The 139,733-nt window shown below is 34.3% G+C and overlaps 6 protein-coding genes across 6 annotated transcripts; 2 read left to right on the forward strand and 4 right to left on the reverse strand.

The window, feature by feature from the left end:
* Window positions 1-11,586: 11,586 nt before the first annotated feature.
* Window positions 11,587-17,875, reverse strand: LOC126922421 (endocuticle structural glycoprotein SgAbd-1-like). Its single transcript, XM_050734999.1, has 3 exons — window positions 17,688-17,875; window positions 15,478-15,611; window positions 11,587-12,643 (listed from the first exon to the last, which is right to left on the reverse strand). The coding sequence occupies exons 1-3, from the start codon at window positions 17,697-17,699 to the stop codon at window positions 12,376-12,378; spliced, it is 414 nt and encodes a 137-aa protein (XP_050590956.1). The 5' UTR covers window positions 17,700-17,875; the 3' UTR covers window positions 11,587-12,375.
* A 15,170-nt stretch (window positions 17,876-33,045) lies between these two features.
* On the reverse strand, window positions 33,046-34,513 carry LOC126922422 (larval cuticle protein LCP-17-like). Its single transcript, XM_050735000.1, has 2 exons — window positions 34,399-34,513; window positions 33,046-33,519 (listed from the first exon to the last, which is right to left on the reverse strand). Exons 1-2 carry the CDS (start codon window positions 34,408-34,410, stop codon window positions 33,145-33,147), a joined length of 387 nt encoding a protein of 128 aa, XP_050590957.1. The 5' UTR covers window positions 34,411-34,513; the 3' UTR covers window positions 33,046-33,144.
* Window positions 34,514-48,596: 14,083 nt separating this feature from the next.
* Window positions 48,597-78,008, forward strand: LOC126922761 (uncharacterized). The gene is made up of 7 exons (XM_050735626.1): window positions 48,597-48,668; window positions 48,795-48,860; window positions 64,231-64,324; window positions 64,952-65,068; window positions 70,285-70,481; window positions 71,667-71,717; window positions 73,056-78,008. Exons 1-7 carry the CDS (start codon window positions 48,597-48,599, stop codon window positions 73,938-73,940), a joined length of 1,482 nt encoding a protein of 493 aa, XP_050591583.1. The 3' UTR covers window positions 73,941-78,008.
* Window positions 78,009-78,863: 855 nt separating this feature from the next.
* On the forward strand, window positions 78,864-80,268 carry LOC126922420 (protein BUD31 homolog). The gene is made up of 3 exons (XM_050734998.1): window positions 78,864-79,069; window positions 79,709-79,831; window positions 79,929-80,268. Exons 1-3 carry the CDS (start codon window positions 78,976-78,978, stop codon window positions 80,144-80,146), a joined length of 435 nt encoding a protein of 144 aa, XP_050590955.1. The 5' UTR covers window positions 78,864-78,975; the 3' UTR covers window positions 80,147-80,268.
* Window positions 80,269-81,018: 750 nt separating this feature from the next.
* LOC126922424 (uncharacterized) lies at window positions 81,019-83,393 on the reverse strand. The gene is made up of 2 exons (XM_050735004.1): window positions 82,733-83,393; window positions 81,019-82,305 (listed from the first exon to the last, which is right to left on the reverse strand). The coding sequence occupies exons 1-2, from the start codon at window positions 82,979-82,981 to the stop codon at window positions 81,019-81,021; spliced, it is 1,536 nt and encodes a 511-aa protein (XP_050590961.1). The 5' UTR covers window positions 82,982-83,393.
* Window positions 83,394-87,487: 4,094 nt separating this feature from the next.
* Window positions 87,488-107,073, reverse strand: LOC126922410 (putative fatty acyl-CoA reductase CG5065). The gene is made up of 8 exons (XM_050734980.1): window positions 106,767-107,073; window positions 104,644-104,907; window positions 96,481-96,797; window positions 94,183-94,430; window positions 92,272-92,455; window positions 88,399-88,584; window positions 88,070-88,330; window positions 87,488-87,980 (listed from the first exon to the last, which is right to left on the reverse strand). Exons 2-8 carry the CDS (start codon window positions 104,863-104,865, stop codon window positions 87,902-87,904), a joined length of 1,497 nt encoding a protein of 498 aa, XP_050590937.1. The 5' UTR covers window positions 104,866-104,907; window positions 106,767-107,073; the 3' UTR covers window positions 87,488-87,901.
* Between the last annotated feature and the right edge of the window lie 32,660 nt (window positions 107,074-139,733).

Consider the following 139,733-nt stretch of genomic DNA (forward strand, 5'->3'; position numbering starts at 1 on the left):
AAACAATCAATTAGTTGAAACCTGGAAGATGCGATGTAAAGTAAGTAAAAGCTTCAACGACATCATAGTAATTACAGTTTCGTATATATATATTATAATGTTAATTATATTAATAAATTATGTAATATTTAACATATTTGAATACGAAATTTCAATCCGAAATTCGCGTTATACGAAACACAGTACTGGTGCAAGAAAGGAAGGGTTAGGTTCCAACAATTAATAAAAATAAATAAATTATTGATTTTCATAACTAAGAGATATATTTTTATTAAAAAGATCGATAACTAATCGAAAGTACTACATTCCACACGGTATTATTTATGTCAGTTATAAAAGATGTGGTCGACTTTTTATCCGTAAAGCTTCGAGTTGCTACTTCTCTATAGCGAAACAGTTTTCAAATGCACAGGATTAATATTCCACAAATTAATACCGAATTAAAAAATTCAATATTCCATAATTTTGTATGCAGATCCGAGACAATGCGCACCTTTGCTCGAATGAAATATACCGAATGACGCAATCTAAGTGCCTGCATTAAAGAATTCTCATTGCCTTTTTGTACGGGGATTTCCCCAATTCTCAGAACGTGTTAGAGCAAATTCGTGTTGTATGTAAGAGTACCGTGTTATACGACGGATATCTATAATAAAGTATACGTTATATTTAGAAGAAACACGATAAAAAGTTAGAAAAAGTAAAAGGTTAATTGTTACTTTTAATTAATGTATTACGTTTCGTATATATTCATTCGTATTGTCGTTCGTATGTACAGTTTTGTTCTTACATTGGGAAATTCAATAGAATTCGATGTGTTTCTTTTTTTACGGCATTAGCCTTCTAACAGAATAGAATTGCCAAGGTGTGATCAGGAAGATCTTTAGTGAGAGATTCTCAGGAGCGATGAATCGAACCTCGAACTCAAGCTGGTGGGTTATGAACAATGCGCGTACCAATGATGTAACAATAAATATGAAGGTGCTTTAGTTTCTGCGATTGCCTCCTGTATACAAATTATGAAATCTAACTGGCATTCAGACAACTCCTTCGTTGATGCTCTACCCTTCTTTTCTTTTTTGTTACAGGTGACGAAAGACGAAAGGAATCCATCCTGTCATATTCACGCCTAGTCAACTATCAACTTATATCATCATTCTTGCTTATATTACTAGCTAAGCATTTGCGTTTCACATTTAATTTATCTCTAAATATTCTACTTTTCGTATCGATTAAAATCAAGAACATGGTTATTTTACGTGTTTCGTGTATTCATATCGACCTATTTGTAGGTGTATAAAATAAATTTACAGTTCGCGAAATTTTACGGGACTTACGATCAATTTTAGAGGATCGCCAGTACTAATTTCAAGCAGTATTTGTGACTACAACATTTTTTAAAGATCAACTGTAATGTAACGATACTGAATAGAAAATGCACTCGAATAACGCGCAAAATATACTTAAATGCAATAAAAGCGCATCGCTTAAATGATATCGCTTAACTGTCGCTTATAGAATAATCATTTATTTATGCGAAAGATAGACAACACACATTAGAATAGGACGCGATTTACATTATGTAGATTCGTAGAGTATATTCGTAGAGTATATATTTTAGTAGTTTAGACCATACATTATATACATTATATACATTATATAGTTGTATATATAAATAACCATGCATACTCTAGAAAACGGGCATTTTACTATTACATAAACATACATGTACGTTGTATATATTATGCATGTACATGTATAATGTGTACATACACATAAAATAACGATGTCTTTTTTTCAAAGCATATACGGTTATCAATTTGAAAAATGTTATTTTGTTGTAAAAGATGTGTGTTCAGTTTTGTTCCTTACCGTATACTATAGTTTTATATTGCAGCAATATACGTAGGGTGAACTCAGAGTGGTACAACTGGTAGGAGATCGGGTTGATTGTATCTGAAAAAATAAGTTGAAAATATAAAATACCAGTTTTTCATTACCGTTTTCTTGGAAACGGAGCCTGATGAAATACATTTTATTATATATACTCGACTTACTTTTTCACATACAGTCCATACCCGGTTGTACCAGACATTTAGTCCTGCCCCGTATATATAACTATTATTAGTAACAATATGACTATGCAATTTTTCTGAAAGTAGCCTATCTATTAATTTGATACAATTGGCATATGATATAACGACATTTTTATTCGTTAATCCCTTTAAGAATGAAAATTGATATCAAATATCCATATTGATTTAACAAGCATATAAATAATTGTTTGTCACTACTTGCAACTAGTTTCATGCATATGGTACGGTCTCTTATTAAATGGATTTTTTAGAAGGACTTTGCCCTAGTATCCGTGTACTGGGAAATACGCATTTTATAGTTTTAGATTAGTAAAACGATACGAAAAGCGGAAACCTAAATATATGAAAAATATATTATTGGAATCGAGATAGTAATATTTTTAAATCTTTGTAAAATTTTACCAAGTGAATCGGTATGTATTTTAAATTAAAATATTTAATATGTTCACGTTACAGTATACCTATATGAAATAAAATATTCTTGTATACAACAAACATATTGAAAGGTTCAAAGGACAGAATAATGGTTGTGCATTTCTAATATATAACTATATATCTGTTACGTTTAAATGATTAAGAATCTTCTAGATTTTGGTTATTTAGGTTTACAGTTCAGATTTTGAAGTTAGATGCAACAGGTTCTCAGTCTCTTTTAACTCAAATTCTGTCTAATTGTTTTATAATTAATATCATTAACTTTGCTTATACTACTACCAACTTTCATTTAAATAATGGTATCGGTAATCGACATAATCGAGTGGCTGAGTCTATATATAAAAATAAACTGGGAATACGAAACAAAATTTTCTTTAGCTTATTTGTTGAAAAAAAATTGAATTGAAATAGTTATTGGATATGCGCACAGACGAATATCTCTATGTTTGAATTATTATTGTGCTTTTCTGATAATTGAAACAATTTATAGAATTTAAGATATATTTTATTCGAGGTTATATATTATATAGATATTATACATATACATACACACACACACACACACACACACACACACACACATATATATATATAAGATTAATATAAAGTAATATGAGGTTTAATATAAAAATTATGCGATTTGATCGGCAAGATGGTACGGAAGATGCACCGAATCCTTTTACCAACATCTATGCGATCGTTCGGTCGGTCGGTCAATCGTTGTGCAATGGACAAGAGACCGATGATTTGCTTTCACTGACTCACCTTTACCGTGGTATTACGATTACTATTAACATTAATTCAACTGGCATTTCGGTTATTCTCCCTAAAATCTCGCACCTACTAAACCTATATAATTTGTCACTGACTAATGATTCCTTTTAGCATTCTCACGTAAAATAGTAGTTTCGGCACAGAATGCAAATGATGGTGTAATTTTCTTTAAAATTATGCCTATACTATTCTTAAATTACTAATTATATAAATTACGGATTGTTTTGTCAGACGCACGGTTTGAAGAACTGGAATCGCTGCGGACATGTCATTAACTTTTTAATTTTTCTATTTAACTTTCAATATCTATCGTAGAAAAGGATAAGAAGAATTTGCCATATATATATATAAGGTTGCAAAGTAAATATCGGTATTTACTTTGTATATGAGTATCTAATCAATATTTACGGTTTATCGATTGACAATTAGTAAGCGCCCTTCTTATTTTCAATAATTGGATATTGGAAAAATTAAATGTCAAATACAAACTACAGATATTAAATATATATCGCAATAAATATACATAAATATGTGGAAAAGTATGTTACATATCGTCCACTCAAACTTTTTGTGTCAAAGTTCTCCACTTTTCGTATTTCATCGCTATTAGTAGGAAAATGGTTGAAATTAGTAGGAAATATTTGATAACTTCTTCCTACAAAGTTAACGTAGACTTTAGTTATAGCTCGTATTAATATTCCGAAACAGCATACTCTTTCTGTATTTGTTGCTTTGTATAAGCGGGGATGATACACAGTGGCCACAGTAAAAAGGAAGATTGTCGAGTTTTAGCATTTCTCAGAAAATCAAAATTTATTTTTCAATATACCATTCAATATACCAAAGTTATATATATATATATAAGTTGTGTGATTCGACAAATTCGCAAATTTATTTCGCCTGGAATTTTTGAAAGATTGCGAAATTCTTTCATGCGATGACCGGAAGCTTTATAATACATACTGAACACCTTTCGAGCACCTTTTACGCATCATGTTGCATCAGGCCCTCTAAGAGCTTTTTCGGACCGCACTTTATAAAACGAAGGGAACCACTTCTCCGTCCTAATCTTACATTGTCAGGCCAACGACGTGCTTCCGCAAAAAAATTATTTTACACATTTATTTTTTCCAGCATCGTTTCCTCTTTATAATTAAAAGAAAGAGATGTGGTTTGCCCGCTACAGTTCTGCATTAATTAATATAAAGCAAAACCTCTAATTTTAAGAAAAATTTGAATTAGGGCGTGGTTAAATACACCAACATTCAAAGATATTGAAAAATGTACGATTTACTGTTATGTAAGCAAACTCGTGTGTTACCGGTACAACGTTTTTCTTTTTCTAACTAATACACTGATATGAAAAAAACTAGAGTCCCTTAATGTACAAAATATATCATAAATATAAATATAAATTTTATTAAATCAAGTAGGAGCAACTTGGTTCAATTTAATATTTGAAAAGTGTTCTTCTATTTATAGCACTAGAATAGCACTATAATTCTAGCACTAAAAATCTATAATTTTTATGCAAAATTGGATTAAATAAAATTAAAATTTAAATAAATTTGAAGAATAAAAGCGAGCTGAACAGTATTGTTCTGAATTTGAATCTAAAATTCGTAAACATTTATGCAACCAACTCCCTATAAGTTATATAACTATAAAATTAGATTATTACCTCCTAGATCAAATTTCAAGTTAATGGTAACATTTTGAAAAATATTGTTCGCAATGTCTTTTTAACCATGCAAAATGTGAAAAATCTTTTGAACAAAAACAACACTATTCTAGTTCGCAATAATCGTTTTATTTAAAAAAACTAAAATTGACCACATTCTTAGCAGGGCAGAAATTATTTATGTATTCCATCAAGAACTCTACAAAATCCATAAATTTAAAAAGTATAATTGTTGCTGTCCGTACGAGATTGTCGTAAAACGACTTGTAACACATCTAGGTAAATTTATCGGCATATTTATGTCTAGCAAAGATGATAGACGATATAGTGATATTTTATTTATGCAACTTGTTCGTGTGTAACGCTCGCGTTACAATGATCTTTATTAAAATTTGTTTCAAGTAATATGTTTCGTATTTGTTGTTTAATAACATCACGAGCAATTCGATATTACGCTTTAATACTTTAGGTGTTTTTGTTCGATATTTTATTTAATTTTTGATTTTATTTATTTTCTTCTTTTTCTTATTTTTGTTATTATTAATAATACACGTTATACTTTCAAATATTATCTTTCTGTAAAACTTTAGCTAGAAGTTAACGTCGTGAAAAGTACGTGACGAATCTATCCCTTAGAACTGCTAAAATTGTTGAACACGAAGATGAACTGGGTAACTGAAGTAGGTAACTTTTGTTGGAATAATGTTCTAACGAAATTCGTATAAAATTAGGAAGATTTTATAAACGAATTCGATGCGAAATTTGGAAATCATTCGGTAAAAATAAGTTTTCGTTGATGTGTGAATTATACAAACTAATTTACATAATGCGGAATCAGAGTGTCGTATAAAGAGTTAACTAGCTAAATATTACGTTAAATGTCGATAAAACTCGCGAGGCACGATTTCATAGCGTGAGAACATTCAATTATGATTATAGGATTGGTGAATTAAATGATGATTTCAGAAGTGACAGACTACAATAAATCAGTCCTAGTATAGACATATATGTCAAGTAAATAAGTATAGGTTTGGATTACATAATTGGCAATCAGATTCGATGTACTAGTAGTGCGAGAACTAACAAGGAACGTCGCTTAAATATGATACTTGGATTTTTATAAAACTTTGCAAATTCATAGTCAAGCAATATATTCGACACGTACCTTGTTATGGATAATCGTCCGCAATCGGAGAGTGAAAGCAGTTCGTAATACGGGCATCTTAGATGCCTTTAATACAAATTAAAAGGTCCCTGTTGTTATCGATTATGGAAATAAAAAGGATGAAAAGATTTTTCGACCAGTAATTAACGTAGCTACTAAAAAATTGATTATGGGATGCTAAGGACAATGGTATAAATTTAAAAAATTATATCATATTTTATTTCCGTTTATTAAAAGAAATATCGCCGAAACAAAAGTAGTGATAAATTCGTATGACGAGGAATTGAGGCCATGTATTTGCCGTTTTGTTGAAAAATAATTTATAAAAACCTGAATAACCATGTATTTATGGTTTTAGTCTCATCAAACGTAGTAAAATTATGATTCAGCTACAGAACGCCAATTAAGTGTATACGTTGTTCTTTAAACCTTAAAACGCAATTAATATGAATATCTTTGTTAATTTAAAAAACATAAAAGTTGTGTGGCTGTAGAGAAATCGTTTATTTCAGTATATGAAACAGTTTTCCAATCGTGTTCTTTGTAACACAATACAAAAATAAAGTGACAATAGGTATGTCAGTTTAAATTTAGATTTCCAATGGTTAATTAAGATTGATATTTTCTCACTACAAAAGAGTAATATCACAATACTTAATGTAAATCGTTACGTTAAGATAGACAGCTCGTGCCTCGTTTTACTATTATTTAACTTATCACGTAGTATTTTTATATCACGTATACAAAACACGACTATAAAGATATTTAATGTATATCAAGCAATTGTTTGTCTAATTTGTACAGCGTATTGTATGTAAATAATGCGATAATGTCCTTCCAGCTTGGGTCAAAATACATTTGCGCTACTATACTATGTATATATTATAGTATATTTTATGGACCTTATACAGGGTATTGCCTTTTGACGTTAGTATCGTATAATGACAACGGGGATACTATACGTATACTAATATACAAATATAAAGTCAGTATTTTTTATTTAAGTGTAAAATTTGTAGTATAAAATTCTTAAAGAAGCACGTATGTTTTGAAAAATCACCTGATTTTCTTTAATTCAAATAGCTTTCCAGATAAATAAAGAGCACAGCTGTAAATAATTTACTATACGAGCGAAACCAAGCTTAAATTCCATTTTGTCGGAGATATACCGTGACAAATCCAGATCCGTGAAATATTTATGACTCCCGAGCTTATCGATCTGATCGTCGATCAGCGGTAGCGGGTACCTGTCCTTCATCGTGATGGCATTTCGACGATCGACGCACATCCGGTAATTGCCCGTCTTCTTTTTCAGTTCCTTGGTCATCTCACCGGCTCCACGAGGCGATAAGCCCGTCGCGCATTTAATTTCGAGCGCCGTTGCGTCTGTTTTTCCTAAGTCGCGCGTTGACAACGAGGTGTAACAACGAAATTCGTCGATCAACGCAACGCACTTCAGACGCGCTCTTTCCTCGATTTCACCAAATCGTAATTTGATTTTCGCGACCACGTCGCAGACTCCGACATCCCATGTCGTCGCGATTTGCTTGCGCCCGAGCGTAGGAATTTCGTTAAATATCAAGCGATTTCCATGCTTGATCGTGATTACATGATCTTGTAATATGAAGTTCCGTCCGACGATGAGGGGTTGCCGCGTGTATTCGTCGGGAACTACGAATGAGTCCACGTCGGCCTTCGCGTTTTGGATCGCGATCGTCACGCGAGCCACCATGTTCGCCACCACCGTCGCAATACCAAGCTCTCTGGCTACCCACGAGTGCATCACGGTGCACGCATTATCCGGTGTCAACGAGACTATCCATTCGTTTCCCGTTGACACACGCGCTAATCTCGCATAAATTGCCCGCTGGTTTTACGCGGTCGAGAATATTTATCCGTTTACTAGTATCACCCTCCTTTCCGGATTTGTTGCACCGCAATCTACCACTCAGCATCGGTAGCCTTTAATAAACGCGTATAACGTGTTCGGGTCAACATCATGCTGAGGCGAGTGTACGGTGTGGGCAACGGAGTTGTCCGGAATGCCACCGATCGCTACATCCACCTGATACTTATCGGTGGGTATGTCGATGTCCAACTTCCACAATTCGCATAGCTTCTGGAAACAATAGTCTTCTAAGTTCTGGCCAGGCCGTGCTTCATACGACGCTACCTCCTTGAATAGACGGCTAAATGGCACCGTCTTCCGCAACTGGGCCACAGTTTCTGCGGCCCTGCAGTCGCGTGGCGGCCAACCGCATCACCGACAAGTCGTCCCGACCATACCGCTTGGCAAGTTCATTGCTCGATCACGACATCGTCCTTCAGGGGGCCGAATAGAGGGATTAACGTTTTGCCGCCGGGTCCACAAACATTCGCTCCAGGCGGTCTAATCGGCCGTCGTTGGCCGGGGTTCTACGACACCCATGCGGTGAGCGCGAACGCGGGCGCGGATCCTTTTCTATCTTATCTGTAGCTTGAAAACCTTACGAGCCGAATATAAGTAATATTATATATATGAATTCTTCAAATGAAAAACTGCACCGATATCTTTATAGCGTCTTAACTTTTGAAAATAAAAATTAATCGCAGGAATCGTCCGTTTTTAATGCCACTACTTCTGAGCAGAATTTTGTGCCAAATGATACCTCATAACGAAACATCAATCACAACAAAATTCCAAGTTACACCGATAATTAATTTTTGAGATAGGAGAGATCAGAGAAGTCAAAATTCATTAATGTGGTAGCCTTTATCAGCTTCGATATACGGACTTTGTGTCAATTGGACGGAGTTTTGCCAACTGCCAACAACGAATTTAAACTTAGATTTCCAAAATTCACAATGACCGATTCAATATGGTGCACGATATATTAAAAATAATATCGGGTAAAGTATAATATTTGAACTACGAAATTTGTTATCTGAATGTGTCTTTTCGCGGATATTTTGGGTCGTTAAAATCGAAAATGACGGTCATTTTCTATGGAAATGAATGATTTTGAAAATTCGGTCTTACAAACATTTCTCACGACATATCGAACGGTGAGCGGTGAAACGGTAAAATAAGAGCCAATTTTGAGGTGAGCTCATCGCTTACCCTTCTTTGACCCTATAACACGGATTCAAATAATATTACATTTATAAATGGTTCACTCTTGCACTTTTGTTTATTTATGTGCAATAAATATAATGAATGTTATGAATGCAATAAACAAAATAGTCGTTTTATTAACAATTCTATAAGTAATTTTGTTTCTTCCATTTATAAAGTATGAAAGAAAAACTGATCGGTATTATCCCATAGGTAGAGTAATTCCGGTCAAAGCTTACTTTTCGTTCTTTTCGATATTTCTTTTGAATGATTAAATTTATGCATTCCATATTTCATCGTGATACAAAGAATATACTAATTTATCTATTTCGAACAGTATTTTTAGCGAATTTGACAATTCAAGTTTGTTTTCACCTAAGTTTTCTTAAGCGATCGATATTTCCCCATTCTTCTCAACATTAAAACCAAGATCATCTACTGCACTGACATTAATCTTTCTTGATTTTGATTTTTTGAAATGTTGATGCATACATTAGATACATTAGCATGCAACCGTTATAATGTGGCTGCAACAGTCAGCAGTTTCGAGCACCATTTTCGCACGCGCAGTAACATTATGAGATTGATTCTCCTCCGGCTTTAATTTTATCGATAAATATGAAATGTGCGTTGCTTCCCACTAACAGAGAATTTTCAAATGAAATCCCATATCTTACATAGTATGATGCTGCTGTTCTAAGTTTGACGTAAGTTTTTCGCGACAATCAATGTATTGGGAATGCTGTTGATGGAATAAAGTTTATATAGCAGGTATTCTTTTTAATATTGGAGAATGAACAAAAGGTTCGTGCAATTTTTGTGTCTTTTAGGATCATAAATACGTATTTATTCCTCGATATTTATATTGGCCCCTTCAAAGTAGTCCCCATTAACGATACATTTTTGTCAACGATTTTACCAGTCCATGAAACATTTTTGCAATTCACTTCGTCTTATGCTTCTTTGTTCGCACAATGTTTTTCGTTTTATGTCTTTGATGCTTTGAGATCGTTCTCCTTTCACAGATCTTCTTCAGTTTTGTAAAAATAGAAAGAAGTCGTAGAGAGCCATATCTTGCGAATAATAGCTCTATCATATCCATTTATATTGATCTGGCGGTAGTTGAGAGATCATAACCGAGCTTTATCGAAAAGTTTCGAACGAGTAATGACGCGTGAGCAGATTTCGTTTCAAGCATTCACAAAATCGACGACATCACAAGGCTACAACTTGCTTAATAGAAAACAAAATCTGAGATATCTAATCGATCAATCTGAATAGGCAAACCGAAGTAGGTGACAAACACCTGATTGATCTTGGTATCCTAGAAGCGAATTATCGGCTCAAGTTGAAATTTTATTGTAATTGATGCCTCGTCATAAGGTATCATTTGGCACAAAATTCCGTCCCAAAATCGTGACACCAATATAATTCCAAATAATCCCTTTTTTTTGGATTATTCGTTTATTCTGCCGTGATACTCAATGGTAGCTGTGATAAAGGGATCTCGAGTCACCCTATTTCTAACTTTGAAACTAATTTATACTCTGTCAAAAATACTATTATTTTTGGGTGTCCGTACATTTTTGTAAGATAGTGTGTCACATGTAAGATAGATGTAGGTCATCCCATAAGTTCGTACCGTTTTTCGAGCGATTATATATGTTAAGATTGTTTACATACCTTTCAGTTTCATGAAAAAATGTAATCCCCCTCTCGTTGTACAACTTCTTCCCATTTTTCAAGCGCATTGGTCCCTTATCGTCGTATGTTTATAAATCGACACATGAAATGTATACACAAAAGTCGGCACGAACTTATGGGATGACCTAATACATAGTCGCATCAACTACGAGATCATTAGCGACTATTTTATGTTATACACTCAAATGCATCATCGTGGTACTCGCGTACACTAAATACTCTAGAGGCTCTAGAACTCTAAGCTACGTAGATATCTCTTTGGTCGCTCCAAGATACTAGTAGCCTAGCGCCTTAAGTGCGTATTCGTAGCGTGGATAACGATGATTTTTGGCATACGGAGGATGCTTACGAGTTAGTGTAGCTAATAATATGTTTGTATAACTTATTTCGATATAGCTTAAATTATGAAAAGTATGTAGTAAAACACTTGCGAGATAATCAGAGCTACCGAAAGAATACTGTCATTTTTCCAAAATTACTTTTAAATCATATAACTAGTAGTTAACTAGTAGTATGCGTTAACTTGTTTTCATTCTTGTTATAAATAATCATGAGTGCACATTTATATATTTTTCCTTTTAAGCATCTCGTTGTTTTTTTAGTAAAATCAAACAGTAAAAAGTATACAACACACGAATGATCGCAATATCAATGTTTATTTATACATACATAATATACATTATAATAAAGTGTAAAATAAAACGTATTCCTCCCCCTATTCCTTTTTCATAATTCTTTTATTTCATCCATTTTCTTTGCACCTTTGTCGGTATACATAAAAATAGTACACTTATAAAAGTTACTTGTATTACGTGCAAAGAAATAACGTATAATAAACGAGATTGAAGGACATAGAAAATACAAGTCTACTAAAATTAGCAGTAGTCTTTTCATATTAAGATTTATAAAGCGACATTCTAGTACATGATGTTCGTGGCAGGCATTTAGAACAAGGTCAATATGATCAGTAGATTAGATAACGATATTAGACAACACAACATAGAAAGTATATTTGATACTTTGATGCACAACTGGAAATGTCGTTTATGACACGAGATCTTACGAAATTGCATAAATTCAGTAAACAACCTCCTAATAATGTTTTCACAAGAATCTTATTTTAACTTTATCGATATTTTGAAATGCGCAATTTTAATTATAAGTATCTTAAGATCATTGTATCGAAACTTAATCACTTGTTATGAGTTTGAAATTATAACGACAAATCTCAATCAGTTTTCTTACATTTAAAACACAAAGATTGAATAAACTGAATTTACGGGAATGCACGCGCATTCAGATATCGCATGTTAGAAATTTATCAAGGATTATCGCTTACGGTTGTAAAAGTCTTCTTTCGTCTATGTTGTATTGTTCCAATTTATTACACATGAGCTTCCGATAGCTAGTACGTGTCTCATCTTGATCAGTATCTTCTGTAGGGTTCTTCTTCTTCAGGGTGAGCCGCGTTATGAGCCAGAGCACGTTGTATCGCTACTGGAATCGGTGGTGGTGTTGGCAAATGTGCACCGTTAGGTTGAAAACCATTCTCGTCAGCAGTGTAAGTAACCAAAATCGGCGTACCATCTGGCGCGGTATAACTAAATTGTCCTCGTACAGATTCAATTTGATTTGGTCCAATAAACTTTGGAACGCCTTGTTCTGCTACGGATATACCATTTTCTGTATCGTAACTATAACAATGTACATAGATAATTTAGAAACTTTTCCATACCGTGCTTTTTCGAGCTAAAGAAAAAAAAAAAAAAAAAAAAATGCTAGAAAAAAATAATGCAATTTTTTTCGTATAACATTATAATATTATTATAATACTCATTTTCAAATATTCATTCTCTAGTTTTGTGAATTAATTTATCGTGTATATTATAAATAAAATTTTATGTTGGTTTATAATCTTATTTCGGTGCAACAAATGTATTTCGTTATAACTATATTGTAGTTTATATTAGTATACTTCCATAAGAAAAAAAAAGGAAAAGATCGATTGTTATAAATATAAATTGATATTAAAGATAAGTAGAAAGTAAAAGACAAAATTTTTTCATACGACGCTTCGTTCCTTAGAAAATCGAGTTTGAAGATTTGCGAAGTATACTTTAACTTGACCAAATGCCGATTAGGTATGAGTTGATAATTAATAGGAAGTTACTATACATGTGAAAATAAGTGAAAAATGTAAACTGTGAAACCGATTCGTTATAAAGAGATCAATACTGGTTATTTTTTGAAGGGTTGTCGTTTTGTAAAAGTACCACCTCTAAAATGCAAGACAAAGTTGGTAGTTGACCCGATTCGGTAAACATTATATGACATAGGAGAGGCCAAGTTCTAGGCGCGATCTTCGGATTGTACATTGTACGTACAGCAAGTAGACAGCGGCTACCAAGTAGGTAGGTAGGTAGGTAAGTAGGTAGGTCGATCGTAATTATTCTATTGTGTAATGTATTATTGCTAACTGCGCAGCCGACTAACACGAATGATTAACATCAAAGCTAATTATATATCTTTTCACAGCTGAATATCCTGTAAGTCCTTCCTTTCCTTCTTTTTCACTTCTCTGTTTACGCTTCCGTACTCTTCATTTTAAATTTGTATTTGTTCGTGCGTTGCATTTAACAGAACAAGCTATGGAAAATTGGAAAATCTAATTGATATTGGAAAATTATATTATATATATTTTTCAGAATTCATGTATTATCTTTGTGTGTTACATTTATCAATTGAAATAATTATTTTCTTTAAATTACTAGCACAACAAAGATAAATAACGTATTAATAAGACAAAATATCGATAAACATCTACTTCCAAATATTTGCAGTTAACTAATATTTTTAAGTAAAAATATATGAATTAATACATGCAATATATAAGGTTTCTATAAGTGAAGAGAGAACACATAGAATTTGATAGGATTTAGATTACAAATTGATATTTTTAAATATTATGATAATCAAAAGAACTAATTTAGTATTTTAATAAATAATTAGTAGAATTTAATAGTATATTATTTAATAGTATATGGAATAGAATTTAATAGTAAATAAGAATATTTTAAAAGTGAGAATATAATAGAATATACAACTTGTATATATAAGTATGTATATATGTATAATATTAGAAATAATATTGAAACAATTAAATACAAAGATCGATATTTTTATATTCAAAAGTTTTATATTCAAGGAACAAAGAAGATAATATTTCAACGTTAATTCCAATAATTTTAAACAGCTACGTTAAGGTTATCTAAAGTCACGAACATTTTATCACAAGATAAGTTAGACTAATTATAATAATTATTAACACTTAAGGAATCAAAATTATTCGAGTATTTGACAAGAATAGATGTTAACTTGACCTTAGATTTGTTCATGACCTTAACGTATTTAATTATGGTTGGGAAAATCCAAGTGCAATAGAAAGTTAAGTTACTACACAAACCGCCAAATACCGGTTAACTGTGTAAAATTTGTTGTAGTCTTTCGAATCAAAGTTATCGTTTATGCTATATTTTGCATCAACGGATGGACATATTTGCAATGAAAAAGCGACAAGACTAAATCATTAACAACATGTTCTATTCCTGAATTGGTTAGAAAATACATTTGAAATTTGTGAAATTTGTTGCTATCTGTCTCACCTGAACATAATGTTGTAATGCAGAATGTAACAAAAACTGTTAGGGACATACCCGAGATGCGCAAATTTACATAATTACTTCGTGAAAATCAAACTCCAGCGTGGGAGATAGAACGAATATAATAGATAGGATACGTAGGCAGACGTTTCTACAATATCTTCAAACGTACAAGTTTTATAACTTCATAATAGTAGTTACCGATTTTTATATGTCTAGCAAGATATTACTGTAATGTTATCATAGAATCAAAGGAATATGAATATCGCGCATGTTTAATTAATCATAAGAAGAAAGATGCTTGCAAGGGGTAAAAATTCAGTAAGTATAAAATTATACTTTTTGCCTCTCTCTCTCTCTCTCTCTCTCTCTCTATTCTTCTTAATGATATGTACGTAATTTTGCACATTTTCGATACGTTTTTCATATATACAGAATTACGTATACATTTTATGACATATCATTAAAATCCACTAAGACACGCGTTAACGCAATATTTCATTTGCTAATTTTTTCAATCAACTTACATTATCGAATTCTATTTTCGAACGGTGTACGTACTGTTTCTTCCACATAGACTTTACGTTTCTAGTAAAAGTTATGAAATATAAAGTAGTTGATATATTTATAATATTATGATAAATCATTTGGTCATTGGTTTGGTCCTGGTAATAAAATAAGGTAAGAGGAATCCAGAACCTATAATAGACTTGAAACAAAGAATGACGTGAACAGATGACAAAATGTTTTTAGGATTGAGATTATAAGCGAGCCTCTTCGAGCGTGTCGAGATTGCTTTTGAGGAAACGTACCTCGACGACGCTTATCGCTCTGTCGACGTTCAGGACGATGTGGAAGGACGATCTCACCTGTAGGAATACGATCCATCGGGAGAAGAATCTTGTGACTGTCGTAATATAGCGAAACGTCGACCGTAGTAGTCAGGGTTGTACGGGTATCTGTTGAATTGTGCACAGACCATCGTTGTGAATCCCAAAAAAACCTAAGAGAGAACGTAAATGAACTTAAGTGCCTTTTAAAGCTGTCTGTTTTAAATTCGACTACTGGTTTCCATATTATTTACACTATGTATTGGATATGTTAGTCTTTATGAAATAAACAATTTATTATACCTAAAGGTTATATTTTTCCTTAAGGAGAATGAAACGGTTGATCACGCGCACAAAAATGTCTATAGAAATGAGATTCGGAGGAGACAATTATAATTTAAGAAAAGGTTACGTTTTAAATGTTTCAGAAGAGAAGAAAATAAATGTCAATTTTATTTGCCTTATTATACTTCGATTAACAAACTTTAGCGAGGCATAGGACGATTCGTGCGTCCTTGAAAGTACACGAAAAAAATAGATAATCTATTATGTACATACATATGTGTATGTTTAAAAAGTATCGCCTGTCATATTAGCTCGACGTAGAAATGATATTTAATGACAAAAGAGAAATATTCTTGATACGAAGGGAATCTCGTAAGTGTTTTAATAAAAAGTTGTGACAAAGATATAAACTGTTAAGAAAACGATGATGAACTTCGCTTCGATTTCTCAACGCAGCGTGGAATTGATTATTTTTTATTGACAGGTTTATAAATTAATATTTCATTCAGTTGTATATATATTTTTGGGATAAGTGGCAAACTAATTACAGTTTTTCTAGATATAAATAGTAATAATATTTTTCAGAGCCGTGTGAAATGTTAATATGAAAATATCTTTGGAAAAGGTGGGAAGAGTATTTCTCATTTTGCAATAACATAATAATTAATTTGTAGATATATCTACGTTTTTAATTGACTTTGCTTTTCACACAGAATAGCGTACTTGCCCAACTGCATAGATCGTATATTAATAACAAAGAAGAACTAATAGAATGAATCGCACGTGGGCAGACAGCTATGTAAGTTATGAATAATTATATGCATCTGATGCGCTGCGTATTTTATCTTCTTTATCGATCTGTTCGTCTAACACTAATTATATTACATTATTAAGGAAATCTTATTATTTAATAGAAATCGAATTCAATAAATGCGATGTATGCGATATGCATAAATGTCTGTCTCTCATATACATCTACACAATTTTAACGTACTTACGAAATTAAGTCAGTGACGCGATTAAATTTAATTGTATAATCAAAATTCCAAGTTTGTAAAATAATGTTGTGTCCTTGAGCTTGTGCAATGTACGTGAAGTTAAATAGTTAATTTTATATTTGAACGTATGTATGTTACATTAAATATAATTATTGTTGTATAGATCGATCTCTGATTAAACGTAAGTTATCTTTGGTAGTGCAACGTTTTATTCATCATGTATTGCTTTGAAATTATTATTGAGATCGCCGAAACAAAACTACGAGACATTTGAAAGAAAGGCGTCTCAAATAAGTCAAGATATACTAAAACATACTTTATAATTTTATAATTGTATAATATTAAAACAATATTTTACAATATGTAACATACATTACACATAATTTATAGTATATTTAGAAAATGATGCGTATAGCATTTGGGATCCTTAACGATTCTAACAATTTTTCATAACTTGATCGATGCTGTCGATATGTTTGTAATTGCTAGGGAATATGAATTGCTAGATGAATTTTAAGAAAAAGCAAACAACATTACTCGTTTACGTTTATGTTTGACCGATAAACATATCACTAGATTATTTGTTTTTTAGTGGACGTTAATAATGGGAATGACAGTGTTTGTTAATCGATAGGTTCAGAATCGTTAAATGTTTGTAATTGTCGTTTGTTTAGAAAATGTTAAGACAGAACATGTATTAAAGACGTTGGTTTCATTGTAAAAGTTATTCAGTAAGAACAAGTTCTTTAAGAACCGTACCTCGTCACAGGAATCGCATTAATGCGTATTTAAAATATGATATAATATATTTAATAACTTTAATAACGAACAAAATTTGCGTAACATTTTCCAAATTTCCCCTTGTTACAGTTATAGAGATATTTTTGAAGTATCTTAAGGATTACGTATTTTAGTATTGACTAACAAATCGAAGATAATGGGATTAGAGTAATACATTGCACTCACAAAAATCTTCATGATGACTACGCAATAGCTAAGGTTGAAAATCCTTGATTAGTCACGAAGCCACCTGGCACGACACGATTTTTTAAAGGTAATATTCAATCACGGTCCACTTTGATCTTCGAAAAGACACGTGATAAGAGTTCGTCCTATCCTGTAGTGCTTAGAAGTACGACATCAGACGGATTACGATGAGGTTTTATAGTCGCCACAGTCCTATGCTTCTACTTCCTTCCCGCCCCGCCACTGATTCAAACAAGTTGAAGGGGAAAGAATATGTTTCATCTATTCGTATAATCTATAAGTAGGGTAGCGATTGCGTTCCTAACGAATATTGCCGATTGGCAAGGTATTTACGCATTTACATATATTTATATACTTTAATTTTGCTAATTTATAACAAAAGAAGGTTTCTAAACAAAGTATAACAGATAATAGATAATAACACGGGGTTACATTTTTGGGAATATGCAATGGAGTTTCGAAACATCAAAAATGACAAATATCCTATGTTTCGTAAAAACATTTATGACTGCATACATCCACAAAATGTTGAAGAAATACAAGAAACTGTATTTCTTGTCGATTGTACAATTTATTGTGGTTACAAATATAAAATCTTGTTAGATGAGTAAAGAAATGTTTCGTCTGCTATATTTATTCATTTAACACATACTCATTAAGTTGTCCATCATTCGATTGGAGTTAGGTTAGGCTTAGGTTGGGATTAGGACTAACCTTTTAATAAATATTAAAACTTTTTAAAAATAAACATCATTTTGTGCATATATGAACGTATATTCGTACTTGACGATCAGTTATCGTGCAATTCGATACAAAGTACTATTTGGATACTGAATACCTTTTTCTTAATCTTAACTGTGGAATTGCTTCAATATAGAATACTTGGTTAGAATGTAACAGTATAAATATGTAATGCGTAATGTATAAGTCTATTCATTAAAAAGGAATAAGTTCGGAGTTACCATGATTGTGGTGAAAAGATAAAAATGATTAGGTCTATATTAGGACACATATATTACAACGAAATACGGTATAAGAGAACCTTGTTATAACATCAATTGAAAATATAAATAGATATTGTTTTTAATATAGTTTTTAATCAAAGTTTCAATCAAATAATTGCTACTCTACTCTCCTGTTCCAATAATATTTACCAAGCATTTAAATTCTGAAAGAGAATTCTAAAAGGAATTGGAGTTTTCAAAAAAAAAAAAGAAAGAAAGAAAAGGAGAAAAGGTGTAAAGAACATACACACACATACACACGTGTGTAACAACGATATATTAAAGATGACTCTGTTAAACATTAAAGAATAGATCAATCATTGGCTTTAAAACTTGACATCTTATCTTATAGTATCGGTGTCGATGCACGAATCTGTTATATTATGCATGTATAATTACAAACAATGCAATATAAGGAAATGCACGAACGAATGTATACGCATCTCGTATGCATATGTATGTAAGAGATATAATTCCTTCAGTTTAATAGCATTCTTTTCTACTTGGCATTCGACAATTGTTCCCTTATTAACATTTAAAAAGCTTTTTGCTTGTAAGACCGTCAATTACAGCGGTATGCAAACTGTCTAACTCTTGTAATCTTAATTCTCGCGTGTTCATCTAATAACGATTATTCATGATGCATAGCATAAGAGTTGGAGTAGAGGTTCTAACAGGATGGTAGACGGCCGTCAAATAGGCGTTATTAAATCGGCCAGTTTGCAATGTCTCGTAAGACACGGACCGAGGCGACCTCGGTACAGGATTCAGATCGCCGGATTTGCCACGGATCATCACAGGGCGTATTCCTTTCACTGGTTGCCTGTTACGAGCAGGATGCACGATGCAACGATTCGCTGCACAGCATCGGCGATCCTTGCGACACTCCCTAGGTGGAACACCAACGCATTCTCGTTTATCGTTCCTCGCATCTCGATAGATCGAGATTTCCAGAATTGATCCAACTTACGATTTTCCTTCCCCGTCCCGTCTGCCACAGTGACACTTGTTTATTTCCACATTTATTTCGTCCATCTATATACATACATAGCGAAGAAGCGCAGTAACTGCCATGTTAATTCATTGGAAGCTAATAGATAGCTTTGCACATAGCATTTACAAAGGATTCTAAAGATCAAATTGTTCTCATTGTAAAGCGATGCTCTCGTCCTAGTTTCGTTCTATCGAAAACTTCTCAACTATTATATTTTCGGCTATTCGTACATTTTTAAATACTTTTGTCATTTTTACAATGTTATCTATTAGTTTGATTAGCTTGATTAGTGGCGTATAGAATCAGTTGAGCGAAGAAAATAGTTTTGATATTATTTTTAACGAAATTTAAACGTAAACAAGTCAAATATAATACAATATATAGATTAATTATGCTACTTTATGCTGAGAGATGAAATATAATATATACGTAAATATATGTAGATACAGTATTAACAGGGATTAAATGTGAAAAATATTAGATATTAATATATATAGATATTAATAAAATGTAAATATTCAATGTAAAGATTAAATATGAAATTGTGTTCAATTAAATCGTTACATATGATTGTTTATTATTACGTATACTGTATAATTTATAAATATACTTCTTTTGTCAATAAAGGGTTGGATATATAAAAATTAACGATAATATTGGTATATCAAATTTTCAGAACTTTACGTAAATATATGCAGATAACAAAAAACATCAAATCTAAAACCAAATCTTTCAAGTCACGTGTTTTACACTTTCATATTTATAAGAATGTTACGACTCGTCTTGAACGTTATACGAGTACAAAAAAACGCAATTGTTAAACAACGAAGGAGTGTACAAGTAAGAAAGATTTGACACATATTTTAAATCACAGATCTCTGAAATCTTAGCGGTTGCTTAACAGTTAATCCGCTTTCAAGATGTATCGAATTCTATGGTGAACAGACACTTTGTCACTGACTTATAAGCAATGAGATGCAATAGCTGCAATTATACGTTTTATCGTGACTTTATTACACAAACATTTATATTTCAATAGATCTAACAGTAAGTTTCTACGTAATCCTTCAAGTGGGTTGTACGCAATTTACGGTTCTTCATTCAAGAAGATAATCTTATTGGGCTCCAAAGTATCTGTTCATAGAACACGAATATTTCTAAATCATACTACCTAATATACAATGTGTTACTGAAAGTGAAATTCATTTTACGTAAGTTACATTTTACGTCGATTAAATTAAATTAAGTTTTAAACGAAACTTTTTCCTTTGAATACTTTTGTCGGAAACTTTACAATTTCTGACGTTAATTTTGTTAAAATTGGAAAACAAATTTTTCTTAAGAAGCTACATAAAACATGCTTAATAAAATTCTTCCGTTATAGAATTAATTTCTAAAAAGTTAATATGGAAAATAATTAGAAAAGATAAAATATTAATCACTCTATTACTAATTATTTCTATTTGGTTCAGTGTTTACTCGTGCACATTCATAAAACGTGCTCGATAAAGTCAGATAGCTTTATTTTCTCACTTTTCGACTTTGGAAAGGTGACTATGCTTACGTGGCTATGCCTATGAAATCAATGTACATGTACATCCATACGATAGTTTAAAGACAATTACGATATTTAAGAGATTTAAAAGTCTTATTCAGCCAGTTCCCTTCTCCTTTCTACCATTTTCCTCTATTCCTTATTATTCCCGTTTTGATGCTCTTGCCAGCGCATGATCGTCCTTCTGGTTAATTGTTTTTCTCTTTCAACTTCTCTGTGTTCTTCTTTCGTTTTTTCCTCTTGTCCATACCATCTACCGATTTCTCCTCTGCTTTTATACAAAATCTGTTAACTCCGTCCTCATTACGTTACCGTATCGGATTCTCGTTATCGTATCATATATTCCTTCTTCAGGTACTCTGCTCTACTTTCCTCCCTTAATTCCACGGGTCCAATGAAATTGTTAATTTCTATAAATTAAAATTATTTACCAAACTTTTTCGAACAACTTCTTTTCTGTTTTAAACTATCTGTGTACATTGAAACTTGAACTCTCTTGTAAGAATCCCATTTTGACAGTTATTTTACCCCCGATTAACAAATGTTTCGGAGGATCGGGTACCTTCGAACAGATATTTAAGGGTAAGATATAAAAGTTGGGATATTCTTTTAATTAGTACTACTTAATTAGTATAATTTAATTGAAAGCAGAATAAACGTAGAAGAGAAAGTCACGTTGTGATTTTTGTGTAGTCATTTTGTTTCATTAACGATAAAAGGAAAATCAACGAGGACAAGAACTTATGTATACACTCAGAGTTTAATTTTGAGAGTAATATGTTTTTCATATTATCTTCATGAATTTCATTTTTGTCAAATTTGGAAGAATCATTATTTCTTAAACATTCCGGTCTCCTTTAAAAATAGAACTTCACCGAACGGTTCAAGGTTTCAACTTTCGATCAATCTGCCGCACGACATTTCCATCAAGTTCGTCCGTGCTATTTTCCAACCTCCTAGTAGCTCTTCAATTTCACCGCCGTCTTTCTCTACTTAGCGATGAACCTAGTGACTCCCGCATTGGTTTCGTTCATACAGTTTTAACCTCTCGCGGCCCCTTGACTCGGCGCCAGGTTTATCCGCGAGAGACTCCATCCCAAAGGCTGCCCGATTTGCATCAAATTCTTCCTGGCAAACAATAATCTTAGCACTGCCTGATTTCCTAACCGTATTCCCTAAAATACTCTCGTCAGCTTCTCGCGCTACTCAAAGTCCTGGTAACATTAACGTTACTTCTTTCCAAGCATCTGTTTCGGTTGTGCAGATAAATTGGGAAATGTACTACATAAATTTGATTTATGATTATATTCGGTTCATGATGTCGTTATATAATATTTAATATTCACATTCGCATATTAAGGCCGAGAAAATGCTTTTCATTTAAAGGAGCGTAGAAGCAGTTATCAATAATTTTACTTATAACGAAGATCAACGATCTTGCAATTAAAGCTCTTTACCTGTCGAATTGCTTTCATCGTTTGTCATTCGACCAACATTTGCGCAATTAAGACAAAGACGGTAGCTTCTCGATATATATTATTCCAAATATCGTTAGGATTAGGATCTTTGAAGTATACATTGTATTTCATTAAAATGTATTGTAGTAGGATATTAAAAAATATTTTCATGCATAAAATTTATATTGCTCGAGCTTTTAGTAAAAAAAAATGTGATAAAATGTATGTAGTGGAACTTGGAGTTGGAGTTAAAATTAGAGAATAATTTCACATTGGAATATGCGAATAGCAATAATGTTTGCAAACCGTATTTACGTTTTACATGTATTCTCATGTAATTCTCGGAGTTAATATTCACTCCTTTATTCAGTATATTTAGTCTGCCTTGTTTATTAAAACGATCTAAAAATTCAGATACATCTTGATGTATTACAGACATTATTAATAACAAAAATTAATAACTACAAAGTTTTTTACCTACAAGTTCTTTATATTCATTTAATCAATATTATGCCTGAATGTTATGTACAAATATCCAATACATATGTCAATATATCGGCAGAAAATTTTTTTTTAACTTTGCTTCGTATCCAATATCATTTGAACGTTGTTTAGCGCGTAATAACGCTGTTAATGATAATTAAAATAAAATTATTTGTCATAAATAAATAAAGTAGCGAGATTCGAGTTTGAGCTTCCGTAACGATAACACGTGTTGATCTCAAGGCCACGGTGGATATCTGGCTTAAGTGTCCTTTCTCCACTTACAAAAAAGGTTCCAACATGGATATTTCCGGTAGCAGGAGCATTCATCCATAATGTCTGAAAAAGCAGCAAACCTAATAAACAAACAACAAGTTTCATACTGAAGAATCGCACAACAGGACGTGTGCCCGAAAAAAGGTCAAGCTGTCGTTATCGCGATGAAACAGAAGGTCTTGAGAATATGTTATCCATTTAAAGAATATGTAATATAGTAACCTCGAAAAAACGCATAGATTTCTAAGCGTAAATTAGAATACTCTGGAAGTAGAGCCTTTAGTAACGAAAATTAAATGTATTATTATCGAAGAGTGAAAACAGGTGGCGTAATCTAAAGAAAATTAGCGGAATTTGATATAAATATATAATGTAAAATCTTTACTATAAGAACTGGATAGGATGATGTAAGTTTTTGTTACATTCACAGCTTTAGAAGGCAAGTTTACATCGAGAAGGTAATGTCGGTAAGTTAGCGGAATCAACATTAGTTGTATGTGTAAACGTAAAATACTGCATATAATATAATGTTTATGATGGAAAAAGCTGACTTGTTTTTTATACAAAGAAGAAGGCCACCTGAGCAAATACTAAAAATATGGAACCCAACGCTCATTCGAATGCATCTGTTAACATCTACAGTCATTTGAAAATGAAAATAGTTCATCGTTATTGCAACATCGTACTAATATACAAGAGAGGTATTTTCCTGCATTTCTTTTGCCACTTCTACGTTTCTTTATTTATGTAATACCTGACTGGCAACTAACGCTAAACATTCAACTACAGCCAGTTAAATGCCATTTTGAAGAATAAATTTATTTAATAACAAGCTTTGAAAATGTCATACAATCTCTCGCTGAAACTAATGGTAATTCGAGCATAATTAACGTTGCTTTAAAGTTTTCTATAGATATGTATATCCACAGTTATCGAAGCACTCAGATTAGTCCATGTCCATGCAGAAATAAAGTCACGGTACAAGCGAAGATTTCTCGTCTTTTGAAGAATGATTTCTAGCATCGTAAGCATACTCGCTCGAATACAACAAGTGTCAATGAACATAAAGAAGAATTAGATAAAATCCTTATAAAAAAGAAGTCGATATATTTGTTTGCGTAGAATTCTGACTTGAACCAGAGCAAATAATGAACTTTACAGGATAGGAAGAGGTATTTGAATCTTAATTAAAAAAAATTATGCGTCTAAATAAATGCAAAGTATTAGCAATATTTTCTTTCTTAAGATATCAACGAAACGATACTCATCGATTTAAATTGAGTAAGCTAATGTAATATAAAATATAAAAATGGATTTTTCATTATCAATTAAATTTATTTTCGTAATGAAAATGGCAGATAATATCGAAACGAATTCGGTAATATGTATTAAAATATGCATTATACGAACTTTAAAGAAAGTCGTTTAATTAACGCATTGAAACCAGAGATTGAAAATGACAGTTGTTTCAAACATTTTTTGGAAAAGAGACTTAATGCACATTTTAATACTATTTTAATACTAATAAGTACTATATTTGTATCGGTATTATCCAAAATTTTCTTTATGAAAAAAGTTTCTCGGTTTAAAAATTTAAACGTAGCCTTGATATTTCGAAAAATACTAACGACAGAAAGAAATCTATTTCGTACTGCCCTTCAAAGCGCAACATTCATCTCGAATAATTTTCACTATAATTTGGTTATTTTGACGAGATGTCTGGTATGTATGGAACAAAATGATAGGTCGCTTAATATTTTGCTGTATTTCTGAATATATACGTATGAAAATATATATTACGTGTATATCCGATTATATGTAAAGATACCGAAAATAGCTTTCCTAGAACGTGTTTCACAAAAGTTATGGGAACAAATGTAAACGGAAATTACAATCGGTAGGACAAAATGATGACTGATTATTAGCTGCTATCGAGACGACTACGAAAGCAGTAGTATGCAGTAGATACTCAAGCAGCGTCGTAACGTATTGTTCGCCAATTTATTCCAAAAATAGGTCGGAAAATAGTTTTAAATAAAAGCGTACTTCTCTGTCGATTTTAAAAGTACGAAAGACACAAGTTTGTAGTTTTTTGAAAACGTCTCAGCCGTAGGAATATGTAATAAGATATACAGATTCTTCTTTGAAAATTTTAATATGACCTTTGTAAGACGTTTCGTCGTAAGATCGAATGGAAAAAAGTATATGTTATATATCACACGCGATATCGTACTATTTTTTGCGTGTTCGTATTTTTCGAGACATTTGAATGTTTTCATATAAACTGGACACGTTAGATTCAGAAGCAAAGAAAAATATTGAGTAGGTTATTATTGCATGTATTACCGTATTATTGCATATATGTACATTATGTGATTTAAATATTGTATAATTTTTCTGCCTCCTAAACTCTTTCGTTCCGAGAAATATTATACATGCAAGAAACATAGCAGAGGAATGTAAAGCCGTTACCAACCTCAGACTTATCGATTATCTGTATTGTTCATCGGATGAAGATGGGTGGGTCGAGAAACCACAAATCTCATGCTGAGGCGTGATATGACCTCTCAGTTATGCTATGCATTAGCTAAGAAGAGCACACCGCCGTACATAATTCGCCGTTGGATCAACGCTCACCATCCTTTAGCGCATTAACGTCTTAGAACATCCATTATTATTATAAAACGTCGCTTCTCCAGTTATTCGTACGGCAAACACACGTCTTTTTCATATAAATGTTTCAGTATACGGTAGTTTCTTCTAATCTCACCCAAGAACTATTAACGTTATTTGAAACAACGACATTTAAACACTTGGTGGGAACACTGAATATGGTTGTAAAATGAAAAATATATGTACATATGTACTGTACATGTAGGTATACAGGGTGTCACGCGTAACGCGACTCAGTATTCTTCTGCCACTTACGGCCATGTAACGAAACATGTTTTGAATCGTACTTTAATAATTCTGAGTGTATTATGAATGACGGCGAAACAAATTCCGAAAGTACATTGTTCTCATAGCGAAACCAAGGTCACTTTGGGTAAATAGGACTATACTTGTCCACTTTCATGAGACTAGGGGACTTTCTAGGGGACTTTGCAACAAATTCAAAAAGCATATTACGTAGTACTTTTATTAATTCTATACCAGGTTTACGGTACGCTTCGTTCTAATGCCTGTTCAAATTGCATATCGCCTCCCGCGAAACAATATTCCGTTCTTTTGCATTAGCTTGAATGAATTTTTGTTATTAGAGTGACTGAAAGTAAACGCTATACTCGACACGTTGTAGTAATTCTCTCTTTCTGAAATGTAAGTAATTCTGAAACGAATCAACGAGTGAAACGTTATTTCAAAAACTGTAAACCTAGTATTCGATTAACAAAGATATTACGCAATATGCTGCTTGAATTTGTCGTAAAGTCCTCTACAATATCAGGAGTAAAAAGCGTATATAAAACAAAGTATTTTCGGAATCTTTTTATCGTTATTCGTGGTAAACTCGACGCCATTGAAGTACCGTTCAAAACATTTTTTGTTGCAAGGCCACAAATGCTAGAAAAATTACACAACACCTGTTTTAATTGCCCAAAGTAATGTGTTATTATTTATGAATTTGAAACGTGAACTTTTGGGAAACGCTTGTCCGTTCTGTGTACGATAGGAAATAGTATAAACTGACAATTTCCCAAATTTAGTATTCTATGCGCATTTAAACAGTGAAAATAAAAATTTAATATTATCTTGATACATTCAAAAATGTTTTACGGATTTTAAAGTAAAATAAAGCATAAAAAATAATGGTAAAGAGCAGTAAAAGAGTAGAATGTTTATTTTAACTGAATTGTATGAATTTAACAAAGGAACCGATTCTTTGGTTCGAATAGGGAATTTATTCCTCTACTTTTTTACCACTCATTCTTCATCGCATCATGCACGTTATATACTTTCTCCGTACTTTATATGTATACTGACTAACGTCAATTAGTGGCCAATCATCTTATCACAGAGATTACTTGGAACGCTAACGAAAATATGAATCTTTTCAATGTGTTATCTAACTTAGCCTGGCTAATCATCATATAAAGTACTAACATAGTACATTTAGGAGCTTGAAGCGGTACATAAAAATTGATATCTCAGGTGTTCCTTTTAAAAGCATTGTTGGCCATACCTGTTGAGAAAACGATCAGGCTGCTCACCAGATGTGTGTAAGAATGGTTAGGACCATTCATACGGATAGCGTCATTTCGGCAACGAAATCGAAAACTTGAAAGAGCTATTCAACGCGACGAAATATAATTTTTCATTTGGTTGTACGTTAATTTGTATTATTACACTTTACTCTATAAAAGAATACCTTAATTAATCCTTCGAATATAAGTATAAACAATTTTTTTGTAATTTCTTTTGGTTTCTTCGTTTTTTATTTTCATGTGTATGTATGTGAACATTGTAATATGCAGTGATCAATAATTTGCGTGGAAAATGTGTGCGGTTCGTGCAAGACAGCGTTCGACCACATTTATTAGCATCTCAAGAATACTTAACGCGTATGTGATTTTTCAGTGGACTGCCGCGTATAGGACGATCGCGGTGTGTGTGTATGTGTGTGCGTGTGCGTGTGTGAAAATTATATAAATATTATTTATATGTGTTATTATTTATTAATTATTTATAAAGGCAAGGGATCAGAGGAAACATTAATTAATCTTCTCTACTCGAAAATTCCATTAGGCGGTTTTCAGTAAGTATAATGTTTAATCTACGATTTTTCTTACAAAACGTCGCGCACGATGGGGTACGTTTTACGGCATAATAATCATAATCTTCTCTGCGATCTGTACGAGATAAGCTGCTGCCTACGTATCGTTCGATATGAGGATCGATGTGCACCGCGCTGTTCGGGTTGACGTACTTTCGATCGCGTAAAGAGGTTTGTTTGCGCACAGGCGTATCTCGGCTAATCTTTAATTGCCAGTAACTGAGGCACAAAGTCGAAAACACAATTTTTTAATTCTTGATTTTCATCTCATTCTGGCTTCAAAAACCACCCCTTAAATGTTTTTACACCTATAGCTAAACACTCAGTATAATTATGTATTTAAAGTTTAAGCAGGTTGTCTGTATTCTAAAAGTCTAAGGAATATATCTTTCGACTCTTATTTTTATTTTATTTTATTTTCATTTCTACTTTTTATATTTCATTTTTTTAATTCTTTATTTTATTTTTTATTTCCGTAAGTTTACAGTAGTACATAACACATAATCTGTATTAAAGCGGTATACAAGCAAGTAACGATAGGAGCAATGCATTATAACAAAACATGGATGGTACAATGAGAGAAAAAAATAACGTGTAACAAGAAAGAAGTGCAATTCCAAAAGCAAGTTGCGTATATGAGCTAATGTGAATAACGCTTGTAATAGAAAGTATAATTTCTACTTAGCAGAATGGGCTAAAGAGCTACTTCGTGAATAATATAAAAGCAGAAGATTTTTGAAAACGTCATCTTTTGGTGCAACTAATATGTATTACACTCAAAGAAAAATTAACAAAGAAAAAGAATTATTCGCTTAACTAGGAACCGACGCGCGCGAGATCTTTGGAATACGTGAATTTGGCCACATGTACAAGGCCAAGGTACAGGAAAGATATAAAAGAATCACGAGAAAAATCTTCCTCTTTTCTGGTTCTCGCTATGTTAATGTAAAGAAGAGTCTGCGATAAAGGAAATAAAAACGATTGAATTTGCAATCCCGTGCATTTGCAATTGTTGCATATGATATACAGTATACCGTTAGAGAGGAAATGACTAGTGCTGCACAATACGGAAAATACTGGAAGGTAATCCACGTTAGCATATACAAGAACCTATCGAGTTAGGGATCTGCCCTGTTTGGTTGTACGCTGATATAGACAAGAACTTTTAGTTCCACGCTACAAGAATCTATTTAATTATATGGATATACGGAAAAGTTGCTATCTACTTGTGTTCAAGATAGGCACTTATGAGAATAATAAAATCGCGCAATAATTAAGCTAATCGCAAGTTGCCTAAGAAAGAAAAATTGATTGTACACTATATTTTTAAAGAAGGAAAGCGAATATTGCTTTTCAAACGATAACGGATCAGTGAAATGATGCAATAATTTTAATATATTTTCTGTACAACATTTAGGTATAACATTAATCCTTGGCACTCGACAGTTTTATAATATACAGTTAGCGGATTCTTTGGTTTGCGGGAGTAGGCTAAAATTGTCACGCCGTTGAAAAAGCGATCTTCGCAAGGCGCACGGCTCTCTCCAGTCATCAGATCTGTCGCACATGATTCATTCCACTAGAAACAATAAATAGATCTGGTGCTTTTTAACAAGCCAGTGGTAATTATCTAAAGTATTTACCATTTACGATTAAAATTTACTATCTGTTATTTATTGTTCCTTTATTAAATTTGTTTTTTTTTTTTTTTTGTAAATTAGAATGTTTTGAAAGTGTCAAAAATTACAAATGAGAAAATCATTAAATCGTTAGATTTTAGGTTTCGTCAAATATTAACAAGCAAATACGTGTACTTTTTCATCATTATCATACAAAGTGTTTAACGTTAATTGTATATTTATTGTTTATTCTTTCTTTATTATTCGTCATTCGAATAAATTTTGGTTGCTAATCGTAACAAGATTATAAACTGGTAAGCAGAAACAATAGCGATCAGTCGATTAGGGCATGAAGAGAGGAACAGTGTACTTTGTACTAATACGTTACTACCGACTGAGCTCTTGATGACGTTGATCGAGGCTCCGGTGTCAGTGAGGAACCGTTTTCGTTCTTCTGTCTCCATTCTGCGGCGTATTTCATCTTCTCCGATTGTTGTATCGGCTGTCCGGGCCTTTGTTCGTTCGAGGAATTTTAAATAATTTCGCGGCGATCTTGACGAAACTCACCTCCCTTACAGCATTTGAAGTATTTTGCTGTGAACATTGGCTTCGATAGACGAGATGGCAATGTTTTCTCAAAGTTTGATGGTACCGAACACCTGTAGCTCCGAACGATTAATACGTTTCCGAAAAGTAACACGCTTTGCTTTTGGCTGTAAAAATATTACATTCTACTGGAGGAATAAGAAGCTAAAAGTTTCTTTTAATTAAAGTACGTAAATCTTTAGCGAAATTTATTTAACTAACTAATTTATTTAATTAACAATATTACTATAAAATTGAATAAATACTTTCGAGATAAGATCTTTAAATGCCAGTGCTGCTAAATCTCCTATTTTATTTTTAATAATAGTTGAATTTCATGTTGAAATTTTTAAAAATTTTCGTCTCCATGCTGTTCTCGTTCGAATCTTCGTAAGATGGATAAAGCGCGCAACTTTTCGCAATATCCGAAATATACCGCTGTTTGTAGTGAACATGCTCGGTATCGTGGTTAATCTCGAATGCTGGTTATCGGCGGAAACGATGAAATGGGCTTCAATTTTGTGATAAATTGAAATGTGCTCGTATTCGCAAAACAAAAAAAACTTAAATTTAGAAAATTTAGAAAATTATGAAATCTTGGAGACGTGTAAAACATATATAAATACGAATATATAACGCGATTTCGTTTGTTGCTCAAATTCCCTCTAAGAGAGTAAAATTGGTCTCTGAAACTTTAGCTATTTTTCGATTTTGTTATAAAGCGCAAAATATGAGAGAGAGAGAGAGAGAGAGAGAGAGAGAGAGAGAGAGAGAGAGAGAGAAGGTTTTGAGGCAAAAGTTACATCTCTTAATTAGGACTGTAATTTGATAAAAGATTTATGAATTCGTTACATAATTAGAAAAAGTTATAAAAAGAAATATTTATATAATACACAAGATTCAAAAGTTTTTCGATTTCCGAGGAACATAATTCATCGATACGACAAAGCCTGTATTTGTGTTAAAAAGAAGTATGTCGTTTCATAATTATTTAAACCATCGGTTAAGGTTTCACGTGAAAGAATGAATTAAAAAAGATTATTTATATTTTAGTTCATAAATTTTTGTTCTAATTATATAAACGTTTAATAAATCCTTTGCCAATCAACAGTCCTCGTTAAAAGGAAATAACTTTTGCTTTGAAACTCTTTTTCTATCTACTACTAGTTAGTTCTATTTCCTACTAAATAGTTGAATTTGCAGCTGTCAATTTTACTCCCTTGGAAAGGATTTGGGTGGCAAACGAAATCGCGTTATACATATCTCTGAAGTTTCATAATTTTCTGAATTATCGGGTTGAGGACGTTCCCTTGCTAGTTGTAGAGCGGTCTCGAAGAGGGAACTCTACGATGCGACCAGGATGGCCTCCTCTAACGTGGCCCTGGGTCTGGACTGAGTGGAGGCGATGAACAACAATCGATGAACGTTCGCGCCGCGTTTTGAGCTTGGAACGGGAGTGTCGTCCGGTCCCGTCGTACGATGACCCCGTGTGAACTGGTGATCTGGTGGCGAGCCGTCGCAGTTTCCTTTTGCTGAGAAGCGTGCACAATACGGGGATACGAGGGGATACCGGACGGTGTCCTATGCAGCGGCAACTGACCTGGCGGCGTTGCTCCCGTTCGAGCTTCAGACTCTGGTACTCGGGTCTACGAGCGCCTGAGGGGTCCAGGATCGGGAGTTGATCCTGCCAGGCGGGCGGTCCAGGACGTCCGGCAGGCCTGGGAGCAGTGGACCACCGAGTGGTGGAGACGATACTTCTGAGCTGGGAGAACTGATGGAGGTCCGCTCACCTTTCGGATGACGCAGGTGACGGGACTCTGCCATCACTGCGGCGAGGGCAAGGACACCGCGCAGCAGAAGTGCTACGTTACCTCTTGCGCGTCGTCATTGGCGAGAGTTTTCCAACAATTTTGAACTAAACTAAAGAAATATGTAATATGTAATTACGCATTACAGTATCTTATTACACTCTACCTATTCTGTTTCATTGGGATTGTCTACTTGTCGCTTTTACTTTTGATACATGCACGGCACAGTGAACAGTAGCCAGACAATAGTAGTGAGGCAATTGTCGGAATTTTAAGCTTTAAAATATAGCAAGCGTTTGACGTTATGCAACTACAGTAATATCTACTTTATAATGAAACGATTAAGAGTGATATAGAAAAAGAAGGAAGTTATACTGGATCTGTTGAGTTTTCTAAAATCTATTTTTCGTTTTATAACGATGACGTATGAATAGATAAAAATGAACTTTTATAAATATAGAATACATAGGTAACGCATGAACGTGAAACGTAATTGTTGGAAAAGTATTTTATCTACAGGAATTTCAAATTCAAGATACTTTTTTTATTATTCATTCTACATTAGCAAGTTGTTCTAGCACAATGACGGTTAATTTCATTTGGAGCCTAATTATGCAGAGGTATGTTACGTGTAACAATCTCATACTCGTGTTATCGAGTGTTTCTCCACTTTAATTTAAAATTGTATACGTGTTCTAGTTATATGTACGTTATACACGTAATTCTTGTTACATGTATGTATATTTAAAGCAAAGAACGATAAGGAGTAATGTGTTTATCATAAGAATTTTTAATAAATGTTTATTATCGTGCACTTGTTATGTACAAAATGTAATCTCATTTGGCGACGTGGAGGAAATTGTTAAAGGAAGCGAAACGTGAATTTATAGATTAGGCTGGTCGGATTGTGGTGGATGCGATCTGATGTATTCAAGAGCCCTTTGAATCAACGGAGAAATAGCTGGAATATGTTCGCCCTGTGGTTGGAATCCGTTATGATCGGCAACGTATGTCACCTTAATTGGTGTACCATCAGGGGATGTATATTGATACTGTCCTTGGGTAACAACAACGGGTGCGCTCCTTACATCTGTCACCACTGGATTTCCACTTTCAGAGTGAGAAATTCCATTATCTGTTTCGTAGGAATAAGAGTAAGATCCGTCAGGCGAAATATCTTGAGATTGTTTGACGATAACTGGTTGATGCTCAGACACATCAGCCGAAGCCATAGCCAACATAGCAACAGAGATCACTACCTAAAACAAAAGTTTCATACCTTTTATTAATATGCCAATTATAAACATAATATTATTCTCATGAATTTGTAGATACAATATTATATTATGTACTTAGATATTAATACATATTTAGATGGATATTTACATCAGATTTAATAGAAAAAATCATCTATACATTTACGTTAACTATTTACTGTATTTTTAAATTAAATTATGCATAAATTATTTAATATTTAAAATGGGGCAAAGAAAAGTTAACAATGTTTATAGCGAATCGTTCTGTGATAATAAACATTGTAAAACGATTTTAATAAGATGAATAACTCTGGATGATGATAGGGCTAAACAACAAGAACACCGTAAAGGCTTGAACAAAGACGCTTGACATTTGCTAAAAGCCAGAAATTGAGGAAGTAAAATATAAATATTTCATATAAAGAGCAGGTAATGTATAAAGTATAGTTATATATATAAGATTTATGTATTGTAAAGCTTGAGTTAATAGTATAGTTTTTTACAAAATGTGTTGAATATTTCATTATTATATTGGAATCGTTAACTTCGATGTTTAATATCGTAAATTTTTTAATTCCCAAAATATGTGTAGAGAGAAAATATCAATTTCGCAAAACTTACTATCATATATACTTTTGTATTTTTCGATAGTGTTTAATATAAATTTATTTATATAAAATATACATCCTATTGCATATATACATATTACATATTCTATAATATATATTATTTTGTTTGTGAAATCATTTTCATAGAAAATGCAACGAAGAATATAGCGTGTTTCTAAAGTTATACAAATGTAAGAAGTTTTAATAATTGATAGAATAAAAATAAAGGCAATAAAGTTAATACAGTCAGAAAAATGTGAAAAAGAAGACTCACGAGAAATTTCATTTTGAAAGATAGCTGGTTGTTACCAGATGCGAATCCAATGGAAGAGATTGAGATTTCGAATGTGGTTTCTGTGTAACACGAATGCCCTTTTATACGAAACTTTGGACATCGCTTTCGCCGAATATTATATTATTCGAAAAAGAAGAAGCTACAGTTGATGAGGATGAACGAAAGGGGGAGAGAAAGAAAGAGAGAGAGGAGAGAGAGAGAGAGAGAGACAGGAATATAAGAAGATGACCCCATCAGACAAGCAGAGAACTCTGCAAAATTTATTCGTTGGTTTGACATTTCCATGTTGCCTAAATCGATTGCTTCTATAACCATATACATACATATATTAATGTAACTTTTGACTATTATTAGCTCTGCCGTATATATAGCATAGTACGTTTTAAAATCGTATGGGTTTGCATCGTTATGTTATTTTAGAGCAATGTAGACATACATTCTTCATAATTATTGATATAAGACAAAATGATTGATCAGAGAAGTAGAATAGGATATAATTTAAGCATTTCATAATTATGTAATTTGAAACTATATTTACTTTCCAAATGCATATATCATGTCTTTTTGAACCTTGTCGTTTTGTTCACTGACTCGCGCACACAAATTTATATTTATATATTCATATCTCGTTTTAATCAAATACATATTTCGAAAAATGCAATAGATACGGATAAATATTTTCATATAATAACAACAAAAGTGTTAAGTAAAGCATATTCTCCATAATTTAAATTTCTAATTTAATTATTTTTATTAATATTATACAATAATGTACATGTACATGTATATAATGTACATGTACATTATTGTATAATAATGTACATGTATATATATATAATATGTATATATATAAATTATATATATATATAATAAAATGTACATGTATATATATATATATATATATATATATATATATATATATTTGTGTGTGTGAGTGAGTGAACAAGATGAAAAGAATACAATTATAATATGATATGATTATAAAACATGTACATATTGGAATGCTATTAGATTTTTATTGCTATGTATATACCGAAAACATTGCTACATACATATACACGTTTAATTTTGATTGGTGATCGTAAAAATATCAGACGTCATGCTTGGAAATGTTACGTAACAGCCTTCTCATTCTTGAATACCTCTTTCATCTCTAATAGAGATGATCGTATAGCTTTTTTTAGTTTGAGTAAAAATAACCTCGTGGCTTAAAAAAGTGTAAAAAATTCAAGCAGTTTTCACGCAACAAGCCATTATTATCTTGCTTTAATTTTGTTGTAAAATTTATAATAGGACCATTTACCCTGCGTTTTGCGTGTGTACTCGTCATCGCGTGTTTTCATTTATTCACCCCACGAGAGATTTCTAACGCTAAATTCGACAGTTAACTTAATTCGGTTAATAGTAGTTATTAATTTATTACACGTTATCTAAAGTGTTCAATGCAATCGAAGAATTCAGTTTAGTAAATAATTTCTGATAATATGTCAATAAAACTAATCTGCACTAATCGTTGGGCAACGTAAGGCAACGTAAATCAAGGTTTTCGTAAAAAGGAAAAGAAATCTATCGAGTTTTCTAAATGAGATCATGCGCTGTTTTCCATATTATTATACGAGAACTATAGTAAAATCAAGTAATGCACACTAGAACACTTATTTACTTATATGCTCTCCAAATATTTCCTTATTTTAAGTTTCGTATCTTTTACAACGATTGAACGATTAAACTGTGTCAATTATCGAAACTTTATGCCACGATGAGTTTAAGATTTCTTAATACGTGCAAATAGACGAGAAAAATAGACATAATAACTGCAACTTCGGAACAATGTAGTATGTATTGACGGACCAATATCCCTATTTATATGTTCGCCATTGTGCACCGTGAACATAACAACTCAACGAGCATAGTTTACTACGAGGATGTTTACTTTCGCGTATTGAAACTAAGAAGTTTCTTCTACCAAAGTTAATATTTTTAACTGTAATTATTATAATTCGGTTGCGTGTACATACAGAGTGTGTGTCAATAAGAATTACTGTCTAAAGTAACTCGTTATCTATTGTTCTTATCGTTTTAAATGACTTTAATGAATTTTACGAATTAAAATGAATTATGCTGATTGCAAGGGACTCGTCGGATGGATGCTATTTTACTTTCTGTGATATCAAGGTGCCCTGGAGTTTCCTGAATGGCACTGTATATATTTTGTAACACCAATCGGTCCAGTTGGTCCATTCGTCTCTAGAAAAAGGCGTTAACATATTTATGCCGAATAATTATTACTTTGACAGATATTTTAACCTTAATTTATTAAATTTAAAATATGTAAGATAAAGTCGAAGAATAGCGCTTTGCGTCTTTTTCTGTCATTCGTACATTAAATTTGACAGATTATAGTTAAGACATATGTCAAACTAATAGTTTTTCGGTATAAATAGGTTAATACCTTTTCGCAGAGAATGTCCAGTTTCATGGACTAATGTAATAAAAAAATATACCATACCATTCAAGAAACCAAATATCACCTTGATACGGCAGAAAATATAAGATGTAAAAAAATAAAATAACATCTACCCGATGAGTTCCTTGAAACGCAACATATGGTAATCAGTTGTTTTAGATTGGCTCTCATTGTATATACTATTACCTTATTTCTAAAAGTTACTTTGTTGTTGTATTTATTTCATTAGCTTTTATATAAATAAACATTTACAAAACTATTTATCGGATTATATGAGTTAGCCGCAGAAGAATAGTTGAATCGGAATAATTGCGTTACAAATTTCAGTGTTGAATAAAAAATTCGAACGATATGCACGCATTACATCAATGTTCTTGGAAATAATAAAATAAACTAATAAAATAAATTAAAACAAATAAAATATTTCCCAGTAAATTAGAACCCTACTGTATTTAGTATTGGTCAAATAAAATGTCATCTTTAAATACTATTTTAGAAATGTTTTCCAATAAATAAAACATTTCACTTGCAAAATTACACGTATGATCTAAAATAAAATTGAAATAACGTTTTACTCAGCATTGTGTCAAATAAGCTTTCATTGAATAACAAATTGATTGGATATTGCTTTGTATATTTACATTCGGATGTATCCAATCGCACATCTGAAACGATACTGGAAAGTTTCTTTCAAGGCTAGACATGTGACGCTTTGATACGGCACTAGACATTCTCCGCCGACCATTAGTTGACCGATTAGCTTCTATCACGATGTACATACATACATCGTGACTAGAAACAATCGATGAATTGTCAAGCGATTTTCCTATAAAAATTGTCATGTAAAAAATTTGTGGAATAAGTCTTCACACACTTTGCCCAGAAAAGTGATCGGTTCCTTGAATTGGATTTTTTCCTGTTTGGTTTACATTCAAAAGTTTACCATTTTCTACGGTAAGATACCGTAAATGTGTACAATATATTTGATGCGTCTGTTCAGATGGTTGGTTCGGGTAGAGTATTTCGAATAGGTGTTCCTGCTTTGTTTGGTACTAACTAGCGCAGACAACTTAGTGAAACAGAGGGTTTGTTTCAGCCTAATTGATTAACTTTTATACAGTGTTAGCCGGGATCCGTGAGAGTAATTCTGTAATGCGAAAGAATGAGTGGTATATACTATGCAAAAGGGATGGGATTCTTTCGGTCGATCGGATAGGCCATGTACGTATTAACAGCAAACCTAAGATCAAGAGACTGTGTTTTCGGTGTCAAAGTTGATAGAACTGATGATTAATCAGAATTTGTCCTGCTCGCCACTCTCTGGTAGTTGTGAACTGAAGGAAAATTACTGGTTAGAGGTATATGCATAAGAGAAAATTTTGGAACTCTACGAGTTCCATCTCTAGCATACACTATCTTCCTGAAGATGTAAGTTTTATAGGTATTTGAGGCGTTTATAGCATCTGCTACAATTTGTAGAAACGTGTTGGTGCGATTAGCTAAATTCGCACGAAAGATTTACGACAAACACATTTCTTTCGATCGTTCTACCATTCGTTCATTCTGTCTACCAGAACACCTTGTTATTGACACTCTGTCTGATTTTCTTGATTTGCAAGACCTGGTTTCTTTTATATTAAGATTCTTGTGTGTAATAGGCGTTCCATGTAATTAATTAATTCACGATCCGCTTTTTTTATTGTTTTCTTTTTTATTTCCTCTTGTTGGTACACTTCCATACTTGGTTACTGCGGCTAATCTCTCTCACATGTAATACTCTACTTCTTTTCCTTAGTAATCCGGTGTTTGAAAGTTAATCTTGGATTTGTTATTGCAATTTTTGCACAGAATATATTGTTATTGGTTTCTTTGTGCATCTATGATTAATATCCTATTTTTATCTCAAAATACACATAAGCGATCGTCTACAATTAATATATGGATTTATACTAATTTGCTTAATGCAACGTAATCTAGAAATCCAATACTGCCCAGTAACATTTTTTAAACTAGATACGTTGGATATATTTCATGTTTGAGACAAGTAAAAACATATGAGGGAGTAAATTATTAGGTTGTGGTACAATTATTCCTATTTTGTCATATTTTAAGATTCGATATTAATTTAAGGTCATTTCGATTATTTGTAAACTAGTGATTTCATTGTGAAACGAGCTTTTTTCTAATGACTAGCATAGATTCGAAACTAAATTACTTGTAGTCCCGTACTTAAATCAAAACTCTTTGTATCTAACTGTATCCTAACGTTTACTTTACTATAAAACACGGTGAGTATCGTTTCACGCTTTCCGAAGATAAGCAATCCTTATACAACGCTGCTAATCTTCGCTGTTATGTGCTATGTTGCTAATTACGTTGACGTTACACTATTTTCGATTGGCCGTGATCTATCAAACCGAAACCAATACCGATACTTTTCTTTAAAAGAAGCTGGTTGTCTTTTTCGCGCATATATTTTCTTATTATATAAACTATCGTCGAACGTCTAACAATAAGTTGTAAACAATAGGAGCACGCGTTACGTACACATTCTCCTGATTCACATTTCATATAGCTTTGCAATATCATTATGTATTTAAAAGTAAATATTTCGTGGACTCCTTTTATACGAACGTGATCCTATTGTGTAAACGAGCGATCATAGATGGTGAGGAGAAATAGCTGACTCCTATAAATAGCTATATAAAGAGCTGGACTCCGGCTACACGAACGATTTCGTTATATGAACCAGCTTGTCCCCCGACAGGTTCATATAAACGGAGTTCTATTGTACGTACATATATTTATCCCTCAGCCATATACATACATCGTGCATACTCATATTATTATATTAATTGGCGAACATTGCACGCAGATGTACCATTGTATACAGAGATCTGTGTGATGATTTCTCGAAGCTAAAATTTTATATTTCAATTTTATTATCTCATCCTATGACATCCACCAAATTTTGTCTCGTTCAGCCACCGATGGCAATCGGAACTAGATATTAGCTCAAAATATTGCTGATCTTGTTTCTTTTTCATTGCATATAATATTTATATACAGTACATAAGTTATTAAATTATCCAAATTTTTCTTGGGGTAAAAGAGAGGATAGAAGAGAGAAAATACCCTAAAGCTCTGAGTTATAATTTTTTCGTTCATATATTTAATCTTAAATAATTATGAATCAATTCCTCCTGATGCAGAGTTTCTCGAAGGATGCAATTATGTAAATTCACAAATACAAATTCAACTTTGGTGACTCTGTTTACGACTATATGTTTAAAAGTAAAAGTGAAACATTTTCTACAAGAATCGATGTGATAAATGAAAGGATGACGTTTCGTACGCTGTAATTAACAATTTCAGTCAAAAGTAGAAACCGATATATGTGGACATGTCGATGTGTATTCTTAGTAAAGATATTGCTCTATCGCTCATCTCCCATTATATTTACATATTTATTGCTACTAGCTGTACACTTTCTTAAATAAATGTATTTTTTAACATTTTTATTAGTCGCATTATATAGTACTATTTAGTACTTTTGTATAATAAATTATTTCAATATAAATAATAAACGTTCTTCTTTAAAAAGCAGATTTTTTCAGTGTAAGATCTAAAGACTCGATACTGATTAAATGAGAAATTCAAAACGTTTTTGATATAAAATATTTTATAATGCATTTGTTATATAAAATATATTGATTTCACGATCTACACACTACTATGCTTGTGGATATGTTTCTTCGCCTACGATCTCGTCACGTCTTGACGGATAAATAAAGCTTATCAGAATCGACTATATTTATCGTTCATAATCTTTCTCTATTCTTCATTATTCTTGTCGATTTATGTAATAAATTATACGAAATATTAATAATTATAGATAAACTAGCCTCTATTTTAATATAGTAGCCATTAATAATTATTTCATCTAAATCGATATTACGTAAATATCTTTAAAGCTACTAAAAATACCAAAAAATTTTGTACGTGAATACGTAAAGAAAATAGAAACGCCAAATCTTATCTCTTTAATTAACATCATAAGTTTTTAATAATGTTTATGCATTTGTTGAGACTTCTTTTCTTTTATGTGTCGTCGCTGTAAGACGGAGAGCGTTTGGAAAAAAACAAAACAGACCCGCATATGTAAATAATAGTGAGAATTCTCTCTCATTCTCTTTCCTTCTGAAACAGGACAAGAAAGGATATGATAATAAGGCTCGGATAGGAGAGTTTTGACGTATTAAAGTATATGTATGGAGTCAAATGTATTGCCGGTCAAGGCCGTTTACTTTTTCCTCTGGCGCCACATTTTAGTTTTATACACTATTGCTATAGAATGAAAGAGGCTTACGAATTAGGTAGAAAGAACGAAAAAGGTCTGCTACCGTACCAACAAGAACAAATTTGTCTTATTTGACGTTTGGTAAATCCTTTTTTATCGGTTGAAAATTTGGTACCACGCTGATTCAGCTAATCCCAATAGGGTGACATTCAAAGATTGTTGCTTCACTATGCTTATCTTCGCTATACCGATACAATTAAATTCATGGAATGCTTCTTGCTTAGTCGTCTTCTATTAATTTTATTATAACCTTCGGCTGTTAGCTGATTGTTGTCCCTTTCTATCTTTTCTTTGTATCTTTTAGTACTATTTTCTCATTTTGGAAATACCATGGTACATCCATCACCGTTCTTAGGACATCTGGAGTATTTGCAACTTTGCTGTATGGCTTGTTAAGAATAAATATTACCGAAAAAGATAGACGAAGAAGGAAATCTTTGTAAGATACGAAATAATGGCAAAAGAAAAAGAGAACTCATTTTCGTAGAACAAAACACACACATTATCGTGTCTTTAACGTTCATTTTTCAAACTATATACGCAAATCTGATTGTGTAAATATAGAATTTGTTCATTTAATAGAAATGTAAAGAAGAAATAAGCTTAACGAACTAGGGAATTTTTATATTCGGTAAACCTTCATTCGGTATAAAAAGGTAGTTAATTTGTTCATTACTTCATAAATTGTTTTAATTGGAATTGATATATGACGCTTAAAAATGATATTAATTGTTTATAACGAATATAATGATATTTGTAGTTAGAGTTATAGTTTCAAAGTTCTATAATCTAAGCAAAATTGTATTTTTTTAAAATACAATTCTTCTAACATCAAGATTAATATCCTGCGTGCGTGTAAAAACTTATTCGTATGTAAGTACATGTATACGTATGTATCTATTCAATGGACAGAAATATCTAAAAACGTTTGTTATTAAATTTACATAGCAAACTGTTACTATGTGTGAACATTTTTCTTCTATTTCCCTACATTAATTACAATCTGTTTATTGCGACAATAAAAAACCAATTAAGTATCCAACCATCGTAAAAAGAAAAGACAATGGCTACCCAAGTCTTAAAAACCTACTCATATTAAATGTACTAAAATATTATATAACTAGAATTAAACAAATTTAACGGCGTACAATTACGCTTGTTACGTAGAAACCAATTATATCTTTCCTAAAGGATATTTCAATATTGTCACTAATTTTTGACAAGAATCGATCGTAGAGAAAGTTGCACGTTTATTTTAGAAATTCAGATTCCTATTAAATCAATATAATTGTATTATATATAAATTGTATTTCGATACTCCGTTGATGACATTTAGAAATATTTGAAGGTTAAAGGAATTGGAATAATGTAAGGCCGCATCAGTATTTGCCGTACGTTTGCATAACTTCTGCTCTCTTACGAAATAACTTGTAATATATTCAATGACCTTGTATTGAACAGTTTTTGAAAGGTGTTGCAATACATAATTACATTTGCTTAAAAATATATACAATCCTTGAGGACAATTTACACTAAAGATATGAGATATGTATTATTCAGTCAGTTTAATTACCAATGAAAATGATATGTTACAAGAATTTTAAACGTTATCAATAGCAATAAAAAGAAAGATACATTAGGTATTTAATGGAAATTTCACATTTTTTGCAAATATTACACACATGCATTAACGATTCTATACAATTTCGAACAATTTACAATATAACACTACATCGTTGGAAAATTAAATCGGTACTTGTTGCGAAGATATGTAAGTACACTGTAACACCATTGTGCTCGGCATTAACAGTTACATCTGCAATTAGGTGATTCTGTGCTCTGTGAACGAGTTTCGAATTGTTTCTTATCTACAACAACTTGTTTCTATACATATAATCGGTGGTCTCGCTTAGTTTTCGAGATATTTGCGAGAAACTATCGGTACCACTGTATCTCCCTTTGCAGGGTATATTAAAAAAAATGTTTACTTCGTAATAATATTTTCGCCATTTTTTCATTTTCATATTTCATAACATATTTCTATTTTATACGTAGCAAGACTATTTGTAACATTTTATCTAAGCATGAAGTAGTAGAAACAGACTTTTAGGCTGTGTTGACTTTGGTCGACCATTCATAAAAATTGTTTCTTAGATGCTTGTAATAGATGAAAATGCCTATCCATTAATACGGTCGCATGCAGAACCGTACGCGTTTTTTAAGAGCAATTTAAATCTTACAGCGAGAATATTAGTTGCAGGTTAATATTCTGCTTGAAACCTTTCAATAAACCTATATCGTATTAAGTTTCTATCGTTTCATGCTTGATAACAGTTAACGTATTAGTAAAAATTAACATACGGTTGATAAACATTCAAACTTACATGAGATTTGAATGGAATAAGAAAGATTGTACGTATTCTATACGCGCATAGTCAATGTTTCAGATCAATTTCTCGTCATCGTTAGTAGTTCAACGATGAGTCACGAAATTGGAATTTTCAGAATTTTTTTAGATAGAAAGAAGGAACCGATTCTGCGACATAAGAATAAGCAAATATTTCTAAGTATTATATATAAAATTATATAATTATATATAAAAGAATGTTTGCTCTTAATATTAGATTTCTTGCGTATAATCTTCTACTTATAGTAGTAAATGATGAGAAATCTTACATAAATATTAATACTATTTACTTAATGATTCAAGCTGTTTGCTTTGTTTTAACGGAGAGATATCTCCGTGCTATATATTATGTTATACGCATTTAAAGTAATTACCAGAAAATCTAGTAAATACTATTGAAGTATACCGGAGAACACGAAAGACCAGTTTCATTCTTGTTACGCTACAAGACGAAGCAAACGGAGCGAGTCCGTCAATATGATAGCCATTGCTAAATCTATCAGCTACCTGAGAATTGGCGACGATAACATGGAACCTAGAGGCTTCAGAAATCATTTTTTAGGAATCAACAGTATGGAGATCAATATTTGGATGCACCAGGGTTTCAGATGACAAACGTAACGGCTTTTGCGTCAAATGTAAAATTATATTTGCAAAACGCTTCAACAGATGAAAGACAGCACTAGATTAGAGGCAAATCAGAGACCGTGCTCTTGTCCGCTTTGAGGGTTCAGTGGTGCCTAAAATGTAAAACTATATCGTCTAATCGAAAGCATCACGCCGCACGTCGAGCTAGTGAAATCTTACTTCACTTGTGGAAAGAACAGATATCATGCGAGTAGGTGTAGATACAATGCTATAAACAGGTCGTGATACTCGTATGTTCGATGCCACACCAACGATACGCCAAGAGAAGAGTTTAAACTAAACAAAGAATAATCACGACACGTATTGTAACCATGTCAAACTTTATTTAAACAAAAGCTCTCCTCTGTAGGAGACTGTACATGGCAGGAAACTTAATACTCTTAATAGTTTTACGATTGAGGTAAGCCGAGCGTGACTATGAATTCTGGTCAAGCACGAGTGTTGTTATTAAATCTGGATGAAGCATTTTGTTTATACGTGATACTACATCAATACAAATCTCTATACAACCATTCGAAGCAATGTTTCTTCTTTGGAAATACGAATTTATAATATTAAAAATTTCTTCTGGCGTTGCTGAAGACTCCAAGTATTTAATTTTAAACAGCATAGTAATTCTTCCTGTATATCTTTACATAAAAGATCAATATATTTGATATATACCAGTATTATTTCATCGTCCGATACGTCTATCGATTCGTCTAATTGAATTGCATAATACCGGGATTTTTATGTTTTCTTCGTCAATTAAATAATTTAATATCGTCAGACAAATCGATTATTAGTTGACTTATACCGTAGTTTGACATGAAAATGCAATTTATTTTCGCTGCATATTCTTTGCCAAATAATTCGCTGCAAATGTCTTTCATGAAAAACTTTAATAACATTTCTCCAATGATATACGCTTTCTTCCATTTAGCTATATGGAAAGCTGCCAAATAAGAACATTTCAACAACTTTTTGTCCGTGGAAATAAATTTTGTCGCATTGGATCCATTTGTTCTTAATTCATCGCATTTTCTTAAAAGAAATCCGTAGGTTTATCTTTATATGATTTGTCTCCAAATGTCCTTATAGTTTCTTAATTCCAAATGGACAATTGGCCAATACATTTCCACAGATAACACACTGCGTTAAATCTATCCTACTTTCTTTTATCAAGGTGATAATATATTTCTCTTGACAACAATAAATAAAATTCTTGTTTTTTATCTTTTTTGCTATTTATTGGTTCGCTTGAAATAGTAAAAATTTCAGCATTTCTGTTATACGAATTAATTCGACAGAGCCTTGGATATCGTCAAACTCCACTCCAATAGACTCTTCCTCATTTGTACGAATTCTAGTTGCATTTATCATCGTAGAAAAGATAAAAGAATACAACGAAACCAGTTACATCTTACAAATCTAAATTTATCTGGGTATCATCACGCAGAGGATTGTTTGGCAACGAAGCAGACAAAATTGCAAACAAGTACAAATCCAACCATCTTTATTGGCAGACGCCGCACCAAACTCTACTCTACGATATACTACCAGAAATGGACTAGGGCTTGGCTCGAAAAATTGCAATTATCAAGAAACATAATAACGTGTATTTGCCGGGATCGTTTAAACCTCTCCAAATTGAACGCTCATGGGTCGCTCCAAGTTAATGAAGTTGACAATCAGAACTGTTAACATGGCCTAATGGAACGTAGCCTAAATTACGGCAAGTACATTAACATTTCATTCGATCGATTTCATTTGATCCGATTCCTTCAACTTGAAAGACAAAGGTAGTAATATAAGGAATAGGCTATTATTTTCAAAAGTACGTTTGCTATTCAAATGTATCTACTCGAAAATAACAAATAATTATAATTTAAGTCATACATACTGATGTTTACTCGTTTATAGTTGAAGAGTTAGACATTTAATATCTGTCTTTAGCATTCTCAATATTCCAAAACTTAAAAGAGCTATTCAACGCGATAAATATAATTTTTCATTTGGCTGTACATTAATTTATATCATTTCATATTACTCCATAAAGCGATACCTCAATTAATTCTTCGAGTATAAAATTAAAATTTTCTTCGTAGAGTTTTTTTTGGTTTCTTCGTTTTTTATTTCGTGTGTATTGAATGGTGCGATATGCAGTGATCAGTAATATGTGTGGAAAATGTGTGTGGTTCATGGAAGAACAAACAAGAACAGCGTTCGACCATATTTAATATCACCTCAAGATACTTTATGCGTATTTGATTTCTCTGTGGACACCCACGCACGAGAAGATTATTGTGCGCGCGTGAAATTTGTAATTGTGAAACATTGTTTATATGTGCCATTATTTATTAATTATTTATGGAGGCAAAGGATCTCTCTACTCGAAAATTCCATTAGGCGGTTTTCGATATGCCGTTATAGACTTTAACGAGTAGGCAAGTATAATGTTTAATCTACGATTTCTCTTATAAAACATCACGTAGGATGGTTAACGTCTTCAAACGTCGTAATCTTCTCCTCCAAAATTTGTACGAGATAAGCTGCTGCCCATGTATCGTTCGATTTGAGGATCTCCGTGCATCCCGCTGCTTAAGCTGACTTACTTTCGTTCGTGTAAGGTTCGCTCGTGCACACGAATCTTTTGGCTAATTTTTAATTGCCAATAACTAAAAACAAAGACGAAAACACAACCATTTTACTCTTGATTTTCGTCTTATTTCAACGTTAGGAATCACCCTTTAAATTTTTTTACGCTTATAGGCGAACACTCTGTATATCAAGGTAAAATAACTCTGAGCTTGCTCAGTATGTCGACGTATCTCTAAATAAGCTCAAAAATCAATTCAAAAAATGTAAAACGCATAAAACAAAAACCGTTGATTTTATCCAAGGAAAAAAGTGTTTTAAGCCTGCAAGATATCTGTTAAATTGTTAATGTTGTTTGTAAACGCTTCTTCATGGAAATTGTATCCTGTATTTTTACTGTTTCTTTGTCATATATATCATTCTTTAAATATATATTTAAGTTTAATTAGTAGATAATTTGATATCAAAGACATTGTTGCAGCTAACGTGTTTGGTATAATATTTCAAATTTAAGGGACGTACGTAGCCTTTTATGACTAACTGTTGGTCATACAAGAACTTATTTTCGTCTATTCTTGCAACAGAGTCCGATTCGAATCTAAGATATAAAGAACGGATAAAGAAAGTGTTTTGGTTAGCTGAAGGTGTATATAGATACTTGTCCCATTGGAGAGCATAAGAGATCCATTGGCAAATTAAATCAATCCGAGTACATGTGCTTCTATTCATGTATACGGAACCGTTTCCGCGGGCAAGCTAAAGTGGTCGGGTCAGTTGAAATGTCGATTCTGTACAAATATATGCAACTGTTTCCACCGAACCCAACTTGTTCCTACTATAACGGGACATGTGTGACGAATCTGACGATCTCGGCGAGCATCATAAATTAGCGTCGAACCTTCAAGAAGTTTCCCGGGCCGCATCTCTATGGAGGTTCTTTTTTCGGCAATGTGGTAATCTTCGCCTGCCCACAAACGAAAGCACACCGCTCCCGATCAGCTGCACATTGCAAATATTTTATACGCATTTTATGGACTTTTTTCTTCTTAACGATAAACGAAATCATTAAATTTTGGGCTTCTGTCAAATATTAACAACCGGAAATATGTGTAATATTACTAATACTATAATTTTCCGTCATTATAATATCAATTATTTATATCAGTATAACTCCACTCCCCGAGCAGCCTTTCATTTCTTAACAGATTTTCTTTATATTATTACTTTCCGAGATACGAAAGCCGAATTGTTTTTGTTTTTTTTTCTTTTTTTTTTTTACGGAAGTATACATTTCTCTTGAGATCAGTTGTTAGCGTTTCCGTAGACGAATTCGTTAACCTTTCATGCGGGCGATCGATTTCGATTAATCTTCCAAATATCGAGCCTACGTATTTATTAACTTCTAGGGAAGAAACTTCAATGGAATAGGAAACACGGAACGGTGGTCTTGTTCGCGCCTGAAATGCCATTTGTTAAACATTGCCTTTTGAAACTAATGCGAAGGGTCTGTGTCAAGAAGCGTTTGAATTGGTTTGATCACAGCTTGAGTTAACGTCAATAGATCTCCGATTATATTCTCCAAGATAAGTATCTTATAGTAATAATCAATAAGTATCTATATTCAGCCCTAATTCACAGAAACATTTTCTTCGTTTATTTTTTATCTCTTCGATTCGATTCGAAGTCTGTTGCAAAAATAGACGAGAATAAGTTCTTCTATGACCTACAAGTCTGTAAGACTTGCGCGTTGGCTGGCGTTCTGTTTGGCTTTGCCTGTCGACGAAGTATACGTACGTAGTTTCGTCAGTCACGTGGAGAACTTGCCTGGTTTCGGTTTGTTCCTCTTATTCTTTCTTTTCTTTCAATTTCTTCGGTTTGCTTTTCTTCGAGTTCCATACATTTAGTGGGACTAATAGCGACAGTGGTCGATTCAAGAAAAATTAAAAACTGTGGTACTTAACAACCGGCAAATTCTGCTGAAAGTAAGAAACGATTTCAATTTTTCAATATTTCTTAAGTTTGCCTTTGCGCGAATTTCATGGCTTCTCAATTTTCTTAATATTATATAGCTCTAATTTTATTTCTCGTATCGTCGAAGAAAGTATTTGCGTTCATTAGCGTAAAATTTTACAGCATAAAGGTATTTTGCAGTAAATTACTCTAAGAAATACTATGACTCTGACACATTTATCATTTATTACCTTAAAAATTGTATATTTTTGTATATTTCATTTACAATTGAATGATGCAGAAGCGAAAGTTAATTAAAAGTAATTTGTCAATAGTAATTAGTAGTACTTGGTCAAAGTCGAATACTTTCTATGTGTTTTCTAAACTCATGTAGTTATATAGTTCTATAAGTTATATCGTGGTTTGTAACCGATGATTGTGCGAAGCTTGTGTAGCTTTTAAAATAGATGGTTTCATCTTAATACGAAATATGAAAAACGTTGTGATTAGTTTGAATTCTTCCTCAAAACAGTTCCATTCGATTGAACCTTTTATCTCGAAGGAATGAAAACAGCAAGGAAACTTAATGAAACGACGGCATTACAAAGATTGACGTGTGAACATAAATATTAAAAATTACATATTCAATTATTAAATATTGATAAATCATAATAGCTACAAATAAGTGCATTATTCGTTTTTCTCAATAAGTATAATAAAAACACGTGGACTATTCGAACTAATTGGAATGGAGCTATAGAAAACTTGAATAATATCGAGATTCCCGAACAAATGAAATTGTGACTTTGTTTCATATGAAAAATAATAATTTATTGCGCGTTATTACATACGTTTCAATCATTTTCTTAAGGGTTTTTTCATCTGTCTCTAGAAAAATTATTCGCATAATAAGGTGATTTCGTCTATATTACTTGTATACATTATCTGAAGAGATAATTTTATCTCGTTATTAGTTCTATAAATCCTATTTTACTGATTTCAATAGCAGATCGATTTGACTAAGTAAAATAAATTTTGCTAAGTAATGATGCTTTAAAGCTGCAATCTTCTCTCAATGTCTCGTTCAATTGCAATGCTTTTCCATATAAGCCTTGATATAGACCTCGATATTTTTTCATAGAATCATGTCAACATTCTATTAGCAGAGTTTCTCTGCAATTGTATGAATTTTTTATATTGCGTATATGTCGGAAAGCTTTTTCTCCTCGATACGGCTCTTTCACGCAAGCCTCAGCTGAAGTTGTGTTAAGTGTAAACAGTACCAGGCGTAACGAGAAAGCATCAAGACTCTCATTCGAGATCATTTTCGTTGAAAGAAAATAATTTTAGGCAAAAGAGTGTACGAAGTTTAAAATTATGCGATTTTTAACTACGTAATTTTCATAAAATAAATCCAAAAATTTTACACATAAACATTTACTTTATTAAGAAATTTAACCACCAATTGTGATACAATTTACGTGTTCTAAACGTACACATTATGAATCTTAAGAATATTTATTCTATAAATAAATAATAATTAAGCCATAATAAACAACTTTAAGTAAAGTTACAGTTTCTTACGATACTTTTTCTTTTCGTTTTTGTCATTTTAGTTTGATCAAATCCTTTTTCCATTTATTGTTTAACGTCACATCTCCTGTTAATATATTAGTAACTACATTTACATGTACCTCGTAAATAATTAAGCGACAATAATATTATTTATACGGAGATACACTTATGTTTGTAGTACTGTTTATATGCACTAAAATGAATAGATCAGTCAGATCGGTTTTGTATAACTTTATAGTTGATGTAAGAAATCAATTTTTGTTAAGAAACTTGGAATCCTTTATATTGCGCTTTACTACTTATGTTTATGCGTATATGTTGTATATCGTTGGGTATTTTTAAGTTACATATTGTGCTTTCAAATTTGAGACAACAAGAAATTAGATATTCGAGGGTGATGTTAGCGTTACAGTAATAACAAAATTGGGGGTTTTGTTTTTTGATAAAGTGTGAATGTGTTATACATAGAGGTCATTTGCACTTGTTTTTTTTTTCTTGTGATAGTTACAGCCGAACTTACTTCGTGTATATTTCTTCCGATTTTATGTAAAAACGTGTGTTAATTTAGGCATAAGTTGTTTCACTCGTATTTTAATCTTTTTCGTTACAAGTCGTTTCTCTTTTATGTCTTTATTGTGTGCATTGGATTGGTCATTTCCATGGTAGCGTAATTACTTTCGTTTAGTTATTCTTGGACTCGTATGAGAAATGCTTTGGTTGCTCGAGATTTTTCTGATGTAATTGGGTATTCTATGTAATATTTTGTACACCTGATTGTTGCATGTTGTAGACATTGTGATCAGTTTTCTTCGGGATTCTGGTGGCAAGGACGCTGTAGACTGTGCTAGTTCGATATGCCCCTGTTGCAATTCTGGCTCCTACGTTATGAATACGGTTTAGAATATGAAGTTGATGATGCCGAATTATATACGATGCAGCTTACCGCATATGGTGCAGTAACCTATTTTCGGACGTGTTAAGGCTTTGTTAGTAAGACTTGGAATCTTTTGATCGGCTGATCAATTCTTCGAAACCATAGTCTTTATGACGTTTAGTCTATACGTACACGGTGTCAAAAATTATTTGTCATGTATCGGTGAAAGGTTTCTACTTCTTGGATCGGTGGAAATCAATTAAAAAAGTGGATCGTAATTATTGACCTTGAGTATGATTTGTAATATCAATCTTTTTTATTGCGTCATATATTACTCGTCACAAGGAACAAAAATCTCACAGGACACATGAATCGCGAGTCAACCGTTCTCCTGGAAAAGGATATTAAAGTTCCATTAGTTTTCCAACTCACTCCATTTATAATGTGCTTATATTCCGCAGTCAGATGCAGGCAAAATAGCATCTAGTATCGTAAAAATTTCATATCCATCATTAGATATCCTGTATCCTTTTCTCTTTCTTTCTTTCTTTCTTTTTTCCCACCTTTTTATTGTAAACAGGCCACTGCTCGTATTCTACATTACGGCCAAGTTTCTTCTCAATATCACGTATTGACTTCAATCGATGAAAATTATATTCAATCCGATATTTTAATCGTTCGAAAGTATCCAACGGTTCAAATGTAAACCATTCATCCCAACTATAAACAATTTCTTTTGTCTTACGAAGTAATTGCCTATTCCTTTTAAAACTTGCGCATTCCGATACTAAGCAACAATTGGAAAATTCGTTCGTTCTAATGAACGATTATAACGCACGACCTTGAATATTTTATCAACAAATGATTTCTAATCAATCGTAATTTATTTCTAATTAGTCTATATAGTTTCGCTTCTAGTTCGCATATTATTTATTCGAATAAATATTTTATTTCCACATTAAAATATCCTAGGACGATCGATCCACATGCAAAATCGATGTGTTCAACTCAACGCTTACAAGTAATTATGTTGTGAATTATAAAAGTTTGAGCGAAAGTTGTACCAACGCTGCCCCCTTTCCAATTTCGATGATTTTGAAATATGTTGTCAAGTTCAATGTTTTGTGCAACATTTTTCTACAGATAGAATGGCGGTCGACTATAGTTTCCGAGATATTTGCAAAAAGCTATCAGCCCCAATGGATTCTGTCTATAATTGTGCGTCCGTAGCAACGTATAATCAGCTTTACGGCGCTGCGGCCAAATACAATGGTCTAATCCAAATCTAACTGCTATCTTTTGTATATGGTATATAAAAAACGAGGGTAGGGTGCATTTGGGTATTTCGCCGATCCTTTGGATAAAAACCCCGTGTTGTATCTAAGTTGTGTTTCTCAAATTATCAAACATTAAAACCGTCTTCCGAATTGGAGTAGTAAGGACGTGTTTGACATTTTTCTGTAGTTTTCTTTGATTTTAATTTGTTTTCCTGTTGTTTTATTGCGTTGTATGTTGTGTTCTTTAGACATGAGAATCTCTTTTTTTATACGTGGGGAAATCCTCATGGATACCCCGTCGCTCTTCTGGGAAGCGAAACTTACCGACTAAAACCCCACGGTGGCCTACCTAATGCTTAATAGGAGTGCTTCGGGACATCGATATAATAGAATCCCAATTGTTACCTATTTTTTGCTTTTTTGCAATAGAATGTATTCAATTCTTTTGTTGATCTTTATAACCGGGGCAATACTAGAACATAATTAAAAATATATTCATATTTATTTTTGTTGAGGTTATTAGATGTATAAAAAGAGAAAACGCGTGGATAAAGTGTAAGGTACAAAATATATATATTTAATTTAACAGAGAAGTGTAATAATAAGTAGGAATACAATTTGAGCTGGTCCAGATCCGCACGCTAGCAGTGTTACCTTATAATTGAAAAACCTCGAAGCTAAAGTCGCCTGTCTATTGTTTATGGTCTGCCTTCATGCCAGTTTTTTGTCTATACGCTGTCGATGGCTTCAGCGCTCGAGAAAACTAAAAAGACCAGATGTGGAGTTTTCGTAAAACTGGTGACCACTTCAACAACTTTTGCAAATTATAAATAACAAAATAGACAAACAGACAAAGGAAATCAAGTTTAATGTCGTACTTCTAACAACAGTTCATAGATAACGAGCGACATTTGATTGTAACTAGTTTTCCTTGAAATTTTCCTTGAGATTGTGGCTGACTTTCACCTTTAAGATAGATGTCCGTTCGAAGGCATTTGATCTCTCAAAAATATTCTCAAATTGCGTATTTGAGAATACTTTTCAGAGTTTTACTTTTAGATAGACGGAAAACGTTTACCAAGAGTTTGTTATCCGCCTGAATTTTCAGAATTGTATTCATTTGAGATTCGTGTATGCCCAATTTCTGTGGTTTGCGTTTGAAACTGTCGCTTTTAGTCATGTGTTATATAACATGTCGTTGCTAAATTCGCAAAATCGCAAGGACCAAAACCTTCAACTTCAATTCTTCGATTCTAATTAGCTAACTTAATCGTTGATCTTTCTACTCATTTACCAAAAAATTGGTTTTGAACGTGTATTAAAAATATATATGTGCACAAATGCAGTTAAGGACTGAATTAAACTGGCCGAAGATGTATAAGAACATGTACCGATTCTCCACAGTTTCTACAATTTTTCACAACGTGGAAATAATAGCAATGGACCTCGTTGAAATTGTTTTACTGAATGTTAATTTATTTTGGATAAAATAATATAGTATCCCATCCTGAAAAATTAACCTGATCTTGGAACGCCTCCCATTACTCTTATAAATAGATCATTAAAATTATTACAATTATGTATTAATATTCGGATATTTGTTTGATGAAGTTATAAAAAGATAGAGGGGTATGTATGTGTGTGTGTGCGTGCGTGTGCGCGCAGGGAATGTAACAATGTCAAAAAACTGCTGCATCTATTCAGCATTCTCGAATGGATGCTCCTATGAGAGTACAGTCATAATATGAAATTGATTCATATTCTAGAAGCAGCTCACCGATGATAAGATTAGTTCGTATTTGCTTGAGAGGAACCTGCGACACTATCTTCGCTAGCTGCCAGTATCTATCGCATAGTGTCCACTTGCCAGAAATACTTTCAAAGACAATTTGGGTATTTCGACACGTACGCATACTGCTGTATGTAAGAATGGAACAAATGTGTTTCTAATCGCTAATTTTCATATTGCTTTTGCAGCAATACACGCTAAATCCGTTAGGCTTCTTTCTCTATGCTTTATAACCGAATCTATATTTCGTTGATTTATAATTCGATATTTATAATATATATATTCAGTCAATGCATCATTATAAAAGTTAGCTTCAACATTTTTTTCATAGAATTCGAATCTCTTATATTCATTCACAAATGGTTTTTCATCGTAGTTATTTATAATTTATAGACAGCGATTTGAAAATCTTGGAATATAAGCAATAATTGTCGATATTCCAAGATTGGGTCGGACTTGGAGTTGACGAAGGCTAATTAGTATTTTTTAAATTGGATCAGCTTGTTGAGTTACCGTCAGCAGATACTTGCTCTGATCGACAGATACTTGCTCCCGATCGGAAAAGTATCGCACTAAATCGTAGCTGAATTATCTATAAGAACAGACTAGATGAGATTGAATCGCTAATTTAACGTCGCACACGGACTGCGAGTTAACGAAAGTTGTTAAGATATACTATATGTCGCGCTGAGACTGTCGATAAAAGAATAGTTGAAGAAATAGGGAAGTATGCGTCGCGTAGACTAGAGAATATATTATACATTTAAAATACCAGGAAACGTATATCATACGCCACGCCGAGACTTTTGGCATTGAAGAAAAAATTCAAAATCACGAGGTTAATTTATATGTTTTGGATAGAACTTGAAGATACCTCGTTGATTAACGTCAACTTTTTTCATGTCAAAGCGAAGAGTTTCTGAGGACCTGACGGATGGCCAGCGAAAGCGGCTGTGCAAGTGTCGTTTCTAAATGTATCGTTTGCAAACCTTCAATTCGGACGAAGACGGAAATAATCTTTCTTACATTTTGTTTACAAACCTGTATCAAATGCAATGAATTCGTTCTATAACCCCCTGTCGAAGTCCCTACATCTCGAATAAATTACTTCGATAGTTTAATCACAACAAGAAAGACAAATAGTTACAAGGATACGTAACATATTGGACAAATCATAGTTCACACACACATTTCCCACATTTGTTTACTTATGTCTCTCTCTCTCTCTCTCTCTCTCTCTCTCTCTCTCTCTCTCTCTCTCTCTCTCTCTCTCTCTTTCATAGTCATAATTTAATAGTCGCTAGCTTTCTCTCGTCCGAAGATAAAATCAAGGATGCTTTAGCCGAAAAGAACATCATGTGTAAGTCATTTTATTGGCTTTTCAAAAGTACGAGTTCTTCTTTTCGAATATGATATTCTATCTATATTTCTGCAGAAAGTAGACGAATCAAGAATAATCGATGCTCTCTATAATACCTTGTTATCGATTGAAGCGATATATAATAAATGATTCGTTCGAGTAAAAGAACCAGAACATCAGTTATTTTTCCCCAAACGATTCTAAATGCAAATATTAACTAGGAAAATCATGAAATATATTCCTACAGTCCATGCGATTGTCTTTGATTGAACGTAAATGAATTTAAATTACTGTGACAATTACTGTGACAAAAACTTGTAAAAATTATACAATTTTAACGCAATGTGTACGCATTTACATACAAATATAGATTTTAAATCGACAAGTTTCTCAAGATTGGTACAGAGGTGCTTTTATAATCATACACAGAATATCATTAATCAATAAAGAATAGAAATCAATGTTACATGTAAATTTAAATGATTCATTATAAATTCAAACCTTTTAGAATCTTAAATACCTGTATGTGTATATCGTATTATTAAAATTATCTAATTGCATTTGTTTAAAACATTTTATTTACATGTCAGCGATAGAGAACATTCAGCTTGTCCTGCACTTTTTCAGTTCTTTGAAATAGAAACATCTTTATTTTAAGCTGATCCAAACATTTATCTAAACAATGAGGCACATGGTTGTGCTGGAATATGAGTCGCGATAAACATTCAGAGTGCACTATCCTCGGAAATCTTGAAGGATTACATCTTCCATATGCGTATTGATCTATCCCAATCATAGAATTTCGAGATTTTTCATAATATACATACAAGGAGTTGAGAAATTACGCTCCTTGGATAAAACAGATTGTGTAACTTCGGTTCTCGTTCGTTCGGAAGTAGTATAGTAAGATTGTACTAATGCACCCTTCCGATCAGTGGTCAATCCTTTAGAATCTGTAAGGCGATTGAAATTCTGTTTGGCAATATTTTGAATTTACTCTTAGTTTTTACACTGATAATGCGTCATAAGCACCCAGCAGAAACACTACAGTAACATAACTACTCTTACTTATACGCGACACACACAAACACGCACACACACACACACACACACACACACACACACATAGCAGATTAAACGTCAGTTTGGGATCAATAGATGTAATGTGTCACGAATTCTCGTACGTTACAAATATTGCATGTTATGATATGGTCGAAACTTCGATTGGCAAACTTTGCCTATAATACACGATGCGCTGTTCAAGGTCAGTAAGATCGTCCAATCTTGAGTTATTAAAAAAAAAGCGCTATTCGATTGATAACAGAATCGCTCACAATTTTTTATTTTATAAAAGTATTCTACAAAACACAGAAAATATTTGTGAAAAGTGCTATTGACAATTGGTTTAGAAGCCTGCTCTATTCTTATAAAGAAATAGTCAATGAGCTTCACAGAGTTTACGACTCTATACGCTAAAATATTTTTAAATATATAAATATTTTTAAAAATAGTAATTAAAAATAGTAAATGTCCGTACCATAAACTCCAACGATTGAACTGAGGTAACGTATATCAAAACTCCTCTTCGACAAAAAATATATGTTTGAATACGACGTATCGTAAATTCTTCGTTTGATAACCTCTGTTTAAATATATCAGGTCTGTAAATATGAAACCGGAATTTGCCTATAGATGGCCCTAGCTGATAATGTAGTTATCACAAAACTGCGTCATCGATGCCAAAAGTCTTTGTTGACATCTCACAAACATTTTCGACTCAGCATACAACAGCATAGTTTGTAATAGCGTTGAACATGTCGAATTTTGTGCCTGGAAACTACGATTTGCGATTTACAGCATTGATTTTCTGTTACCATTTGAAGAAAACTGCTGCAGAATCGCATCGAATGCTTGTCGAAGCTTACGGTGAGCATGCTCTTGGTAAATCACAGTGCTTTGAGTGGTTTAAAAAATTCGGAAGTGGCAATTTTGACGTGAGGAACGAAGAACGTGGAAGACCACCGAAAAAGTTTCAAGACAGCGAATTGCAAGCATTGTTGGATGAGGATGACGCTCAAACGCAACAACAACTGATCAATTAAACGTGACACGAGAAGTCGTCTCCATACGTTTGAAAGCCATGGGAAAGATCCAGAAAGTGGGAAAATGGGTTCCACGTGAACTGAATGAAAGACAGCAGGAAAACCGAAAAACCACTTGCGAAATGCTGCTCGCTAGATACAAAAGAAAGTCATTTCTCCACCGAATTGTCACTGGCGATGAAAAGTGGATATATTTTGAGAGTCCTAAGCGTAAAAGATCATGGGTAGCTCCAGGCAAACCACCGACATCGACTACAAGACCAAATCGCTATGGACGGAAGACAATGCTCTGTGTTTGGTGAGATCAGAAGGGTGTGATCTATTATGAGTTGTTAAAACCTGGCGAAACCGTTAATACTGAGAGCTACCGACAACAAATGATCGATTTGAATCAAGCTTTGCGTGAAAAACGACCAGAATATCAAAAAAGGCAACACAAAGTAATTTTGCTTAATGTACCATCATATACAGCAAAACCGGTCAAGGAAACGATTGAAGCGTTCAGTTGGGAAATACTTTCGCACGCGGCTTACTCACCAGACTTGGCTCCGTCCGATTATTATTTATTTGCATCGATGGGACACGCATTTTCTGACCGGCACTTCACTTCTTACGAAAATGTACGAAAATGGCTCGATGACTGGTTTGCCTCAAAATAGCGACAGTTTTTTTGGCGTGGCATCCACCAATTGCCAGACAGGTGGGAAAAATCTATAGCTAGCGATGGGCAATACTTTGAATAAAATATTTTTAATCATTTTCATACAATAAACGTGTTTTTTCTAAACAAAAATTCCGGTTTCATATTTACATACCTGGTACTTGACAAGTTTTCAGACTCCACTTTCTCGGAAACGAAACGTCATATGAAAATATGTTATGTTACGTTTTCGACTTATTTTTTCATGTAGAATCACATTCTATCCGCCTGTACCTCCCATCAGACCTTACACACAGGCCTGTATATCTTACACAAACTTATTTCCAAATAAAATAACTTAAAATAATCAGACAGACTTCTTACATTAGTTACTTTTCTATGGTTCTATTCTATTTGGAAAAATTATACACTTAAGTAGCATTACGTTTGTTAGTCTCTTGATTTAGGTTGATCTTTAATTCTTCACCACTCAAGGAGTTAGCGTCCTGATCGATTGTCCTCGAGATTTTCGATTGGTCTGCTTTTTAATCAACACGTCTAATCGATACTATCGATCAGCATTGATCAATATCTTCTCGAGATCTCGGGACTCTTTCTAAAGTAGCTGTTGAACAGTTAGCAATAACTATTATACATAGTTGTAAGCTGGGTTTATGATGCGGACGTGATTTCACTATTCTTGAGTTTAATATTTTTAAGTAGTCCAGTCCTTGTATTTGCATCTTGTATCGCAATCGTATATTTAAAAATAATCGTACAGTACACTCAGTACACAGCAGAAATGAGGCAATTTTGACAAATCATTCGAATGATCCTTCTGACCGCTGCTGAAAATAGCATCTTAACAATTGATTGTTGACTCTTTATCCAATTATTCTTTGGATCTCGGTGCATTGATGTTCAACGTGTTATATGCCTAACCCCTGACATATATTTCTACATAACTATTTTGATAATAAAAAAATTTGTAAATTCAGAAACATCAGTATTGTTTTTCAATTTGCCAGATGACTTTAAATAAAATGATATAAATCACATTAGCGGCAAATATTATCATTACATCGATTACCATCGATACCATGTTACGTGGCATAGATTGTACGAATATTTTCAAATCGTATATTATATCTACAACTGTCTTTGTGAAGGCAATCAGCAAATTTGATCAACGTAATATTTTACTAATCGAATTCTACTTTTTGTGTGGATTTAAAAAGGATTACAAGTTAATTCGAACCTTTCTTCGCTGATATTCATAATGTATACTAATCATGTTTATTTAATTGCAGCAACGAACCAATAGTATCTAATTTAACAATTTAAATCAATTGATAAGTAAATTAATATAAATTTCTATTTTATAAAATATGAGAGTGTTACCGAAGCAAAAAGTATACATAAGTGGTTCGTTTTTTCTGTTTTTATTCAAAATGAAATATCATTGAAATTGATATTTCAGTGTTTCTTTTATGCTATGAAGGCGCTTTCATCGTGTACTTTTATAACGGCACCGAATTCCAATCGATGGATCACCGATGGTTTTAAAATAATAAGTACTACATCTTGTAGTTTACCTACATGACGTGATTCGATCTGATTCCCCGCGATTTAATATATCTTCTATACCTTCATAATGGTACCAGCAAGCAATTGACATTATTTTGTTTTTCGTACCCAAGAATTTTTTGTATTATTATTTAATTTGTATTTTAGAATTTTGGTAAATTTGTCTAACTTAATTGCTAAATAACATGTGGATGGCTACCCCCAGCGGAATACCATCTTCGAGTTTGACGATTTTATTTCTTTAGCGAGGTCAGTGGGGTGTTTTCTTTTTAGTCTTCTTTCTGTGAAAGTTTTGCTTGCTTCAGCAGCCAGTTGGTTCGGAAGTGTTGCCGTTCTTACCCAAGATTGCGTGATGGTTATGCAAGTTATAGATGTCTAGTCAAGTGTATCTCTTTAATTATTTCAGAGCTTTATACAGTACGTTAATAGCAAGGGTTGTCGTTAGAAGCAAGGAAATAAAGACTGATGCCGGAACTTACATGAGATCGGGCTTGCTGAATGTTTGAATGTTTCAAAAGCGATAATCTAACAAAGTCCAATAGGGTATATCAATCGTTTAAATTGGAACGGTGGATCCAGTGAAATTACTCGAATCGAAAGTATTATGGTTTCTTCTCCAGCAGCACAAGCTATCAAAACAGTTGCCTCTATTATACACTAATGCAAATTATGCACAATCTTGGAGGATTTATATTACGAAGTAAAATTATTCTTATCTTTAACTTTAAAGAATGAATTGATAACTCTGAAGGATTTAATGAATCAAGCAACTCTACAGGGCAATGAATAATGTACTGCACGTGAGTGAGAAATAAGTTTGAGAAGGAGCATCAACTTTATCTGAAATGAAATTATTAATACTGTTTACCGATTTATTTGTTGGAGCCAGCAAATGGCTGTGTTATTGAAAAGAGTAACGTCAGAATAAATGTAATCAACTGATTAATTGGTGACCTTGTTCATATCACAGAGAAGTTATCAAGTGAAACATTCCCATGTGTTCGTAAAGTCTCCGTTAACCAGCTTTGGTAATAACTCGGAGAACACGTTTACATTACTGTCATCATGAAGTTATTATATGAAGTTATTACGAAGATCCCTGAAACTTTTAGAGTTTAAAACATTACATGTTCTACCACAATACAACACCGTCGCACCTAGCCCAGAAAAGACAACTGCAAGTGCAATTGGAGATTCGGAGCGTAGTTTTTTTGGTTCCATTGGGACATCCAGTCTGAATATTGCATCATATACAATTGTTTGATCGTTATTTAGGATTAATTCATTTCCCATAGTATTATCATGTAATTTTTATCTGTTGCAAGAGGTCGTATGATACGATCGTACGATACAATTTTATGAAGGGCAGAAAGTCACATCATTAAATTCCAAGTCTAGCATGACTGCTGAGTCTGGATGCGGTGTAAGATATCCTGATATACTACCTCTATATCTCATCCACAAAGATAGCGTGTCAGATATTAGACAAGCCGCTAACATCACAGAGAATGAAGATCCAATGTTTGAAGCAGAACTTGACAGCCGTGAGAGCCGCTTTTGCGGGAGCTGTCTCTATGGATGATATCTAATACCTAGGTCTGTTACTATACTATACTCTACATATATGTCGGAAATGAAAGGACACCGGGGCCATCCCTTTGGAATTCTTCGAAAAATCACCAATATTTTAGTCTCTATAATTTAACTCGATTATAATTGTCCGAGATTTGTGATAGTGAGCTTGGGCTCGTGGCGATAAAAAATCGCTGAACGTAACCGCGGTCAGGGGATGAACGTTTATACCTAATAGAGGTATAGAGTAATTGTATAACTCTTCTTAAAAAAAAAAAAATAGTTGTAACGGCACTGGACAGTAAACATTCCAACGGTTTCTGTCTCGTAGCTCGCCATACACAGACCCTATTCTTCGGATAAGATGATTATGAGATGTCGATGCATCTCCACAGTACATGTTCAGCTAGCCTGAGGATCCGCTGTAAATCTTAGGATTTGGTTAACTAAAATCCTTCAAACGGACAAACAGTCTTTACCTAACAGTCCCTAAATCTACCACCTACCACGGGAAGATACGGGAAATCAGCTTTTCTCACGAACGACGCTTCCCGCTAGCAACTTTCTCTCAAGGGCTTAGGTATCCTTCTTCAACTACCAACATAGAAATTAACCAATTAACAAGAACGTCCATTTCCCTCACTTTCCGAACGAAGGCTTTCGTCGACGAATCCGATGATCTCGTGTCCTTAGATACACCCCATCATAGTTCTCCTCTGCAACATCATCGTAACGGAAAGTCATTCTCTCGTGAGGTCGCATTAGCGAGATACATAGCGTCTTTACGCTCGGTGGATGTTCTACGTTTTAGTTCAGTAATACTTGTTCCGTAGACAAGCAAGTTGGGTACAACTTGGACCTTGGAAGAAAGCGCATCCTGTTATCTCGTTGACTGCGGATTCGTTATTGAACCTAGGATCATTGTCATTAGCTTCTCGAGTATCTAATTACCACAGTTACTTGTCAAATTCTGTAATAATCATAGTAAATCATAGTAAATATCTCCTCTATTGTATAACAATAATGTTTAATCCAAATGAAGATTCGTTTCACGCCCCCAACACTAATCATAATGTGAACCCGACATATATATACTCTATATACTGTTTATTGAAAAAACGACTATTTCATACAGAAGGGGAATTTTAAAGCACCAAACAACGAGTTCAAAAAACAGTGAATTTTACATAGATTTAACATGAGCAATGGTCGTTGCTAATATTCCTCGGCGTGCTTTAGAAAACAATTTCTCTATCCAAATCTATAGATCAGAATATTCCAAAATATCGACGCTACGGAAGAATTAATTAGACAATTACTATAATGCAGGTATTCAATATATGAGGGAAGATGTAGCAAATCATTAGTAGAGCTAACGGTTTCAGTATAATATGTTATATTTAACCGATGTACATAGACTTTTATGACATTTTGTGACATTTGAAACATTTTTCTATCGAACAATTACAGCACAAATTCTTCCTTTTAGACATATGTAGTGTCAATGCGCGATCAAAATGAAAATGAATTTCCGTCTATTACTTCCATTCGGTTCGTTAGAAATTGAGACGAGATACAAGGAGTGGGTGTGAAATAGGATAAAGATCTACTAGACCTACTATATGAGGAAATCAGAATGAGAAATATCAAGTCCGAAAGAGAAAGAAATATACGTCAATTGTAGCGCAATGTCACTGCCGTATTCAGTTAATTTAGAACCATAGAAACTCTGATGTTCGTTCTGATGTGATTACGGAGGAAATTACCGGCATGATTCGTGGGAAAATCTGGATATTTCTATTATATAAATTCCTGGTTCTCCCTATCGTATAATTACCAGTTTTTCCCGTTATAACTACCAGCTTTCTCCGTAATCTTTAAGAACGTTCTATAGACCTAAGGACTTTTTCAAGTACCAGCTATAAACCGAAAATACTTGCAGGATTCAAGGTTCCTGCAAGCTAATGAGACTCGGTTTATGGTGGGGCCTTAGGTTTATCGAGGGTTTCTCTAACGATGCTTGGGCCTCGACGGTCAGACAATAAAGGACGTCACGCGGACCTTTTCACGCGACGTAACAATTACATTGGCTAGAATTTGAAAAGTAAGCCTCACAACCGATACTTTTACATATGTACTAACTGACTTTCGTATTCATTTCGTTGTTTAGAATCAACGCTTCAAATGTGTCTCACGTATTTATTAATATCTTGTGTCTTATCAAATTGATCTAGTTAACCATAATTGCGTAACATACCAATGACAATAATATATTGTCAATATTACCTATAAACTACTTCAAAACCCATATTTACAATTCTGAATTGCTGATTAAACGTTAGATATAGTCTATCTTTCGAATTACGACAGTTCAATTTGGTTAAGTTTATCGCGCCATTATATTTGCGCGACGTAAATTGTGTGGTGAATAAAAAGCAAACGTAAGAAAGGCTTACTAATATTTGTCTAAAATGCCAAACATAAATTATGTGATAAAATTATGTAATAAATTATCTTATTTAATTTGCACTATTTTTATGTAAAATACCCTACATTCTGTTTTTTATATCAATATGAAAGGTAATATCTTTTCTCAATAATTTGTATTTCGTTTTAATGGTTTCAGAGAAGCGTAAAAGTTGTAAGAGTGGAGGGAAGAAATCGATCTAGAGAACATGTCACAGTGTCACTACACAAACATCAGGATGTCAATCGCAGTGGTAGGTATATTAAAAGTCGCTAATATTGTATATATATAATAATATAACATATATTTATAAGAAGAACGTTATTTTTGCTCACTAATATCTTCATTTTATTCGTTCAATTTCAAACCGATTATTGTTTTTATGAACATCTTATACAAGCTATATTCAAAGATTTTCTACGATAATAATTAGAAAATTTGGTAAGTTTGGAAATTCTCGCATGAAAAATACTTAAAAAAATTGAATAGAATTCTGTAAAAATATAGTTGAACAAAAGCAGATTGTAGAATGTTCGTAGCATAAACTAATTTTTAGACATAACAAGCTTAAAAACGTTACTATTAGCAGACCATAAGCATAGCGCTTGATTACAACGCGACACGATCCTCTGAATAAAAGAACGTTACATTTATTTAAAGAACCTTTTCTATGAAAAGAGTGCGTCTAACTAATTTATAATTATTAAGTAGATTAATTTATTTTGCCTAATACACTAAATGGCAGAAGAAAATATGCTACGTGCCAATAAATTTATGTAAACGAAAAAGATATTAATATAATATTATTTATTATTATTTCAAAGTTTCTAAGATTTACTTACACCATTTGTGATTATTTGTTTTATTTTTCTTCGTCTAGGACACGTGACAAAAATTGAACTGGAATTGATGGAAGCTCCGGATGACAGGATCCTCGTTGGACCGATACCATCTGAATTGAATATCACCGATGAAATTAATTCCACTTATCCGGATGGTGAGTTAAATATCCCACAATACTCGGAAAATAGTAGCTCTTATTGTCCGTGAATTCGAAAGTTTTATATGGACACGGTTCGCTTTGCCATTTTAGATCATAGGATCCCAAAAGATCCGAGATACATCTAAAGATTTAAAGTTTATCACAGAGAAATCGATCCTTATGTGCTATTACGTTTGATTAAATGGACATTTCAATTTGTCTTCCCATGCAAAATCTGACACAGGAATTCATAAGGATAGAAGGATAGAAATTTAATCTTGAAAAATCTTGAGTAGCGAGAGAATGATAGAGAAGGTGGAAAAAGGTCGTTGGAAGAGCAGAAAATGACAAGGGCATATTAGCATGGTAGCAGTGCGCAGCTGGCACGATGTATTTAATTGCGAAATTTACAACAACAAACGAACCCAATAATAAATATATATACATTTTCATTAACTTTTAATATAATATGCGTGCATGTTAATAAAATGAAAGAGATACGAAATGTAAGTCGAATAGAGAGATGTTCGGCAGGTCATTCATTGATCGGCGGCCACATTAGTTCCATGTATAAAATTAAATCGTTTGTAACGTGCAAAATAATCCTCGAATAACATTTTTGTACAGGCTGTTCGAAAGAATGGTTCTGCACCGTGAAATGAAATTCAAGGTCAAGACTTCTTTTATTCCATCGTATTCCACTTCACGAAAATAAAAAGAGTACGAATCTTTTTAATTATCTTGATACCTAGGATCATAGATTATACATATATATCTGGCCCTCCTTTTTCGACAGGCAAGGAGGATAATAGCAATTCTAATTTGTAAAAGAATAAACAAACTCGATATAATGTAAAGTTTCGAGCAATGTTCAGGCCGTTGAACGATTCGACTTTGCAACCGAATTTTTGCGTTTAGCGCTCAGTAAAAAATACAGGCGATTCGATGTAACACTGTATACGAATTATTACGCGTGCCTAGCCAACTGCCTCGCGATCCGTCGAACGTCGAATCCTGTTTCGAACAGTTGTTTTCAGCGCAAACGTTCCGCTAAACAAATCGAACGAAGAGAACAACAACAAGAGTAAAATATTATGATCTGAAAAAGCGATGAAAGAATAGACGAACGAATACACAATTTTTTGAACAGGTTAAGCTGCGCCTGTGACGATAAGTTTTACCAATGTTTTAAAAATTCAAAAGACGCTGCCGCCGACAGAGTAGGATATCTGTATTTCATCGTCTTAGGGACATAATGCTTCCGAGAAGATTATCTTCTACTTCTTACAAAACTCAAACCTCATAAGCGCGATTAACGTGATATCTAACATGGAATTTTCTTCTAACGACGAACATGGAAGCGTTCGAGTTGAGATTATTAAAAAAATTTGTTCGTATGGTTGTTGGCACCATTGGACGTTGTGTGGAGTAGGAGTTTGAAGTAGGATAAAACCAAAGCAAAGGAGTATCAGTGGTTTGACGTGCAACAGTTCTAATAAAATTTTGGCGAACCTCGAGGATGTTTGCTATTCGATTAGTGTTGTCAAATAAATCTAGTAATAAATATTAATCAACATAATAAAGCTCGATAATGTATGATAAAGTTACAAAATATATAGCTGCATAGAGATAAATATTGCATTCTGCTAAAATTACGGCATTTTGAAAACATTTTGAAGAGGAGGACAAATTATTTTTACGCGTATAACTCTCGAATGGGAGCGAGCAGCGTAAGAGATAAGCGAGCAAAGTTGAATCGGCTTTATCGTCCAAAATCCACACGATTTTCCCCATTTTATGAGAGACGGTATAATGAAGTATTTCCCGCCTCCTATTCATCTATATGGATTTTCGAATGCGCGTAAATACACAGACCTTCGGAAATTCCTCGGAAATTCCAATCTCGATGAAACTGGTAGAATGAATTTTTCGATTTTTAGAATGAGACCGCCACAAGAGAGAAAATGAAGCAAACAGTGATCTATGATACACATGACAAAACCAAAAATAGGATAAAGGAACCACCAAAAATAGGCCACTTAAATAATTTTTTCAATTTTTCAAATATAAAGAAATGTTTGAAACAAAAGTTGCCTGGTTTCGATTAAATTGGAAAAATTTTTCTCAGGTGGACGTATTTACGAATTTTGAAGGTCACCTCCATTTTTTAAACGAAACCACACATTTTTAAACGTCAATACGTTACGCAATATACGTATTTGCCTATCTTATGTTTTATCTTTTCATTTACGTTTGAAAAATGAAATGTGAATGATATAAAATATGAAAATTGAAAATTAGAAAAATGTACGAGTAGAGACGAAACTATAAAGATTACTTTTGCTACGTATCTGTGGATTAAACAAATAGAAGCATGCCGGCCGCCGATCCATCGTCCCTGCCGGTTATTATCAGTCAAGGGAACAAAATTTACATCAAATTGAAATTCATTCAAAATTTAATATCTTGATACTGACTTATGCGAAAGATACGAGTAACTGATGTTTTGTTTGTTCATTAAAAAATATGATTCCCATTTAGACCTTCGCGGTGACTTTTTCAAGTTCGTTGCAAGATATAATTAAGCGCGCTCTGGTTGAACTCGAACAACTCGAAATCCTGTTTCATCTTTCTAGGCAGTTCCACAAATGGGGCTTTAAAATTAACGAAAATAAATCCACACATGTAACCTTCACGCTGCGAAAACAAACCTGACCTCAAGTGACCATTAACAATATTACAATTCCTAACAAGGATTCAGTCAGATATCTGGGCATGACTGGACATGGAGAATGACATGGAAACGACACATCATAGACAAATCGAAGCAACTCAAGGCCAAACTTAAAAAGTTCTATTGGCTCATTGGCCGATGTTCCAACTTAAGCACGCAGAGCAATATTACGCTCTATAAGACCATGATAAAACCAGTCTGGACCTACGGAATCCAACTATGGGGAACAGCAAGTAATTCCAACATTGAAATACTCCAACGCTTCCAATCGAAAACTCTGAGATCCCTAATAGATACACCCTGGTATGTTACCAACGAAACAATACATCGCGACCTCAAAATACCCACAGTTAAAGAAGAAGTAACAAGATGTAGTAATAGATATATAATAAGAGTTAACAACCATCGAAACCCCCTAGTTACTAAATTACTTAATACGTCGGACCAGATCCGCAGGCTAAGAAAACACTATCCTTTAGATCCAAGCACTAGATCCAGCTAGAAATAAACTTATTATAAATAATTAGTCATTTCACTGCGCCGTGCCAGAGAAACTTAATCAATATTCTCAATGTGAGAATTGATTGTAAAGTACTTGTAAATAAAAAAAAAAAGTCTTTCTGGGCAGATGTTCTACTTTCTCTTTCACTTTGTCTTTTAAGGGGGTATTCTAGTCTACAAATTTGAAAAAATGGAAAATTTTTTTCATATTTCCACAGTTTAGACATTCAAGAATATGCCTTTAAAAGGATTTTTCAAAATTTCAATTATTTTATGAGTTGCAGTCATATTTGTGACACGGCATCTGCTCCGGTCCGACCGGAACAAATGAACAATAGACGGTAAACTCTGCCCGAGTACCTACGTATGAATACCCTCTTGAAATCTTTATTGTATTTTATTCCTTTTTTATGTATTTTTAATTCAATAATTCAATTGGAACGATGTTTGGGTTCTGAAACCCAAAATAATAACGAATCGTTGATCTCTTTAATATGGACTTTTACTCCGAAGCACATCCACGCACGAACACAGACAATTCAAATTTCCACTTTCCTCGCAGTATATATTTTTAATGAAGGTTTTATAGCCATATTAAAAATCTTAAGTGTCATGGGAATCACGCTTGGTCCAGAAGCTCATGCGTTCGCAGTCAGGCGAGACGAAATTCGCATCGAGCGCTCTGAACCCCGAGCTTCAGAGGCATCAAAGGAAGCCAAAACTACTCGTCTCCGTGAAAGAACTTCGGAGAATGAGCAGTTTGAAGTAGAGGAAGGTTTCTTGTATAGAGCAGGAATCGCCGATTAAGAATATGTAAATATGCTATACCATTCTACGAGTAAAATTGCCGGAAACTTGTCTCAAAACTTTAAACGCGTTTTTCTCGAAACAACTTTTTTCGAGTTAGCGTGCACGATATCTCAAGTTCTAATGAATCGATTTATTTGAAATTTGGTGTGAATATTCTTTATACATTCCTCTATCGCCTAAATCACGCTCGGATCAAAATTCTTAATTTTACTATTTTTAAATAATTCGGAATTGCCAAAAAAACATGCCCAGAAAGGTAACTTTTTCTTCAAACGGCCGCCATTTTGTGAAAAAATATTTTTTTTACTTTTCCAAGGTTCAGGCAGCTGCATCTATACTAATTAAGAATCCATACGGCTTTTTTCCTTCAGATGACTAGAAGGGTTGAAATCATGCACGCCAGGACACTCTTTTTTTTGGACCCCTCACTTTGCCAGCTCATAACTTTGTGAATTTTGAGTTTTCTTTTTCGGTTAATTTTTTATGTAATCTTAAAATATCAATAAACAAATGATAAAGAAATGAATAGTAAAAATATTTTTTGTTTCGTTTGTACAGAGCTTCAAAATCCGCTCGAAATTCATGCCGCTAGGCTAGAATACCCCCTTAAGGAGATAAGGTTTGTAGCATTAGTAATGGAAAGAACGCAGCAGTGAGTAAATTGCTGCTTGGAAACCTTGCAATATTATTACCGTCGATATTCAGGAATCATTGAAGATACTCGAGGAACATGGTATATCGCAGATGTGTTTGCCCTAAAGCCTTTAGCGGTTAGCCAAGAAAATCATTTTGGTCACCCAGAAGACTCATTAGCCTTTATGCGTTCAGTCGGAAACTGAACGGCATATAAAATACCTACTGTTTAAATCGTAAATATTTAAAGAATTAATTAGTATACTACAGATTTGAAAGTTTCATGCCACGGATTGTTATATATAACTCTGTTGCGAACTACACTGTTTGAAATCTCACCTACATAAAAACAAAGAGATCTCCACGATGTACATCGATTTCAGTGGATCCTTCGATACCTGAAGAAGGTAGCTACAGTAGTAGGGAAACGTCAGGAGGAAATTTCTTTCGAATACGGCTCTTACCCAAAACCCTCAAACAGTTTTGTTCGCAAGAGTGTTATATTTATTTAGACAATAAACTTTAAATAGTAACTCGAATGATGTTGTAATAGGCAGTCCAGAACTAGGTGCAGTTATACTCAGAGCTGAGGAGGCCTTGATAGTTATTTTCGTACTCTTTCTATGGGCTGCGGCAATTGCGTTATTCTTCAATCGATGGGGCAAGATAAGAATGTTGGAACCATCTCAACCGAAATTCCTGCCACAAGACGAACAAAATTGTACCACGATTGAACAAAATCAACTTCAGGTAATGCATAAATATATATTTTATTTATAATTGATACTTTATCACTATACTTTAGTATTGTGTACTTTGTACTGACCTTCGTGCTGTCTAATGCCGAGTTATCTGCAGACTGGCTAAAATTGTTTGCAAACTATTCATAGTTGTAGCGTTGTTATTCGTTTAGTGTTGGTACGCGCAGCCACTTGTTGATTTTGTTCGTCTGTAAATCTCGATATATGTAAAGACTTGCTGCTCGTATCAATTGCATGTTTCATAGTAAAAGCAAATAATGTTAGATGAAAAAATGATCGAGAACATCGATGCTGGAAGAGAATAAATTTTGATACAAGAAACAAATAATTTATTAAAAAACGAAGATGAATTGAAAAATTCTATCGAAATGTCATATGACAAATTACTCGAGACTATGAGAAATTACTTACCATAATCCAATAAATATTAGAGACAAGTATAAATTTTCAAATATCAATTTCAGTCAAAGAAGGAATGTTGATTACGTTAAATTTTCTATCAACCAATGATTCTGACACTGATTGTTCAGAAGGCAGTAACATCAAAGTTTGCAAGCTGCTTTACTATATCATCTCTGCTTGTAAGTTATTTGCAAATAACTCGCGAGCTCTACTGCAGGCACGAATACGTCTGGATTCTGCATTATAATTGGTACCTTTGATGTAACGTCTCTTAAATAAGGAGTGTTCTCTGTTCACTACTCGTTGTTCACAAATAAGTTCACAAGTGTCCAAAGCTGTTGACGAACGTAATTTATAAACAACAATGTGGATCTAACGTAAGACGATCGAAAGACTCCTACACAATCCTAATTAATTATATAGTAGTAAAAAATCTTCTACTTGAGACTGACTGAATATACTCAATTAGACATTAATGGCCGCGTCCTGATTAGCGTCCACTCAACTAACAGAATTTAATTGCTCTAAGCTTTCTGGTTGAAACTTACTTAACGGATTTTTAACGATCAAATCCAACGAGAATAACATCCATACGTTACCCTTAATCGAGGTATAACAGCTTTCTGAATGTCCGCCAGGACAAATTGCAGGAAACCTTATATAAAAACATAAAAAGAAAAATATAAAGATAAAATTCAAATTTAAAGACAAAAATGTCGAAAAATTTTAGTCAATTTTTATCAATCTTTCATATCATTTAATATTATTTCAGAGACGCTTGACCCGAACGCAGCTATCTTACATCATTTTCCACCAAATCGAGGTTGTACAATGCGACTATAAAAATAACATACAGTTTCTTAACCCCTTGCCGTACTTTAGCGAGTTAGACTTGCTAGTACCCAATACATAATCCACTACCAACAAAAAATTTTTATCCTTAAAAAAATGTACCGCATTCTTCCCGTAATTATCCTATGCGAAATATTATATACATTTATAACTTTTGTTGCAGGATCGCATACTATTTATTGCTAAAATTAGTTGCTTTCAGACTTCTAGTTCCTTATCAGTAAAAAAAAAAAAAAAAAAAAAATTCTTTGTTATCGGTATCACAATAAATCGCTGTATTTCTATCAACTTATATTGCTTGACACGGACTTGGACACACACAAACACGTGCGCACGCGCAAATCACAATATGGATTGTTTTCAAACTTTGCATTTCTGGAATGCTATTTTACTTTTACCGTCCACCGATTCATTTCTAATTTTTTCGTCGTGATTTCAAATAATCACTATGTATTTATTTTGACATTTCGACTTTACCATTTACTAGATTCAAATTTCCTACTACATAAACAGTTTTATATGCAATTAAAGACTTAACATCTCGGACATGAAATGTAAAATTTAGGGAAAAATGTTTCATTGAGAAACATGGATTGAGTAAATGTTTTTTACATCCACTGTCCGGCATACATACGTACATATGCATAAATTCATCACGGAAAGGAGCAACGCAACAACATATAACGTAGAGATAACAAACACGGGAGAAATGTTATACATTAATGTTTAAAATATGAATAATATATTATATACGACAAATTCTTATTAATTATGTATTAAATAATGAATAATTAGGAGAAGAGAAGAAATCGAAATTTTCATCCAGCTAGGGAACTGGATTTTTTATATTTCTCAATATATAATATTTCTCATAATATTGATATATATTTCAATGAAAGGATATTGCAAAAATCTAAATTACCATTAAATAAATTAAAAATTAATGGACAATTTATTTTCTATAGAAATTAAAAAGATTTTCAAGATATTAACGTTTCCAAATGGAATACTGTTTTCGATAAAAGTTTGATTTATATGTAAACGAAATGATCATATATGTAGATATGGACATGTATACATCATAATCTTAATTATACCTAGAATAATGATCTACTCATCTTAATTTTATATAGCACGTAGGTAATACTTTTCAAATCTGTATCATATCTTACCCTGTTCATCACGACTTTCTCTAAACAAAGCATCGTACCTCCAAACACGAATGTATAATAGATTACAAAGATCAATTGAACTGTTTAAAAGTGGCGATGAAAATTAATTTACAAATCATCTGTTTGTTTGTTCGCAGAACCGACGTACATTCTCGAAATGCAATATCCTTTGCGAAGAGTGTCCAATAAGGCACGAATCGAACTACGCTTTGGGACAAATGAGACCGAGGCAAAACAGTGCGTTCATTGGCTCCAGTGTGTCCTTTCTCCCAGGTGGCGGAGGTACAGCGCGTCGCACGAAAAGCGCGTTCGACCTTCAATTTTCCGTGTTTACGGAAAATAACACGCTCGACTCATCCAGTGAACAGGATACGTTAAAGAATTTTAAGCCGACCTGCGATTCCACGAAATTATTGTTAGACGAACGAAAGACAAGCGTCTATCAGTTGGACAAAACCGGGACAAGCAAATCTTTCTGTCAAAACAGAGGAATAAGTGTTTGTCAATTCGATGCTTCACCAAAATTATGGCAACGAGATCGTGGAATGAGCATCTGCCAGTTCGATAGGATGGAGGTTCCCGCCAGGCCATTGCAGAGAGATCGCGGTGGAAGTATCTGTCAATTCGACAGAATGAACGTATTAGCCAGACCACTGCAGAGAGATCGCATAGGTAGTGCTTACCATTTTGACAGAATGGATGTCTTGGCCAGACCTACTGTAACTCTTGACAAATTCTTGTTGAGAGAAAGACGCGTTAGTATGTGCCAGCCTTTGGGAAAAAATGAGAAAACGTCAGAAGGAATTCAAATGGAACGGCATTTAAGCAACAGCAACGTTGGGAAAATTGGGGAAAAAGATACATCGGTCGAGGAAGAGAGAGGAAGGATTATGGCGGAGGAACAAAATACATTTATTAAACACATACCCAAAGAGGAGAAAGATAGCTTTTGTCGATCGAACCGACCATCTTGCAGCCAAACTTCTGATGCTGCATTTGGATATAAAGGTACTTGCGTGTAGCGTGAGAACTTGTACAATTCGTCAAGGAAGAGCTGCAATTGTGTGACACAATTTCCAAGACAATGGTTTTGTTCGGAAACGATCTCAAGATTGACGTTCTTGCGAATATATCATACATATGTATGTATATATAACAAATTAATTATTCGTTTTGAACAGAATTAACATTGTATTTAAATATTAAGTATGTATATTGCTTTTGATATGAACACTTTCAGTTCGCTTATAGTGTTCCCTGTAAATGAAATGTTGGACAAATTTCTAAGAGAAACATGAAATTAAATATGCACTGTATAGAATGACTAAGGTCAGTATTTTACCAAATTATTAAAAAACAAATATCTTACACGTATTTTTAAATTTATAAGGAGGAACGACTCGTTACTGAACTGTCGTACTAAATTTATATGAAAAATTATATAATCTGTACAGCTAACAGCTAAAAAACATTTTGTTAGGATAAAAAAATATCACGCAAATAGATGAAAACTACAAATTACAATAAAATTCAAGGAATTAAAAAAAATGATAATAAACAACGCGATAATCTGTCTTTCAAATATCGAGGAAAAATAAAAATATCTCGTATTTTAATTATTCTTTCGAATTTTTATTAAGTTATTGGAATTCATTCTTATCCTATTGTATATTTATCCATTAGTGATGAATAAAATTTGATTGATCATTTTTATTCGAATTTTCAGTATCCAAATAACTTTTTTACTATACCTTACTATAATGTAATAATTTGAAGTCCGAGTACTAAATAATAACAGTTGCAACGTTGTAAATAAGTAGTTGACGGGATTTATAAAGAAAGATGTTCTTTTAAGCATTGCAATTTATACTTCATTTTGCAAATGAAATATATTTACTAAAATCTACCATAGTTTTAGTCTTCTGCTATTAAAGTGAAAAATATTCAAGGAATATTCGATTTCAAAAACTACAGCGAATCACGAATAAAACGACTAATCATATTCAAAATCATATAGTAAAGGTATTGTTGAAAAGAGAAATTGAATATACTAAATATTCTGCCGTCTTCCATATAAATTTATTACGAACAAAATTTTAATTTATTATTTAGTTCCATTTATAATTTAGTTCCATTAGTTCCATTTATATATTAAATTTATAGAGACTAGCTATTAAATGTTGTACGGGAAAGCCGTTTTATATTTCCAAGTCAACTATGTTTTATATCTCACAAAAAGCAACATCTGCATATTCAAGAGTTGCAATATATTTTTAAATACAAACTACTGTTAAGCAAGTACTACAGATACAATTCTTATTATCAATATACTGAACCGCTGTTTCTTTTTTTATTTGTTTATCTATAAATAATTATTGCCTTCTTGCACTTTTATAACTATCGAAAACATAAGTTATCCATTGATTTAAGTTATTATTTACTTTTTTCTATGTAATTTATACATAATTTGAGACCACTTCTGCAAAAAGAAAATGACCTTATATCACTATATATAATTAGCTATTTATATAATATATAGTATTTAATTTCAATTTTAAATTCCAGTCTAGGTGCAGTAAAGTTTCATCTCTTCAATTGTAGAAAAGCCTGGAACTTTAACATTCTTCGATCGCCTAAAACCTCCATTTTCTATCAAATATGTTTTTGAATTCGAAACGTTAGTTTGCGATAGATCAATTCAGACAAAATTACTAAACGAATCATGAAATAATCTTTACCACTAATTGTATCTATATGAAATATATATTTGTGAGTCTTTTTAAACGCAATAAGTATTATTAAGTTTTACTGCAAAATATTACATCGTTTACACGGAATTAATCACATTTATGCAAAATTTCAAAGCGTAATATATAATAGTAAATAATAATAATATAGTGCCATTGTTCACTCTTTCTTTATTAAAAGCAAAAATCAAATTAAAACTCAACAAAAATATTCTTCGGGCCCAGCAAACTTCTCTACACGAACCTATGGAGCATCCTATGCACGAGAGCCACAGCGAGTCTCAAATTCAATAATGTGTCCGTCAATTTACCTCGTATCGTAATGAAGAAAGCTATAACTATAACATCCAGTAGCACACAGGACTCTATATATTACACATTATTTCGTTAAAAAATTAGCGTATCTTATACACGCAAATTTCCTCTGTGATTCTTTCGTTGCACTTATGTAATGTTCCCAGTTCGCCGCCTTCAATTTTTAACTAATTTCACGGAATTTCCACCGAAAGGTTTTTGCTTTTACCTCCGAGTCACGGGTGCTCGTGTCTTCCTTGATTCGTTTTGCTCGCTCGAAATTTTATCCCAGGCTTTATGCGAATTTTATACAATGTTGGATTTCGCGGAATCTCGCCATCTCCACCCCCTTTAGCATAATTTCTTCTTCGTGACCTCGCCGAGCTACCCTCTTAAGGAATTTTCAGCGATCAAACTGAAATCTTGTTTCGTTCCTTTTGTTTCTGAATTTAGATCGCCATCCTCTCTGACACTCTCCTCTTTGTGGCTCTGCTCAGAAAAGATGAATCATCGCAGCGCCCTGTAAGAACAATCAGCTCGCTTTTCCTTTACGCTTCTTCTTCGTTTTTCGTCCTGGAGATTGAAGCCTGGTTATGTCAGAGCTGCCGCGATTTCGGGATAATTCCATATGCTGCCCTCTGTCTGTGTACCTTTTGTTGCTGTTTCTCCTTCTCTTCCATCGTTTTTTATATCTGCCAACACTAAGAAAGGTCTTGTTTTGGACAGAACAAGGTCGTTCGGCTCTTACGTTTTAAACGATTAGAGATGCCAAGAAAAATGTTATAAGTTTGGACTCTATCGAATGGAGTAAAATGAAATGAAATTATAATCTATTTCATGTAAATCTTAGAGATCAAGCTAGAACGCTCCTTAAGGCTACTATATACAGCTTTGTATTTGTACAAGACTTTCCAACGTATGTTATACGTTATTATATAATCCAGCAGTTGAAACATTAACAGAATTTATTACAATTGTGTATGATAGTAATGTATTTTACACGTTACTTTATACACTGTTATTTGGCCACTAGTAAAAGGAGTGAACGAAATCACGACTACTGTTAAAAAAATATATTCAGTCCCTGGTCACTGAATTAATTCAACCAGACGCAGAAATTTCATTTTTCTACTTGTAATGTGTCAGAGACGCATATTCGTATTTATATTATGTCGGATAAAGGACAAATTATCATTGGTTGTCTAAACTGTTTATAGACGATTATACACATATATACACATAGCAACTACTTAATTTATTATTTGTTCTACGTCGCTTAATTTTAATAAAAAAATTTAAAATACTGAAAATATTAAATTTAATTATAGTTCAGTGACCAGAATCTGTACGTGTCCTTATAAATTACAAAAAATAAAATACATGTATAAACCTGAGAAACCATCAGCAAGTCTTTGGGAACGAGGTTAACGGCATCGACCGATAATTCAGAATAATTTCATCCGACTAGAGGTCGGATGAACCGTGCCCGAAAGGAAAGCAAACTTTTTCTTTTTTTCACCAAACATCAACCGTGGGACGAGCAGTATATATCGATCGATTTCTTACTAGTCGCGCTACTAGGAATCAATCGCGCCCTCAGGATCGTCGATGCTCTTTTTAACCGACAGTCAATCTAGAACGTTTCGTGAGAACGTAACACAGCGATTTCCACATCATCTATTGACTTTTTCTTCTTCGGCTCGTCCATCCTCTCAAATAGCAAAAAAAGCTCAATGGTAGAAAAAAAAAGGTTGCCGACACAGAATGAGAATGTTGCGTGGCATTCTTTGTGAATGTCTTTCTGAGTGTCAATAATAAACTATCGAGCGTACGTGCTTTCTTCTTCTACAAACACGATGGCGTTTGCGATCAATTGCAATTTTTTGCGTCTTGTAAAATCCTCTTCGAGTCTTCCTATTGTTTTATAAACTACACACTTCGTATCACGCAACACTTTACGTCCGACATTTTGTTCTTTATATTTTCGTACCATACATCTTTGGAATAAAACGGTGAGCTTTCGAAAAATTAGTGTTGACTATAAACTAAATCCAATCCCGTTCAGTAAACCTTCTAGACCAGTCGAATTTGCCTTCAAACTATCCAAAATCGGGAAAAATTGTAAACAGTATTTTTTTCTACAAAATGATTTTTGTGTGATTTTTAAATGATAATTTAATATAATATATATTATAAAATAAATGAATTTTATTATATAATTTAGCATTTCCCATCTTGCAATGAAGTTTTAATAAAATGATAATTATGGTTTCCTTTTTTCACTTCTTCTGTAGGTAAGTGTACAATATCATTAGACATATGATTTATAGGAGATTAATCTACTCATTGGTGCATAATATATGTATTGTTCCTTATAAGAATCAAAGATAATATATTGTATAGGTTGAGAATGATCGTGTAGCAGAGTATTGATTATAGAAATAATTGTTTAATATATCCAAATATCCTTTAAATGATAGTAATATTTTATTTTGCTTTAGAATTTCATCCATTCTTACTGTTTAATTCTCCCTTCGCTCTTCTTCTACTAATTTTACATATACATACGTATAGTCTTAATATAACTATAGTAAATATAATATAACAATAACTATATTTTGTAATTCTGAATGGTTGTAAATTTTCAAGAAATCAATGTTTTTAAAAAATGTCGATACGCATAGTATCTGTGCATGGTTTCTTCTGTTTTACAAAAATTGCATTATGCAGCACGAATTTATTCTGTACAATATTGAATTATCTTGATATTTCTAAAGAAGAAACTGTTTAAAAAAATTATGAGAACGGTATTTCATTTCAAATATGAGAAGGGGTTTCCCGCCTTGCCGCCATTATTCGTTTGCTTTGATTCGTCACGGCAGTAACGTATCTATAGCTATGCATGATCAACACAGATACACAAGTGCACAAGTAGCGGCAATATAACTCTACGACTTGACATTACTGTAAACTGTATATTGTATACTTTTCCTGGTAACACTGATGCGAATTAAAAATGCCCAAAGTACGTAGAAGTAAGAAACCTCCGCCAGATGGTTGGGAATTAATTGAACCGACGCTAGAAGAATTAGAACAGAAAATGCGAGAAGGTAAGAAGAAAAAAAAAATGCAGGTTATGACTAGAAGGTTATGTTGATAACGAAATGTTTCTATTTTCTATACGAAATATAATGTCGCGAATAATTATAAATTCAACCCTATTTTTAGACTTTTCATAATATTAAACTAAAAATTGACAAAATCGTTTACATAATTTCATATTATAGCATAAAACAAAACTGAAGATACAAAACAAATAATATTTTTTTCTTTCGAGGTCTGGGAAAAATATAAACTTAATGGTGATTTTGTTAAGTTTTCAGTTAATGTTTAGTGCGTCATCAGGACTCGACGATAGCCATCGCAATAATTCTATTCTGAAATCTTGAAACCACCTTTTGTAATGCTGATTGTATAAATAGAAGTACCGTCTTATTGAAAAATTGTCTTTTTGTCTCCTATTCTGTTTATAAAAGACAATAATTTGCCATACAGCATATTCTGATATCCTTTACCGTTCAATTTATTCTTCACAATAACAATTTTATTTAACATATCCAACCATGATCGATGGTTTTTTTTGGAAATATCGAAGAGATAATGGGGAATCTAAATATGTTTGAGTCTAAAATTATTCAGAGCAGTGTATTCTTTGAAATAATTCTGATCTATCGATGTTTGAATCGTAGCTGAAACAGAACCTCACGAGGGCAAGCGAAAACAAGAATCTTTATGGCCCATATTTAAAATTCACCATCAGAAATCACGATACATATATGACTTATATTATAGACGAAAAGCAATAAGTCGCGGTAAAGTATCATTATTTCATTTACTTTACCTTTCTTCAATTTCATTTCCTTACTTTCCTCGCTGTTATTTACTCTTTTATATGTTCTATGTTTCCAGAATTGTATGATTATTGCCTGAACGAAAATATAGCAGATAGAAATTTGATAGCCAAGTGGAAGAAAGTGGGATACGAAAACTTGTGCTGTCTACGTTGTATACAACACAGGGATACTAACTTTGGTACAAATTGTATTTGTAGAGTACCTAAAGGCAAACTCGAAGAAGGCAGAATAGTGGAATGCATTCACTGTGGATGCAGAGGATGTTCTGGATAACGTTTAGCGATGACTACAAGATACATATTTATGTTTCTGTTAATGGTATTGAATTGTATATTACTAAAAACTGTATTGCATAATATCGATGACCTATGAAAGTATCAAGTTATAAATTAAAAGCGTATGTACCTTTATTATACCTTATAATTCTTTCTAATTGTACAATTCTCCATCTCTACTGACTAATTCCAAGTATTTTTAAATAGTCTAAAACAACATTGTTGTTTTTATGTAATTGCAGACTTCTTACATTTGAATTTATCATATAAATAATTGAAATGTATAGACGAATTAAAAACTTTTCATCTGAAGTGAAATAGAAAATAAACTGGTTGGTATTATTAGATCATAAGTAATTCGCATGAATGAAATGCAGTCAAACTTTGAATTTTTGGGTAATCCAATTTAATTTGTATTCTGTAAATCACTATTCATTTGTAAACTTAATATGTACACTTTATTTATCGTTTAGAATCAAATAATATAATTTCAAATATAAAGCACATTCAGAATAACATGCAACGATGATAATAAAGATGTGTTTATGTTCTTGTTAGTAGTATTGTATCGTAGAGTACCAAAAATCTAATTTAAATTGATTACTTGTGTTCTAACAATTCCAGTTAAAAGTTAACACAAGATAATCTACGTATGTATAAAGATTGACAATTTTTAAATTATTTTCTAATAAAATAAATAAATCTTTGTTCGATTTGAAAAAGTAAAACTAAACTAGAAGCTAATGCAAGATATGTATCATATCGATGATATATAGGTTTTTCGTATAATATAATACTGAACATAACAATGTTTTTGTTTTACCTTTACCACTGATTTCAATACTTTTAATATGAAGTGAACGATAACTTTTAATTCTGGTATTTTTTATAAAGTTCCGTAAAAACCGTCTGACATTCTTTATGAGTAAACGTTTGCGTGTATTGGTTATTTAATATAATAAATCTTTTACCCTTTCGCCAAATTGTAGCAGTTGGTGGTGAGTCACGTATCATTTCTTTAATAGGATGACAAATCGTATTTGTTCTTGCAGATAAAAATGAAATAGCCGATCGACATTCTGAAACGGTGAAATCTCTTTGAGAAGTTTGTGTAGCGATTCCAATAATTTGCCAAGAATATTTAATGCTACATTTGTAGACTGATTCGTCATCGAGAAGATTGCTTTCCTTAACGAAATTGTCCAAAAGTGTCTGTGATGTTTGTGAACTTGTACCAATGACCTGCCAAGAATATTTTATCTTGCACATACGGCCGTTGTTGTGCGAGTTTGTACTATCCTGATATCGAGATCGATTGTTCGTAAGAAACGATAGAATCGAATGACCAATGTTCTCTCGAGAATGATGCTGAAAATTACGCGTAGCCAACGTTTTACTATGCATAGTCTCTATCGTATCGGGTCCGTTCGTTTTTAAAAAATTGTCCGATGTCGGAACATTAAACATGGTACACTGAAGTTGATTAAAAGCTTCCGATTCGATATGCGTAATTGGATACTTTAATTCTTCCCCACAATCAATGATATTATTAGAAATTGTTCCTCTTATGGCTACGTCGATATTTTCTAAGACAGATTCGCAATAAGGATCAAGAATACATTGTTTTTCAACGTCTTCTCTCTTCGTGGTCGCTGTTGGTATTGCTGAACTTAGTGTAATTGAAACATTCGAGGTATTCCTTGGCATAATTAAATTATTGATATTATTTTCCATCAGATGTATCTTTTCCTTAGAACTTGATGACAAACATTTAGTCCGAGTAGTATCATTCTGCGATCGACGAATAACATTTTCTGATTTGTGTAATTTCAATTTTTTATCATTACCGTTTGTTTTTGGAAGATTCGATGAGATGCGATTAATACCGCCAATTCTTGTTTTCTCATTAATCTTATCCATTTTATTCCGCTTATTTGTTCTAATTACGTTTTCATCCATTGCAGGAGAACGACGTTTGAACGAAGTCAAAGGCAGATCAGAAATCGATGAAGGAAATATCAATATTTGTTGCTTTTTAATTTCTGGTTGCTGAGAGAAATTTACTTTTTTAACATTTACAAAACTGTAACTTCTATTAATCGGACGTAACCGTTTTCCTGAGGTTTCTACTTCTTTGTGTTTACTTACTATATTAGTCTGAAAACACATTAACGTTGCATATTAGGCTATGAAATTTCATCCTGTGCGAACTTTGTTTTAATATTATCATCTGGGATAGTAATATCGAGAATGGAGTTCTTGCAACCGTTACAAACAATAACTATTTTACCTTTTATTTAATATTGGATAATAGTAAAACATTTAATTGCGTTTGTTTGATTTTATTGATATATACAAGAAATGAAAGAATATATATATAAGCAGTGAAATTTCACTTATGGTAGCGTAAATATAATTTTCTTTGATGATAGAAGTTTGCTTTCAAAAATGTTCTTAATTTTAGAAATCTTGTATTCTATGCGCGCGTAGGAGAAATCAAAAATGGAAAGACGAAAGAAACAATAACTCAGCTTAAATAAATAACCTGTTTCGAATAGGGTATTGGATCTGTACAGCTTTTTGCTAGAACGCTACATGGTTTCTTTAATAATGGCATCGTTGCGCCGTTGTTACATCGGTATAACTTAACGAATTCCACTTTTGGTACGGAAAAATTGCACTGCATTGCATCACCACGTTTCTTCGTAAATATGGTCTTTGTTATCGGTACAAAAACATTTTCCGTAATCACTTCCACTTTTGGTGCAATCAATTTTTTCGATTTTAACGAACTCCGTATACGGTTGCTTTTTGCGCTACCTTTTAACTCCATTGCCTTTCCTAATCGAATGTTACATACTAACCTTCCCAGAACTAAATAATTTTTTAGCCTGTAATATATATTAGGATGTAATAAGAAAAATTACTTTTTATAAATTATTAATTGTAGGAACGAAATTTGTCGCATTTTAGAGAAAACTATAATCCAGTAAAATTTACTGAAGATGAATACATTTATCGTCGATAACTTACTTTAATTGTTAATTGATATTTTACTAAAACACAATGTTGCGTATACATAACATCAAATGTGAAAAAAGGATATATGATTTCCGTGTGTTTATTTCACTTATGCAATTTACTCTTCAATTTGTTACATCTCGAAGATAGGTAAAATTAAGGACCAGTTTTAAGTAAGTGGGAATGAAGGTTAAAGTTAAAAAAAAAAAAAGAGAAGTAGAAAAGAAAAGCATACATTTTATCGTAATTCTCTTATTTCATATGAAAAATTTTCATTAGATCTTCATTAATTCTAGTAATTCCGTCTGTTTCCAAAACAGCTGGTCAAGTGCTCTTGCACTGCGTTGGTAGAATGTGATGGTACACCATTTTACACGACCATCTCTTATTGCATGTAGAGTTTCACATGGCCAGAAATGTTCGTTACGTATATTCGTTATTCCACATTTATTAAATCTTGTCTCATCTTTCATCAAATTTTCCGATTTGTCGTCATTTGCAAAGATTATTTCTTCTTGAATTATTCTCGAATACGATGCAGTGTTCTATCTCCCAGATTCGGATCGTCGTGCTGAATTCGTCTTATCTTTGAAATATCTTTGCGCTGGGTATAGTCCTATTGAGATATTTTTTCGGCGTATAAACTTTGCGTTTTTATGCTATTACTGTCCGCCGCACCGTAACAAAACTGTCCGAAAGTTCTCTAAATGTATACATATTGTAATAAATATGACTAGAAATGTGGTTATAAATACAACTACACTGCACGCAACACTCACTACGCGTACAATACACGCACTACGCGTACAATACACACACTACGAACACTGCACACACAATACACCCAAGTAACACCCCAACTTGATATTTTCAGTTCTTTGAAAGTTTCTCGTCGACCGTCGAAATGATTCTGTTCTTCAAAAATTGTTTTACCCTCTTGCTTCAAAATGACTAAAACTTGGCAATGGTTTATACCGAAAAAAAATTTACGATACAAGGGTATGGTATTGAGAAGGCAATCAGGCTGTGCACCAGATATGTTTAAAAATAAACCTATTTTGCACAATCTTCAAACTTTACATAGCTAGGGATTTATTAGTGATGATCATTGGGAAAGTGGACTTTCTGTTTATAAGGTGGGTTTCGGAAATATCTCAATTCTTCAAGCCTTATTGTCTTCAATTTTTATAACCGTAACGTACTTTAAGCATGAAAAGAAAAAATAACATAAAAAAGAAGCATAACTTTCGCATTTATTATTTAATTTGAAGCAAAAACTGTGACTATATTCATGGAATAATATAAAATATTAATTCAACATTGTGTAGGAACTGTTGAAAAACCAACTATAAGTTTTTCGGTAAATATTCACTTTTCATCGCAAAATGTATATTTTTTATATATATAACGATAAGTTTGTTCATAATTGCAAAATTCTACATTATGAGGATTAAAACTGCGTTACCGATTACTTCGCCGAGTCTGTTCCGAAGGTAAAATATTTTTAAACAAGAAAAAACGTTAATCCGCTATCCGTCAGAAATGTTTCACCATTGACTAAAAATTGAATAGATCATGCATGCAATGCAAAAGAGTGTCCTACGGCCCGTGGATTATGTAGCCGCTCGTACCATCTTAGTATCACTTGCGACATTATCGGTTCAGTATAGAATAAGATATCAGCGTTATTGGAACGGTAGGAATTATAATTAAGTCAGTGATCGATATACTCATAATCGGGATCGATCTATATTTTATAGAAACCATTCGGACTTAATGAGTATAGCGAGTAAGAGGAAATTATCAGTTTTTGCGGGAATTACGATACGATGCTTCATCACGCGATAGACATAGAAGATAATTAGGTATCGGTTAAAATTAATTTGTCAGTTATTGCTTGCCTTTTGCGTATATTAAGTGTTTACATCACGCATATGTAGTTTTGTAATCGTGTTGTCCAAATGTGTAACGCATAATTCTATATAGTTTTGCTAGCTTGCTTTGTTTAATCATGTAAAATAGGATGTCAGAAATTTCCGAATAATAATCGTTATAAAAAGTGCCTGTATCCAAATTGCGGTTTACCAAACCGTGATTCAATGAATATCACCAGTTTTCATCGTTTACCTGTAATTGATAGTGATAGATGCACAACGACTACCAAAAAGGTATACAGGTGTAGTTGGCATTTTTTAAAAAGTAGTTTTTATAGTGTCAGATGTATAACGAAAAAGTGCCGTATCTAAAATGTTTCAAAAGACTTCAATAACGAAAGAACGCAATGTGCAGGATAATCGGTTGATGGAAACTGAAGAACAAATAAAGTAGAAGAAGAAATGTAATATCCATCGCTTATAATTAGGAGCAAAGTGTAAGGCAATGAATCGGTTGAAGAATAAGCTTTCTTCAGGCTGCATTAATGATGATAACAATGCCGGTATAGCTGAAAGCCGAGCTCACCACCCCTCCCCTCCCCTCCCAGTCCATCCTTTCCCCCCCTCCCTAATAGGCTAGCGAACTGTCCTGTTTTTGCGTCCAGGCTTTCAGGACATAAATTAAAATATCGTACATAAGCACAGCGCAACAGCGGCTTAAATTTAAGTTACAATAATAATCTTTAAAAAAAAAAAATGTAATAATGCATGGCTACGTTGTACCGTCGCGTATCGGTACTTTTGCCTGTACCACCCTACAATTAGAATTCAGCGTTTATTCTGGAAAAAAAATCATGTAAAAAAAATATGTAAAAAAACCTGGAATTAATAAACAAAGATTAAAAAAAAAAAAGAAGAAAAAAGCCGAGCTCGGTAAGTTTAGTGTTAAGCAGCGCTGGGCACGGATAGTACTTAAATGGGTGCCGCTTGGGAAATCTGTGTAGTGTTGGCTTTTTTTACACGACGGTTTAGGGCATAGTGTTGAAAGGAGTGGTCCCTACCAATGCCCGAACTAACCTTTTTCCTTTCTTTTCTTTTTTTTTTTTTTTTGACGTGGAGGAAATCCGCACGGACACTAGGCCGCTTTTGGGGGGAAGCGGCGTGGTAGTGTCGGACTCCAACCGACTAAAACTTTCACGATGACTGTCCCGGCTGCGATCGAGAGAGGCCCGGGAACCGGTGTGAGCCACACACCGCCCTCCCCCCCCCCCCCCACAAAATGCATCCATAATGGAGCGGTATGCGGTCACGTCACACCGCACCTCGTCACCAGAGCCGCTGTGAAGGGCAGTCTGGTTCCTCTACCGGACTGCTTGACGGTCCCGAGGCGCTGATCTACCAGCGCCTAAGTTTGACCCCAACGGGGAACGCGGCGGACCTAGCGCGCCTCGTCGAAGCGCGTCCACGGCATCTGCCGCGCTCTTGCCGGTCGATCCTCTCGGGGTGGGAGTTCCGCACCCTTACCCTCTCCGTTGCCTCCTTCTGAAGCATAACCTGCTCACAAAAGGAGGTCACGGCCCTCCTCCCTCTCTCGCTCACCAACGGTGTCTCGAGGATCGCCGGTGGCGAGATCCGATTTCCACGATGAAGTCGCGGCGCGGCCGCGCCCACGCCGGACAGTACTCCAGCGTGTGCTGCGCCGAAACCACGCTCGCATCGCAGTAGTAGCAATGCGCGGTCGCCTCTTTGCCGATTCGGTACGAACTGCACCTACTGTTTATACACTCTGTATATTTCGCAATCGTAACAATGTACACATACACGCGTACACACATACAAACATACTGTGGCGGCACTCGACACTAACTAATAACGGACACGGTAGTGCAGTGGTTAGTGCCTTAGGTTGCGCTGTCCTGTTTTGCGACCAGGCTTTCAGGACATAAATTAAAATATCGTACATAAGCGCAGCGCAACAGCGGCTTAAATTTAAGTTACAATAATAATCTTTAAAAAAAAAAAAATGTAATAATGCATGGCTATGTCGTATCGTCGCATATCAGTACTTTTGCCTGAACCACTCCACAACCAGAATTCAGCGTTTATTCTGGAAGAAACCATGTAAAAAAATGGGTTCGAATCTCGACAACATAGCACACCTCAATACAAACATACACACCGTTTTCGTGAACCTGTCAAATTTTCATTCTCTGTTTCGCAAACGCCGATGCTATTTACTTGTCGTGTTGCTGCCGAGTGCAAAACATCGAAACATTCCAACGTAGATTGTAAATTCGATCAGTCGCGGAGAAACGCGATCGCGAGGAAGCGCGTCAACGGGATTCGTAAATTTCCGTTACGATTAGACAATCGACGCCACGAACTGATCGATCCCCCTATTTCGATTAGGATAATAGAGGTAGTTTAATGAGTATAATGCTTGATTAACAGTTCAAAGATATATATTTCCAACAACCTTGTAGAAAAGATAGTTACGCAGGTGCGTAAGGTATAAGTTAAGTAAGTGAATGATTGAAGGATGAAAACCCGGTAAAGAGATATGTTGACTGATCTATAGTCGTTGAACCAGCCTAATCCGGTGACGATGTTGTCGCAAAGGAAAATTCTCGCTCGGTGGTGATCGCTCCACCACTTGTCGCTAGCGGGTGAGATCCCAATTTTTACCTGATGGAGCAAGGAACCTTTTGACTCGAAGAGTTTTATGCGAATTGACGGCCTTGATAGTAAATAAAAAATCCTCGTTTTATGACAGTTCCTTAGGATTATTGCGATCCGTTTGATTCTATGTGCACGGCTGGTGGCCTCCTCAAACGTAAACGGTCACCGGATGTAACAGGTCAGTACATAACACGCAGTATTATCGTTAATAAAATAATTATAGCGAATGCTTTAGTCATCTGATGTATCCAATAAAATCTGAAATAAAAGAAAATATTATTAATTGAATATACAAAAAAGTTTATATTAGTTACTAGTCTTCTATGCGAAGACATTTCTATACGTACATCGATAACCGCCGCAGCGCTGCATCTAAAGATTTAGGGTCTTCTTTAAAAATAAATTTCTTTATTCCTATGACGCAAATTGCAATATACTTGTCCCAGTCCATATCCTGCAAGTCCAATTGAACGATATCGCTGTCTTCTAGCGTTTTCACTTCCTTCATCATATTGATAACGTTATCTTTTTTGAAGGACCATTGCCGTGTGCTAAAGTAGTTTGTCACTATCGACATCGTATCGTAATATTTGCTAATTTTCATCATTCTGAAATACCATTTTTAAGTATTCCAACGTGCGGTTGCTCGTTGCTTGACAAACGATAGAATGCTCACCTTGGTTTACTACCTTGAAGCCTTAAAAAGATATCCATGATAAAAGCTGGCAAAGTATGCAGAAATAAAGTCAGAATATTGTAAACATATCTGTTAGATACCATCGCACAACACGGGTACCACACCAAACCGTCCATCGGTATTTGGATGGCATATTTCACGAATGTATCCTTCAGCTCACCGTAACTTGAAAATTGAAACGTTTACGCTGATAGAGATAATCGAATTATATTTCAATGGAGCTTATCATTATTAGAGTATCACAGGAAATATTATATTATTATATAATTTCAGCCATGTCTCCAGTTTATTAAGCGAAGCTATTGAGAGCAAAAGTGAACGTAAACATAGAATGCTTAAAGGAGCAACTGTCTTAATTAGATTATTTATTTATTTACTACTTGCTTTAGACCAGATACCATTCATATAGCAAATAGGGTATATTTACGTATAGTTTGAATAATTCATTTAATAATTTAATAATTCGAACTGAAAATTTCGTAATAAACGTAACAAGATTTGCAATTATTCGTTATTATTTATTTAAATGTAATTAAATTCTTACAGAACATTGTTTAAGAAAATCATAAATATGTTTCAGACCCTCGATATCAGGATCACATAAGAAGAAGCTAATGCAAAGTGGAAGACAGAGTCTGGCAGGTATTGTTAGTTTACTCTCGTATTCTTGTTATTTCCAGATGAGACTGTTGAAAAGCATTGTCAATAATGAAATTAATTCTAGCTAATGACGTGTTTAAATTATAACTGCAGCGACATTTATCAACAAAACTAATCTCTTAAGAGCCCTCGTCGAGCATACAGGGTTATTCATTTAACCCAGAACCCGATCTAACGAGAACATATGAAAATGGCAACATCGAAACATGTATACTTATTATTACAGTCTAATGTCGTTCGTCACCTATCAGCTGTTGTTATGCAAGTATAATTGAGCAAAAACACAGAGCGGTTTGATGGTCGCTTAAGAACTTTAAATTTGACATCACAATAGGGGGAACATGGAGGGGCCGCAGTGATAGTAAGAAACGATATCAAACACCACTTACATAGTCAAATTAGTCAGGAACACGTTCAAGCAACCACTGTCACAATGCAAACTAACGACAATTATTTCCAAATGTTGGCAGTATATACATCACCGCGACACAAAATAACATTATAAAAATGAGAAGAGTATTTTCAATCCTTAGGTGACAAATACATCGCAGCGGAACACTTCAATGTAAAGCAAACGCTATGGGGCCCAAGAATCAACATGCCTTGAGATAGAACACTAGAAAAATATATTAGAATTAGTAATCTCAATATATTATCAACAGAAAGACCAACATGCCTCTCGACTGGTTATTTCAATTTGAATTGATTGGCTCGAGGATGGCCCAAGTAATTCGATCGGGCTCTCATGAGCAAGGCTGTAATCGCACTGTTTTACCTCCTCCGTGGCAAAGGGATGGTCTGTCACATCACTTAAACCACACAAACAACAGTAAAAAACGTAAGCTAGATATAGTTAAAAAAAACGTAAACACTAGTCGGAACGAATCGTCAACAAGCCATATTACTACTTCTAATAAATTCGCAATATTAGAATCTACAGACAATTCTATGGACGTAGTTGAAACATTAATAAATCAACATGCGCAAAATAGTCCCCCTCCTCACCGATCTTCATCAATGAATCATCTTAATCAATCAATATCATCCACATTCAAATAATAATAAAGTCAATCGAGAAATATGTTAACAAAGAGAATTACAAACTAAAAATAAAAAATAATCAGGTTAAAATTCTATCGGCTAATCCAGATTCCTATAGAAAACTAATAAAGTTACTAAAAACCCTGAACGCAAATTTCCACACATATCAACTGAAACAAGAAAGACCTTTTCGTGTTGTACTTTGCAACATGCACCACTCAACTAACTTAGATGGATTGAAGTTTGAACTCTTAAATCATGGCTATGAAGTAACTAATATTAGCAATATATATAATAGTATCCCGCTATCCTTATTCTTTATTGATTTAAAGCAACAGCCAAATAATAAAGGAGTCTATGACATCAACCGTTTAATGAATTCTGTAGTAAAAATTGAACCACCTTTTATGAAGAAAGAGATAGTTCAATGTAAAAGGTGCCAAAGGTACAGCCGCAAACAGAAATATTGTAACCACAATTACCGCTGCGTTAAATGTGTAGATCTTCATTCTACAGATCAGTGCACTAAATCTTCATGAATATTCTAGTAAAATTAATTATCTTTCTTTTTATGAAGAAAAATTCATGGAAGAAATATTCATTTGCAACTGTCATGAATTATAGCAGAGAAGCACTGGATTGCATAATTTTTCACACAGACACGATATTGGTTCCTGTCTTTCGTAACAAATGTACGAGATGGGTCAGTATTATATAATATTACGAGAAGTCCCAATGGATGTACCAAATCTGGAACAACCGTTTACAATTACAAGGTAAGCACTGATTTAGCGTAAAACACCAATATCAAAACGTATTTTGCCAAATCAAAATCAAATCCAATCACATATTCTTATCCATATATTGACCATCAAGAGGAGAAGCTCTGACTCATGATATTTTAAACGATCTGAAAGGAAGATTTATCATGGGAGGGGACCATAATACTAAACACAAATCATGGGATTCAAAACTTAACAATTTTCGAGGTACAACACTGTATACCATGCTGCAGAAAAATATTTAAAATGCATCAATCAAAAGAGATCGTCGCATTTGCTTAATAGAAGAAAACATAACTGATTCTGCGATCACAGATTTTTTTCCTAAACATAAGCGACATACAGTTTACCTAATGTAAAGGCAGAACTGACATCTGACCACGTTCCAATCACCCTTACTCGTTATATACAAGACCACAATCGTCAGATCGCGAGACCAAAATCAATTACAATAAAATTCACTCGCTAACCGACATTTCAGCAGCGCCTAGACAAAAATTTAACGCGCAATATCCCCTCATAAACAAAAGAAAACATCGAATCGGCCGCGGAATTTTTCATCAAAACAATTCAATTCAGACGCGTACGAAGCTACTCCGTACATCAATGAAATATCTTTCAAGTATTTATATTAACTATTTATATTATACAAAATGAAAGAGAAAGGAAGAACAGCAAAAGAATGGCAAACATATTTATAAAGCAAGTAAAGCAACTTCTACTGGATAAAAAGAATAAAAAATTCAAAGCATTGGAAAGAATTTAGGCACGACGCATCAGTGATAAACTACTCTCTATGAAAAACAATCAAAAACATTTAAAGGCATATTAAACGAACACTTCCGTGGAAAAACGACACTAAGTGAACGAAGGATAAGCAGAACTGGCTGCAAAATAGCTGCAAGTCATCTTCAATACAAACGATCCACGCACGATCAAACGTATTTGATTTATAAGCAAATACTATAAAAAATTATATGGTAAACATTCGCGCACTAAATGATTGATTCAAGCTGGAAGGGAACGATGCTCGGTTTACAAACACGTCCGATCCGCTTAATCTGATCTGATCTGATTATAAGAATTTGTTTCGAAAAAAATGTTAGCACGTTTTTATAATTCATGCAGCTAAATGGGAATAAGTTAACCGTATGTGTACACAGAAGAAATTTAGTATAGTCCCCTTTTACTTCCAATGCCGTTTTCTCAGTTATATATAATCTTTAGCATTTGAATTATTTCATTTACGATGAAATGCCTTTCATTTATTGGCATTTCCATTGATCGTGTCGCTTAAATAAATTACAGCTTTTACGATACTCTAATAATTCAATTAAATTACTTGAAAAAATTCCATAATAAATATTACTTGATAGGGCGTGCGTTATTCGTACAGTTGTACACTTTGACGTTCATATCACGATGCAGCGTGACGTGCCATGCGGCGCATAATATCGTGTCGACCACATAATCAAGGGGTACTGTATCTGTTATTGTGTCTGGATTAGCCAATGTTATTTTAGCGAAACCTCTGCTGATAAACAGTCCGAGAGCTGCAACAACAAACTTGGTTAAAACTAATTAATGCTTCTCGACTGTCTCGAAATGTGGCTGTAAATAGATAGGAAGGATATTCGTAACTGATAGGAAAAGTAGAGCTTTAAAAATTTTTGTTCTTTTTATTATGTAACTTGTACTTTACAATTTCTCCAGCTGGACATTCGGTAAATTTTTTAGCTTTATTCCTAATTAACGTGTGAATGGCTATCCCCAGGAGGATACCGTCTTCAAGTTTGTCTATTTTATTTCTTTAGTATGAGGTATAGATAGTTGTGGGTGATAGTGGTGCTGCTGGTGTGGATGTCGCTGCTGGGATACTGCTGCTTTTTCTTCTCATTTAGAAGTCGTGGAGGAAAAATCGGACTACAGGCGCCGGGATTTGAAACCCGGATCCCGAACGTTCGTAACCAAAGGCGCTAACCACTGCGCTGCCGTCATCCGGTAATAGTTGCTATCGAGAACCGCCACAAATGATGTCAGTGGGCTGTTTTCTCTTTAGTCTTCTTTTTATGAGAGTTTCGTTCGCTTCAGCAACCAGCTGGTTTGGATGTGTTGCCGCTCTTTCCTTGTATCTTTTTGCTTATCTGCCGATTTCTTTTTTAACCGTTGGTATTTTTAGGTCTTTGCGTATATCCTCGTTTCTGACATACGTCAGACTATATTATGCGTTGACTATTGTTCTCAGTATCCTCGATTTTAGCGACTCCAATTTTTTATGTGACTCATTGCCGCTGTCCCCCATAGTGGTATTCCGTACGTCCAAATTGGTTTTATTATCGTTTTGTAAATTTTTAGTTTGTTTTCCATGTTGAGTTTAGAGTTTCGACTAGTTAGCCAGTACATGTGTCTTCATTTTATCCGTATTTTGTCTATAATTGATTTAGTATGTTGCTTTCATATAAGTTGTGTGGCTAACAATAGCAAGCAATAACTGTGCAAGCCGAATATCGGTGGTGCTGGGATCGGAGTGTACCGACTATATGAGGGAGTTGGAAGAGAGCTGACGAACACCTGTCACCACTGCGAAGAGGGCGAGGACACGGTCCGGCACACGCTGGAGTTTTGTCCGGCGTGGCGGGCCCCCCGCCCCGGGCAGAGCGGGAGAGGGTGAGAACTTCTCGCTCTTGTAGTGTTCTAAGTAGTCATAGGGGTCGTCACGTCGAGGAGGTACTGGGATCTCCTCGGATTTGCACGACGGTCCAGGGGAAAGCGTTGAGAGGGGTAGTCCCTCTCAATGCCCGAACTAGACCTGAGTGATGGCTCCCTCAGAATGAGAGAGAACGCTGGCATGCTCCGGCAGCAATTCGAAAGAGGTGCCGAAACACCTCTGTTTAGCGTCAGGTGGACCCCGTGGGGTTTTAGTCGGTAAGTTGGACATTACCCCGCCGCCTCCCAGTAGAGCGGCGGGTGTCCACGAGGATTTCCTCTTTTTTTATATAAAAAAAAAAGTCTTTATCAAAAGCATTTATACACCTTGCGCAAGAAGTATATTTTCACATACTTTTGAACGAGTAAGTGAACATTTGACGCTGCTTGATTCTATCGCTGATTATTTCCTTCCTTATTTCCTTCCTTATGATAGGAGAACCAAGTTCTTGTGATACGAAAGACTTATATTATTCGAAATCACTCGAGTATAATTGATCGCTTTTACATGCAATATATGTAAATGAAATATGCAGTGATGAAGAATTAACATTATAAATATTTATAGAAATACCTATATGTGCAGTGACATTGCCCAACCAACCAGGACACGGTTCCTTCAGCGAGGCACTAATTATGCTTGGTCGCACTATCGCAATTGGGAAATTTGTACTGCTGCTGGATAAAATCTGTTCTGCCAGATTCTTGGTGAACGTGTATGTGTTTGGATGAATTTTTAAAATTCTTTCTTCTAATAGCTTAATCAACTCTTTGTCAAGACTGTCACAGATCTCAATCACGCTAGATGGTTGTAAAATCGTGCTAAAAAATTATCAATAATAGGATATCATATAGTATTATCTACGTAGCTTGGAATCCGGACTCCCGAAAACATTGAGAATAGCAACAGTGCAACATGTACATCACTACGATCCTATATCGTGTGCCATCTATGAGCTTTTGTCAGAAATATGTTAAGGCGATTTCGTCGTCGGCATTGTCGTCGACGGATTTTAATTTTGATGCCATTGTAAGTAAGAAACGATGCCCGTTTTCTGTACGATAATTACGTTCTATGAGTTATTTCGTTGCATCTATTTGGCTTCTCTTGTTTGTCATTTGTACGTTCGATATATTCACAGCAGATAATTACTAAATTTTATGTCACAACGTAGAAGAAAATGATTAACGCAACAGTTAAAAAGAAGAAATAACGAACGAAATATGTAGATGAAGAGTAACGAAGTTTGTAAAAATGCAAATAATTACATTACAATTACATTTGAGGTAAACACATTTCAAGATTTCAATTATCGAAAGAAATTGAAGAAAACGAGCAAAAGAAAATTGAGCACGGGTAAATGCACAGAAGTGGACGCACATGCTTGCTTCGAAGCTTCGTGAGTGCACAGGGGCATGAAATTGTGTTTGACAAAAAACACGGGGCTCGCTTCTCTTTATCCTATAATATGTACAAAACAGCGATCCTTTTCTCCTTACTGGCTTTTTTTATTTCTCCTTAATCAACGACAAAGAAATTGCTGTGTTCTCATCTCATTATACTTTTAACAATAGCTCATAGATGGCACATGATATATGATTCTAACATATTAAACGTGTTACACGCTACAGTGTTCCCATCATAGACAAAAACAAAGTACGTAAGTACATGCACGGCAGCGTATCAGGTCTGGAAACTCTAGAGGAGGAGTTAGAGCTATGAATTTCTAAATGTGTGCTTTATAAATTACTTGCTACTAAACATAGATAATATAAACTAAACTACTTTTCATAAGTTTTTTTTTAACATATTTAAGGTAAACATAAAATATTTCGCGCGTATTTCATAATAGTAATAGATTTCAGTTGTAGACACAAGTCGTATTGCGCGGCGAATCCTAGCAATTTGATTGAAACGCAAACATTTTTTGACACGTAATAGTCTTATGCTCTGCCCCTCTGCCCTTACAGCAACAACAGTTCCCAGAATCCCATGATCTGTTATATATTTCCGTGCAAGTGGATTTAACATACGAGTAGACAGCGAACGCTAAACAATGCCCCTTCCCCGACTCGCCCTGTCGTTATTCAATCAAAAATACAGACTGACACAGCACTGGCACGACAAAGCATTACAACATGCATTTTAAGTGAGACCGCTCATACTGTTCGTCACCGACCGGTACGTGACGTTGCTGTTTACGTTTACATATTTAATGCACAAATGCATTATTAGACAAGGACACACGGGGCCTCTATGTAACGTTCTCTGTCTATCCCTATATTATCTTTACAGCTCGCTCGCGCACTCTATTTTTATATCTCTATGTTATAGCCAGTTAGATGGATAATCCTGTATTTGTCACGCTATAGCTGTCACTAAATTGCGGATAAAGTTATGGGAAGCTTTAAAATGGAAAAATTCACACAATTTCTGTTTAGATTCTCTTCCTTAAATCGTGTTTATTTATATGAAAATATGGATCTATATAAATATCCTCGAGTAGCTTTTGCGTATCAAGAACTGTAGTTAATTATTCCAATCTAACGAGGAAAAGACAAAAGTTAATAAAAAGAAATCCCAGAAAAATGTTCTTTCGATACCTAATTTTTATCCTTAGCAGATTGTTAGAAATGCATTATTATTGATTATCCTCTATATAAGATTTCTTAGACTTATGCCTGTTTTAACAAGTATTTTTTATTTCAATGGATACAAGTAAGCGTTAGTTAGATAAATAAATAAATAAAGCTATCAATTACTTTCATTGTTTATTGATTTTTAAAAGTAGAGTTATTTACGATAATAAAAAATGTTTAAGAAAATTTAATTATTAATATAATTTAAATATTAAATATCATTTATCCTTACCTGTATACTTTTTCCTCAATCTCTGATAGATCTGCGTTACTATAAGCTGTGCTAACATGGACAGCGCTAATTACATGCTTCAGTTCATTGCACAGCTCAATGATACTGAAAGTACCTTTCACATTTGTGTTTACGGCCGCATTCAACGGCTCCTTGAAATTCAAACTGGCCGCAACGTGGAACAATATGTTCACATTCTCTATCAACATATTTCTGTCTTCTTGCGAAAGACCTAATTTTGGTAGACTTATGTCACCCTCTACGGGGTGAACTTTTTTTAATGCTGAGGGATTCTTTGCTTTGATATCATCGAAAATCTGAAGAAGAAAAGATACAAGCTCAGTTTCCAATATAGATTGTTATTGAATATACTAATTTTCTATCAACACATTGTTATATATATGTTATATATGTCGGAGATGAAAGAACACCGGAACCTTCCCTTTGGAACTTTGGGAAGATCTCTTAATACTGTAATCTAGATTCCACCATAGCCGTATTAAGAAATTGTTGTCATTCGATCTTACTGTATTTATTTGAGATTTATGACAGTGAGCTCGGACTCGAGGGGACAACCGTAGCCGCGGTCAAGGGACGAACGCTTTGTCTAACAAACGTACGGGATAATAGTATAGCTCTTCTTAGAGAAAGAAATAGTTGTAGCGACATTCGACAGTAAATATCCTAACGGTTTCTGTCCCATGGCTCGCCACTCGCAGACTCTATTCTTCGAGTAAGACGATTACCAGATGTCGACGCGTCTCCACAATACATGTTCAGCTAGCCCGAGGACCCGCTATAAATCTTAAGATTTATTTAACTAAAGTCCTTCAGACGGACAAACAGTCCTCGTTCTAACTACGGGAAAATAGGGGAAATCTATTTTTCTCACGAAGGACGTTTCCCGCTAGCAACTTTCTCTTAAGGGCGGTTAGTATCCTTCTTCAACTACCAACATAGCAATTAACCAATTAGCAGGAACGTCCATTTCCCCCACTTTCCGAACGAAGGCTTTCGTCGACGAATCCGAGGATCTCGTGTCCTTAGACACATCCATTATAGTTTTCCTCGATGGCATCGTCGAGACGGAAAGTCACTCTCCCGTACGATCTCGACGACGATTCAAGTAACTCTCGGATACGTAGTGATTGCCCCATGCATTAACATCGAGTACAACTTTGACGCTAAAGAAGAGTAGAGTTCGTCATCCCGTTGACCGTGGATTCGTTATTGAGCCTAGGATCATTGTCGTTAGCTTCTCGAGTATCTAATTATCGCGATTACTTGTCCAATTCCATCATAGTCATATTTTCACTAGTAAATATCTCCTCTATTGCATAATGATCACGTCTAGCGCCAATAGGGATTCGTTTCGCGCCCTTAACCCTAACTCAAATCTTAACGCCAACCCGACATCAGAAGTGGGATCAGTGCCGATTATAACAGTGCTAGAACTTACGACCATCGTGCGCGAGTAATTCAGTCGCTAGTGCAAAAATCGAGTGTGAAACCTAACAATTTTTCGCTACCACGTTTTAACCCTTAAAATCGCGTGCTCCGACTCCGCTGCATGGGGCGCAACTGCCAACCTGATTATGGAAGGAAACTATAATTTCAATAACGAGTGGCGAGACGACTTCTACGTACTGGAAGCACCAACGGATAGATCAAGTCATCTGGGTGAGTCGTTTCCATTTTACTCCGATTCGGGAGCCGAGCGTTCACTAATTAAAGAGTCTGTGGCCTCGAGATTTTCTGGCAAAAGAATGACAGACATATTAGTATTGCGAGGAGTAGGAAATACCTGTATTAAACATACGCCTCCCATTTGTTCATCGTGTGTATTAATGATTTTTACATTGAAGTTAATTTCTCATGTCCTTGCTGATAGTTATTTAAAATACGTTATCGCGGTTAGTTGCGGAACTCCAAGTCTGGGTTTTGACGTAACATTACACAAAATAGCCTCGCTATGTGTAAAACGAAAATAATGTCTGTAATGAAACCGCTGCAAACGAGATCGACGTTAATGAAGTTGACACTGATGTACATGGTAATAATAAAAGTAGATCAATTTCTCTTCTCGACAAATTCAAAGATTCATTCGTTACGGGTTTCCTACGTATTCGCGTAAATACAGGCGGTACGTGAGAAAATAAGCGTTTTAATTAAAGCAAAGATCATAAGGCCTAGTAATTCGCCATTCGCGAGCCCTACGTAACTCGTGAAGAAGAAAGATGGCTCAGATAAATTATGTGTAGATCCCCGAGAGCTAAATCAAAATACGGTCGCGGATCGGTACCCTTTACCCCTTATTGCGGGTCAAATCGCGAGATCGCAAAAGGCGAGATACTTTATTAGCCTAGACATGGTCGGCGGGTTTCGACAAATTCCTATTTATCCCAATCCGACGGAGTATACAGCGTTCGTTACCCCCGACGGACAATATGAGTACATAACGAAGCCGTTTGGACTGAAAAAATGCACCGTCCGTCTTTCGAAGGGCTATTCGCAAGGCCTTAGGCAACCTCGCTCATTCGTACGTTGTTATTTATTTGGATGACGTCCTAATTATTGCCGACTCGATAAATCAAGCTTTAGAAAGATCGAACACCGTATTAGATACCCTCGTAAAAGCCGGATTCTCTTTTAACTTTGCGAAATGTTCTTTTCTAAAGACATCGGTGCTCTATTAGAGATATGTAATTCATAACGGAGAGGTTCGTCCCAACCCAGGTAAAATACACACCTTAAGTTTTTTACCTGCGCCAACGACCGTCACACAGTTCAGGCAGTTCATAGGGTTAGCTTCGTACTTCCGTAAGTTCGTCCCTAAATAATCACAGATGATGAAACCCCTGTATGCGCTCACCGCAGGTAACAGAAATATAACGTGGACAGACAGGCACGAGAAAATAAGACAACAGGTAGTTTCTATCCTGACCGACGCGCCGGTGCTAATGATATTCGACCCCAATTACCCGATAGAACTACACACTGACGCTAGCTCGGAGGGTTACGGGGCGATTTTGATGCATAAAGTCGAAGGTAAAAATAGAGTAATAGAGTACTACAGTAAAAGAACTACCCCCGCGGAATCTAGATATCACTCCTACGAACTAGAGACGTTGGCAGTCGTAAACGCCGTCAAGCATTTCCGTCATTACTTACATGGACGGGAATTCCTTGTCGTCACAGATTGCAACTCGTTGAAAGCGTCGAGTAATAAAGTACATTTAAATGACAGGGGCCACAGGTGGTGGACTTACTTGCAGACTTTTATTTTTGACATTATGTATCGGGAAAGTAAACGGATGGTCCATGTAGATTTCTTTTCACGAAACCCCGTAGACTTAGATCACCGTAAGATTGAAAAATTCGCGGAGAAAGAAATCAATGCGGCCGAAATATCAGAAGACTGGTTACTAGCCGAACAACGTCGCGATCCTCAAATTATAGAAATCTCTCGTAAACTACAAAACGATGAGCCCGCGGAAGATATCGCGAATACCTATGAGTTACGATCAGGTACCCTTTACCGCAAAATACAACGGAAAGGCAGAACCTCCTGCTTGCCCATTATCCCGAGAGGCTTTAGATGGTCCGTTATTAACCATGTGCATCGGTCAATTATGCACTTGGGTTGGGATAAAACGCTCGAGAAACTGTACGAGTATTACTGGTTCGAAGGAACCAAGTAAATATGTTCAAATTCGTAGAGAACTGTCATGCTTGTCGAGTTTCGAAGGCAAGTTCGGGTAAGATACAAGCTGAACTACATCCTATACCCAAGACCAGCATACCGTGGCATACAGTGCACGTGGACATAACGGGCAAGCTAAGCGGCAAAAATGACTCCAAAGAATACGTCATTGTTTTCGTAGATGCCTTCACGAAATTCGTATACCTGCATCATACCCGTAAAATAGATTCCCTCCCTTAACACCATCAAAGCACTTAAGCCCGCTATATCGTTATTCGGCAGTCCCTGCCGGATATTAGCGGATCAAGGAAGATATTTTACGGGTAAAGAATTCCAAGAGTTCTGTGAAAGCAAACAAATTAAAGTTCACTTGATAGCGACCGGTGCTAGTAGAGCCAATGGACAGGTACAGCATGTTATGGGCACATTAAAAAAAAACATGTTTACGATAGTAGAGACAACCGGGCGGCCATGGCAAGACGCGATCGGGGAAATACATTTGGCTTTGAATTGCACCACCAACCGCGTGACTAATTTGAGCTCATTAGAACTATTAATCAGTAGAACAGCAAGATCATACGACTTGTTGCTATTCGATAACATCAAAAATATCGATATCTTCAATATAAGACGAAAGGCAATAAAGGGGATGGAAACTAATGCTAGATATGGTAAGGATAGATTTGACAAAACTAAAGCTAAAACGGCTAGGTTTAATCTCGGTGATTTCGTATTACGCAAAAATGAGGAGAGAAACAAAACCAAATTAGATTCAAAATTTAGAGGTCCATTTGTAATAGCAGAAGTTTTGGAAGGAGACAAGGTATATCTTAAAGACATTAGACAGTAAGCGATCGTACAAGTACAGTCACGACAGATCGAGGAAAATGCCAGATGGTCGCATTCCTGCTGAGTTGGATGTCTGTAGTGATGGCAATAACAGTGACCATGACGATATGAGTACTCCGATCTCGGAAGATCAGCAGCACTATAACAACCGACAGAGCGAGTTCGCACGTGTCTCGGGGCGATAATGTAATATAGCTCAGAGAGAACGTGTGACGTAGTTCACACACTTTTCGTGGTAACAGTATGATAATCGACCTAATCAATGGCAAAATCTTGAAAAACCTTCCGCCAAAAGCAATAAGACTAATGACAATAATATTCAATGCAATTCTAAGAATTCAATACTTTCCCAAACCATGGAAATTAGCACAGATCAAAATGTTACCTAAACCAGGCAAAGACCCACACCAAACTGCATCTTACAGACCAATATCACTGCTTCCAGTATTTTCCAAAATACTGGAAAAAATAATATTACCGGATAAAAACAATAATAGAGACAAAAAAACTAATACCGGAACACCAATTTGGATTCAGAAACAAACACTCCACGATAGAGCAAATACACAGGCTTATTAACGAAATAATAATAGCACTAGAAAACAAGGAATACTGCCCTCTTTATGGACATAGAGAAAGTATTTAAGAAAATTAACCATGAAAGCCTACTACAAACAATTAGGAAACGATTCCCAGAGCAAATACACCAATTAATAAAATACTACCTAAGCAGCAGAACCTTCGCAATAAAAATCAAGGACATATATTCTGAAGTTAGACATCAAGACAGGGGTGCCACAAGGAAGCGTCCTAGGCCCAATACTACACACATTATATACGGCGAACATACCAACAACTACCAATAGCACAGTACCGACATTCGCGGACGACACAGCTATACTAGTCAGGTATACGAACCCAGAAACGGCAGTCAAATTACTACATGAACATATCACAAAAATAGAAAAGTGGCTACAAGAAAAACAAATAAAAGCAAACCCCAATAAATGCAACCATATTACATTCACGCTACGAAAAAAGATACCACCAAACATCCTATTGAACGGCACGCATATAACGCAAACAAAGCATGTCAAATACCTAGGACTCCACTTAGATACACAACTCACATGGAAACTACATACCAAATCAATAGTAAAAAAAAAATACAGAAAACAAGGGGGCAAATGCATTGGCTAACAAGCCGAAAATCCAAATTAAGCATAGAAAATAAAATAAAAATATATAAAATGATCATAAAACTAATCTGGACGTACGGAATACCATTATGGGGGACGGCAGCAATGAGCCATATAAACAAAATAAAGATAATGCAAGCTAAAATCCTCAGAACAATAGTAAACGCACCATGGTACGTTAGAAATGATGACATACGGAGGGACCTGGAGATCCCAACGGTCAAGGAAGAAATTAGCAGATACTCAGAAAAATACAAATCAAGAATAGCAACACACCCAAACCGGCTAGCTGCGGAAACGTACAAAACCATAAACATGGACAGAAGACTAAAAAGGTAGCACCCAGCAGACCTTATAAAGGACATAACCTAGCAAACACGAGGATGGTACCCCGCTGGGGGTAGCCACCAACATACTAATTTAACTGTTAAAAAATTCCACCAAATGTCCAAATTGGACAAATTGTGAATTTTAATAAATAAAAAAAAAAAACGATCATAAAACCAATCTGGACGTGCGGAATACCACTATGGGGGACAGCAGCAATGAGCTATATAAACAAAATAGAGATAATGCAAGCTAAAATCCTCAGAACAATAGTAAACGCACCATGGTACGTTAGAAATGATGACATACGGAGGGACCTGGGGATCCCAACGGTCAAGGAAGAAATTAGCAGATACTCCGAGAAATACAAATCAAGAATAGCAACACACATAAACCGGCTAGCTGCGGAAACATACAAAATCATAAATATGGACAGAAGACTAAAAAGGAAGCACCCAGCAGACCTTATAAAGGACATAACCTAACAAACACGAGGATGGTACCCCGCTGGGGGTAGCCACCAACATGCTAATTTAACCGCTAAAAAATTCCACCAAATGTCCAAATTGGACAAATTGTGAATTTAAATAAATAAAAAAAAAAAAACTCCGAGAAATACAAATCAAGAATAGCAACACACACAAACCGGCTAGCTGCGGAAACATACAAAACCATAAACATGGACAGAAGGCTAAAAAGGAAGCACCCAGCGGACCTCATAAAGGATATAACCTAGCAAACGCGAGGATAGTACCCCACTGGGGGTAGCCACCAACATGTTAATATAACTGTTAAAAAATTCTACCAAATGTCCAAATTGGACAAATTGTGAATTTCAATAAATAAAAAAAAAAAAAAAACAGTATGATAAAGCTCAAAGAGAACGTGTGATGTAGTTCACACACTTTTCGTGGTAACAGTATGATAAAGCTCAGTGGGAACATGTAATGTAGTTTACATGCTTCTCGGAGTGACAATATGGTAAAGCTCAGTGAGACCGTGGAACGAAGTTCTATGTGCTCATACGATCTAGAAAACCGAGATTCATTTGGGTACGAAATCGAGAATGGTCCATCATGCCGTTACGACCCGACTGATAACCCGCAGGATGCAACTATCACCTTGAATACTAATCATAATGCTACCAATTTTCATTCTCTTTTATTTTTTTGCTGTCAAACCTCTGAACAGAATTTTGTTGTTACACTGGACCCTTGGCTTATTCGAAACATTCGAACATTTAGTCAAATTGTAAATAATGTTAATTGTATCGAGTCTAATGTTAGAAAACTCAGTATTTTAGTTACACTCGAGGACGTGTGATAGTCAGAATGGCCGTGTCGGAGATGAAAGAACACCGGAACCTTCCCCTTTGGAACTTTGGGAAGACCCCTTAGTACTGTAATCTAGATTTCACCATAGCCGTATTAAGAAATTGTTGTCATTCGATCTGACTGTATTTATTTGAGATGTATGATAGTGAGCTCGGGCTCGAAGCGACAACCAGTCGCCGAACATAGCCGCGGTCAAGGGATGAACGCTTTGTCTGACAAAGGTACGGGATAATAGTATAGCACTTCTTAAAAAAAAAAAATAGTTGTAGCGACACTCGACAGTAAACATCCCAACGGTTTCTGTCCCGTGACTCGCCACACGCAGACTATTCTTCGAGTAAGACGATTACCAGATGTCGACGCGTCTTCACAATACATGTTCAGCTAGCCCGAGGACCCGCTATAAATCTTAAGATTTATTTAACTAAAGTCCTTCAAAGCATCCCGTTGACCGCAGATTCGTTATTGAGCCTAGGATCATTGTCATTAGCTTCTCGAGTATCTAATTATCACGATTACTTGTCAAATTCTATCATCATATTTGCATTAGTAAATACCTCCTCTATTGCATAATGATAACGTCTAATGCCAATGGGGATTCGTTTCACGCCCTTAACCCTAACTCTAATCTTAACGTCAACCCGACATATACATAATATGAAATTGAGAAATTAATTAAATGTGAATTTAATCGTTTAATGGTTTGTGAATGTCTTAAAAATTGAAAGCATCGAAAATGTTATTTACGTACGGGATCATCCATGATCTCTTTGTATCGTTGTTCCATCGTTTGGTGTTTTTTTGGACGAACCAGAATAAAAAGAACGACGATGCGTGGACACACGCGTATCAGTTTCTCCAGGAGACCTTTCCCCACGAAACCAGATGCCCCAGTTATAAAAATTCCAGTTCCGGCGTAAAATCCCTCGATAGAATTCACCTTATTTGATTTTTCTGTAAATTCCGTATTCATTGTGCTAGTACCACAGCACCCTCACGCTTTCAATCAAGATATCTGTAATTGAATAATAAAAAATAATATTTCGAAAATTAGGCATGTCCACTCCTTATATGTATAGGAGAAAATTGTTCACAATATCGATTTCTGCAAAAATCATCGAAATCGGAAGGTAGGCAGCATTTCTGAAGTTTTGCCAGGAATTAACATTTTTCTCAATTTCGCTCCTTTATATTTTGTCCGAACTGCGGTGTGAGACATGTATTGACCTATTTCTAAGTACATTACATTCATATGATTATGATCATTACAGTTATATGAAGTAGATCAGTATATAGCTCTGTATATACGAAAAAGTTTCCACTACACAGGGTTCTGCACCTACGTAAGTCGGAATTCGCGCAAGTGAGAATATATGAGAGTGGCTATACTGTAACATACATTCTTATTATTGCAGTCAAATGTCGCTCGTCACCTATCAACTGTTGCTGTAGAAGTATAATTAGGCAAGAACATAGAGCGGTTTGGACATTGCCGAAGGTTCTTAAATTTACTGTCACAATAAGCAGAAGACGATCTGAGAAATACCGCCGCGTAATGGTATTTTTGCCAATAGGAATTCCTTGTTTATTGAGAATATACATTTGTAATACATATATATTAATACCATATTATATTATAAAAATACCATTTTATATATATATATATACATAATATGTATAATATATAACAATATAATACATAATATAATACATAATATAATATATATATATAAATTAGATATATATAAATTTTCATTTAAATAATCATTTAAATAGAGTCATTGGATATTTGAGTTCCAATAAAAAACACAAGTAAATTATTCGTTGTTTGAACAAGTCTAAATACATTATTTAAAATAATGGAATCAATTATTATTTATAAATATAATTCTCGTTTATTATTTTTACCCATTTTTAATTAATATCTATCGGTCGTTGAACAAATTTATCTTTAGACAAATATAACATTTCAGTCGGCAAGATTACTGTAAATTACAATTTGTAATTTTTAATGCTACCTATTAACGACGAATACTCCAATATCAAATCGGCTTTCACACAACTTGTTCGAAAAGCAAATGTAAACTACGATTTGTCTATTGGAAAATAACGATATTAATTTTACGACTTCTTCATTTTACACAATGAAACAGATAACACAAAACCAAAAACTACCTATTTATACATTATTATTCGTTTCCCAATGAAATCCAAATGGGAAAGACTTTTAAACGATGCCAAAAAATAATTTAATTATTATTTCTTATTTGCGAATGGTATTTTTAAGACTTGTGTTTAAATAAGAAATTTAATTCTTATTCGTAACTGAAATATTATATTGGTTCGTTATTTATTATTTAATATAATAGTTAAATATAATGTTGCCTAGCACTAGATGCACATTTACCTTTGTTCTTTTTATATACTACTCTTGTCGAATTAACATATCAAATATAACTGTTCAACTTAACCCCTTAACCTACGATTTACGCTTGAGAATTTTGAGTCGAAAACGTAAATAATATCGCGCAGCCTTTGAGCCATTCGCTCGACTTGTGTAGTATCTACTACGTGCTACGCCCGTAATATTTACGTTTGGTTCAATCACCTATTACGGGCTATGCTCGTAATATTTATGTTTGACCCGATCATCGTATTACGGGCTATGCCCGTAGTTGTAGGTTAAGGGGTTAAACACTCTATCGTTCATTGACATATCTCAAGCATCGACGTGTCTTGTTTCGTTTTATAGGAAGTTTGGTACCGATAATCGGCCGTCCTTAACTGAAAAGCCGTGCTACGCCAGCACGCTTCAAACATACGAAATGTAAAATTTACTACCACCTTCTATACGTCAAAGTGAGTTCCACTTACTTGATCTTCCCTGTTCCCTTCTTCGGTTATTTTTCTCTTCTTCTTACTAATTACCGTTGACGGCCTCGTTTCTCCAAATTGTAACAGCAGCGTACTAAATATTTGTTCTCACCTCACCGATGGTACATAAAATAAGCGCGATGGCAGACCGTAATTGCAGGAAAGGCACGAAATTCGTCGTTATATCTTCGTGGAGTTCTTTTCTCCTTTTCGGTTTCGTGAATCGTATCGCGAAATGGAATCTAAGCTCAGTTCGCTTCACACAAAATACGGATAATAACTGCTTCTTCTTACCATATCTGGTCACTTCATCGACGCTACTTTTATGCTCCCCTCAGTTACGATTACGTATTACAGAAGAGAAAACGTGGAAAGGAAGAGGAAGAAAGAGATAGAAATAAAAGAACAAGAATAAAGGAGCAAGGAGCAAGAGAAACAAAAAAGATACATGTCGCGTAAAAACTAACAGTTACTTTTTTGCAATTTTTCTTCCAGAAGAGAAATCTTAAAAAACTCTTGTCAATGTGGTATAGAAGAACATATTGACGCGATGGAATATTAGAAGAAAAGTCAACGCTATTTATTCCGCATATGTTCCTCATATGTCAGTTTAATTAATGAAAAAATAATGCTTGTTTCTGATTGTGTAAAAATTTTGTGGTATATTATGTAACATATCGTAATTAATATTTTGTAGCCATGCCTTCTGGATCAACAACAATAGCATAGCGATGCTGCATAAATTGGATTTACCGTATAATATAGCCGTGTAGTACTTTATTCCATTCTTCTAGTAAATTCGGTAGTAATTGTGCCGTATTAGAGTTTCTATATTTCGTCATTCCATGTTTCATATTTGTCGGTGAAGTGGGTTTCGGATATGAGCATCACGTCTATTTGCTGTTGTTTTAAGAATAGTTCTAGTTCAAATTTGTGCTGAGCTAGACCGTTGGCGTTCCACAGAGCTATTCGCATTGGTTTTATTTTGCTTCTGTGCTTATGAATTTGTCCATGAAGCGTGTGAGTAGTGACAGCAAGTTGTTAATTTGCTCAGTTTGCTTCTCGATAAGTTTTTCGAGTCTGGTAAAGTTGTCAGTGCTTGGTGGGGTGGGAATTCTATTTTCTGTGTGTACACTGTGTGTTTTCGAGTTGTACACGTTTCCTTGCGTTGCCTGCGCATAGGATACTGTTGGTGTGGTGAGTTTTTGGGGTTTAGGTTCATGTATGTTTATGTCCTTGGGTCTCAGTTTTGGATACTTTATATTATGTAGCGATTTGTAGGCTGAGCATCCTTTGTAGTTCGCAGGATGCTCTCCTTGACAGTGGATACACTTGGCGGGGGTTTCCGGGGATTTAGTGCATTGGTCAGTGGGGTGGTTACCTGCACATTTTACGCACCGGAAGTTGTGATTGCAGTACTTCTGCGTGTGGCCGTACCTTTGACACCTCTTGCATTGTATTATTTCTTTCTTTACAAGAGGTGGCTCGAACTTAACTATGGAGTTCATCAGCCGATTGATATTGTAGATTTCTTTGTTGTTTGTTTTTTGTTTTAAGTCTATAAAGAATAAGGATAGTGGGTTTTTTGTGATTCTATGCCTAATGTTGCTGATATTAGTTACTTCGTGGCCGTGGTTTGACAGTTCGCTCTTTAGTTCGTCTAGGTCGACTGAGTGATGGATGTTGCGTAGCACCACTCGAAATGGTCTTTCTTGTTTGAGCTGGTATGTGTAGAATTTAGCGTTTAATGTTTTTAATAGCTTGGTTAACTTTCTATAGGCGTCAGGGTGAGTCGGCAGTATTTTCACGTGGTTGTTGTTAATCTTTAACTTGTATTCTTCTTTGCTGATGTCTTTTTCGATAGTCTTGATCATTGACTGGATGTCGATTACGTCGTTTATGAATATCGGTGGGGGAGGGGGAATTCTTTGAGTGTGGAGATTGTTTACCTTTTCAGTTGTAATCATGGAGTCTTCCGTGGACTCCAGTATCGAGAATCTATTGTAGGTGGTCACTTGGCTGGCTGATGGTTTGGTTTGATTCTTGTTTACGTTTGTCTTGGTCAGTTCGAGCTTTCGTTTTTTCGTGTGCTGGTCGTTTACCAGGATGGATGTGTTGCCCTCTTGCCACGGGGGAGGAAGAATGGCGGTGTGATAGATAAGCTCCGGGGAGCCTGTTGGAAATGATAGAGCCATCATCGAGCTAGTTAATTCGGTGTGAAAGAACTAGTCGAGAGGCTGTTAACCCCTGGCTAGGTTAGTTGGATTCGCTTTCGACAGATGGGCGTCACGTGGAGTTTTGTGAACTTCACAGGGCACTGGACACACGTCTGCACGTCTCGGCACTCAGCAGCAACTGGATGGTCACGTGCTGCTTTGTGGACTTTGCCGGGCACTGGACACACGTCTGCACGCCTCGGCACTCGCGAACGAACTGATGTCCAATTTTAGCTAACTCATCGCTTAGTTTATGTATGTTGGTTTTAGGATGCAATCCTCTTATGACAATTTTATAGCTCCTTTCAGTTTTAAGCTGATACGTGTGGTAGATAGTATTTTTTTCTTTTAATGCTTTTATAACTTTCCTAAATGTTTCTGGTGTGTTTGTTTGTATTTTTACTTGATCCAATTTTGTTTGCTTTATTGTGTAGTTGTTTTTCTCATCTAGATTATTTAGTAGATCGATGAGCGGGTCTATTATTTGGGCCTCAACAAAGATTGGTGGTGGTTTTGTAATATGATTTGTTTGGATAGTGGTTTTATTTACGGGGTCAGCGTCTATTTCTTCCGTTAGTGAGTTGAAGGAGTTACTTAATGGTAATTCTTGCAGCCATCGCTGCTTTTCTGTAACTGGGTTTTCTATGGCACTTATGTCTGTGGTTGTTTTGCGTTTTTTGCTAGCTTTCGCTAGCTTCCAGCTTTCGTCCGCCCAGTTGTAGCATGACTGTGATTTGTTGGGTTTGCTGTCTGAGTACTGCGTTTTGTTCGCTTATCATTCTGGTTAGCATTTCGGTGTTCTTTATGGATTGTTTGAGCAGTTCTTTGATTTCTGCAGTGTCATTGTTACTATTGCTGTGGTATTGGTTGTGTGTATGTGTTGATTGGCTGGTTATTTGAGCATAGCTTAGACCACCAATGGTGTTGGTGCTGATAGGTTTGGTGTTTGTTGCTTGCTCTTTACTTGGAATTATTTCAGGATTTGTGCTGTCCTGTTGGGCTTGTGTGTTAGTGATTGTTCTGCTTCGTAGGGGCGGGAACAGTTTACGTTGTAATTGTTTTCTTACTTCACATCCTTTATAGCTGGCTGGGTGGTTTCCGTTACAGTTGTAGCATTTAACCTCCTCAATTTTTCCCGTGGATGGGCAGTGTGTCGTGAGATGATTTTTTGCGCATTTAACGCATGCCGGGGTTCTATTACAATAGTTTTTGGTGTGTCCGTATTGTTGGCATCTTATGCATTGTGGGATTTCTTTTTTATGTCTGGGTGGCTCCACTTTTACTATTGTGTTTAGTAATTTTTCTATATCGTATATTTCCTTATTGTTGTTTTTAGGTTCTAGTTCAACTAGGAATAGCGGTAGTGGTTGTTTGGTATCGTATTTGTTTATGTTATTTATTGACCTTACTTGGTGTCCGATTTTTGCCAGTTCTTCACTTATTTTTCCAGTATTTGTTTTTGGGTGTAGTCCCCTGATTACTGCTTTGTAGCTTTTGTCTGTTTTGAGCTGAAAAGTGTGATATGCTGCATTTTTTTCCTTTAGTGATCTTGTAATTTTTCTGAATGTTTCTGGGGTGTTGGTTTGTACTTTAACCTGGTCTATTTTTATCTGTTTGATGATGTAGTTGTCTTTCCCTGCGATGTTGTTTAGCAGTTCGATGAGGGGGTCAATTATTTTTGCGTCTACGTATATCGGTGGTGGTTTGGGTGTACGGTTTGTCGGACTTTCCGTTGGGTCCGTTGCTGCCTCTTCTGGCAGTGCGCTGAATGGATTGTGCAGTTTGATATCTTGTAGCCATTGTTTTTTTTCATATGTATCAATTTTCCTCGCGCTTGCGAGCGGGGTTACCTTCCGTTTTTTGCTGGAGGTTGCCACCGTCCAGCTTTCTTCCTGGTGTATTGGTATGTTTTGCTCTTCGTCGGATTGTGTTGTTTCCATAATATCATCATTTTTCTCTGCATATGTAGAGTCTGTAGCTTTATTTATGAAGAATGTTTCGCCGGAGTTAATTATTTTTATTGGTGGAATCTGCATGATTCCACGTTTTGTCTATTTTTGGCTTTAACTTTGTCCCTATCTCTTCTCTTGCCGCACTTTCACTGGAGCACTGTTTCGCACGTCCGTTTAGGTCGCCTGCACAGGTGGAGCTGAAAATAACTATTGTAATTTTCTGGCATTTTTCTTTCAATGTATGGTAGCTTATGAAATTTCCTATACATGATACATGATACAGAAAAAGAATACACAGAGCAAGAGTCAATACAGTGAATCGGGGGATCGCCTGAAATTGTTAGAAGCTGGAGAACGAGGCAGGAAAATAGGTTACACAGGTGACGTAGTGTTTTCTTTTTAATTCTTTTTTTTATTATTATTTAATTTGTACTTTACAGGTTGTCCAGCTGGACATTTAGGACGTCCAACGGACGTGCGAAACAGTGCTCCAGTGAAAGTGCGGCAAGAGAGAAGAGAAAGGGACAAAGTAAACGCCAAAAATTGACAAAACATGGAATCATGCAGATTCCACCAATAAAAATAATTAACTCCGGCGAAACATTCTTCATAAATAAAGCTACAGACTCTACATATGCAGAGAAAAATGATGATATTATGGAAACAACACAATCCGACGAAGAGCAAAACATACCAATACACCAGGAAGAAAGCTGGACGGTGGCAACCTCCAGCAAAAAACGGAAGGTAACCCCGCTCGCAAGCGCGAGGAAAATTGATACATATGAAAAAAAACAATGGCTACAAGATATCAAACTGCACAATCCATTCAGCGCACTGCCAGAAGAGGCAGCAACGGACCCAACGGAAAGTCCGACAAACCGTACACCCAAACCACCACCGATATACGTAGACGCAAAAATAATTGACCCCCTCATCGAACTGCTAAACAACATCGCAGGGAAAGACAACTACATCATCAAACAGATAAAAATAGACCAGGTTAAAGTACAAACCAACACCCCAGAAACATTCAGAAAAATTACAAGATCACTAAAGGAAAAAAATGCAGCATATCACACTTTTCAGCTCAAAACAGACAAAAGCTACAAAGCAGTAATCAGGGGACTACACCCAAAAACAAATACTGGAAAAATAAGTGAAGAACTGGCAAAAATCGGACACCAAGTAAGGTCAATAAATAACATAAACAAATACGATACCAAACAACCACTACCGCTATTCCTAGTTGAACTAGAACCTAAAAACAACAATAAGGAAATATACGATATAGAAAAATTACTAAACACAATAGTAAAAGTGGAGCCACCCAGACATAAAAAAGAAATCCCACAATGCATAAGATGCCAACAATACGGACACACCAAAAACTATTGTAATAGAACCCCGGCATGCGTTAAATGCGCAAAAAATCATCTCACGACACACTGCCCATCCACGGGAAAAATTGAGGAGGTTAAATGCTACAACTGTAACGGAAACCACCCAGCCAGCTATAAAGGATGTGAAGTAAGAAAACAATTACAACGTAAACTGTTCCCGCCCCTACGAAGCAGAACAATCACTAACACACAAGCCCAACAGGACAGCACAAATCCTGAAATAATTCCAAGTAAAGAGCAAGCAACAAACACCAAACCTATCAGCACCAACACCATTGGTGGTCTAAGCTATGCTCAAATAACCAGCCAATCAACACATACACACAACCAATACCACAGCAATAGTAACAATGACACTGCAGAAATCAAAGAACTGCTCAAACAATCCATAAAGAACACCGAAATGCTAACCAGAATGATAAGCGAACAAAACGCAGTACTCAGACAGCAAACCCAACAAATCACAGTCATGCTACAACTGGGCGGACGAAAGCTGGAAGCTAGCGAAAGCTAGCAAAAAACGCAAAACAACCACAGACATAAGTGCCATAGAAAACCCAGTTACAGAAAAGCAGCGATGGCTGCAAGAATTACCATTAAGTAACTCCTTCAACTCACTAACGGAAGAAATAGACGCTGACCCCGTAAATAAAACCACTATCCAAACAAATCATATTACAAAACCACCACCAATCTTTGTTGAGGCCCAAATAATAGACCCGCTCATCGATCTACTAAATAATCTAGATGAGAAAAACAACTACACAATAAAGCAAACAAAATTGGATCAAGTAAAAATACAAACAAACACACCAGAAACATTTAGGAAAGTTATAAAAGCATTAAAAGAAAAAAATACTATCTACCACACGTATCAGCTTAAAACTGAAAGGAGCTATAAAATTGTCATAAGAGGATTGCATCCTAAAACCAACATACATAAACTAAGCGATGAGTTAGCTAAAATTGGACATCAGTTCGTTCGCGAGTGCCGAGGCGTGCAGACGTGTGTCCAGTGCCCGGCAAAGTCCACAAAGCAGCACGTGACCATCCAGTTGCTGCTGAGTGCCGAGACGTGCAGACGTGTGTCCAGTGCCCTGTGAAGTTCACAAAACTCCACGTGACGCCCATCTGTCGAAAGCGAATCCAACTAACCTAGCCAGGGGTTAACAGCCTCTCGACTAGTTCTTTCACACCGAATTAACTAGCTCGATGATGGCTCTATCATTTCCAACAGGCTCCCCGGAGCTTATCTATCACACCGCCATTCTTCCTCCCCCGTGGCAAGAGGGCAACACATCCATCCTGGTAAACGACCAGCACACGAAAAAACGAAAGCTCGAACTGACCAAGACAAACGTAAACAAGAATCAAACCAAACCATCAGCCAGCCAAGTGACCACCTACAATAGATTCTCGATACTGGAGTCCACGGAAGACTCCATGATTACAACTGAAAAGGTAAACAATCTCCACACTCAAAGAATTCCCCCTCCCCCACCGATATTCATAAACGACGTAATCGACATCCAGTCAATGATCAAGACTATCGAAAAAGACATCAGCAAAGAAGAATACAAGTTAAAGATTAACAACAACCACGTGAAAATACTGCCGACTCACCCTGACGCCTATAGAAAGTTAACCAAGCTATTAAAAACATTAAACGCTAAATTCTACACATACCAGCTCAAACAAGAAAGACCATTTCGAGTGGTGCTACGCAACATCCATCACTCAGTCGACCTAGACGAACTAAAGAGCGAACTGTCAAACCACGGCCACGAAGTAACTAATATCAGCAACATTAGGCATAGAATCACAAAAAACCCACTATCCTTATTCTTTATAGACTTAAAACAAAAAACAAACAACAAAGAAATCTACAATATCAATCGGCTGATGAACTCCATAGTTAAGTTCGAGCCACCTCTTGTAAAGAAAGAAATAATACAATGCAAGAGGTGTCAAAGGTACGGCCACACGCAGAAGTACTGCAATCACAACTTCCGGTGCGTAAAATGTGCAGGTAACCACCCCACTGACCAATGCACTAAATCCCCGGAAACCCCCGCCAAGTGTATCCACTGTCAAGGAGAGCATCCTGCGAACTACAAAGGATGCTCAGCCTACAAATCGCTACATAATATAAAGTATCCAAAACTGAGACCCAAGGACATAAACATACATGAACCTAAACCCCAAAAACTCACCACACCAACAGTATCCTATGCGCAGGCAACGCAAGGAAACGTGTACAACTCGAAAACACACAGTGTACACACAGAAAATAGAATTCCCACCCCACCAAGCACTGACAACTTTACCAGACTCGAAAAACTTATCGAGAAGCAAACTGAGCAAATTAACAACTTGCTGTCACTACTCACACGCTTCATGGACAAATTCATAAGCACAGAAGCAAAATAAAACCAATGCGAATAGCTCTGTGGAACGCCAACGGTCTAGCTCAGCACAAATTTGAACTAGAACTATTCTTAAAACAACAGCAAATAGACGTGATGCTCATATCCGAAACCCACTTCACCGACAAAAACTACCTCAAAATACACGGCTACAACTTCTACCACACCCAACACCCCAGCGGAAAGGCTCACGGCGGCACCGGAATCATAATCAAGTCAAACATCAAGCACTACGAACTTCAACCATTCCAGAAAGACTACCTCCAAGCAACAAACGTAGCAATAGAAGACTGTCATGGTACAATCACCACTTCAGCTGTATACTGCCCTCCCAGACACTCCATCGCCAAAGAAGACTTCGACTACTTCCTGGACACCCTGGGCAACAAATTCATAGCCGGAGGAGACTACAACGCTAAACACACCCAATGGGGTAGCAGACTGGTCACAGTAAGAGGCAAAAACCTCCTCAACAGCATAATAACCAACAACCTCAACTACCTTACCACATACGAACCCACACACTGGCCCACCGACACAAACAAAATACCCGATCTCCTTGACTTCCTCATAACTAAAAATATCTCGTCAAGACACATCCAAATCAATTCCTCGGCTGATCTCTCCTCTGACCATTCCCCCGTGATAGTAACAATCAGTTCAACTATCATCGAGAATACACCTAATGGCTCCATTCATAACCAACACACCAACTGGCAGCTCTTTAGAGAAATCTTCACACACACAACTTCAGCCTCAACTTCACTAAAAACCAATGAAGAAATCGAAGCACCCACGGAATACCTAAACACGAGCATAATAAATGCCATCCGCTTCTCCACACCGGCAATAACGTCCATCAGCAAACACGAATATCCCCAGTACATATTAAAAAAAATAGCAGAAAAACGTAGACTAAGAAGAGTATGGCAGACCCATAGAACACCGGAGGACAAACGCAAACTAAACAACGCAACTAGAAAACTATCCAAAACCATAAAAAACTACAATAATGACTGTTTTCACAAATATCTCGCCAGCTTGTCCCCCACAGCCAACTCCAACTACTCACTATGGAAGGCCTCCAGGAAACTCACGCGCCCCCCACAAATAATACCTCCAATCCGCCGCCCGCAAGGCGGATGGGCGCGTAGCCCTATAGAAAAAGCCAACCTATTCGCCAAACACTTGTCTGAAGTATTCAAACCCCATTCCTCCGTAACTGCTGCAGACGTTACCGAATACCTGCACACTCCCTTCCAAATGTCTCCTCCTATTAAGCCCTTCACTTCTGCAGAGATTAAAGAAGCAATCAGTCGCCTAAACCCCAAGAAAGCAGCAGGTCACGACCTAATAGGAAATAAAGCAATCAAGGAACTTCCCATAAAAGGGATTGCACTCGTCGCATCAATCTTTAACGCTATCCTCCGCCTTCAACACTTTCCCAAGGCTTGGAAAATCTCACTAATCACCCTCATCCCTAAACCCGGTAAACCAATATATGAAACCACCTCTTATCGCCCAATCAGTCTTTTACCAACCCTGTCTAAACTATTCGAGAGGATGCTCACGAATCGTCTCCTCCCACTCCTAGAAGAATTGAAAACACTCCCTGACCACCAATTCGGCTTCCGGAAACAACACTCAACAGTAGAGCAAATCCACCGCATAACCCACATGATCAGCCAAACCCTTGAAAAGAAAAAATATTGTTCAGCGGTATTCTTAGACATCCAACAGGCATTCGACAAAGTATGGCATGAAGGGCTACTCTACAAGATCAAAAAGATCCTACCCCATCCATACTACTCCATCTTAAAATCCTACCTAACCAACAGACAATTCATAGTTAAATGCCTAGGCGCCTCTTCCGCAACATTTCCAATAAAATCCGGCATACCGCAAGGTAGTGTCCTCGGACCCCTACTATTCTCCATCTACACTGCCGACTTACCCATATCAAACGAGGTAACAATAGCAACATTTGCCGACGACACAGCACTATTAGCTACCCACGCAGACCCGGCAATTGCCTCATCCACTCTCCAGCGAAGTCTCGACTCCATGGAAAAGTGGTTCCAAAAATGGGGCTTCAAAATAAACGAAAAAAAAATCCTCTCATGTAACCTTCACGCTCCGAAAACAAACCTGCCCCCAGGTCACCATTAACAACACAATAATCCCAAGCAAGGACTCCGTAAAATACCTGAGCATGACCCTGGACAGGAGGCTAACTTGGAAAAAACATATCTCAGAGAAATCAAAGCAATTAAAGGAAAAACTAAGAAAACTGTATTGGCTCACGGGCCGACGCTCCAAACTAAACATACAGAACAAAATAACCCTCTACAAGGCCGTAATAAAACCAGTCTGGACCTACGGAATCCAACTATGGGGAACAGCAAGTAATTCCAACATTGAAATACTCCAACGCTTCCAATCGAAAACGCTAAGATCCCTATTAAATGCACCCTGGTATGTTACCAACGAAACAATCCACCGTGACCTCAAGATACCTACAGTCAAAGATGAAATACACAGAAGTCCAGAAGTAGATATAACACAAGAGTCAACAACCACCACAACCCACTAGTCACCCAACTACTGGACACGACGGACCAGATCCGCAGACTAAAAAGAAAATACCCTCTAGATTAAATCCTTAGTTTCTACTAGAACCAACAATATAAAACTATTATAATCCATGTCATTGTATCACGCCAAATGAAGTTACTGAAAATTCTCAACGAGAATTGATTGTAAATATTCTAATAAATAAAAAAGAAAAGAAAAAAAATGTCTCCTCTATCTCTGACTGTTTGACAAATCGAGTGACCGCTCGATTTAGCTATCACTCTCCTCTTAATCAAATCTTCCATTTTGCATGGTAACTAAGCGCGAATTAAAGTGTTTTATAGATAATAATAAGATAATAATAGAGACACAAAATGGTTTCTCGTAGAGTCGATGCTTGACATTGATCAGAAAGAGTTTCTTATACGTTGCTGCCTTTTAATTTATCGATAAAGGTTTATCATTCTTGCTCACTGTTCTCAAGTTGAGATTCTCTCAGCTGGAAAAATAATTCAAAGTACGTATGGAAATTCAGAATTCTCACTAGTGCATGTCATTTGACCTTTGTCTATTCATAGTATCCGCCGAAGCATGTATCATGACATCATTTGTCGAGTGATATTTAATATTAAATGGTATTAAATTAATACACGTATATGTTTATGTTATACGTATATACGTATCACGTAGATGAGTAAATAAATTATATATTATTTATGACCCAGTGTAATTTAATAGTATTTCTTGTAGAAACATATCCATGAATACATTCTTTAAAAAATATCATTGTATCCTAGAAACCTGCAAATGTCAAAGAAGACGCGAATACTTTCAAATACCATAGCCAATTTTTCATTTTCTATATTCTACATTTTTCTATAATTTAATATATCGTTAAAATTCAAATGTTCTGAACCGCGCACTTTACTACGTATTGCGTAATAATGACATTCTAAATTATAGCTACTTATATCAACTTATACTTGCAAATATATGTATAAATTATTCTGTCTCTTAGATTTATTAATGTTCTTTCCCCCTCATTAACATTTGTACGATGTTACTGAACAAAAAATTAATATACAATAAACCTTTCAACGGTTTCTGTCCTGTGACTTGCTACACAAAGCAGACTCTATTTCTCGAACAAGATGATTGCCAGATATCTAAATATCTTCATTGCATATTTTCAACTATCTTAAGGACCCGCCATAAATCTTTGGATTTCTCTAGTTAAGGTCCTTCAAACCGAACAAATATCTTTTAGTTTAGCATTCCTTAATTTATTATCTATCCCGGAAAGATACGGGAAATCTGGTTTGTCTCACGTATGATGCTTCCTGCCAGCAACTTTCTCTCGAGGGCGGGTAGCATTCTTCCTCACCCGTCAACCTGGTAGATTAACCAATTAACAGCGATCTCCATTTCTCTCACTTTCCTAACGAAAACTTTCCTTAACGAATCCGATTGTCTCCTACCCTTAGACACAGCCATCATAGTTTACCTCCGCAGCATCATCATCACAGTTCCTGGACGTTTCTTGAGCAATCATCATCTTAACTTATATCGCGCACTCTGCTCAATCGCTATCTTAACTCATTGTCTAACAGTCGAGTTGTAACCGAGAAGTGTAAATCGTTAGTTGTAATCGCGAGCTCTACGTAAAGTGTCGAAAGCGAGAATTGCTAATAAATATACTGTTTAAACATCTCCGAGTGTTTCTTTGGCACCTATCACATTTTGTACACCTCACGTACAATATTTCGGTTCGGCATAACAGTCACGTTTATACGTATATACGTTATTATGTTCTTAAAAATATGAAAAATATTAAAAATATGAAAAACTGTTTCAAGCGAAAGCTGTTCTCTTTCGAGAGACAATTAATCTTTTTATAGACTATGGCATAAAGAACATACGAAGGCCAACAGTGTTTTCTTTTCAGTATTCCTTAAAAAATGATATTTAAACCAATTATATCGAGAAACCATTTGTTTAGGAGATATTTCGCTTTGAATATTACAAACTCGTACTGTTAGTGCACGAATATGATAATATATCTGAAATAGATATCTTCGTGCATTTGTTTTCTTTTTGCGCGGTAGTACAGGAAAGTGTCTTTGTATATTGTAGCACTTTGTTTCGCTTTAAAACATTTAGTTAGTGATAATGTTATTTACAACTAACGAGAAAGTAGAGTTTGTACTGCTTCGTTGTGACGAATGTTTATCTTATTGCGAGGTTTGTGATAAATTTCATGAACGTTATCCTACTAGACCGAAATCGTTTATGATGCTGAGAAGACACTTACTCGTCTCCATATTAGGCGCAAAAAAGTGATTTTCCTTTTTTTGAACGTCGAAAAAGTGCAAAAGTAGGAAAATTGCCGAACTCGTGCTTGGTCTGAGGCGGACGAAATAAATGTTTCAGCAACGATTGAAAATAATCCGAATTATAAAATAATATCATTCGTAACATTTTGGCTATTTCAGGACTATTTAAATGGACCATCCGTTGTGCACAAAATTCTAGTCTGTGCATACAACTCTATTCAGTTATATAGATAAAATGATACATAAAATAAATATACAAACAAATCATTAATCGGTAATAAATCAAAGAAGCTTAATTTTGAACAATTCTTTGCTACATTTACAGTTTTGTTATTTATTTGTTGTAAAAATCTGGTGCTTAATAGTTAAGTGGAGTAATAACTCACAATCACTGAATTCTTCGTGATTCTATAATAACATACGATTGATATTTTTCATTTCTCTGGTGTGCAACAGTTGCCAAAAATTTTCACGATTCCATTTGGGTTTTAGTTCTATAAGAAGTCCTGGTTTACAGAATGCGAGAGATACCTTACTACATTCCGTCCAATTAGACGTATCAGCGAAGGTAAATAAAACGTGATTACTGCAGCTCCAACTGTAACACACTTTTTTCTGCACTTCAACAAAGTTACAAAACTATTTTTAATCGAGCAAGAATTCTCGTAATGTATTTTACTACATACTGCACGATAGCTGTGTTATAAGTCGGTGCTGCTGAACGAACTTGTACTTGAAAATATGTTGAAACTTAACCTCGCTTTTCTCGAATTGTCTTATATTCTTCTTGTCTCATTAAAGGTTGAACGTCAATAACAAAAAAAAAAAAAAAAAGAAATTAATGTAAGTATGTCTTTAATCGGAATATGTTATTTAATATACATATGCATACATATACTTTGTACGTAGATGAGCAAAGTACAACATTTATGACTTACAAGTTTAAAAATTCTATTCCTTGTAGAAATATGAGAACTATTTGCAAGTATATTCTTTTTACGATAGAATTGAATTATAATTTTATTACATACTACATGTACTTGAAAATATATTATCGGATCCTACAAACCTACAAACATCAAGCAAGACGAAACAATTTTTCCATTTGTTTGCGGAAGCAATGCGACAGATCGGGTAAGTTCATTTCATTTTATATAGTCCACTGGTGTAAGGTTGTGTGAAGTGTAGGGTGCCAAAGAGATACTCGGCGGTGTTCAACAATATATTTATTTAACAATCCTCGCCTTCAACTCGTTTCGTACAATTCTAACTCATTTTTCGCTTCTCGGTTACAACTCGACTATTCTCACTTTGCAGTTAAAAATCGACTCTCTCTCGTTTTGCTGTTAAAACTCGAATGTTTCTTTGATCCGTTGCCACGTACGCTTTCAAATATTCGGCGGAAGGATCGTAGGAATATCGATGCCTCGTTACGCTTCGGTGATATACTTTGTATCGACGGAACCGTTGGAAGATTTCGTTGTCGTATAGTGCCGCTACAGTGTCGATTTCGACCACTTTTGGATATGTTGTAGAAATCGATATTTTGAACATTTTCCTATACATATAAGAGCTGAGTTCGCTTAGTTACTGAAATATTCGCGAAAAACTACCGGTACCATTATAATAAACTATTAAAGTATATAAAAGGCGCTGTAGTCGTTGGTCTGTGCCAACGTTACGTGTCAGTAGCGTTTAGCTGCCGTCGGTCATTTATCGTCTGTTTCTAAAGGACGGTCGGGCGATTTAAAAGCCCGTATATTACAACGTATACCTGCTGAGCTACAGGAAATGTCTTTTATAACTTATAATTCAAATAAAATTCAAATTTACCAATGTATTAGGTTTGGGTTTGAGTTAGAATTTTCAATCCGGTCGCCGCGAGAAAAACTCGCAAGGAGCTTGCGTGAAATAATAAGAAATCAACCAATCGATCAATACTGATGCCACAGATTATCAGCAGAATTCACTATAGTAGGATCAGCTGTGTTTCATTTAAAGCGAGTTTAGCCCGTATATGTATAGTAAAATGTTGTTCAAAACGTTGAGTTTTACAACATATCCAAATGTCATCGAAAGCAAAGTCTAGTCAGCAGCTTTTTTACAGTTTCACTAGTCCATTCCTTTTGCCTATAATTTAACAAAAAGATTCAAAAATGTTTTTAACCGGGCAACAACTTTCGTACTTTACTTCACCATCTACATACTGCATAATAATTATGTTATAAATTATAGATGCTTATACCAAACTGTGCTCGCAAATACCATATAAATTATCCTCCTTTGTAGATTATTCTATATTCTTTTTTCTGCATTAACATTTGTTTTTAATAAAAAAAAAATTAATGTACATATATTTGTAACCTATACGCGCGCGCGCGCGTTATGTAGAAGTTCAATAGGATGTATCCCTCACAGGAATGTGAGAGCTAAGTAAGTAAAATTTTTTACACTTGAATTAGATTCTAATTTCATTACATGATACATATATTTAAAAAATATGATTGTATCTTAGAAACCTCAAGCAAAACGCATTGTATATTGTCTATTGCTTTTCTACAGTTTAACGAGATCAAAAGATTGTGTTCAACCGAATAGCTATTTCCATTAGAATTTTTGCCAATGGAAAATTATTTAAAAATTCTGTATAATTTTTTGGTTTGTACCCAAGAATATGTGACAAAGTTGAACAGTAGAAAATTATGAAAAAAAAAAAAAAAGAAATTGACATTACATATGGAAAGAGAGGGTGCCCTATTGAACATTTTTATTGGTTTCTATTACAGCTCGTTCGAAAGCAGCGTTCACACAATTCTGTATCTTTGCTGAAAATCCAACTCTCGTGCGAATAGTTATTTTCTTTGTTTGTTCGTCTATTCTGCTATTTGCAGCCAGAAAAAATCGATGTTAACATTTATTTTTCATTATATTTTGGTATTACCGCCATAGAAAAAGAGTATCGACAGAGTATTGGCCATGTCGTTTATTGTAAAACATAGATATCGATTGGGATCTTGACAGATTCTCATGTCTGAATTAAGAAGAGTTAAAATAAAATTTTTTAATTTTCGCATGTCAGGATCTACTTTTAATGATCTGTTAAAGTTAGAGTGGGAAAAGATATAATAAAACAGACTGTAACGAATATAATATAACAAAACGAATACGACTGTGAGATTAAACATTAGTCTCGAAGACAAATTGTTTTTTATTTATGTTTAATGTAAGTAAGTCATTTTTATTAAATGTTATAATTAATACTAATTTCAAAATAACAGTATGACTAATTTTTTAATTACTATTGTTATATACAACCACCAATTTTTACAATTACATCAGACTACGTTGAATATTAAACACTAATTTTTAAAATAAAATACTAAATATTAATAATTTTATAATAATTAATAATATGTAAAATAAATCTAACCCAAACTTTGAAACTAGGAACGAACTAGATTTCATCAAGTTATTACATACATTCAATCAGGTGGCTCGATATAAATCTATAACTGAATGATCGGCTGCTTGACTTATGACAGATTCAGTCGGAGTCATAATTAACCCTTTCGCTTCGGCAGTCCAGTCCACCGAACTACTGTCACTGAACGGAAACGCGCGCCAGAAATATGCATAATGTGCGTGGTTGCTGTATATACGCTTTCCTAAATCTTAAATAACAATAATTCTTGTAAAAACCGTATATGAAATACCGTTTCACTGTCAATGGATTTAATAGATTTTTTAGCAAACAGTATACGATCGTTTGAATGTTTGAAATATATTGCGTGAAACGTTTCGAAGTTGTTTCAACAATGAGTAATTTCAAGAAGTGATTAATCCAATATGTCAATAAAATCAACAGAAAATGTTCTGTCGATAACGAAAAAATATATTATTGACTACAGATAGCACTTGTATATGCATCATTTGGATGCCGGATATATGGGGTGCCGGACTCAAGAGTCGCCACGTGATCGCCGCCTATATACGGCGCTCGTACCGACAGATCATCTCGTGGATGCCGCCTAGAAACGGCACTCGAAGCGAAAAAGTTAATGGTAGTGATGTGTGATATGTGATCTATAGGCTCTAGTCTCTATAATTTCACGTGTGCTTTCTTTTCAATTTTTTGCATTAAATTTATAATCCCAGCCTGAGATTCCAATACCTCGTCATTGTTAAATGTTTGTAAGGATGGCAAAAGACCTTTGATAAATGCACATCAGTAAAATTTCATATGAAGAAAGTTTTCGGGAATCTATATCATATCCAGCGAGCAAAAAATGACTTGACGGAAGTCGACGACGATGGAGATAAAAGTCTTTATCGTAATATTAATGTTATTAATTGTAACATCAGATTCAACGGGTTTCGGCGGAAAACGATCCGCCAAATGTCAAAGAGACAACTAGCAGACTTTAAGTAAAAACGAGCAAAATTCAACATCCGATTATTATTATTACTGTGACCCAATAGAGTTTGGAGTAGTACAAAAGATTCCGTATTTACGTTCTTGTTCACCATGCAACATGATAGAAATCGATTTCTCTTCCGCTTGTATCATATGCCGGAATGTGCCTTGCCATTGCTGAAAAGGTTGATCCTTTTTCACCGGCCTCGATTATCCTATTTCTCTTTATTCGCGTATTTTTTAAACACAAATATAGATTTTTTACGATTATTTACTTTGTTGATGACATCATTTAACGAATTCTTTGAGAACTTCGCAAGGGAATCCAGATATAAATGATATTTAAAATGTTTATAGCAGTTCTAAAGTAAAGAAAAGCGATATGAATGTGAAATGATGCATCATTTCAATGACTTTATTATTTCCATTTTAGACATAACGCAGGGGAACTTTATAATTTTTAAATCTCTTTGATCTTATATACCTTTCTACGTTTATTTTTCTTTTTCCATATCTGCATGTTGCCTTAATTACCATCTACATTCACCCCAAACTTTTTACTGTGCCAAACGCCGACTCAATCCGAGTGGTAACTATAACTTCGTATATTTAAGTATGTTTCGTATATTTAATATTTAATATTTATCTGTATATTTAAAAAATTGTGCGTGCAGCAGAAAATTGAAAGAACAAATTCTGGAAATGTTATCTATATTACTTTAATCTTTTTGCATATATATAAGGTAAATGTTAAATATCTCGCTGTTACACATTACCACATACACGGGCGCACATTACCCATTGATTAATATATATCTATGCATTCTTCGTGTGATAGAGTTTGAAACAAGTGTTACGTCCTAAGATTATATACAAGCAATGCGTAGCAGACCCATGAGGCGTCTACTGTAAAATAGATTATTATATTGTTAACCTTGTCTTCTTTTTTTGTATATGGTTTGTTTTTACAAATAACATAGGCTCTTTCTCTCCACGTTTCTACCTTCTACAATCGTTATAAGCTCTCCTAAACAAAAAATATCTTCGTAATACATTATAACGTAATACACTATATCGTAATACGACATAACGTAATACTATATAACGTAATAGATCATAACGTAATATAATGTAACATAATATAATATAACGTATTGTAACATAACGTAATACTATATAGAATATACCGTAATATAATATAACGTAATAAAATACCATTAAATATAGTATAACGTGATATAATATAACGTAATCTAATATAATGGACTATAATATAATGTAAAATAATATAACGTAATACAATACCACGTGATATAATATAACGTGTTGTGATATAATATAAGGTAATATGTTATAACGTAATACAATATAACATAATGTAATATAAGGTAATACAAAATAACGTAGACAAAACGTCAATTCGTGTTTCTACTACTTTCAATTATTTCTTTATTAGTGATTTAGTAACAGCTCGATTTTTAAAACATCATCGCGACTGACTATAATTATTTGTTTAAAATATCAATATTCATTTTCGTTTTTACTAGTAATTTTAACTTATATAAATATACTTGTATTTATACTTATTTGATTTCATATATTGGTAGGTTATTCGGATGTTTATTTAAATAGATTAATTAAGTTGTTGAAGTTAATTTATGTGATTGTTTAAAAGAATGATCTAAATAATCATAAAATAAATAAAATTTAAGCTCGACTCGATTCTTAATTATTCATTATGTATGCCATAGTCTAACATTTTATGATTGGTAGAAAATAGTCAGAAATACTCAATATGTGGACCAATTATGATTGATTACTACATTTGCCATTAACCAATCCGTGCATCATTACAGCTCCGCTATCAACCAATTCCCTATGACCATGGTCTAGAAGACAATATGGCGCCGAGAGATAAGACGTTTTACGTGCCGTATTTTATAATTTCAAAAAGTCCGTAAATCCGTAAGTACTCAGATATATGTGTTTCCAAAGTGACTGTAGTAAAATATATATTTTGTCTAATCTTGCGATAGCGTTTTCAGATGGTCGGGTCTCAGGATACACGGTGGGGAGGCTTCCAAGATCTGCATGGAAGCCTTCCTTCCACCATTGTGGAGTAGTATACTAGCGTTTCCTACCAGAATGAGATATTGTGTTTGTGACATTAATGTCATTCCTCAAATGAGTACTTTTATGTAGTGTTATGTGTCTGAGTGCGTCATGCAACTCCGCTTCATTTTTCGTTTCTTTATCATTATTCATAATTTATCATGTTTACATCGTATTGTGATAGCATTTTCCGTCGAGACATTTATCTTCACAAGGAAGTCCAACATATCTCAGAAATTTTGGTGCATCGAATTTTCCGTAAGTAATTTCGTTAACTGTTTCTAAAATTATTTTGTATATTATTTGTTCGCTAATGAGTCTTCGGTCATTACCTGAGTCAATGCCTGCCACAGCGACCCCCTTTGTTATCGTGAGAGGAAAACATTTGTCTATTGAACGGGCACCTCGGCCGTCAGAATTTTTAATGTCATGGATTAAAATATTAATTTATTTAATTTAGTTTTAAATTAAATAATTCTTTAATTATTATTAAATTATTTTAATTTAAGTAAATCTTTACATATTCTTAAATTATTAACGTTCGTAAGCTGTTAATTTCACCACTGTCTGAATTTAACTTTTTATTTTTTAAAGACTATTTATTTATTCGTTATTAATTCATTTATTAATTTTATTTCATCTCTGGATTAAAGATTTTATTAATTCTTGTCATATACTTAATTTAGTTCTTTGAACTATATAAAATGTTGTTTTGTCTTCTAAGTTATCTAAGTTATTTAAGTTATTCTAAGTTATTAGCTCATTAACTTTTAGCAGTACTAATTATTTATCTTTCTTCATTCATTTCGTACCTTCAATAACTTCTTACTGTATTAATTTACTTCTTTAGTTATTTTCTAAAAAACGTTGTTATAATTTATTTCATTTCTTGTATTTTCGAGTCATTTTTGGTTTTTATTATTCTTTAGTATCCTCTAGCTGTCAAGAAATAGAAGAAAGGAATTCTCTGCTTCCTGAATAGCTATTATGTATCAGATTTTAATGCGTTTAATCTTTTTATTTAATGACCTTTCTAATTTGACAGGAATTTTCTTCGACTAATCTAGATTTTTTATTTTAATTTTTCTGAGACAAGCTAAGGTGCTTAGTGGTGGCTCAACTACAGATTACATGCTCGTGGATGGTCCAGTCGCTTCAACTTTACATATTATTTGTATTAAAAGAACTTAAAATATAATATGTAAGGAATGTGTATATTATGTGCACATGTCATTGCACTGGGGCATGCATTCCTTGAACAGGACTTGATTACGTTGCACATTCAAGAAAGCATCTATTTACCCCATGGCATAGTTAGTTTTATGTATTGCGCACAAGATTCTTGTATTTATTATATTTATTTATTTCTTCATATCCATAATTTGTGAGTGTGTCTAACATTTGCTGTGAATGATCTGCTGTACAAATATAACAAAAGTAGATTACACATTTAATTAAACAGTGTTGAGAAACATCATTTAGTTTCTATTCCATGATATATTTCATTGATTATTCTGTGTATTTGTTCAATGGTTACATGTCTATTCCTGAGTCAAGCGTCCAGGGTTGGAATAAAAGAAAATAAGACATAAAGAGAAGAAACAACCAAAGAAAACTCAAACACAAAGTATTATAAACTAAACATAAATTTAATTAATTACAATTAATGCTGCCATACAGCACCTACAGCCTCCTCAAACATGCGCCTATCATACAAACCCGACCCAGTCAACTACCTCTCATCCAGCAAGACCATAATTCTTGCTAAGTCGACAAAGGCAATGTCATATGCTGGTTTTACGTTGTATATCAATATTGTTGCTTTTAGATGCAAGCTCAACCAGTAATAATGGCAATGATTGCTTTGTGTCAAATTTGGTTATATCAGCTATTGTTTTTACCTGATGGTTTGGCATTTGCAGTTTCTCTGCTATGCTTTTGAAATAAGTTTGCGAGTGAAGTGCTCTAATGACAATTTTATGGTTCCTTTTAATTTTAATTTGATATGTATTTTGTCCAGCATATTTATCTTTAAGTACTTGAGTCACTTTGTGAAATATGTCAGGAATACTTGTCTGTAATTTGACTTGATTTAATTTTAGTTGTTTTACACTGTAGCTGCTGATTTCTGCGTTGTCATGTAGAGGTTGACTTTAAGAGATAATTCTATTATCTGTGCATCCATATAGATAGGAGGTGATTTAGCGGTTTTAGTTGTTGCTGGGATTTGTGGTTCTATGGTCATTTCTTTTGAGAGCAAATTGGAGGAACTGTTAAAATGAGCTTTGTATCGTAAGGAAGCAAGAGAAATTTCGAAATGCGAAAATAATAAAAAAAGACTGGATTAATATAATATCAAATTGTTATGCAGGAAAACAATTTATATTTATTTTAATTCACTCAACTTAACTCTGTTATTCAAGTTAATTCAGTAAATTAATATAGAATATGTAAATTATTTATTTATTGCTGTATTCTATTATATTAAAAGCAATTTCATTATGGTTCTTCCCATATTTTATATTTTTATTACGATTGATAAAATATTTGCAGTTGTATGTTTATATAATATTTTCGTTTCATTTTTAGCTATAAAATACATAGAAAAGGTTTGTACAAAGACTTGCATAGTTATCTAAATTGAAAGAGTGAGGTATCATATTAAAGCTTGTCTTATTGTTACTTTGAATAATATTTATCTTAAAATATGAAACTTACTAATTTATATAAGTTATTCCTATACATATTACATCATGTATCATATTATAGGTTCTAATATACATTTTGAAGATTTAAATTTGGAACGTTCTTACTCATCTGTTAAAGCTTAATGTCAAGGTAAGTTAGCCAACATTTTATGTACTAAAAAATTGAACAAAAAAAGTAACAGAATTATGCTTTTAAAACATTATATAGTTTAGTCATTTTGGTTACTTCCGCTCTAAATAAACTGATTCAAATATCTATTTATTTAAATATTTAGTGTGATCACACATTAAATTAATCTAAATGTTCAACTTTTGCTAAATTATGTACTTGTAGACGAATCTCCTCTCTGGCCGAGAGTAGCCTTCTCTAGGCTCTTGTCATACTTGACTTATAAGTCTGAGTCTTGATGCGAATTTTGAGCCAAACCAGAATATCACGACTCAGGCTCGTGGTCTAATTTCATGTTAAACATGGATATCACGAGTCTCACCCGTGGTCTTTATCTCGGGCCAAGTATGTGTCTCGAATACTGCCTTTTTCTAAATACTGCATGTTTCAAGTTCCGACACACTGTCTCTGCTGCTTCGGCTCCTTTCTCGACCATCCTTCCGAGCCGGATTCTTCCGAGTTAAGTGGTATGGCAAGGGACAAACACACGGCGTTTCATCGCCTTCTGAAATACTCGAGGTATTTACGCCTCTGAATCCTAGTCCCTATACCCAACTCTTTTCCTATCAAGGTTGCCCCATTACCATTTTACAGCCACATCGCTTGCGTTACGTTGCGTTGCGATGCGTTACATGTTTTTTTTCTTTTTTTTTTTTTCCCAAGTTTTTTACATAGTTTTTTTGTACATGATTTTTTTCAGAATAAACGCTGAATTCTGGTTGTGGGGTGGTTCAGACAAAAGTACCGATACGCGACGGTACGACATAGCCATGCATTATTACATTTTTTTTTTTTTTTTTTCTTTAAGATTATTATTGTACTTAAATTTAGCCGCTGTTGCGCTATGCTTATGTACGATATTTTAATTTATATCCTGAAAGCCTGGACGCAGAAACAGGACAGATGCGTTACATGAGTGACACAGCGTAGGTTGTAGGTCGTAGGTTGTAGATTAATCACAGTCTGTAACTCACAGTTACACGCACACTCAAATGTATTTCAGTGGTAAGATTTGCGCAATACTTTCTTTTAACGAAATAAATAATAAATCATTTAATATAAGTTAAATTCTTTCAATAAAATTTAGAAATTAAATTAATAAAATAAATTTCAATAAAAACACAAAACAGTTAGTTAGGAGGAATATTTTCATATATGTATTGTATATATTGTAAACAATTTCATTTATTCATAAGTTATTAGTATGCGTAATGTACAAATATATAATATGGGCGAAGTACAGAAAATGAATAAAATGCAAAATCAGATAAAATATAAGGCCAGTTTAACAGTACGGTATTATCACTATCATCCGTTTCATGGAGTTTAAGAATATGAACGTGTTCCTGTGGTATTGGTTCCTTTTTGTACATACTATTCTTGAAAAGTTGTAGCACTTCGTTAGTTATTGAGTTAGTTATAAAAATATGCATTAGTATTGTTGAAATCTAATCGGATTCTACTTAATGGAGTAATTATTTCTGGCTTTAATTTATTCCGACCTCTCGTTTGTATTTCGTTCAATGAAAAGAAAAAGATCTTCCTATATTTGTATCAGAATCGGGCATAGACAAACACAAAATTGTCAATTTGGAAATGTTTACTTCTTTGTTTCCCCCGCTGGAACCTTTTAGTTTGTTAATTCTATTCCAAAATTATGAAATATTAAATTTCAGATCATTTTGTTCTTCAGTTTGTGCAAATTGGAATGCTTAACAAGTACCATTCATGCAAACACTCTTGTTTATTAACTTTTGCTTGAAATTTATCGATATACGAATCGATATACGAAATACGTTGTTCCTGTGGAAAAATATACAACGATAAAACTGGTAAAAATGTAAGTACACGCTTCGAAGAACACGAGAGGTGATCTGGACTGGGCTACATACATTCGGCCATAGCAGAGCATCAAAAGAATACCGGACACAAGATCTTATTTCGTCTCGAAATCATTGGCGTCAAAACTAGAGGACATTTTTTGCGAAAATACAGGGAATCCATAGAAATATTAAAAAAATCAGATATGCACATAAACAGTTGACAGAGATGCAGACTTTTAACGCTATTTCGCTTAGAGTACCTTGTTCCTAATCTTTTAACTATTCATCTGAACAATTTCAAATTCTCGTTACCGGATTACTGATGCGCAACACGAGCTGTTTGTAGGATTATGAGGGAGGATATACCATGTACGAAGAATATATACGCATGGCCGCACATCAATGTCAGTACGTTTTTAGACCCCTGACGGAGTCTGTAATGTTGTCGAAACGTCAGGAAGCAGTACCTCCAGGAAAAGTATTCAATTTGAAAGCTTGAAACAACGCTAAGGAATCGGATTCTGAAAGCCTCAATATGACCTAGTTCAAAGTACGTATGGAGTTTCCAACAGAATATGCGAAACGTGTATTGGTAAAAAATAATTTTCAAGAATTTTTTGCATTAATCGTCCGTCGGTCATTGCCAGTGTCAATGCCAATGTTGTCTCAAATCCTTCGATGTTTGGATTGCTTTGTAAATAAAAAGAGAAAGTAAACTAACACCATTGTTGTATATAATTAACTAGGGCCGAGAGCGTAACAATAGGAAGGAAGGAGATCTGGCGAATGAAAGTTTGTTTTCTTACTGTGGATATACATGCATAATGCACTAAATAACGAAAATACTTAAACTGTAATCTGTTCCTTTCGCTAATGCATCACTCTTTCTTAACATAGATATTGTTTCTCGATAAAATTTTTTCGTATAATCGGGAGAGTACTTCTTTTCTAAAGCCTGTAGTAATCAATGATAGCAATTTGTAGATCGATGTACCAATGTGTAGATATAAAAAGATTCTTTATTATATCATGGAGAATTATTTTTTCTACTCCTGGTATTAGTTTCCTTCAGCGCTCACATTTTGATTTATTTGAAATATTTATTTAAAACATTTCAAATAAGAATATTATTTATTGACAATTCTCAATGTTTTGTTATAAATTATTGAAAATGTGTGACATATTAATCGAATTCTTTTATTTATAAGTTAATACATGTTATTATAGTAACGTGCTACTGTGGTTAAAGGATTACAATATAAACGGTTTTAATGTAAAGGATCCAATATATAAAGGGCTCAGAAACCAATCAGTGTAAATCACAAAATATCTTAACGAAGATCATTAATTGTTTAGAGAATGGACTGTAAAGAAATGTTGAAAGTAACTGCTATTAACACGTGAAGAATAATTTATATTTACATTTATTACATTTAATACATGCAGAAACTGGTTACACAAAAGATTGCTATTAGTATTTTAAAATTAAAAAGAATATGGTTTTATTTGTTAAATATTGACTTATGTCACGTGTTTACCAAAAATTTGGCAAATCAATCTGAATTATCATTTTTCGTACTACTTATTGCATAATTTTGATGTTTGGTGATTTGATTGATTTGATTTGATGGTGATACTGTTTGATGTTGTCGGATTTCCATAATCTGGTAATATAGACGTATGAATTTCATAAAATCCAACGTGTGTTTTCTTTTAATTTTTTTTTTACGATTACGTTCTGTATATAGAATGACCTGTACAATGTTCGACAAATTTGGAGGCCTTTCTTTTGACTCCTTTGTAATATTTATTTCATAAAATGGAAAGTCATCTTCTAAAGCTTTTTTTTTACAAAAATTAGGTCTTGATGTATTTTTGTAGTATCTTAGTCATTTTATATTCAATTAGTTTACCTTACGTTCATGTGACTTGGTTTTTCTATCAAAACAGTAATTTTCCAGATTTTTAGTTGAGAAAGCTCTTCCTTCTCTCTTCGTTCTAGCAACAGTAGCGAATGGTTTCGAGACTGGTATTTTTAATTGTTGTAAGATTTTGGTAATTTTCGCTATAGAATCATTAAATTAATTTGTTTAATCACGTAATAATGAGCGGATTTATTTCGCCATGCAAGTCTCTATAGTGCAATAAATTAGGCATGAATCGGATGCGTCACTTGAAAATGCATGAAACTAGAGATCATAATGATACCATGACGCGTTCGTCGGTAGAAATTAAGCTTTTCTTCGTTTCCTATCTTGTAATTATTGTAGTTTTACATTTAACAAAAACATTATTTAGTTTATTATAAATTGTAGTACTGCACTCATGCTTATAAAATTCTGGAATTGTTGGGTATCTTCAATTTGAAGCTTTTTGGAATTTGAACTTGTTGTTTGAACTTTGTAAGTGATACACATTCTCCTAATTCTTCCTTGCGATTAATTCAAATCCTGATACAGTAACTACCCTTGTGCGTAGTTTTGCTTTTCTTTATAACAGTTTGATCAGTAATAAGAGCACTTATTTTTTGATCATTCATGATTACACAGTACTTCATCTGCATTTCAATGTAAACTGCAAAGAATCTCATATGACTCGCATAAACGAATCTCAAATGGACATGATTCTGTGAATTTTTATTGACCACCTGAGAGTAAAACTTATCGAACTTACTTTCAAATGGACACTTAGTACAACCAGAGAGAAAATTTCCTCTCTGGCACAACCTTGTGCTGATTGTTTCCTTGTATCGTAGACGCGGTATAGAATAGACATGACATGCGATGCTTTTTTGTGTCCCACGTTTTACTTATCCCACTTATCACTTCTGTGTCACACGTAACGTTATCGTTTCAAAATTTTCTATTTCACGCGATCTTTTTTTTTTTATTATTATTTAATTTTTTCTTTACAATTTGTCCAGCTAAACATTTGGTAAATTTTTTTAACTTAATTGCTAAATAACACGTGGATGGTCACCCCCAGCGGGATACTATCTTCGAGTTTGACTATTTTATTTCTTTAGCGAGGTCAGTGGAGTGTTTGCTTTCCATGTCTTTCGCCCGATCTGACCGAAATTTTGCAAATAGCTTCATTTTACATTGAAACAATGTTCGCTAGAAAGATCTTTGGCGATTCGAAAGTCAGGATCCAAAATTTTGTGAAAAATGATTTACCATTTTAGCGCTGCTCTCTGTAATTTTGAAAACTTCCATGCTTTGATCTGCTTGAAATTCTGAAAATGGGCACCTTTTAGAACCAAGATAGCAAAAACAATATTTACGAGAAGGATTTTTAGTGGCTTAAAGGTTACGACTCAAGATATTACGAAAAACGTTTTACTATTGTAATGTCACTTCCTGTTTTACCGACACAATGTACAATAAGATTACAATACTGGTTAAAATAACAGAAAACAGAGCTTTCGTAAACACTTTGTAAGATACTTCTAAAGAACTGTTTAAGTTAGTGACATTCGAAATGTTTATGCTATATTTCATTCGTGTTTCCTATTTTCTGTCTTTTATGTGCATTCACTTAGAACTGTACCTTCAGAGATTATATGTAAATAGTACGCGTTGTTTATATTTATCATACACTTTTTGAAGTCTGTTCTCTTTAAGTCTGTCGGTTAAATCCATTAGTTGAGTCTTTATTTAACTACTTCTTTCATACTTTTATACTATATTTTACTTTATCGATAAAACTATGAAATATAAAAATATTATAAACTAGTCAACATAAAATTGAATTCGCTTAAGGGATTTGTCAAGTGATTTAGAGACTATTCAATATTATATATGTTACGTCGCGTGAAAAGGTCCGCGCGATGTCCTTTATTGTCTGACCGTCAAGGCCCAAGCATCGTTAGAGAAACCCTCGATAAACCTAAGGCCCCACCATAAGCCGAGTCTCATTAGCTTGCAGGAACCTTGAATCCTGCAAGTATTTTCGGTTTATAGCTGGTACTTAAAAAAGTCCTTAGGTCTATTGAACGTCCTTAAAGATTACGGAGAAAGCTGGTAGTTATGACGGGAAAAACTGTTAATTATATGATAGGGAAAACCAGGCATTTATATAATAGAAATGTCCGAATTTTCCCACGAGTCATGCCGGTAGGGTGTTTACATCTCCCATCTTCAATCGTTAACGTCTTAGCCAATGGGTAGCGCGGATCCTTGTCCTCACTTTTCCTAACGAAAAGTATGAACAACGAATCAGCTTCCTTCGTTCAAATGGGACGCCCATACCGAGCTTTCCTCCGTAATCACATCAGAACGAACTTCAGAGTTCCTATAGTTCCGACGGAGAGTTCCTATGGGTCCGACAGAGAGTTCGTACAATTCTTACGGCTCTCAGAGTTCCTACGGTTCTCACGGTGCCTAGAGTCCCCATAGCTTTCACAGTGCCTACAGTTCCTACGGCTCTTACGGCTCCTCTTGCTCCTATTGCTACTACCGCTACTACTGCTTCTACGCCAACAAGAGGGTCAACTCTACTGGTTCGCATCCCCAAAAATCAGTCAGTCAGTTCAGTCAGTCAGTCAGTCAGTTCAAGTCACTCAGTCAAGTCAAACGGTCGAAGTCAAGCATTCGAAGTCTATTCATTCGGTCATTCGGTTGATTCTGTTGATTCGATCGAGTCAAAGTCGGATCTGATAAATCGCTACGTCTACTACGACCCGAGAGCCTTCATCTATCAGATTGGCAGTCAGAATCTGAACAAGATCAAGGCAATCTCCATACTCAGCGACGTTACTAGTGTGTGTGATTATACGAAGTTGTTGGAAAATATATAAGTTATAACACTGTTAATCACGGAGTTATATCATTTCAACCACCCCTATTGTCTTAACGGAAATCAGGGGATCGATCTACTCGCGGCGTCGATTATTATAATCGTAACGGGAATTTACGACTCCCGTTGACGTGTTTCCTCGCGATTGCGTCTCCCCGCATTGGTCGAATTTACAATATATATATATATATATAGGTCACTCAAGGATTAAAATGGATCATATAAACTTATTTTCCTTTGCTAAGAAATTAAGCGATCACGAGACGACAATTGAATGACTTAGGAAATTCAATAAATTCCAAGAGAATAATGGTGTGTGAAACACAAGAAACAAGTGATTTGTGTCGAAGAAAAAGAAGTTTTAGGCCCTTTTCGATGTTGCAAATGTGAGAAATATGATCATATTGCAGTAGTATGCAATACATTGTTGTTGTTATTATCTAGTTTATATTATATCACATTATGTATTTTATGTGAAAATAGGTTGCTAACTGGTTAATTATAACATATGCTTTTGCACGTCGGTATCTTTTGAACAAATGAAATGTGATCGATAGCTAAAAAATTTCTTCTAAAACAATTATGGACAGGTTTCATTTGTAGAAAAGTTTGTATTATACTATACAACAGCAATCTTTGTTATAGTTTCTTTTGGCTTCTTCATTTTTTATTTCATGTGTATGTATGCGAATATCGTAATATACAGTGATCAGTAATTTGTGTAGAAAGTGTACGTAGTTAATGCTAGATAGCGTTTGACCACGTTTAATAGCACCTCAAGAATAATTAATGCATGTGCGATTTTTTATGGACACCCGCGCATGGGAAGATCGTGGTGCGTATATAAAATTTGTATAAACATTGCTTATATGTGCTATTATTTACTAATTGTTTATAAAGGCAAAAGATCAGAGGAAACATTAATCCTCTCTACTCAAAAATTTCATGACGGTTTAATCTGTGATTTGTCTCTTCATCTGCAGGATGGTTTACGTTTTCAAATCTTCGAATGGCTAATCTTCTTCTCTACGCTCGTACGAGGTAAGCTGCTGCCCGTGTAACGTTCGATTTGGAGATCCCTGTGCTTGCTGCTGTTTAGGCTGACCTATTTTCGTTTGTGTAAGAAGGGTCAATCGCGCACAGGGATATTTCGGCTAATATTTAATTGTCAATAACTAAAAAACGAAGCCAAAAGCGCAATTTCTTCATTCTTGATTTTCATTATATGTTAGCTTGATGGATCGTCTCTTAAATTTTTTTATACCTGTAGCCGAATGTGTAGCCCTCGATGGGATTCGGTCGTCTTGGAATAATCGTAGAAACTGATGGATGCAAAATTGAACGAATTTGCCGGAAGAATCATGAATTCTTGATGTGGTATGTATGATATATACGATTGATATATACCTACATATACTGAAAAATATCACCAATATTAGATATCGTATTTCATAGAGTTTAGTTAAGATCTCATTATACCAGCCGCCGTGGCGTACAGTTAAGATTCAGTCTGCCAGAGTATTATCATCTAAAGCCACTACCTAAGTCTGAACCTTGATGACACATTTATGGTTCCAGCTATCGGCTCATACTCATACTCTTGAAAATGCGTCAGCCTTGACATGTGCATTTTCCCTATAGAGGAGTCGACAGTAACATACGTATGCAGTTATATCAGTTTTTTATTGATTTACACGTAAAAGGTATTCAATTATATGGTTTATTAATAGTGAATAATATAGACGAAATTTTTATTATATTCATGCAACTTCCATATTCCGTTATATTTCAGTCGCGAATTCTTTATATTAATATCATCATTAAACTTGTATGAACAAATTGGATATGTTTACGAATTTTAATTGCCTGCAAATGTAAGAAACATATATAATCGAAAGTAACTATGTGATTTATTTTACTACAGTCACGATAGTCAACGAATACAAAATGATACGACTCGCTCGCCGTTTCGGAAAGGATTGGTGAATCCCTATGAAGGAAACGACCTCCTTGCCATCCTCTGTGATTTCGTTCCTTTGATCCTCCGCGTAGGCACGATCATATAAACAGGTCTCGACACTCGCTAGGGAAAATCGTCGGAAAATTGAGTTGCGAAAAATCAACATGGAAGACAAGAAAGTTCTCGTTCTTACGAGATCGACAGGGATAAATAGACTGCCTCTGTCTCTATCAGACATTCGTAGCATCTCACGCATGCGAAGAACAAGAACCTTCTTCTCTTTCATGTTGATTTTTTGCAACTAGTTCCGACTCAGTTTTCAGGCGATTTCCCCTATGCTTCGGTATATGAGTGCCGTGACCTGTTTATATAATCTTGCACGTGGATGCCTTTACACATGGCATAATACGCGTCCATTCCAGACATTCTCAGTAAGGTGTGTGGGCCGATACGGAGAGAGCCGTTTGATAACATTGACATTGATTCTAAGATACATTTTCTTACACAAACATTTTCTATTCCTATGACACACGTTGATATATATTACTAAAAACAATATTTTCGAACAAACACTCGATAGAGAAAGGAAGAGGAATATGTAAAATATTCTTTTTCTACTCCCCTCATCCGCTTCTTTCAACACGCATTTTTTAATTTTAGAGAATCTTTGTAATTACGCAATGTGGTCGGTAGAGTCAGTATTTGCTACGTTACATTATTTTCGATATTCTTTAAAGCACGTAGCTCTTATTAAATTTAATTACAATATCCATACGGAAAATTAGAACCCGACTGTTCGTCGATTATTGTATGGTCGTGTTAGTAAACTTCCTTTTTCTTTTTTTTCTTGTACATCCTTGTTTTAACATCCGTTATCAGTAGTAGAGTGGACACAGCCTCTCTTGGAAATAAAAAATGTTAACTATTTCTATATATTGTACTCTATTTTATTTTATTATTCGTATTTTGTCTGGACACAAACTTTTATTATGCACGGTAGGCATTGTTCCGTTTTTTTAAATACTGTAAATAAGGCTAGCTGGTGGAAGGTATTCGTGAGATGATACATACATAATATATATATATACGTGTGTGTGCGTGTGTTTGTATAATATATATGTATAACATATGATATATATTACGTGTAAATTTTCTTAAAGATTTGCATCATCTATGAAATTGTAAGATAATAAAAAACACATCGAGCATTCTATTTGAAAAAGTTAAATTTACACTGAAGCTTTAGAAAATGTGAAACTTAGATGAAATTCATTTTAGACATTCGACGCAGTGTATTCGATAAAATATCTTTCCCCGAGACACTCTGTTATATTAGTTTCAAAACTAGAGATATTATTTATGCTAAAGTATATATATGTATATACAATGACTTTTATATCACTGCAAGAATCATGACTAATTTAATAGTACATAGAGACAATAAAAGTGAAAAATTTTCGAAATGCTTAATTACAATGTTCGACGTATATGATTAGCCGTAATCCATTGAAAATTACTTTTTAAAAATTTTCTTCTATAAATATTTATTTTATTTAGGATATTAATTTTAACCGATAAACAATTCAATTTCTATTGATTTACGCTTTAGAAATGGTTTAGATAGTCGTGACCGTACATATGATGCAATAGGCTGAAATTTAAATACTACTAATATAATCTCAAATAAATAATCTCAAATTGTTACATTATCGTTATCGCAACATTCTTGCTTCAAATTTTTCTCAAAAAGTGAAATCTTTATCTGTATGTAATTACATTATAAAAAATTTCCGATGAGTAGTAATAATAACATATATACATATATATATATATGTTATTATGTTATATTATATTATATTAAAATTTATTATATTGTATTAAAAATTAACGTTGTAATTATGTCTTAAAAAGATATATGTTAGATACAAAAAGCAGATATTAACGTCGCTAACATTGCTATAATACTTATTTTGTAGCGAGACAATTATTTAAATTATAGATATAATATAAATAAAATACAAATGATAAAGGGGAAACATTATTTCATGTATGTAAGTGTAATAATAGACATAAATTTTAT

This window comes from Bombus affinis, chromosome 12 (assembly GCF_024516045.1).
Source record: "Bombus affinis isolate iyBomAffi1 chromosome 12, iyBomAffi1.2, whole genome shotgun sequence".
NCBI lineage: Eukaryota > Metazoa > Arthropoda > Insecta > Hymenoptera > Apidae > Bombus > Bombus affinis.

Excerpts from the sequence above, each read along its gene's own strand:
- LOC126922421 (XM_050734999.1), bottom strand. Across the intron at positions 12,644-15,477 it reads GATGGATCGTATTCCTACAG|TTACGATACAGAAAATGGTA; the intron begins GTGAGATCGTCC and ends ACATTGTTATAG.
- LOC126922761 (XM_050735626.1), top strand. The coding sequence starts at position 48,597 with ATGACCTACAAGTCTGTAAGACTTGCGCGTTGGCTGGCGTTCTGTTTG. Across the intron at positions 48,861-64,230 it reads ACCGGCAAATTCTGCTGAAA|AGAAGCGTAAAAGTTGTAAG; the intron begins GTAAGAAACGAT and ends TAATGGTTTCAG. Across the intron at positions 65,069-70,284 it reads TAATTCCACTTATCCGGATG|GCAGTCCAGAACTAGGTGCA; the intron begins GTGAGTTAAATA and ends ATGTTGTAATAG.
- LOC126922420 (XM_050734998.1), top strand. The coding sequence starts at position 78,976 with ATGCCCAAAGTACGTAGAAGTAAGAAACCTCCGCCAGATGGTTGGGAA. Across the intron at positions 79,070-79,708 it reads AGAACAGAAAATGCGAGAAG|CTGAAACAGAACCTCACGAG; the intron begins GTAAGAAGAAAA and ends TTTGAATCGTAG. Across the intron at positions 79,832-79,928 it reads ACGAAAAGCAATAAGTCGCG|AATTGTATGATTATTGCCTG; the intron begins GTAAAGTATCAT and ends CTATGTTTCCAG.
- LOC126922424 (XM_050735004.1), bottom strand. The coding sequence starts at position 82,981 with ATGGAGTTAAAAGGTAGCGCAAAAAGCAACCGTATACGGAGTTCGTTA. Across the intron at positions 82,306-82,732 it reads AGAAACCATGTAGCGTTCTA|ACTAATATAGTAAGTAAACA; the intron begins GCAAAAAGCTGT and ends ATGTGTTTTCAG.
- LOC126922410 (XM_050734980.1), bottom strand. The coding sequence starts at position 104,865 with ATGAATACGGAATTTACAGAAAAATCAAATAAGGTGAATTCTATCGAG. Across the intron at positions 94,431-96,480 it reads ATTGAGGAAAAAGTATACAG|CACGATTTTACAACCATCTA; the intron begins GTAAGGATAAAT and ends ATAATTTTTTAG. Across the intron at positions 88,585-92,271 it reads AATAACGCACGCCCTATCAA|TTACGGTGAGCTGAAGGATA; the intron begins GTAATATTTATT and ends TCAATTTTCAAG.